This window comes from Macadamia integrifolia, unplaced genomic scaffold, assembly GCF_013358625.1.
Source record: "Macadamia integrifolia cultivar HAES 741 unplaced genomic scaffold, SCU_Mint_v3 scaffold532, whole genome shotgun sequence".
In the NCBI taxonomy this organism is placed as follows: Eukaryota; Viridiplantae; Streptophyta; class Magnoliopsida; order Proteales; family Proteaceae; genus Macadamia; species Macadamia integrifolia.
In genome coordinates, this window is record NW_024870475.1 from 381,067 (window position 1) to 525,245 (window position 144,179).

Genomic DNA, 144,179 nt, shown 5'->3' on the forward strand with positions numbered 1-144,179 from the left:
TGACACTGAACTTCCTTTCGTCCTGTGTTGTACTTGCTTTTCCTTGGATTTGCATGCCACTTGGAGGCCAGTCTCTCGTATTTTCAAACTCTGACCAAATTGTCGTGACAGATGCTTATTTGAGAATCGGGTCCTGTTCTAAGGCATATGGGGCTATGTCTGGTACTTGGGAGAGAGAGTCATTCCCCAGTGGTCTGATCTCCAATCACCTCTCTCTCCCTGTCTTCCTCCACCTACTATGCATTGCCCAAAGATCATCCCTGCAGATGAGATTGAGAGTTTGGCAGATGGAGTATAGGATGAATCATTTCTCGACCGGGATAGGGACTACAAAGCCTTCCTGGAGGAGGAGACAGTATGCACCCCTCTTGGTTTTGATGGTCCAGTGGTATGTTGCCCTTTCTTGAGTATTTCCTTCATGCTTCAACTTCCTTTTGTTTTGGTCTTGATTGATGTTCTTTCAGGGGAGAACACAACGTGTAGACCCTTCTACTGTTCAGTCGCATGTCAGTGATGTTGATTCTTCGCAAGCTGGACCCTCTACTAGTGCTAGTGGGTCTCTTAGAGTAGCCAACATCCCCTTTTGTGGCTTTCCTGCTTGGTGCTATCCCAATGTGGCTAACCCAGCCTCCCTCATCTTCTGGAGCAAAGCACAGATGTAGATGCTTCCCTCATCTTCTGATCATCCTTTAATTGACTCTTGACTTCCTTTGGATGATATGCTCTTTCTCAAGTGTCTCCGGAGGTTTATTCTGAGATCAGGAGGATGCATTATGGCTTGTGCGAGATGATTGTTGCCAAGGTATTCTCACTTTCCTCTTTCTTTTGCCCTCTTCTTTCATTATTCTTCTTCTTGATCCTATCCTGTATTCCTTAGGATGGAAGGATCGTCGCCTTGGAGAGCCAAGTCAGTTCCTACGAGTAGGAAATTGAACAGCAGGGTGCACTAATTCAGGATATGACACAGAGGCTAGAGCAAAATGGACTAGTATCCGCGGGTTCCCCGGTACTCCATGGTGGTGACTCAGAGTATGGTTTAGATGATGACTTTACTCCTTAGGGATTAGTTCCTGCAAGTGTAAACACATGTATATATTTTCTTTTTCTTTTTCCCTCTCCCTTTTAGTATAGATTCCATGTTGATCATCTCTTCAATGAACATTACATATCTACCTCATATATAGCTGGTATAGGCATCATCTTGTAATACAATGAAACATACAATGTCACACTGCAAGAGTACCTATTGGGTCTTGGGAGTAGGGACTAATAACTATCATAGAGAATCTTGTTACTTTTGATGGTAGTCCATGTGCAAGATTCTCAAATGATCCAATTCCATACATATAATATGAATGTTTACATTTTTATTTTAAAATCACATTATGAAAGATATACAACATAATAGCTTTATGAATAAAATGGTAATAAATTTCTTCCTAGTTCATGATATAAAAGAAGGACCTATCATATCCCACTTTATAAAGTTTTTTTCTTTTCGGGAATAACTTTACGAAGATTCTATTCACAATAAAGATTGTAAACATTCTGATAAATATTTATATAAATATATATATATATATATATATATATAAAAGTCTCCTTCCTATACTCACACTCGCCAATATGGTTTCCTTGAATAATATAGAAAACCGATATACACTTTTGATATAATTTGATGACAACGAAAAGAAAAAAGGGGTAAAAAATATAATCCAGTCCCTATAAATTAAAATTTGAAAACCATTAGAAGATGCAAACTTTTTTAGTTGGTTGGTATTTGTATGTTTGTATCATAATCGTAAGGTGCAGAACCTACTTTCAACTCGGTTTCAAGTACATGGCAATATATGGGACGAAAGACACTAACCCATCTCACTTCTAAGACTTGAACCCACTACAAGAAGGGAAAGTGGCTGCTTCTGTAGAACTTAATTTGCTTAAATTCTGTAAATAAGTAACCCATGCTTTCACAAATCGGAATCAGATCGGCCAAATCGTCTGATTCACACTGGAATTGGTATTGACTGATTTGGCCAATTCACACTGATTCCAGCTGATTTCTGAAAGTTTTGGCTGATTCAGTTACAGATTCCGAGTTTTGAAACCCTGGCCTTACCATGGAAACCTGAAACTGAATCACTTTGGTCATGGCTTAAGCACATTGAAGAGCAAACCAATTGGATAATGTATCACAATCAGGTATAGATGACTCAGTTAGGGATCTATATCCTTCATAATCCCAATGAAGTATGTTTTTCTACGCGTATTCCAGCTCGCAAGGATAGTGCTTTCCATATGAGCTCTCCAGTCTCCAGAGACATGGATGACATACCAATACTGAACCATGAACTCAAAAACCTTAGCAATAACGGAAACAAGTTCCATGGCCACCCTTCAAAGTGTCTTATAGTCGAAGATCAACCACTGTTGCAGTTCATTTATATTTCCCCATCGTTCATCTATATAGACTGTTTTCCAACATGGATTACATCCCAGATTGCCTGTGCCTCGGATATGATGGCAGAACCCAAGTTGAGACTGATGTAGGTCACTGGATATTGATGTTAAGTCTGTTCCAACAGCCAAAGACATATTACTGATGTAACACAAATCAAGACTCAGACTGAACACAACAACTCTGCTACGAACTGAATTTGATTACATTGGTTAGAACAGATTGGAGACATAAAATCCATGTAACCAGACTACATTTAATTGGGTTCTCATCTTTTAGATTGATTTTTTCTCATAGGAACATTGTTTTGGTAGCTTGTAGTTCAGCATCCTATGCTTGGTCCTTCAAGGACAACTTCCATTGGACAGGTGTTTTTTGTCCCACAATGTATTTACTTCAAATTGGATCTAAGAAGCAAAAACCCTGCAAATGGAACCATTTAAATCATTCAAAGGCCATGTAGTTGTTCTAAAGAAATCAAACCATGATTGAATGAGCTTAAATGCAAAATAACCCTATTTTACTACAGGCCCAGTAATGTACAAACGAAGGCTGCGTTTGGTATGCATTCCCATTCTGAGATTGTAGAATGCATTCTTGACTAAGAATGAAAACACTATTTGGATTCATATTTGGCAAAAACACATTATTGATTTTAGGATGTTCAGGCATTCATCAAACACCTCATGGGTGTCTAAAAATTTCTTTATTAAAGAATTAAACTAATCTTCAGCCAAAAAAAAATCCCAATTCCAAAGGCTTTCACCAACAAGATCACCACCATCAACAGCAGCAGCACGGCACCATCAAAACGTAAAGAACAATACATAGCCAATGTTAGCATGGCAAAACGGCTTCATGAATTGATTGGCTTTCGTTTCTTTCTTGTTTCCTCTCTTTCATGATACTCTACTCCGAAGTCAGAACTGAGAGATCTTATCCAACTGTCTTCTGATTACGTGTCTCAGCCATCGTCGAGTTGGCCCAGGACGAAGTTTACACTGCCTAAGCCTTAGCAAGTATGGAGGACAGTGTTGAGTTGGTTTGTGGGTTTTTTTTTTTTTTTTTTTTTCTCAGATCTTCCTCCAGATCTCGAGGGGAACGCCTTCCATGGCTCAACTTCTCTTATGCGGCCTTCAACACCCTTTGCTTGCTTCCTCATCTTCGTCTCCATCTTTCAAGTCCTCGCCTGTCGTTGAACTCCAACTTTTAACCTAAGACTTGCCACCCACTGTTTCTCAGGTTTGATACAACGATGATCTCATTGTTGATGACCAGATCGATAAACAAACCCTTACTATGGGTATTGATTTTGTTACCTTTTCTCCATTTTTCATAGGAAATGAGAACGCATAATGGGCATTTTGACGCATTCCACAGCGAGGCCCATTCTCTAACCCATTCTACAAATTTGGAACAGGAACGCATACCAAACACTATTTCTGATGTTCCAAAATTCGTTCTAGCCCTCAAATGCATTCTAAGAATGCATACCAAACACAACCTAAGACTTTTGGTATTTATTCTCGGAATATATTTTGGGTTTAAAATGCATTCTAAAATGAGAAAATAGAGAAATAGCGGGTTTTAGAATGCGTTCTAGATCCAATATGCAAACCAAACACATCCTAAACTGTGAAATATATAATACATCTTCTATATCCCATTTTCATCCCCAGAGGATGCAAATGAGACCACCCAAATTTTGGAGACATTACATTATCACTTCAAATTAAGAATTGGAAAAAAAAAATATATCCCTTGGAAACAAAAGGAGTAAGATTGCCTCAACTCTGAGTAACACTGGATAGGCATGCTCTCCTTCACATTTTCTTACATTGGTGGAACTTTTATGAAAGATCTGCCTCGGTATCTTATGCTTCTACACAAAACAAAGCCATATGTTTTTATAATGGAGCAGGTAGTCTTATGAACATGTTTTGTTAGTTTTTATTTGTCAATGTCAGTTCTTCGCTAAGTAAATAACAATAGTAATTTTATTAAGAAAATTTTTGCTTTGACCTATAATTTTGAGAGGCAGAATGGAAATCAGTTCCCTAGACAGCCACCTTGAGTAGTAATTTGCATGTACACTATAGATTTTACAAGTTGAAGTATGGAGCAAACCTATTTCTTCAGCCACAATAGCTCAAAGCGGATGATTGAAGTGGATTCACTCCAAAAATACTTGAATTCTGTCACCCATTGTGTCATTAAAATCTAACAACACCTTACCTCCTGCTTCCTCAGCTGCATCATCTAACAATGCTTTTATGTTTACTCCTCCTAAAGCTGTAGGGGGGAGGGGGGAGGGGGGGGGTGGGAAGGGTGAGCATTTTGTGGTTACCAAAGGGAACTAATATGTAAGAAACTCCCACATGGATAGTTAAAGAGTACCTGGAACTATGTTTGTGATTCCTTCCAAGAAGCCAGCCTGTAAAAAGCAGTAGTATACCATGTAAGAGAAGGTAGCCAGAAATACGAGCTTTCCTCAAAGATACACATGCATTTGGAATCGATGACTACCAGATAAATATAAGTATTTCTGGATATTCAGTATGCACTGGTATATGAATCAAGCTACTGCTGTCGAAATTTCATTAGCATAGTAAGCATACATATGCACAAATATCTGTATCTTCATGTTCCTACTTGTGGATGCATCATGAATAAAATAAATTAGTATAAACCTTTTCTATTTTAGTTTGGTGGGGGTTGGTGGAGTGAGAAGGAAATTAGGGCATAGATCCTGGGACCCTAGGAGAGGGGTGAGAAAGAATGAAAGCACTAACAGTTAGGGGAACATGTTTTAAGTGAGTAACTCATTTATGAATGGTATCCAATAAGGTACAAAAGCTAGCAACAATGTCATGTCTAAACAGATATCAGCATTGAGATCTGAAGGCAAGGATGCATGATGACAAGAAGATGATGATGGAAGTGTAGGTGGCAACTGTGTATGATGTGGCCATGCAAATAAGCATTTTTTAATGCACTTGGCATTCACAACTAAAATGAATGTTGTGCAGCATTCCATCATATCTGTCACAAACCACATTTAAGACATGGATGTGTGGTTAGAGAAATTACAAAATGACTGATGCAGAACTGAAGCCATGGGCATCTTTTTAATGCACTAAGCACTCATGACTAAAATGAAAATTTTGTGCAGCATTCTATCATATCTGTCACAAGCCACATTTAAGACATCAATGTGTGGTTAGGGACCATGACTATGGGAAGAGCTCACTGGCAGCAAGCAGCTTCAAGCAACGAGCTCTTCGCGGTCTGGCTGCAGTGCGCCGGTTGGTTAAGCCGTGCGAAATGTTGAACGAGTTGGATAGGAAGTGTATAGCCAGCTTATAGACTGATTCGGGTGGAAATCTTTACTTTTCTAACACAGCTCAAATTTGTGCTAGATCTCAGATAACTGATGCAAAACTGAAGCCATGGTAAACAAACCATGTTTTCAATTAATTGGTGTGATTTTGGGTCCCATCAAGGAGATTTCCCAGCTAAACTAATCAGCCCAGTCAAAGGTCAAAACAATCAGATCAATTGCATTATTCAGCTCACAAAATCAGGCACAAAAAGGAGGGAGGGGGAGGCACACTGTTGGATGGTTTGAATGACCTCATCAGAGGTTGATTTGGTTTGAAGATGTAAGGGGTTCCACATAATCGATAGTACAGGTTATCATAAACAGTATTTTCAAATAGATAATATATAAACAAAATTTTGGCAACATCCTAAAGCTTTCAAACATTCATACATGCTAAAAAAATCGCAAGCCCCATTAAAGTTTAGAATAACTTACAGGAATCCTGACATCAAGTTTCTCAAATCTATCTCTTCCGATGATTTTGATTCTCAATGTGCGGGACCAAATCCCAGGAAATGGTCCCCTTGAACCATCTGCACCATAGGTACCGTACACATCAGGTGTTATCACTTCTACAACAGGATCCTGCAGACTTTGACCACTTTTCTCCGAATCATCCCGAATCCTCTGTTGCATATTGTACCTACTGCTGCTTCCTGGCGAATTAGCTATATTTGGAAGAATTAGAAGTATAATTTAACCACAATACGAAATATCACTCCAAATTGAAACTTGGACTTCGACTTGGTTGAGTAAATGAAACTTGACAACCTTATTGTAAGAAACTCAAAATCAACTTAAGCAGAAACCAAGGTAAACAACATCCAAAACATGGAGGTTGGAATCAATACTTTAAGAACACCTAGTCTGAGTTCTCCCAGCTCAATTCCAATTTGTTCAACAAGTTTTCCATTATTGACTTAGGCAATGGGTCAAAAATAATTGGTACACCTACCTCTCTGCAAAGACAGCCTTCCAACACTGGTAGCATACCGTTTCTCTTCTTCATAGTAGGCATTAAACCCTAAGGTTTCCTTGATTTCTTCAAAAGATGGCAAGCTTCCAGGGGGAGGGATTCGACCACCTTTAATGGCTCTAAGTGCATCCTGCAAATATTGAAGAAAGTTAATTTGTCATACGTACCAGAAAGAAGACTCTAAAAATCATCATTCATTCATTTTATTTGAAAGTCAACTTGAAGACACAGAAACAAACACTAGTTTCCACAAGGCTGGCTACTGAAGGTATGGGTGGGTGTATATGTGAAAGAGGAGACAACAACAATCTCAGTGGTCAAGTTTCAGCCCAAATCAAGCATGTGGGTCAAAATTGGGTTCAAAATTACAAGATGTTATGTTGTTACTTTGGGTCAAAAAAGTATAATGGAACTTATTTATGGTTTTTGCAACTTTCCACATGCTTTTGACCTACATGACATGCTCACAGCACTGACCTCAGGCTAAAATGTGATCATGAAATGGGTAGAGGATCGTCTCTCACAGGGACCACCCGTTTCTGTCACACACACACACACACACACACACACACACACACACACACACACACACACACAGATGTTGACCTGCATTGCCTGAATAGAGACCCCAATCAAGGACAGTGGATAAGCTACTATCTTAAATCCAGTTTCCTCTAATTCGATAGGATTTAGTATCGGTGTTTTACCCCCTCCTTCAAGCATATTACCCTGCAAATTAGAACAGAAGCTTTATTAATTGAGCCACATTTTCATTCCTACAATAGCTCCAACACCCCCATCTCCAAACCAGGCCACACACACACACACACACACAAGCGAAAGAAAGAAGCTAAGCCTGTATCTTGTACTTCATCTTAAAAGTGAGGCTAAAAAGGTCATACCCAGATAGCATTGCTTCTGGCTAGTAGTTCAAAAAACCAATTAGCCATTGCCTCTAATGTTTCAGATGGTTTACACGAATCTGACAATGTAATTAAATTCATGAATCGGACAATGTAATTAAATTCATCTGATCAGAATGACCTCTGGGCGCCCATTGATGAGAAGGTTCAGATCCCCTCCTCCCCCCCCCCCCGGTTGAACTATAGTCGTCACTGAGAGGAGGGTGAATCAATAAACCTTATTTTTTCCTTTCCACTCACACATGCTAATGTAGCAATCTCTGTTGGTAATTCATTGACACACATATACATTCGTATACACACCTAGCCTCTTGTCATAGGCACTTCCAAGTGTGCACACCCATCCTGCAACACACACGCATTCCAAAACCAATACAAGAAAAACAAGATAGCCACACTCATAACATAGAGATTTTTACGAGGTTCTGCAATATGCCTACATCGTCGGAGTAGTGCTTGTAAAGGCTTCGTATATGTTCAATACATTATTAATACTACACCTACAGCTGGGAGCACTCCCACCTAGGTTTACTTACCACAAAACTGAGAGGGCACAAATAGTGCCAATACGTGACAAGACCCACCCCCAATCAGATAATAAAAGTTGAGCTAATATTGATGCCCTACAACAACAACAAAGCTTAGCCTAATCCCAACTAAATGGGGTCGGCTACATGGAACCACAAGTATTTAAAAGAAAAAAAAAAAAAAAACTCTTTGGGGAATCCCACTCACGAACCACTTGCAACTCGAATCCTAGCCTTCCAGGCAGCTCTGTTAGATGTCACACTTGTGTGAAGACTTAACTTTTGCATGTCTCTACTAATTAACTCATCGATGGTCAATTTAGGCCTGCCCCTAGCCCTTTTAGTTCCATTCATCTGCATCCGGTCACTCCTCTGTAATAGGGCATCCAAGGGCCTCTTTTGGACATGCCCAAACCATCGTAACCGACATTCTCTGAGCTTATCCTGAATTGGGGCAACTCCCAAGTCTGATCTAACCTAGTCATTTTTTATTCTATCTCTCAGGGTTGTGCCGCACATCCATCTCAACATCCTCATCTCAGCCACACTCAACTTATCAATGTTACGCTTCTTGACTGCCCAATATTCTGCACCATACATCATAGCTGGTCTTATGGCTGTCCTGTAGAATTTTCCTTTAAGCTTTAGAGGAATACGTTGATCACATAATACTCCAGATGCCCCTCTCCATTTCATCCATCCTACTTTAATTCTGTGGGAAATATCATCATCAATCTCACATTTGTTTAACATAGAGCCCAGATACCTGAAATAGTCACTTTGCGGGATCTCTCTCCCCTCAATTTTCACTTCCTTGCTATCAATCCTCGATCTATTGAAGTTACACCTCATATATTCCGTCTTCGTTCTACATATCTTGAGACCTCTCGATTCCAAAGTATATTGCCATAGTTCCAACTTATCATTAATCTTTGTCACTGTTTCACCGACCAAAACAATATCATCTGCAAAAAGCATACACCACGGGACCTCTCCTTGAATATTCTTGGTTAAATCATCCATGACAAGTGTAAATAGGTAGGGGCTTAATGCGGATCCTTGATGTAACCCGATGTTAATTGGGAACTCAGCACCTTGACCTCCCACAGATCTCACACTAGTCACCACATCTCTATACATGTCTTTAATAATATCCACGTATCTACTTGACAATTCTTTCTTCTCTAAAACCTACCAGATTAAATCTCTGGGAACCCTGTCATAGGCCTTTTCCAAGTCAATGAAGACCATATGAAGATCCCTCTTATAGGTTCTGGCTTTTTCCATAAGCCTCCTAAGTAGGTAGATCGCTTCTGTAGTGGATCTTCCAGGCATGAAACCGAATTGGTTCTCAAAGATATAGGTTTCTCTTCTTAGGCCAGCTTCTATTACCTTCTCCCAAAGTTTCATAGTATGACTCATAAGTTTTATGCCTCTATAGTTGTTGCAGCTCCGAATATCGCCTTTATTTTTGTAAATTGAAACGATAGTGCTTCTCCTCCATTCATCAGGCATCTTTTCCGTGTTCATAATCTTGTTTTTTAGTGAAAAGTGTGTTAGCAATAAATAGATCATAGGCGGTTGCAAAGTCCAGAATTAAGGTTCCCTCCTCATTTCTCTCCCCAACTCCAAAGCCTCCGTGCACCTCTACGTAATCTCTCTTATCCTTCCCAATGTGTCCGTTCAGATCATCTCCCATAATAATTTTTTCATCCGGTCTAAAACTATGCATCAATTCATCCATGTGTTCCCAAAATTGTAACTTGCAACTCTCATCCAATCCTGCTTGCGGAGCATAAACGCTAATAATGTTGACCACTTTTTTATCTAACACCAACTTTAAGGATATGAACCTATCCCCGACTCTTTTAACATCTACCACATCGTTTTTCAAGTCTTTATCCACCACTATGCCAACTCCACCCCTTCCACCTAGGTCTCCCAAATACCAAAGTTTAAAGTCATCCAACATCTTAGCTTTCACCCCTTTCCATCTTGTCTCTTGGATACATGCAATGTTAATCCTTCTCCTCCTCATGACATCTATCAATTCCAAACTCTGGCCAGTTAGTGAACCAATGTTCCAGGAAGCACATCGAATCCTCCTTTTATTATCACCATTCTGAACACACTCTTGAACATGATGCAAAGTAGATTGATATCGTGTGTCGTTTGTGTGGGATGCCCTGACAACAGGAAAAAAAGACAGGACACAGAAAGGAGTAAAATGCGATCAAAAAATACGGGGATCCATGCAGAGGGTGGATTGATGCCCTACAATGAAGCTTAAACTAGCATAGGTTCAACAGTGCATGCCTATGTCTAGCAAAGTAAAAGAATACAAAGACAATAAACTGAGACAATTATAAGAGTAAAAAAAAAAGGCTTACAACCCTTTGTCTGTGATGAATCTGGTAGCCTAAAAACAATCTGAGATCCTCCACTAGTCACTGGAACTTTTGACTCCACCTTTACTAGAAAACATAGGCTTGGGGGGAACCACAACCTCTTCTCTTTCTCCCTTTTTCTTCTTTCTTATTGTTGCTTTAATGCTTGGCCATTAACTCACGACAACCAGCTCCAACATCTATTAATGGAGTACTAAACACTCAGTTGAAGTAGATACACTCATTCAAAGCATTGATCTTCTCTCCTAATTTCCGTGGCTGTTTCTCAAGCTTCTTTGTTCTTTCTTGTAGCAGGTGTGTAGTGCTCGAGCAAAGGAGGAAGCAGCACTTAGAACCATATCAGAGTCTAAAAACCCGAGTCCTAAGTGATTCTTTTTGGATTGAAAGGCTAAGACTTCATGGTTCTTATGGACCTAACCCATTGAAATTCCATCCAGTAAAACGGAAGAATTATCGGTTCAAGGACGCAAGGTGACCTGGCATTTTCAGGGTAAGAAGGGGTAGAGAAAATGCCTCGAGCCAATGTCCGAGTATCATGCGCTACGGCGCTGAAGTAACCCATACCATACTCCCAAGAAAAGCTTGCCTTTCGAAATGAAACTCTATTTTTTAATTGTCCAGCTATATATTCTGCAAGAATATTAGGTTGTCCACAAGGTCTTGCAATTCTTTTGTGGTTGGAGAGATATGGAGATATGAAAATCAGCCTCTAAAATTATAAGAAATTGAATCTTTTAGAATTCTCCCGTTCTCCTGCGCAACACCATAAAATGGGGCTGATCTTATCCCCTGGATCAAATGCACAAAATGGAGGGCAAAATCTAGAACATCTAATTTGGTCAAAGGCTTAAGCATAGAACACTGGAATCAGATGGATATTAGGCCATTGGATGGGCATCAATCTGATGGTCTACATCACCTTTAAAAGGGTGGAAGCCACCTTTCGAGCCATCATTGGCTCATAACAGATTATAGAATCTCACGCCTTGGATATTAAAATGACCAAATGGCTATGATTTGCTCCAAAAAGAAACATTGAATGCTTCGAAAATGACATTTGTTCTCTTCTTTTGAGAGGATATGGCATGATCCGGTGAGACGCGTTGTAGCCATGCGGCCCCTTTAGACCAATAACAAACCAGACTCTGTAATCTTCTTCGATATAGCCAATTTTGGGATTTAACACATCCAACCCTTGTTGAACCTTTAACTTCCCGAGAGCACAATTAATGGCATTTTAAACAGCCTCTAAGGAGCATTATGTCCAACACCTTGCACACACTTCAATACTCAGATAGTTTTCTTTAAACTTCAAAACTCAAGCATCCCATGGCCGATTCCCATGCTCTTGGCTGCTGGCCCTCAAGTGACCTCCATGCGCATGCCTCCCTTCCTCCTGGCCAAGCCTTGCTGCTGAATCAACACATGGTTGAGGCACTTTGGCATAGCCATATGGCCTTATGGTCGTGGCCTTGTGACCCACATGTAAAGCCAGACTTGCTGGCTGAAACCCAAGGTCGTGGCTGCCCCCTTTGCTGCACTGGGATGTTGTGCTGCATGGCCAGCCTTTACTGGCTGGTAGCGTGGCCCAGTGGCCTATGCCGCGCCATGCTACTTCATTGTGCTGGCTGCCATGTCAACCTACTTTGCCACCTCATCTGCCATATCATTTGACAACCATGAGCTTGCACCCTCAACATTCAACTGCCATTTGGCACAGTGCTACTACACCAAATATGAAGTTCAAGTCGCCACCTCAATATGCGTGACAAATCATACTTGGAGTGATTGTATGAAAATGAACATAACTCACTCATCTGGACTCGGATCAAGACGATTCCAGATGCATTGAATTCATGACTCAAAGTTCTACAATTTTTCACAAGAACCCATCCACTGAAACGGCCATTGAAAATGATCAAAATGCCCTTAAACATGCATTTTGCTCAAATTGTCACAATAAAACATATTTCGTCACACCGAACACTGCCGGCAAATCCACATCACTAATACAGCCTTTGCCACTGACTCTGATCACTGTCATGTCACCAAGTTGACTACACATTGCCACATCATCACATCTGGCCACCTTATCACTGACACGTGGCCAAGGTTCCTAACAATGACAGATTATATGCTACACATCCCCAAAAAAAAGTCAAGTATCACAGAGACTTAAACATTAATTCAGGCCTAGTACTACAGTAGCAGCATCCCATATTCTAGAAGATGTTGAGATTTTAGCCGCTCGCTTCCATGGCTATGACTTAAATTGCGAAGAAGAGGACATAAGAGTTAATGCGGTCACATCTTGAAAATATACCCTCTTTTTTTCTGGTTATAGGCTTTTAATTTTACCAGGTTTACTTGAATGGGCACAACAAAAATCTTTCGTCAAGAAGGGTATCCAAGATTGATGTTTTAATTAACTAGTCTAGCTGTTGTGAGGCACTATCCAAGTAATGTCTTGTAGGCCAAGCAGGAGTCATAGGTTAGTCTTATATTTTTTTGGTTTCTATTTAGATTAATAATAGTTTTCCTAAGAGACCTAGTTTAAATAACCTTTTTTATTTTCTGTTGGTTTTATCTATTAGCAACAAATCCCCTAATCAATTGGGTGAAAGAATAATGTCAGGATCAAGCACTGACCAGTCATCTAGGGCTTGCATGATAGCCATTCTGTTTCTGGCCCATATTTTTTAGCAAAAACATGTGTTTGATAAAGTGTAGTAATTTCTACTTTTGGGCTAGAAAAAAAAAAATAGAAATGCATTTTGTTAAGTGCATATTAATTTTTGTGTATGGAACTTATATAAATTTACAAAATATCATTCAATACCCAAAATTTTGGCATATGCGGTGGTAGTGGTGGTGGTGGAGGTGGTGGCGGTAGCGGGGGCGGTGGAGGTGGAGGTGGAGGTGGAGGTGGAGGTGGAGGCGGAGGTGGAGGTGGAGGAGGTGGTGGTTGCAATGGTGGCGGTGGCGGTGGGGGTGGCCGTGGTGGTGGGGGTGTTGGCGGTGAAGGAGGTGGTGGGGTGGTGGTTGAAGTTGTGAAGTTGTATTGGAGGTCTTTTATTTTTAATATCAAATTAACCGTTTGCTCATTAAAGAGCAACCCCCTATTTCTCCCTCATAGTTCTGGAATAGAGAAGTTACTAAAAGATGCTTCTTTTTTTTCAATTTCCGAACAATTTGATCCTGGTTCATTCCCTAGGAACAAAAAAATGAGCCAGCGTTGGCAAATGGAGAAACAAAATGTTTATCATGCAAGACCCTAAAAGACCCCGGCTTGGAGAGAAGGCACTGCATTATTTTCTTATACTAGCCCCCCTAGCACCGCAGAAACTGTCGAGCCGAGGTCTGGTGTAACACCCTGAAATCTGAGGTAACTGAGTCCAAGGATATGGCCCAGCTCATAATATAAAGTAGGCTGCTCTACTATGAATTGAATGTTTAAAAAAAAATGTTTTTTGTGTGGGGCCCACCTCTCTGTAGGCCAACTCATCATGTCTACCCCATGCATAGGGGTCTATTTGCTGAGTGTAACCCATGTTTAAGGTTTGCATTCGGTGGGTTCCATTAATGAGAAATTAATTTTAATTAGTTCTAGTTGTAAGTTTCTAAAAATCAATTTTTAGAAGTAGTTTTTAAGAATTACTTTTTAGGAATTAAGTACTTCAACCAAACAGGCCCTAGTGTATTATGTTTCAACCACTATAAATAAATTCCATCCTCCCATTTATTTCATTTCAGCCTTTCACAAGCTGAAAACGTTGGGGAGAGAAGAGGAAAAGAAGAAGAAGAAGAAGAAGAAGAAGGTTGTACATGGGCTGTTGTACCCACTGCTGTCAGCAAAATCAAGGTAAGGACTTGCTCTTTAATGGCTGTACAGTAGGGTAGCCTATTGGGGTTTAGGGTTTCAGTGGTGTAGGGACTGCAATTGAGTCCCTATGAGCTGAATTTAGAACCCAGTGAGTAAATCCCCAATTTCAGGAAAGGTTATGGGACTCAATTTGCATAAAACCCATCTCTGTAAACCCTAGGACAAAGGGCTCTTAGGTTTTATAAGTAAATAATACAAATTGGAACCCAATAGAGGCTGTATAAGAATAGAAATTCTACAATAAGCAAGGGCAGAATTTTAATTGTTCTAGAATTGGAATTTTGGGATGAGTTGGATATGATTCTCTTCCCAGATTTCAGTTGCTGGATTAAATTGATAGTAGCAGGCAATTTGAGGGGCTGAATTGATTATTATAGTCTTAATTAGAAGGTTAATTCTAAGGGGAAAATCTCAATTCTGCAGAATTTACAGACTCTAGGTTTAAATTCTGAAGTTTTCTGCAAAATTGAATATATCAACCCTAGGTTTAGCTAATTAAATCCCAAAGATGGGTCAAATTGAAGTCTAACCCCATCTTCAGACCTAGTATCCATGACCAGAACCATTGACTGAGGAATTAAACCCAAATCTGGGTTTGGATATACAGAACAGCAAAGGGCAGAATCGAATTCTGCAGAAAGGAGGGAACTGGTAGGTTCGACCGGCCAGCCAACCCGCCAGTTGGGATGATTTTAGGTCTGATCAGCCTCAATTTTTCTACTGATACCCTACCCCCTAGTGGGTCATGCTACACCTTACGTAATTTTATTTTTATTTGGCCCTACAAGGTGGGTCAATTTGGGGCATCATCGAGGCTTGGGAAGTAGGGACTGTCTAGGGATTAGTGAGGGCTTGTACAAGTTTAGTATGAAACTTGTACGGAGAGGTATGCTAGGTGTTACTGATCAGTTCTCCCTACCTTTTTACCAAATTAACCCTATGGGTACGGGTAGCTCAGGGGCTTTTCAGAGACTCTAAATTAGGTTAGTATATGGGTTGTTGGGAGTTGTTTTGGGTTCAACAATAAACCTGTATATAGTCATACTAGGTGTTATAAATATTTAACATGATGGTACACAATTTACATAGGAACCTAAGATACTTGGCAAGGATACGCGCGGACGGGAACTCAACGAAAAGACATCAGATTCGGGTATCAAGGTGAGTGGGTGTTTGATTTCTTTTACGAAGTGTTTTGATATTGTCATTCATGCATGCTCATGTGAAATGTGATGAATGCTATGTTATGGATTTATTTTATATAAAAAATATATAAATTTCACATGTTGCATGATTTTACCGACTGTGATGTGATGTGATGTGATTCGAGGTTTTGTGGATGTGTAGCATGATAGCTGTGTGATGATGGTTGTAACATTGTCGATCTGAGGCACGGTGTGGCTGAGGTTCTTTCTGGTATCGTGGGGCTCAGAGGTTAGTATTACAGCTGTAATCACGGATGTGTGATTGGATGATATGGATGTTATGGATGATATGGATGTTATGGATGCATGTAGATGCATATGGCTAGGATCACATCCCAGTGCTATAACCCCATGCCAATAGGGGTAAGGTATTGGCTAATCCCACTCAATGGTAGGTCATGGAGGACTATTATGCCAAGGTACGACGTACTGTATCCTTAAGGGGGCACAGCATGGTATGACGTACTGTATGTATGACTGTCGGACAACATGGGGGGCCCAATGACGGTACAGGATTCCAGGACCATGGCTGTTAGGGGTTACTATTTAGGGGTTAGCTGGGGGACCGAGGTTCTTTTCAGGACTGGCCAACTCCTACTTGCAGCTAGCTTACATCTCTGAAACCCGACGTACTGGGAAGGGGATGCCACCTATGCTGCTTATAGCACTTATACCCATACATACTAAGACTTAGTAATTAGAATAGATATTTATAATTAAAATGGATCATGTGACTGTGCATATGTGATTTGACTGAGAGAGTGTGTTGGTTTCATGTTGTTGTGTGTGCTTGTATGCTCAGCCCTCACTGGGCTTGTGAAGCTCACCCCTCATTGATTACTATTTTTAGATGGTGGAACCGGTGTTGAGGCAAGATTGGATTTCAGCGGCGGTTGTGAGGCTTGTGTCTACAAGACACCAGATTGCTGATTGATTTCACTACTGTTATTCAGTAATTTCTTTTGATGTATATATTGAAATGTAAGAGGTAAATATTAAACTTGTGGGCTGTTGACAAATGAATTTTGTATGTTGTAATTTATCACTTTAGTAAATCACCAGTGATATTTGTATGATTTATTAACGTACTCTGATTTTAGAGTGAGATCTTGGTGGCATTTGTGAAATTAAGGTACTGCTTCTGTGATCCTGGAGGATTAGGTTGACTGGATGTGGGTGTCTAGTGCCGCATACCTTAGCCAGTTAGTGGCAAGGTGTGACTGAATGGTATCAGAGCGGGAAGCTCTACTTCAATCCACAAATGCACAAGATCTGAGGATATACTGGTGATGATTAGGTTAAATTTAAAAACTTCAAGATAAGTGCATAAATTTTAGTACACACCATAGGAGACTAGCCTAGGTGCAAAAGCCATTCACTGACAATAATTTAAAGAGCATAAGTTTTATACATAGTTCATAGTTCGACAAGTAAAATGTAACAAGATACGAACAATTGGAATTAAATAAGTATAACTACATTACAAGTTAGGGTTTGGGAATTAGATTAGTGTCGGTTGGTGTCATCTGCCAGTGGATTAAGCAGATGAATCTCTTCTACCATTAATTTTCCATTACCATTGTGTATGAGTTACATGATTGCGTTGACCATATGATATGCATTAATCATTTGGGAGATTAATGGGTCTGTTCATTACAAAATACATTTCCCAAATGTCGAAGTGTACCTATCCCCAAGATGACCCACAACTGGGGAAGTACAGTTGCACCCGAAGGAAAAATCCTAACCCTTTACATGAATTTGAACATGAGGGTGAAGATGAGATACCAACTGCATCACCTATGCCACCTCCTGTACCACCAGTGATAACAACTCAGGATGTCGTTGCCATAGTCGGTGGTGTGTTGCAAAGCCTTCAGCAACAACAAAGAGAAGTCCAGCAACAGCATAGGGATATGATGATTGAGATAACTACAACTATCCGTTCTAAGGAGACACCTGTGGTACAACCCCTTGTGTATTCTACATCATCTACTCCTACTCCTACACCACCTATTACACCAGGAGTTCCGGTTACTGCATAACCAGCCACTGGTCAGTCATCTCAGGTAGTACCAGTACTAGTGACCCCCCTGGGCAGCATACACAAGAAACTCAGCCAGTTGCACCAGTGTGGATAGATCAGTCCAAGTCAATAGAGAAATTTTAAAAGTACCGACCCCCTTATTTCAGTGGAATGACTCAAGACCCATTAGCACCAGCTAAATGGATTGAAGGAGTGGAAGAGGTATTTATAATACTAGATTGCACTGATGAACATAAGATAATTTCTGCTACTTAATAGTTGCAGAATGAAGCCTATGCATGGTGGAAAGCCCCAAAGCCCATATTGACAACTACTCATCCTAATCCTACTTGGGTGCAATTTGTTGAGGCTTTTTATAGGAACTACTTCCCAAAGAGTGTGAGAGACAGAAAGGAGGCAGAGTTCATGGCTCTAACTCAAGGGCCAAGATCTTCTCGAATATCAGCAGAAGTTTGAAGAGTTGTACTATTTTGCACTAGAGCATGTGAAATCAGATAGAGCCAAGGCCAAGAAATTTGAAAAGGGTCTAAGGCCGGGGATTGGTGCATTATTAGTGGCACACCAGTTGCAGACCTATGCAGAGGTGGTTCAAACAGCTAAGGTTATAGAGGAAAAACAGAGAGATAATTATCAAGCTCAAGCAGTAAGGAGAATAAACACACCATTTGGTGGCAGAGATTTCACCAAGGTAATCAGAGGACCCTACATTAATCCGACTACACCCTAGTTCAGCAGACCAGAAGTTGGCCAAGTATCACAACAGCCTAGGCCACAGTAGTGATACCTCAAAAAACGGGTTCACCTCAGTGCTTTCGATGTAATCAGTTTGGGCATATGGCTAGATCATGTCCCCAGAAGAAGCGGTGTTTTGTGTGTAACCAGCTTGGGCATATGGCCAAGAATTTCTCTCAGACGATGTCAAAAGACTCAAATATGAATCCCTCAACATCAAATACTAGTCATCCAGGTTAGATGCAACAAGGTATCGAAATCCAAGAAGGGGCATTCGCAAATGACAGCGGAAGAGGCCAAGGCTACCTCTTAGGTAGTCACAGGTACGCTGTTGACATTGATGAAATCCTCATATGCATTTGCGTACATGGTATATCTTATTTATTTAATAATCTCATGTGCATTATTGGAACTTGATACCTTCCATTTGTTGTATCTTCATTCCCTGCTGTCAAGATACATAAAAGCTAAAGAATCTGGCACACAAATTGGTAACCAGTATCCTACTAGTGGGATATGAGTTACCATGTTCCACCCACGCATTTGGACGGGACTTGATGACTCAATAAGTTAGATACGAACGAGTTTGATGATTGTGTTGAACATGGAGTGGCTACCAGCCTACAAAGCTCATTTGCGGTGTGTGGACTTACTACCCAAGAAAGTAAGGTGAAGTAGACAAAAAGGGTGATGATATAGGCACCTTAACTGAAGGAGATGTTAGGCAAGGGTTGCGAAGCATACCTAGACTTCGTAATGCCCTAAATATGAAATTTGCACCGTGTGCGAAAATTTTTGGAAAAAGAATAGAGTGGTGTCAATATTAGGAAAAATAATCTCATACAATGATTTCAGACACGATCCTTTGCTTCACTGCCTGTCCTCGAGTCATGAAAGAGGGCAAAGATGAGTTCATCTGCAATTACCGTTGATCAGGAGTGGTATTCAACAGCAATCTCAGCCGTCAGTACGAAAAAGGCTGAATTGAGCTTTTTCCCTTAGAATTAAGACTATAATAATAAAATTCAGCCCCTCAAATTTCCCGATACTATCAATTTAATCTAGTAATTGAAATCTGGGAAGAGAATCATATCCAACTCATCCCAAAATTCCAATTCTAGAACAATTAAAATTCTGCCCTTGCTTATTGCAGAATTTCTATTCTTATACAACCTCTATTGGGTTCCAATTTGCATTATTTACTCATAAAACCTAAGAGCCCTTTGTCCTAGAGTTTATAGAGATGGATTTTATGCAAATTGAGTCCCATAACCTTTCCTAAAATTGGGGATTTACTCACTGGGTTCTGAATTCAGCTCATAGGGACTCAATTGCAGTCCCTAGACCACTGAAACCCTAAACCCTAACAGGCTACCCTACTATACAGCCATTAAAGAGCAAGTTCTTACCTTGATTCTACAGAAACAGCAGTAGGTACAGCAGCCCATGTACAGCGTTCTTCTTCTTCTTCTTCTTTTCTTCTTCTTTTCCTCTGCTCTCCCCAACGTTTTCAGCTTGTGAAAGGCTGAAATGAAATAAATGGGAGGATGAAATTTATTTATAGTAGTTAAAACATAATACACTAGAGCCGGTTTGGCTGAAGTACTTAATTCCTAAAAAGTAATTCTCGAAAACTACTTCTAAAAACTGATTTTTAGAAACTTATAACTAGAACTAATTAAAATTAATTTCTCATTAATGGAACCCACCAAATACCAACCTTAAACATGGGTTACACTCAGCAAATAGACCCCTATGCATGGGGTAGACGTGATGAGCTGGCCTACAGAGAGGTGGGCCCCACATAGAAAACCATTTTTCTTTTTTTTTCTTTTTTTTTTCACATTCAATTCATAGCAGAGCAACCTACTTCATATTATGAGCTTGGCCATACCCTTGGACTCAGTTACCTCAAATTTCAGGGTGTTACATCTGGGGTAGGACTTTGGGCACACCCTTCGTATAGTCGATTCATGCCCCAACAATCCCCCCCAAGCACGCCCCAGTACAGTCAAGAAACGTATCCTAGGGAGACTTGAAACCGTGATGTAAGCTCTGATACCAATTGTCAAGATGACCAATCATCTAAAAGACCGAGGTGGTAGAGAAGGTGTTACTTTATTTCCTTATATTGGCCCCCCTGGTGCCAAGGAAACTGTCGAGCCGAGGTTTGGGCAGGACTTTGGGCACGCCCTTTGTACAGTCGATTCAAGCCCCAACAACTACTATTTCAAGTTAGCGAAGTGATCGAGTGTGTGTCTCTCTCCTCCCCATCCAAAAGAAAAATGTTCCTCTCTATTCTCTCATGTCTCTCCCTACGATTCTCTTTTCTTCTCTATTTCTTCTTCTTTCTTAACCTCTGTTCAGGATAGGCAAAATATCTTCATTGAACTTCAAGTCAGATCTAATTCTATCATCTCTTTTCTCTATCTCCTTTTCCAGTTCCTTCTTCTCTCGCAAATTTTTAATCCTCTTCTCTTTCCTTTAGTTTACTATTCTCAATTACTATTCACAACATCAGAACAGTGCCATAGTTCACATTCTTTCTCTATTCTCTACTAGTCTTCCAGCCTTAATCCATCCTACCTATCCCATCACCTTTATTAAAGCACCCCTGAGAGTAGTTTTTGCAGGGGTGGCAACTTACCTAGCCGTTAGTTAAAAGGATCTGGAAAACTAAAGCACCCCGAAGAGTAGCTAGTTTTCTTTGGTAGTGACTTTGGATAATGCACCTTCTTTGGACAACTTATTGTCAAAAAGGCTGACATTTGGGAATAGGTGAAGTTTGTGGTAAAATGGAGGAAACAATGATGCGCATGTTCTTGAATTTTAATGTTGCTGGAATGAAGTCAGTTCTATTTGGGTATGTGAGAGGGATGAGGAGACGGATTTTGAATTGGCCGAGGAGTCCTTTTGGGAGGAAAGGGTTGGTTCAGTGGATTTTGTGTACATATGCCATTTTGTAGGACTTGTTGAAAGAAAGAAACAGAAGACTTTTGAAGACAACTAAAGATCTATGCCCAGATTTTTGTTGATACCGGATATTACCACTTTGCTTGGGCTCTTGCAACTAAAGAGTCTTTTAGTGGTTTTAGGGGGGAACTTGATCAGATATTCAGATCCATTTGTTCATAGACAAATGCCGAATGGGGAGTGATATCCCAATACAAGCGTAATACAACAGTGCAGATTTCAGCAGTTGTCATTATGCATGTGTTAGGGTAGAATTCCCTTGCATAGTGTAAATCAAGCCATCATAAGTAATTAGGGAAAATATATACTCGATCTGTAACATAGAACAACAGCAGGATTACTATCTCTAAGCATGCCAGCAGGCCACACATCATATCAATAATCAATTAGAACATCAAAACCCTCCTTTCATTCATTGTGCCAATGAACGATTTGGTCACCACTGAGGTCCTGCACTATTTGTCTTGATTCCAACGAAGTAATTAATGCATTAATGCGTGCAGGATGGACCTAAGGAAATTCAACAGTATGAATATCAACTATGAATACTCGAGCTTATCAATCAGTATGTTTGCAAGAAAAACTGCCTAGCACATTTGGTAAAGCTTGTGGTGCAGTAAGCCCATGCTCACCAGGAAGTCTTAGAATAGTTACCAAACAAAAAAATCAGTGTTTACCAATAACTGATGATTGTAGATCACTTAGTGATACTACTAATGTTAGTTAAATATTCATATTCACTAGGTTTAATTAAATATTAATATTCTCTAGGCCTCCAAAAGTCCAATTTCATTTTTATTTTTTTTGCACCAAAGTTCTTTCCTAGTATTTAAAAATGGCATGATTTTCATTTATAATCCAGCACTAGCCATACATCTTTGAGGGCATTTTAACCAAAAATTATTACCTGGTTTTGTATTATCATGTTCAACCATTAGGACCCATTTCTCCTTCACAGCCAAACTTCTGATTTTACTCATAGCACTCATAAGTAATTGGCAAGAGAATGGCAATACTAGCTTAAGTCTCCTCCAATAAACCATATGAAAGAGGGCTCAAGGTTCAGAAAAAGGGAACACTACGCTTATGCTCTGTGATGGGGACATCAAGGCGTACAGCCAAAGGAAGAAGAAGACCCAACCTTCTTTGTGGTTGGAGGATTAGAAGAAGGAAGAAGAAGAAATAAGAAGAATAAAGGAAGGCTTGATCCAGCCTTCCCAACGCTGGATCGAGTTCTCTCCTTCCAAAATTTGCCAAGATTGTGTGGCCCCCACCAAATCTGATAGTGCAGTAGTTTTATTTCCTAGGATTTTGTTTGTTTGAGTCTTTAAGTTAATTAGGAAACTAAGTAATTATCCTATTGATTTCTTTTTAGAAAGTTTCTTTGTTTATGAAATAGCATTCCTAGAATAATCTTTTCTTTTTAGTAATTAGTCTCTTATTTATGTAAGGCCATTGGCCACGGTTCTAATCAATGAATGTGAATTGAAAAACAGCCAAGAAGCAAACCCCCCACCCCTCTCACGATTCTCTCTCTCTTTCAATCTCGTCTTTCTCACTCTTTCTCGCCTTTTCTCTCTTTATTCTCTCGGTTCTCTCTTCTCTCTTCTCTCGCCTCCCTCTCTCTCTTCCAATTCCCTTTTACTGCTACTGTTTACTGTCTACTGTTGTTGAATGTTCTCTGCTGCTGCTGCTGTTTACTGTCTACTACTGTTGGATGTTCTCTGCTGCTGCTGTTAATCTCTGTTGATGCTGCTGTTATTCTCTGTTATTACTGCCGCACTATTGCAGTCTCTGTTTGCAACAACTGAAGGCCATACTACGTGGATAGATCATCACCCGGGCTACTGCTGATCTCCTTTCAATGAACGGATTACTGCTGGACACCATCTTCAAATCTGGGCTGTCTTCTTTATTCTCAGACCTGGGCAGCAGATAAGTATAGAATAAACCCTCCCATTCCCTCCATTATCCCCTCATTATTTAGTATGTTACTTCCATTAAAACCCACCCCCCCTTTTAGCCATTGTTTAACCTTTTATTTACCACATTGTTTGTCTTAAGTATTGCTGGTCTTCTTATTACTAGTATAACTGATCTTAGAGCATATAGCATGGGGTTTCTATCTACTTTTGATGCTTAATAAACTAGTGTTGTAACCTAATTTTGATTGCTGCCATGTTCCCTACCCCATGTTTCCCCTTGAAGCTTGAGTGAGTTTATGTGTTTTTCTTCCTAGATTATTATTGCTTTTTGCTACTTTGTCTATTAGTTTCATTCTATGTTGCATGTTAAATCTTATTTGCTAAGTTTCTTTTGTCCTATTTACCCAAATCCCTTGAGTTAACTCTACCTAGTTAGTTAAATCTTGTAGGAAACCTAGTCACCTAGGAACCCCCTACATCATCTTGGTATCAGAGCATGGTTTTGTCTAGGTTTAGGGTAATTAGGTACTGCTGTCCCTTGTTTACATGTCTTACCTTTCGAGGTCTAGTCTCCGTCGCCATCTGTCCATAGTCGAGTCAGAGCTAAGAGAGCGATACCATAGATTAGAGAACACCCTTTTCTTTCTTAAGTTGGCGGGACCAAATAACATTGGACGCTATTCCCTCCAAAAGCACATACTTGAGAGGGAGATTTTTGACCTCAGGATTGAAAGGGCTAATTACCTGTCTCAATTGGAGATTCTGAGTAGACCTTGAGTCTCTGGTGGCAACCGTACCTTGGCTGCCCATCTCCTTATGTCCACTCGTAGTGGTAGAGCATACCAGGATATGTCTGACCCTCCTAGCACCTCCACCCAATTTGAGCAACTGGCTGAATTCATGAAAGCCATTCAAGCCATATAGGAAACACAAGCTGTCCATCTCCAAGCCCTTACCAATAAGTTCGCTGTCCTCGAGACAAGTGCCCAAAACCTTAATGGACGGCAAGGCCGTAACACAACTGGCACTGAACCTAGGAGCAGAGGCCCTAACCCTGAGGAAGTAAACGAGAATAACCAGACTGATGGTTATGACCAGATAGGGGATAACTTCCAAGGCCTAGGGCGTGGTAGGGATCGGGGTAGGGGTCGAGGCCCACCGTCAAGATGCCAAACCCAATATGGAGATGATGAGGGTTATGAGCATCCTGATAGGGGCTTTAATGTCAGACGGATGATTAAGGTAGATTCCCCTACCTATGATGGTCAGATTGATACTAGAATCCTTTTGGATTGGATCAAGCAGATGGATAGGTACTTCGATTTCTACGATATACCAGAGGAAGTCCGCTACCGATTTGCTAAGTTCAAGCTTATTGGAGCTGCCCAGGACTACTGGACAGACCTAGAGTACCGGGAGGACCTCCTAGGACTTGAGCCAATCACCACCTGGGTAGAGATGCAAGAGCGGCTCAAGAGGGAATTTTTGCCTATCACTTATAGGCTCCAGTTGTTGAATGAAATGAATACCCTGAAGCAAGGAAAGTTGACTGTGACCGGATACATGAGCAAGTTCAATGAATTGAAAATTAGAAGCCGTATTCGGGAGGATGTTGAGCAGACACTATCCAAATTCCCTACAGGACTCAACTCTGAAATTCAGTCTCGTATGGCACCCCACCTGGTGCGAGACGTTCCACAAGCCTTTAGGATAGCCCTTGAGGTGGAATCCTCTATGAGAACTTATCCTCAGAGGAAGAGCTACTAAACTGAGGAGTCCCAATTTAGAAAACCACCCCAAAGCTCAACTAGATTCTCAAAACCCACTGCTGCACCACAGCGTCAATTTGACAACAAGGGTAAAGGAATTTTGGGAGAAGCACCCAAGAGTAATACACAACAACAGTGCTTCTAGTGTCGCGGGTTTGGTCACTTCTCCAGAGAGTGTCCTAATAGGAATCTTTATGTCGGAGAGCAGACCCCTGAAGAAGGTGACCAAGAGGGGTTTCAGGACCATGAGTATGAGGACCATAGACCTCATGAGACTATATCTGATGAGGACACCGAGGAGGCCGGTGACCTCAAGCTTGGTATTGTGCGTTGCATGGTCTCACAACCTAGGAGTAGCGATGATTGGCGACGAACTAATATTTTCATCACTTACATATGTCATCAGGGCAAGAATTGCTGCGTCGCCATAGACAACGAGAGTTGCATGAATGTGGTCGCCAAGAGCGTTGTTGCTCGAATGGGCCTCAAACCTGAACCCCACCCCAAGCCTTACAAGGTTGTCTGGGTTGATTAGTCCACCATTCCTGTTAATCTGAGGTGTTTAGTTCCCTTACACTTTGCAGGATATAAGGATCGAGTGTGGTGTGATGTCCTAAAGATGGATGTTGCCCACATCATCCTAGGTAGACCCTGGTTATATGACCGGGATGTCACCAATTACGGGAAGTTTAACACCTATGTCTTTGATTCAAAGGGAAGAAGATCAGACTGACCCCCAGTGCCCCTAGGGAAGTTAAGGTTCCAGAACACAAGGGAAGTACATCCAAACACACCCAAGGATTAAAGTATCGGTATCGGTCGCCGTATCGGTCGACCAAAATTAAGATACGTATTGGAGTGTATCGTATCGTATCGGAGATACGCTAAGATACGCTAAAGTTACACAAATAAATGGATAGGAAACATTTTTTTAAACACTTTTGCATAAAGAATTTGTAAAAAAAAAAAAATATTAATAACGTGTATTATGCATAAACACTAAATTGAGGGTATCACACTAAGAATTCAAGGTTTGTAATTGTCCCATAAATGTAAAATCCTTGTTTCCAACTTTGATTTCTACTTTAGTTTGAGAGAAATATGGCTAGCAACAACTTTAGAACAAAAACCCCTCAAAAAATCATGTTTTCTGAAAAATTACCCTTTTTGGCCATTATATGACCGTAGCGCACTATATCAGTACATACCTATACTCACCGATACGTACCGATCGATACATAGTGAAACATACATTTCACCTCAATTTTATATTTTTCATAGAGTCGTATCGGTGCATATCGTATCATACCGATGTGTATCAATGGTATATTGATGCATATCAGTATGTATCATAGGATATATATTGATGCGAAAGGATTTTAAAAATTTCATGTATCGTATCGGTGTGTATCATATCGGTCAACTAAATTTAAGATACGTATCGGAGATACTTTAAACTATGAACACACCCCCACCAAAACACTCAACATTTTAAATCAACAACAATTTGAAGGAGAGTGTCACGAGTAAGGGATGATTTATGCTCTAGTTGCCGTACAGAGTAATACCGATAGGTCACGCTTATTCACTGAGGCTCCTAGAGAAGTGCGACCCTTGTTGAAGAAATTCGAGAGGTTATTCCCTAAGGAACTACCTGATGAGTTACCGCCTATGCGTGACATCCAACACGCTATTAACTTAGTTCCAGGATCCTCTCTCCCGAACTTACCCCATTACCGAATGAATCCCAAAGAACACGCCGAACTCAAACGGCGAGTAGATGAACTGTTGCAGAAGGGATTCATTAAGGAAAGCCTTAGCATGTGTGTTGTACCAACCTTGCTCACGCCAAAGAAAGATGGCACCTGGTGTATGTGTGTTGATAGTAGGGCCATCAATAAGATCACCATCAAGTATAGGTTCCCTATCCCTAGGCTTGATGGCCAACTCTTCGATCTTTTCGCAGATTGATCTCAAGAGCGGGTACCACCAGATTAGGGTTAGGCCTGGAGATGAGTGGAAGACAGCCTTCAAGACGAAGGATGGCCTCTATGAGTGGTTAGTCATGCCTTTTGGCTTGTCAAATGCACATAGCACCTTCATGAGGATAATGAATCAAATGCTTCAACCATTCATTGGCAAGTTCCTAGTAGTTTACTTTGATGACATCTTCATCTATAGTAAGACCCCGTCTTCCCACTTGGATCACTTACAGAAGGTTTTTATGTGCTCTTACAAGAGAAACTCTATGTCAACCTTAAGAAGTGCACCTTCATGAGTGATCAAGTCATCTTCCTAGGATTTGTTGTGTCAACTCAGGGAGAACCTGCTGATCCTGAGAAAGTGAGAGCGATTATAGAGTGGCCTGAGCCAACTAATATCCATGAGGTAAGAAGCTTCCATGGCTTAGCCACTTTCTACAGGAGGTTCATCTACCAGTTTAGTTCTATTATGTCTCCTATCACCGATTGCATGAAAAAGGAGTTTCAATGGACTAAGAGTGCTATGAAGGCCTTTAATGAGATTAAAAAGCTTATGACTGAAGCTCCAGTCCTGTGCCTCCCAGATTTCTCTAAGGTCTTCGAAGTGAATTACGATGCATCTGGTATTGGGATAGGTGGTGTCCTAGGACTAGAGGGCCACCCTGTTGCCTATTTTAGTGAGAAGCTTAATGAAACTAGGCAACGATATTCCACATACGACAAGGAATTCTATGCGATTGTCCAATCACTGCGCTATTGGCGACATTACCTTTTACAGCAAGAATTCGTGCTATTCTCTGACCACTAGACTCTGAGATACCTGAGTGCCCAAAAGAAACTTAACCAGAGGCATGCCAAGTGGGTTGAGTTTCTCCAAGAGTACACTTTTGTACTCAAGCACAGACCGGGTGTCGAGAATACTATTGCAGATGCACTGAGCCTGGTGAATATGTTCCTCAGTCGCACCAATGCTAGGAGTCGGTTAGTGTGCTACTCCAGGCAATGAGCGTAGAGGTTGTAGGGTTCGAGTGAGTCAAGGACCAATACCCCACCTGTCCTAATTTTAGTGAGCCGTTCACTTCCTTGAGTGAAGGCAACCCGGTCAACCGCTCGGACTACCTACTTAGGGAGGGTTTCCTTTTTAAAGGAAGCAAGTTATGTATTCCCAGGACTTCACTCCGAGATTTCCTGATCTGAGAATTGCATACTGGGGGAGTTGCTGGCCATTTTGGTCGAGATAAGACCATCACCCTCTTTGAGGACCGATTCTTTTGGCCAGGACTGAAGAGGGATGTTGCTAGAGTTATGAGTCGGTGTAGGACATGCCAGACCGCCAAACAACAAAAGCAAAACACGGGTTTGTACACTCCCCTACCCGTTCCCCATTCCCCTTGGCAGGACCTTAGCATGGACTTTATGCTTGGTCTACCAAAAACTTCGAGGAGCCATGATTCTGTTTATGTGGTTGTGGACCGCTACTCGAAGATGGCCCATTTCATCCCATGCTCTAAGACCTCTGATGCATCCATAGTAGCCAGACTTTTCTTTAATGAGGTTGTCAAGTACCATTGGTTGCCCCTCACCATAGTGTCCGATAGGGATGTTAAGTTCACTAGTCATTTTTGGAGGACCCTGTGGCGGATGTTGGGCACGAAGCTCCGTTTCTCCTCAGCTTTCCACCCTCAGACCGATGGCCAAATCGAGGTTGTCAATAGGAGCTTAGGGAATTTCTTGCGTTGCCTCATAGGGGAACACCTTACCAGTTGGGATCGAGTCCTTAGCCAGGCTGAGTTTGCGTATAATAGTTCTAAGAACCATACCACTGGTCTGTCCCCCTTTGAGATCTGTTCAGGATACCAACCCCGGGCACCCATAGATCTTATCCCAATCGTGTCTAGTTCTAAGACCTCCCAGTCAGCCGAGTCTTTTGCTCAGCATATACATGATTTGCATGCAGGTATAAGAAGACAGATAGCACTGAGCAACGAGCAATATAAGTCGAAGGCAGATGCGCACAGAAGGCTACAAGAGTTTCAAGAGGGTGATATGGTGATGGTTAGAATTAAGCCGCAACGTTTTGTTAGGGGAAAGGCGAGCAAGCTGCATGCTCGTAGCACAAGTCCATTCAAAGTACTCAAGAGGATAGGTGCCAATGCGTATGCTCTTGATCTACCAACTAGTATGGAAATCAGTCATATTTTCAATGTTGAAGACCTTGTCCCATTCCATGGTACATCTACCATTACCCCTTTCTATCCTGATGACTTTGAGGACTTCCCCTTCACCATTGATGAGACTACTGAACCAAACCAACCACTTCCCCCCACCTCATTACCACTTGCGCCAATGGTCACGAGAAGGACTAAAGAGATTGAGGAAATCCTTGATGAGAAGATTGTGTCCACACACACTGGAGGTTCTAAAGAGTTCTTGGTCAAGTGGTGTGGAAGTCCGGAAATTGACAACACCTAGATCACAATGCAAGAAGTCCAACAACTCAACCCAGACCTACTTGATTATTACATGAGTTTTAACTCACCGGAGGTGAATTCTTCCAAGCCGGGAAGAGTTAATGGGGACATCAAGATGTACAACCGAAGGAAGAAGAAGACCCAACCTTCTTTGTGGTTGGAGGATTAGAAGAAGGAAGAAGAAGAATAAAGGAAGGCTCGATCCAGCCATCCCAACGCTGGATTGAGTCCTCTCCTTCCAAAATTTGCCAAGATTGTGTGGCCCCCACCAAATCTGATAGTGCAGTAGTTTTATTTCCTAAGATTTTGTTTATTTGAGTCTTTAAGTTAATTAGGAAACTAAGTAATTATCCTATTGATTTCTTTTTAGAAAGTTTCTTTGTTTATGAAATAGCATTCCTAGAATAATCTTTTCTTTTTAGTAATTAGTCTCTTATTTAAGTAAGGCCATTGGCCACGGTTCTAATCAATGAATGTGAATTGAAAAACAACCAAGGAGCAAACCCCCCACCCCTCTCACGATTCTCTCTCTTTCAATCGCGTTTTTCTCACTCTCTCTCGCCTTTTCTCTTTATTCTCTCGGTTCTCTCTTCTCTCTTCTCTCGCCTCCCTCTCTCTCTTTCAATTCCCTTTTACTGCTACTGTTTACTGTCAACTACTGTTGAATGTTCTCTGCTGCTGCTACTGTTTACTGTCTACTACTGTTGGATGTTCTCTGCTGCTGTTGTTAATCTCTGTTGATGCTGCTGTTATTCTCTGTTACTACTGCTGCACTATTGCAGCCTCTGTTTGCAATAACTGAAGGCCATACTACGTGGATAGATCATCACTTGGGCTGCTGCTGATCTCCTTTCAATGAATGGATTACTGCTGGACACCATCTTCAAATCTGGGCTGTCTTCTTTATTCTCAGACCTGGGCAGCAGATAAGTATAGGATAAACCCTCCCATTCCCTCCATTATCCCCTCATTATTTACTCTATTACTTTCATTAAAACCCACCCCCCCTTTTAGCCATTGTTTTAACCTTTTATTTACCACATTGTTTGCCTTAAGTATTGCTGGTCTTCTTACTACTAGTATAACTGATCTTAGAGCATATAGCATGGGGTTTCTATCTACTTTTGATGCTTAATAAACTAGTGTTGTAACTTAATTTTTATTGTTGCTATGTTCCCTACCCCATGTTTCCCCTTGAAGCTTGAGTGAGTTTATGTGTTTTTCTTCATAGATTATTATTGTTTTTTGCTATTTTGTCTATTAATCTCATTCTATGTTGCATGTTAAATCTTGTTTGCTGAGTTTCTTTTGTCTTGTTTACCCAAGTCCCTTGAGTTAACCCTATAATCATTAGTGAAGGGAAGTGAAGGGAAATGAAGGGAAGTGAAATTTTTAGAAAGAAAATGGTAACTATTATAATCATTAGTGAAAGGGAGCGGTTTTTCTGGACAGCACGTCAAGAGGGACTTCCTCGATGGAGTGCCTCGTTCTACCATATGGCATGTTCAATAGGGCTGAAATGTTGTGGATAGGTAGACCTAAGGTTCCCCCCTCACATGTCAAGTTTTATCCCTGATGGAGTCGGCCATGTTGCAAAAATAAAGCATTAAAGTCCAATGGAAATTTTTAAATAATTGACAGTATCAAATACAAGGGGAAAATACCAATACACAGGACGGTATGTGATTGAATTTGAGTATTCATAGCATTTCCTAGATATCCAATGGTTGGATTTTCCACATCAACCTTCCACGTGGAAAAACTAGGTGTGTATTCAAGAGACTCTCTTGACTGTCCGTGCAGTCCAGAGAAATTTTCTCTTTAAATCTTACCAAATATGATTGTTAAACTTTTCAAGTGGATTCTTTATTTTCTATTAAAGTGAAGTTGTTGATGGGGTAATGATTTGTGTCTAATATGACACCAGCCCTCTTTAGTTATAATAACGGAGAGAAAGCTCTAGAGAATTACAAAAACCATTAAACCCCTTAGGGTCCATTTGGCAACTGACATTTTTCCTAAAATTTACTACTAAGCAAATTTATCATTTAACAACAATCTATGATTATTTATCAAGGAAGAAAGTTCTCTGTGGGGGTCGTGTGGCCCCAGCACCAGCGAGCCGGCCAATAAGAGTGCACACGCAGGCATTGGCCAATAGGGGCTCGGTGGTCATTTCGCAGACTCTTATGTCCGGGGCAAAGCCATGCACCCCCATAGAGAACATTCCAACATTCATTAATATTTGGTATTTCCCAAGTAAGGCCTCATTTCTACTGCTGCTTTTTTTTTTTTTTTTTTTTTAACTTGATTTATTAGATATTTTAGGTGTCAACTTGTTTTTTTTTTTTTTTATTTTTTTTTTTTTTTTATATAGTATATACTTTAATATTTTTAATTAATTTATGATGTAGTTGGTTTTTGATGACATAGTTGAAATAAAAAATATAAGAGAATGATTTGGCTTGTCTAATATGAAAGAGGCCACATTTATTTATAATAATAGATTAAGGTTACAACTAGCATAAGGATGAGTCACAAGTCTAGATACATTGAACCTAGATACTTAACACTCCCCCTCAAGTTGGTGCATATATATCACGCATGCCCAACTTGCAGAGTAGAGGATGAACAATTCTACAATATAAACCTTTAGTGAACACATCAGCTAATTGATTCTCTGAGGTAACAAACGGAATACAAATGAAACTTTGTTCTAGCTTCTCCTTAATGAAATGCCGGTCAATCTCAATATACTTTGTTCGGTCGTGTTGACCTGGGTTATGAGCGATATTGATAGCAGTCTTATTGTCACAGTAGAGCCGTATAGGACCAGCAGTAACAATCCCAAGATCACTGAGAAGAACCCTGAGCCAGATAAGCTTGCAAACCCCTTGAGCCATAACACGGTATTCAGTCTTAGCACCTAGGAAGGTGCAATAACCAGAATTAGAGCGACGATCAACAACAAAACCTGCCCAATCAGCATCAATAAATGCCTCGAGTCTAGTATTGTTGTTGGTAGAGAACAAGAGTCCCTTTCTATGAGCAAATTTCAAGTATCTCAAGATACAGTACACTGCTTCAAGGTGAGTAGACAGTGGAGCATGTAGGAATCGACTCACAATTCTTACAGCATATACAATGTTAGAACGGGTATGAGAAAGATAATTCAGCTTACCAGCAAGTCATTGATACCTTTCTCGGTCAATGGAATCTCCATAGTCACTGCAAAGATGATAATTTACCTCAATAGGAAAGTCTGCATGTTTACACTCAAGCATGTCTGTCTCCCTAAATAGAACCAAGACATGTTTCCTTTGTAAGATGAAAAGGCCCTTGTCAAATTGAGCAACTTTAATCCTAAGGAAATATTTGAGAGTCCCCAGACCTTTAATTTCGAAGTCTGATGCAAGCTGAGCATTGATCTTGGAAATTTCAGCATCATCGTTCTTGTGATCACGATATCATCCACATAAACTATAAGAGCAATAACTTTACTATCATCATCCCTGACAAATAAATTGTCATCGGCCTGACTTTATTTATAACCAAATTGTACTATAGCCTTGAGGAACCAACCAAACCAGGCCCGGGGAGACTACTTTAGACCATAAACTGATTTTTGCAAGAGGCATACTTTCTCGACAGCAGAAGGTTACTCAAAACTCGGTGGGATGTCCATATATTCCAAATCACCATTTAGGAAGGCATTTTGTCACTTCAACTGTTGGAGATTCCACCCAAGGTTGGAAGCACAGGATAGCAGAACGCAAACAAAGTTCATTTTAGCCACTAGAGCAAAGGTCTCTTGGTAATCTAAGCCATAGGTTTGCGTGAAGCCCTAGGCAACTAATCTGTTTTTGGGCCTCTCAATGGTGCTATATGCCTTGGACTTTATAGTAAAGACCCATTTACACCCCACAAGCTTCTTTGCAGAAGGAACCAGCTCCCAAGTAACATTCTTCCAAAGGGCCTGCGTTTCCTCCACCATAGCATCTTTCCAACCTTATGGAATAGAAACAGAAAACAAAGTGAAAAAAATACCCGGTAGGACGGAGATAGGGACTCGTAGAAAAACAAAGTTTGAAATAGGCCTAACTCTTTCCTAACGGCAAAGGGAATATCAATAACAGCAATAGGAAGATCCATATAACTTGACTGCAACACAGGAGGTGGATTCAGGAGCACTGATGACCGTGGCGGGTCTCTTGCAGGCTGTTTCTTCCAACGAGAATATATAAGTAAGCTCCTTTTTACTACTTTCCTTTAGAGGTTGCTCCCCCTCAAGACGAATAGTGGCAGTGACAAATGGACTTGAAGGAAGCTCGGACATAAAATTCTCCCCCTCAAGAGGTGATTGAATATAGGGCTCAGACTTTGCATCTATGGTAACAATGAGCCGGCGAGAGGGGGGATGGTAGCATTTGTAGCCCTTCTGGGAAGAGGAGTAGCTAAGGAAATGCATCAGAAGGCACGAGGATCAAGCTTAGAGCATGCACGTTACACCCATGCCCTAACCCGGTCTAGTTTGAACTGTTGTAATAGGTCTCGAACCGGAAGTGGAAAGTACCACCGGTTTTGGCTAGCGGAAACCCATTACAAAGGGGGGAGAGATGACCCCACTTGCTCGTGTATTGCTTGTCAATCCAACTGGAGGGGATTCAAGCCTTCCGATCCAAGACAATAAGTGACCCGACACTCTTACACTTAAAATCCTGGCACACACCAAGACAGCCAGAAGACCATACTTAACACCAAGGGCAACCACCTATGGGAGACCTACTAGAGAACAGCAAGTAGTCAAGACACCTGACTGTCTTGACTACCGGAAGCACCTGGGCCTGGATCCAGTGGTCTGAATCCGGTGGTCACTTGTGCGGCTGAACTGGTTCCGATGCCTGTGGACCCCGCCACCGATGTCAGGGATGACTCCGGATGATTCTGTATACTCCCCCACACCTTCTCAATGACTTGTATTTCGTATGAGTCCAAGGAGACGGGCCTGAGTGTCTTGAATCGCGAAATAATCCATTTGGGCAAAAGAGGACCCAACCAAACAGGCCCTAGTGATGGACTACTATATAAGTGGAAATGAGGATTCATTTCCCTCATTTCTCACTTGTACAATCGTGGGAGAGGGAAAGAGAAGGAGAAAAAGGAAAGGAAGGAGAAGAGGAAAGGGAAGGAGTTTGGAGCTCACCTTGGTGCCGGCTGCAAGCTTAGTTGCCGAAATCCTTGCTGGAGGTAAGTGCCACCTCTCCTACTACTCTCTTCATTTCGAGCTAGGGAAATTTGAGTATAGATGTGAATCTTGACCTCCACACCTCCCCAAGCTCGGAGAGTGCATATTTCACCTCCCCGGTGAGATTGCCAAGCTCAAACCAAGTTCGGTGAGCTCCGGCAACAAGATGGACCAAATGACCATCTAGGGTTTCGATCGTTCAATCGACGCATCTCCCAAATGGCCCGATGGAATCGGGATTTCTTTAGCTTAAAATGATGCTAGGAGCATCCCCTACAGACTCCACGGAACAAATCCTGGCAATCGGACCAGTGCCGGAAAGCCCCAAAACCCACGGTTAACTTCTGTGTTTCCACCAGAAACACCCCATCGGAAGCACTGGGTCTGGATCCGGTGGGTGAATCAGGTGGAGTTCCTCAGCTTCATGTGCTCTCTGCCAGTGCCACCGGATTCACATCTGATGAATCCGGTGGCTGAATCTGGTGACCTGTACTGTCCAAGTTGGACAGTGTCTAACTCCTTTGGGGGTAAACCTTGTGGACCCCTTCCGATGTTTCCGACACGTATTGACATTCGATTACCTTTGTGCCTAGGACAGAGATGCACACGTACCTCGAGGCCAGTAGTGAGTTGAACTACCGGTTTGCACACTTGGAACCAAATTGACGAAAAACATCTAAGGTGAGGGATGGTTGACTTTATTTTGGGATTGTTTAATTATATTAGAATTGTTCACATGTGTTAGGATTTTCACATGATTATTTAAACTGCTTAAATGATTTTGATGTGTTGTTGGAATTGGTATGAGATGTATGTTGTAAGACGGAATCCAGTGGCCGAAGTGGTTCCGGTACCGTGATTGCCGTATGGATGTTGCATTCATGCATTGATTATGTGCATTAGATTAGATGTAGCCGCGGATTACACTTTGTGGCCGATGGTGATCCCAGTATCGTGTACTCCAAGACTACACTTGGAAATGGATACGCTTCGTGGCTGATGGTGATCCCGGTGTTGGGTAGTCCATACTCAACTGCTTGTATGTTAGAATAGGTATATAGTCATGGGTTACACCTTGTGGCCGATGGTATCCTGGTATCGTGTACCCCGGGACTATACTTGAAAATGGACCCGCTTCGTGGCTGATGGTAATCCGGTGTCGCGGTGTCCATACTAACTGTATCATTATGAAAGGCATGTAGGATATTGTGGTTAGGTGACATTCCCCATGCTACATCCCCTTGCCAACATAGAGTAAGGTGTTGGATAACCCAATGGTAGTATGTTCGATGAACCTTTCCGAAATGCCACACCCACTGTACGATGTGATTGTTGCCAAAGGCGGGAACTAGTCCTGCCTGGCCGATGGTGATCCCGGTACCGTGACTGCCAGGAGGGGGTTATCAGGGGTTAGCTGGGTGACCGATGGACGCATCCTGGGACCGGCAGGCTCCTAATCACGGCTAGGGTTTGTATCGCTGTGTAGTCGATGTGCGAGTTCTGAGACCAGGGATATAGCCTAATGTGTCGTAGTAGCAGTACCCGACTTAGTTGTATTGTTAGGTGGTTTATTAATCAAATGGATTTCACCATTTGCATCATGGACTATGTGTTTAATTTATGTATTCATGTCATCATGAAATATTATATATGTGAATGCTTGTGTTTGGTTGTGCATGAACCCCACCCCTCACTGAGCAAGTTGGAAGCTCACCCCACGTACATGCTATTTTTTAGATGATGTAGGTATAGTAGTGCCGTTGGGTGGTGATTCGGCCTCGACGGGGCCTGACTATGGAGTAGGTGACTGGTGGATGCCAGAAGCCGAAGAGCATGATCAGGATTGTGCCTGTGACTACTGTGCATACGCGGCACCATGAGCTACATGGGGTATTTTTTATCTTCTGATACCGACCGGGTGATTTTATATTTTTGCTCTTATTGATTATAAGTCTTGAATTATTGTAATGGAATAATTTGGAATATTTATATGATATCACTAGATGTTCCCCATTTTTATTATGATTCCGCTATTATACTCTGATTCCACTACTACTGGTTTGGTTCGTGTTGTGAGATTGTATATGTTAAGGTACTACTATCAGAGATCTTGGTAGGTTGCTAAGACAGGTGAGTGTCTTACTCACACCACTGGTATTCCAAATGGTAAGTTGGGTTTACTAGAATTGGGCTGTGACAATGTAGGGGTACAGTCGCAGGCATAATACCCAAGGTGGAGGGGTCCGGGAGACGATTTTGAAGTCCAGAACACTGGAGGAAACCTTGTTAATGAAACAGGCAGCAATAAGAACTGCATCACCCCAATAAGACTTCAGAACATTATGGTATACATAAGGGAGCTGGTGACATTAGTAGATGGCAGTTCTGCATCTCAGGAATACCATTCCATTCTGGAGTGCGAAGACAAGAAGTCTAAAACCCAATCCCCTAACTATCAAGGTATTGGCAAAAGCTAGCATCAATTAGTTCAGTCCCATTGTCACTCCATAGGATCCAGGCCTTGGCATCAAACTGGGTCCAAATCATGGTGAGGAAGGTCCGGAAGCACTGAAATGCTTTAGATTTATGATGACGAAGAAAGACCCATACATCATAATGAATAACAGAAAAAGGATGCTCACTTTATTAAAAGAAATAGAATAAGATGTTCTAGTGTGTTTAACACAAGTTTTGCAATGAAAAGTGTCAAGACTACAATGCTTTATAACTATGGAAATAATAAATGCAAAGTACAAAAGGAAGGATGACCAAGACGCTGATACCATCGGTGCACTTGTTGAAGGATAGTATCAGCCGGAAGAGTGAACAGAAAGAGGGGTGTGCACAGCAGTAGGGGCTGATTCTAGATGGTACAGCTCGTCCCGTACCCTACCATAGCCAATCGTTGGGCCCATCACCAAATCCTAAAAAAGACAATGGGTGGAAAAAAAATGAGACAAAACAATTGAGTTCAACGGTAAGATGGCAAATAGAAAGTAGATTAGCACAAAGATTGGGAACATGAAGAACAAAAGACAAAAGAAATAGTAGGGGAGCATTGAACAAAATCTTCACTAGAAATAGAGGACAAGAAGCCATAAGCAACCCAGACTTTGTCCTTACCAGAGATAGGGATGTAGGAACAGAACAAGCCTGATGAGCTAGTCATATACTCAGAGGCGCCGGAATCAAGGAGCCAAGAGGGACTAGAAGAAGTAGAAACATGGAAAATACCTGACTAAGCAAGATGGGAAGCAGGGTAGGGGTTGGTGTCCCCAAGTGGGACATCATGCATTGTAGGGCCTGTAGCTGATCTGAGGAGAAAGGCACAGATGAAGACGAGCATGTAGGTGGAAGAGCAAGGTCAAGAATAAAACCATCAGCAGTCTCAGAGAGATGAGCCTGGGGCTGGTTAGATCCTTGTTTCCCACCACAACCCCCTCCCTTGGGGCGACCATGTAGCTTCCAACATATCTCCTTAGTGTGACGGGGTTAACCACAATACTCACATTTAACTGGTTCTCTGGTGGGTATGGTAGATTTAGAAGAGTCCACACTAGCAGGAGTATAAACCAAAGCATAGTGTGAAGTCATTGTCGGCATCATAATAGAACGGCGGCGGTCATCCTCATGCGGCAGCAAATTATAGGCTTGCAGTAAAGTAGGAAACGTGTCATAACCAAGGATCTGAACATGGATCGGATCGGATCGGATCGTATGCTGGATTGAGGCCGGTAAGAAATTCATAGACATGCTCCAGTTCATGTTCCATCTGGAAAGGTTTAGTATCCAGTGCAAACAATGGGAACAGGGTGATAGAAGTCGAGTTGCTGTCACAGAGAGTTCAAGGTGGCATAGTAGGTAGACAAAGACAGATCTTTCTGAGAGGTCTCACAGCCTCCCATAGTTCATGGCAAGAATTCATCAGAACAAAGCTAGAGCTGATAGTAGGTTCCATAGAACTTGGCAGAAAAGACATAACCAATGCATAATGGGCCAACCAAGAGTTGAGAGTAGGACCTTCAGGAGGCCGAGGCATGGCACCAGTCAAATATCCTGAAAAATGATTACCCCTTATGGTCAGTAGGATAGCACGACACTAGGGAAGCTAATTAGACCAATCAGCTATGTTGGGCCTGGTTGGAGAGTGGGATGATGCAGAGAATCCCCAACACGAGGTGCCTCACCACTCCCAGTTTCGAGCATGACAGTGCTTTTGCCACCCTCAGCCATGGGGTCTGAGAAGAGGTCAACAAAGATGGGTTTGAAGCAACGAAGATGGATCAGGCTACTACTACATAACAGGCACATGGTCAATCAACAGATCACAGGCAGTGTGGGCTGCAATAGTGGAGGCACAGGTGGTAACAGCAATGCTATAGGAGGGAGGCACGAGATGTTGAAGGGAGGCGACATGGTAGTAGCTTTGCAAGCAGGCAGCAGTGGCTGCAGGGAGCAAAGCCGGCAGCAGTGGTTGCAGGGGGCGACGCCGGCAATAGTGGCTACAAGGGAAGGCAGCAAGGGTTGCAGGGGCGATGAATGTAGCGAGGGCTGCAAGGGTCAGCGTAGGAAGCAGGCACTGTAGGGGGCAACGCGAGGCAACATGGTCTGCAAGGGTTACACAAGGCAAGAGGGGTTGTAGGGACAACATGAGGAAGCGCGGGCGGGAGGCACTAGGGATAGCGACGAGAGGCAAAAGGGGTGGTGACGGATCATGTGGTAGGGTTAGGTGGTCAGTTATAAGGCATGGTTCAGTCAACCATGCTTGACCAAGGGAGGTCGAACCCTTAAGGCCAGCGGTGGGAACCCTACTGGTGGTGGAGAAACAATCAAAAACCAATTAGGGTTTTTGGCTTTGATACCAAGTTGAAATAAAAAAAATATAAGAGAATGATTTGGTTTGTCTAATATGATAGAGGCCACCTTTATTTATAATAACAGATTATAGTTACAGCTAGCATAAAGATGAGTCACAAATCTCGATACATTGAACCTGGAAACTTTAACAGACTTGATGTGGCTTAATGTTAATTTTTTATGATATAATGTATATGTTGTAGGCTTGTAGCATACTAAATGATGTTAGAAAAGAGGGCGAAACTAACACTTGGGTGCCTTGGTCGCCAAGGCATTGGCACCTTGTCGCTTAAGCGCATAGGTAGTCCTCCACCGCCTTGGGTTGCTTTGACAACTACGACGGATAAAAAAGAATAAAATAAAAATTGTAGCGATTGTATCTAGTTGATACGTGACCGATATTGTCGATACATTGTTGATACCTATTGATACGCTCGATACATCTCTTATAAACTACAAAACACGATATGTGACAGAAAAAACACTAACCAAGAAGCCCTGTAAGGTTTTCTAATATTTTTTTATTTTTGCATGTATCTTAAGAATTTCCATACGTTTCTTGACCATTTTCATGTGTATCTTTAGCATATCTTACATCTCTCCAATACGATACTATCAACAATTGAACCTTATAAAACTAAATGGGGTTGGCTACATGGATCCGATATGATACGATACGTCTCTTAATTCTTAAATCAACCTTCTAATATGATACCCAATGCATATACTTAAACCTTGCTGGTAGAAGTACTGAAGATTTTGATTTAAGAGAACATGTGGCCCCAAGAGTGAAATAGAAGAGAAATATTTGAAATTTGGATTCTATCAAAAAAAAAAAATTTAATAATAATAATAATAATAATAATAATAATAATAATAATAGAAATCATTTGGATAAGGTTAATTGAGTACACCTAAGTAAATTGCAATTAGAAGAGGAAAAAGTGAAAGCCTTCAATGAATCGTTTCAGTGTAATTTATAGATTGCAGGCAAGATAAACATCGATAGGCCAAGAAAGAAGAAAATGAATTTGTCAAAGCAATAACAGATAATATTTCTTAGAGAATACAGAGGTTTTACTTGATGCGGTGTCTACATGATCCAACAAGGCAACAAGAATGAACAACAATCGCTAAAGAAAATGATATTAAATTTCATGAGACCTAATACATCTAAAGCATACTTAATCATCTAGTGATTTTTTTTTTTTCCTGTTAAAGTTTTTTTGCTTTACATTCATATTTAATAAGCATGATATTCATTAATTGACATTTGCGAATGCATTTAGAAAAATGTACCATCTTCGGGACTAGGGGAGAAATCTCACAGAAAGACCTCATCTCTTCTCTTGAAGCAAGCGCATCAATGAAAAGAACATCTGCTCCAGCCTCAGCAAAAGCACGTGATCTCCAAAGTGATTCCTCGAAGGATATCGCTTGGCGAGAATCAGTTCGCGCTACAATAACAATGTCAGAACCACTCTCTTTCCGAGCATCAATAGCTGCTCTTATCCGCATCAATGCTTCCTCCCTAGATACCACTTTCCTTCCACGAGTGTGGCCACAAGCTTTTGGGGAAACCTTCGAAGAAAGCACAAGATAAGGAGCATGAGTGAAATTTTCTAATAAGGAAGATCACAGAACCATGACATAAATTGCTCGTTCAAACATCAGAAATCAAGGTCCACAAAGTAATTTCCAGGGAAAATGAAAGAGGCAGTTTTCCCACAAAACAAGAACAAGCTTGGGGAGGTATTTCAGCAATCCCAACCTAACACACTCTTAAAGCATCAAGAAGAGTCATCACTTTACGAAAAAGTCAAGAATGAGTTAACTGTGAGTGAGATATAAGTGATCATGTGAAATGTTTGTCTCTCGCACTTCTCTTTTAAATTTCCTTTTTTTTTTTTTCTTTTCTTTTCTTTTTTTAATTACTTGTGGACAACCATTAGTTGTTGAATAACTTAAGATATTACAGTTTTAATAGGTTTTAACTTTTAAAAACTCTGGACCAGACTTCTTTCACTGAATACAACTGCCTCCATCTACAGCATTAATTTTAAAAAAAAAAAAAAAATCTCCATAATGGTAAATGGATAAACTACAGAGTGATTCCAAGCAATTCAAAGACAAATGTGAGGGGAATCTGGCAGAACTAGGTTGATACCATAAACTTGTTCAAAAATGTTTCCAAATGCTAATGCACTCCTAGTGATTGTTTGCTCATAAAGAAAATATGAACCTGGTCCTCAAGAATTATCCCTGCAAAACCAGCATTTATGAATCCTTTCACAGTTCTCTTAACATTCATTGCATTCCCATATCCATTATCCCCATCTCCTATGACAGGGATAGACACAGCTTGAGTGATCTGATACCCTTGATCCACCATTTCTCCATAAGAAATTAAACCGACATCCGGTATTCCCAATCTAGCAGCTGAAACTGAGAAACCTGAGAAAACAAGATTATCATCAGATTCACCTTCATATTTGAAAATGTGTAAAGAAGGAATGATACAGGAAATCACAGAAAATTGCTTATTTCAGTGAAAATAAGAATTGGTACAGGCTATACACATATTGGCTTATAGTCCTCCTTTAATGGGCGTATAATATGGGTAGCAAGAGAATATCAAGATCGGTTATAGGAGTATCTGATGAGGACATCAGCCCAGTTGGTGATGGATTTAAAGTATATCAGAGGCATCGTCACAGATATCAACCTTCGTCAGCCTCCATATGGACAGACAAAGAGTTCCGAGGATTCACATTGCTAGAAGACCCACCGAGTCAAAGCCCAAAGGCTGGTTCAACATTAATTAATTCCTGGCTCTTTGGTTCAATAAACCAGCCCAAATATTGAGCTGATTTTGACTTCCAGAAGACCCCATCGATCCAGATTGCAGCAAGAGGACTCTGCCAAGATTTTGATAGAAGATTACAGCTGTCCAAACAGCCATACCTCCAAGAGAAGCCATCAAATTCAGCAAGGGACTTGTTTCCTTCTTTTTCTGTTTTCTTTCTTGGATAGAAAGCCAATCCTTTATTTGGTTCCTTTAAGTAGATTCTAGGAATAATATCACTTTCTTATTTTATTTCCTTAGGCCTTTCTATGGAAATAACCTTGAGGGGAGTGAATAGGTTATGTTAGTGAATTTTAAACCTTTTCGATTAATGATTGCCAAATGTGATTGTGAAATGAAAATTGCGGAAAAAGTAAAAAGAATACAATCACACAACACCAAGGTTTATAGTGGTTTGACTCAATCCGAGTCTAATCCACTCCCTACAAGTTCCACTTGTAAGGTATTCCACTAGCTCTTCCCTTTCAGTACAGTAGGTAAGGAGGAAAACCTTTACAGAATCTTTCAGGATAAGAGAACTCGTACAATCCCTTTTTTTACGTAGAGAGGCACCTTACAATCTCTTTTGAGGTAGAGAGAGACCTTACAACTTTTTTTAGGATAAAAGGATCCTTACACAAGCCTAAGTACAGTCTAGACTCAATGTAAAATAAAAATAGAGAAGTGGAATGATAAAGAGTTAACTCTTGTGTAGTGCAATAATGAATGCAAGAATGAGAATGATAGCACCTTATAATAGTCTTCACTAGGCTTGATTAAATCAATGAGAAAGTGGAAGACTTTGAGAAGAATATTGAGCTTCACTTGTAATGAAATAATTGACCAATAGCTCAAGAGATGATGTAGAGTGGTTTGACTTTCAAATGCTCTCAAAAGGTTGCTCTAATGCTAGGTATTTATTGTTAATTAACTAAGAGCATTAGTGGTATTAATAGGTGAGATTAGGGGACAAAAATAGGCAAGAAATCTCACTCAAATAGTCACTTTTTTGGTCTCCCAGTCGACTGCCAAAGAGCCGTTAGGAAAAAACTAGCCATTAGAGCCAGTTGTTAGCTAGCCGGGCTGGCACCGGTCAGCCGGTCGACCGCCTGCAGGCTTGGCCAGAACCAGTTTTGACAGGATTCTGAAATTCTGACCAGTCGTCAGTATTTTGGCCGTAACTTTCTGGTCTGACATCGGATTGACCTGATTTCAATTACGTTGGATTCGTAACTCCAATTCCTACAACTTTCATGAGAAGACCATCTTCTGATACCTATTTTAAGGTTGACCAAAATGCCCTTAAATAGGTTCATTGCTGTTTTCTTAGCAATTTCCTAAGCCACGTTATATCTAACATGTTCCTAACCTTTTTTAGGTATTGACACTTGGTCATAGGTACTTTCTAAAGCCATTCTAAGTTAATATGAACTAAGGATGCAATACGTAATGCATGCTTATGAGATGCAGCGTAGTGTTTGTGTATGGTGTGTGCAGTATTACATTGAGCTACACTAAAGGTCCCCTATTCTTCTTACAGTTGGTCCTCAAGAGTCTTCATGTTGACCTTGCATGCTTGATGTCTTCAATGTACTTCAATTCACTTCAAGCTTTGATACTTTCAGGTCTTGATCCTGTACCGTCTGATACCTTCTTCCAGCATTGGTACCAATTTGTTAATACTCCTCATTTGATAACTTCAATCTTCATTTCTTTCTTTCATTCATCAAATTCGATATTTGATATCAAGTTTCTACAAAAAAAAAAAAAACACTTGAAGGCAAATTGTGAAATACCTTCATATGTTTGTTATCATCAAAACCAACTATAGGAATGTGGGCATATCCCTAACATCTATGTTAGCCTTTATTTCCTAAAGTATGACTTTTCTTTTGCAATTGGTATCTCTAAAGCCTATAAGGCTGTGATCGAACGTAAGAAAGCATTTTGTTTAATGAATAATATTGAAGGAATGAAGAATCGTTGGCCTCTCTCCCCCCCTCCCTCTTGGCTCTTCGTGGCTCTTCTACTTTTTCTTTCTCTCTCCACTTATTCTTGGTGACAAGGTATCAAATCTCTCTCTCCCTCTCACTTATTAGTTTCTTCTACTTCTTATCCTCACTTCATAGCTGGTTACATATGAAGCATCCCCATCCATGATCTCAAATCCATGCCTATTAATCCCTGTTTATAGTTTTATCTGCCTACCATCTTGTTTCTTATTGAATCCTTGCATTGAGTATATTCCTGATTTTTGTTTATTGGCTGCAAGGTTAAGGCTTAGCTTAGCACCTTTTATTCTTTTTGAATAGTGAAAGAACAAGTACCCAATTTGATATCATGGTGCTCCATGTTCCCAATTGAAGCCTTATTGGGTTGGTGTATTTACTTAGAATTCTATTGTTCATTGCGACAATAATTTTCTGTTTTTAGTCTACATATTGATCATGTATACTACTGCAATTCCCTTACTTTCAGTCCTTGCCTAGGTTTCACACATCTTAGTATAACCAACCTAACCAGCCTATATAAGGCCCCTATTTTCTAGGTATTCCCCTACATAAATTCTGTTATAAGAGCATAATTGTCATGTGTGGGTTGTTACTGATTCTGTCCACATGTCTTGCTTACTGAGGTCTAATCTTCGTCATAATCTTTTTGTAGTAGAGTCTGAATTGAGAGAGTGCTACAATAGGTTAGCAGACATTGATTTCCTCCTTAGTTTAGCTGGACCAAATAGCATAGCCCATTATTCCTACCAAAGGCATACTCTAGAGGGTGAAATTTCTAGACTCAAGGTTGAAGGGGCTGGCCATCTCTCTCAATTGGCGGTTCCAAGTAGACCCTAAAGCAAAGTGTAAACAGCAACACTTTGATACTTAGTATCCTCTAATTGTTGTCCTTGGATGTCCACCCATAGTGGTAGAGCAAATCAAGTCATGTCTACCCCTTCTAGCACCCCAATCTCACCCTAAACAGTGGGCTTAGTTACTTCAACAGAATGAAGAAACCTTGAGGACCCTCCAAGCCAACCAGGAATTGCTTAGGGCTACCAAAACAGAGTTGATTACAAGTAGAGCAGACCAGGAAGCACAAGTTGCTAATCTCCGGAACCTTGACCAAAATGTCCAAGTCATCAGAACAAGACTTGTCCTAGAGACATCCATCCTAAACCCAGACAGACAATAAGGTCACGAAGTTCAAGGTACTGAACCTAGAGTGGAAAAACCATGACAATCTCTCTGATGGTTATGACAGAATGGGGGATAACTTCATAGGCATTGGATGAGGTAGAGGTAGGGGTAGAGGATGTGGACCCCGTGGACATCATGCCCAAGGTATCACACTCCGTACAGAGATGAGGAGGGTTTTGATCACTATGATAGGGGTTTCGATGTTGGAACAATAGTCAAGGTAGAGGCACCTTCCTATGGTGGGCAGATTGATGCTAAAGTTCTATTAGACTGGATTAGGAAAACAGACCGGTACTTCAATTTCTATGACATGTTTGAAGAAGTTCCCATCAGGTTCACTAAAATCAAGCTTATCAGAGCTGCCCAAGACTTGTAGACAAAATTAGAGTACCAAGAGACTCATCTAGGACTTAAGCCAGTGAAAACTTCGGTCGAAATGCAAGAGAAACTCAAGAGGGAGTTCTTGCCTATCACCTATAGGCTACAGTTGTTGAATGACCTGAACACTCTGAAGCAAGGTAAGATGTATGTGACTGAGTACATGAGCAAATTTAATGAGTTAAAAATAAAAAGCAGCACTCGTGAGGATGTTAAGCAGACAATTTCTAGATTCCTTACTGGACTCAAGTCCAACATCCAGTCACGCATAGCACTCCACCTGATGTGAGATGTCCCTTAAGCCTTTCAAACAGCTCTCAAACTAGAATCCTCAATGGGGACCTTTTCTCAAAAGAAGAGCTTCTAGGCTTGGGGAATCAAGCTTCTAAAAGTCCCTCCTGAGTTCCTCAGATTTCCCTAGGCCCCCTGTCAACCCTCAGCATCAATTTGACAACAATAAAGGAAAAGGTATCTTGGGTGCAGCACCCAAAAAGAGCAGTCAACAACAGTGTTTCAAATGCCATAGATTTAGACGCTTTTCCAAGGAACGCCCAAACAGAAACCTTTATGTGGGAGGACAAAACCATAAAGATTATGATCTCGATGACACTCAGGATAATGAGTATGAGGATCATAGACCAAATGAGACCATATCTGATGAAGAGGTTGAGGAGATTGATATCTCCCGACTCGGTGTTGTGCGATGCATGGTCTCACAACCTAAGGGCAACGATGATTGGCGAGGGACCAACATTTTTATTACTAACACCTACCATCAGGATAAGAACTTCCACGTCGCCATTAACAACAGTAGTTGCATGAATGTTGTTGCCAGAATGGGACTCAAACCGGTAGCTCATCCAAAACCCTACAAGGTTGTTTGCGTAGATCAGTCTACTATCCCTGTCACATTAAGGTGTTTAGTCCTTTTACACTTCGTAGGGTATGAGGATAGAGTGTGGTGTGATGTCCTAGGGATGGATGTCGCTCATATCATCCTCGGGAGACCTTGGATATATGACCAAGGTGTCACCAATTACGGAAGGTCTAACACCTGTCTTTGAATTTAAAAAGAGCAGAAAATTAGACTGACTCCTAGGCCTTAGTCCTCCCAAAGAGGCAAAAGCCATGGAACACAAGGGAAGCACCTCTAAGCAGACCAAGAAGAAGACACTCAGCATTCTGAACCAACAACAATTTGAGGACGAGTGTCAGAGGTTGGGGGTTATTATCCACTAGATGCTATACAGTAATATTGATTCGTCAAGAAAATTTACTGAGGCTCCTAAAGAAATGCAACCATTATTGAGAAATTTGGGCAATTGTTTCTCAATAACTACCTGATGAACTACCACCTATGCAGTGGCTATGCATGACATTTAGCATGCCATTGACCTAGTTTAAGGCTCCTCATTGTCAAATCTACCTCATTACCATATGAATCCCACCGAGCTTAAACAGCAAGTGGATGAGTTGCTTCAGAAGGAATTCATTAGGGAGAGTCTTAGCCCCTATGTGATACTTGTCTTGCTTATGCCAAAGAAGGATGGCACTTGGCGTATGTGCAATTACAGTAGAGCCATCAACAAGATCACTGTCAAGTTATAGGTTCCCTATCCCTAGACTTGATGACATATTGGATATGATGGCTTGCTCATCGATCTTTTCAAAGATTGATCTTAAGAGTGGGTATCACCAAATTCAGGTTAGACCCGAAGATGAGTGGAAGACAGCCTTCAAGAATAAGGATGGCCTTTTCAAATGGTTATTCATGCCTTTTGGTTTGTCTAATGCATCCAGCACCTTTATGAAAATAATGAATCTGATGTTACAACCATAGTTTTTAAGGCGTTGATAAGGCGACGCCTTAGCAACGCCTTGGCGCTGATGCGGTCTAGAGATGATAAGGCAGTGCTCCGCCTTATGTGAAGTGGCACCTTATGAATTTTTTTTTTTTTTAAACACATTTTAAAATTACTTGATGAAGATTCCAAATATAGATTTTTTATTGGTAGGTGTATGGTTTTGTTAACACTTGAGATGTATGGGATCAGCTTTACTCCATCAAAAATAACCAAAACAAACAAAACAAAAACACGATTCACAAACAGGGTTTGGATTTTGTCAAGGGTTTTAAAAAAGGGCTTTGAGAAGGAATCAAGGAACAAGGAAGAACCATTGATCCAGACCACCATTTTGCTCCGACAGCAGTGAACTTCATTCTTCTTTGACGGGAGTAGAAATATAGTAGATGACCTTAGGACTTAGGCACTCATTTTGGCATCATAGAGGTAAGTATAATAAATACTTGTATTTTTTATGTCTTCTTTTCTTTATATTTATAATTTTGTTTCATAATTATGTATTTATATTATATGTTAATATGTTATGATGATTAATGATTGATGATTGATGATTGATGATTGATGAAGATGAACTTAGTTTATTCACTTTATTGATTTGTTTTTTTTTATAAATATCTTACATTGGTATGAATATGAACATTTAATATTTATTTAACATATAAGTAATAGGATTCAAATAGGATTTGGGCCAAATAGATTGGTTTTAGAAAAAAAATTACACAGGAACGCTTTAGTCGATAAGGCGACGCTTTATGCCCGCCTTATCGCTAAGGCGCTCTGAAAGACCTTAAAACGCCTCCATCGCCTTACCGCCTTAAAAACTATGGTTACAACCATTAATTGGCAAGTTTTTAGTGGTCTACTTTGATGACATCCTCATCTTTAGTAAAACCCCGTCTTCCCATTTGGATCACTTGCGACAAGTTTTCCAGGTGCTTCTGTAAGAAAAACTATATCAATAGTAAGATATGCACCTTAATGGGTGATCAAGTCATTTTCTTAGGAATTGTTGTGTCAACATAAAGAGTATCTGGCTATCTGCTAATCCTGAGAAAGTGAGGCCAATTACCAATGTCCATAGGTGCGAAGCTTTCATGGCTTAGCTACCTTCTATAGGACGCTCATTTACCGGTACAGTTTCATTATGTATCTTATCATGGATTACACGAAAAAGGAGTTTCAATGGACTAAAAGTGTTGCGAAGGCCTTTACCGAGATCAAGAAGTTGATCATAGAGGCCCCAATCCTACGCCTCCCAGACTTTTCTAAGGTTTTCGATATGAACTGTGATGCATCTGGCGTGGGAATAGGTGGTGTCCTAGGACAAAGACATCCTATTGCTTATTTCAATGAGAAGCTTAACGAAGCCAAGCAATGATATTCCATATATGACAAGCAATTTTATGCGATTGTCCAGGCCCTGCGCTACTGGCGACATTACCTTCTGCCGCAAGAGTTCGTGTTGTTCTCTAATCACCAAGCTCTAAGGTACTTTAGCGCCCAAAAGAAATTAAATCAAAGACAAGGTATTGAGAATACCACAACAAATGCATTCAATCGGGTAAACATGTTCCTCAGTCATATGAATGCTTGAAGTCAGGTCAATGTGCTACACCAGATATGAGCATAGAAGTTGAGGAATATGAGCCAGTCAAGGATCAGTAACCCACTGGCCTAGGTTTTAGTGAGTTATTCACTTCCTTGAGTGGGGATCTTCCTATTAGTCGCTCAAATTATCTGCTGAGAGATTGTAGCCTTTTTAATGGAAGCTAGTTGTGCATTTCCAGGGCTTCACTCCGAGACTTCATACTCTGGGAATTGTATGCTGGGGAAGTCATTGGTCATTTTGGTCAAGACAAGACCATAACCCTCGTTGAGGATCAATTTTTTTGGCTTGGTATAAAGAGGGATGTCTCTAGAGTAATAAGTCAGTGTAGGACGTGCCAAACTGCCGAACAACAAAAGCAAAACATTGGATTGTACACTCCCCTTCCTGTGCCACATAATCCATACAAGACCTTAGCATGGACTTCATGCTCGGTCTACCAAAAAATTCAAGAGGTCGTGATTCTATTTATGTGGTTGTGAACCGCTTCTCGAAAATGGCACACTTCATCCCATGTTCCAAAACCTCTGATGCGTCTGTTGTTGCCAAAGTTTTTTTCAATGAGGTTGCCAAAAATCATAGTGTCCAATAGAGATATTAAGTTCACTAGTCACTTTTGGAAGACTTTATGGCGGATGATGGGTAATTAACTTCTTTTCTCCTCTGCTTTCCATCCCTAGACTGATGATCAAACTAAAGTTGTCAATAGGAATCTAGGGAACTTGTTATGTTGCCTCATAGGAGAGTACCTTACCAATTGGGATCGTGTCCTTACCCGAGCTGAGTTTGCCTATAACATCCCCCAGAACCGAACTACTGGTTTGTCACCCTTTGAGATTTGTTTAGGTTATCAACCTAGGACACCCATAGACCTTGTTCTTGCTGCGTCTAGCTCTAGGACCTCCCCATCAGCCGAGTCTTTTGTGCAGGCATACATGATTTACATGCAGATTTAAGACGTTGAATATCACTGAGCAATGACAATACAAGTCCAAGGCGAGCAAATTATATGCTCCTAGTATAGGCCCCCTCAAAGTTCATAAAAGGGTGGGTGCTAGTACTTATGTCCTTGATTTGCTAGCTGATATGGGAATCAAAAATATTTTAAATATAGAGGATCTTGTTCCCGACCATGGTGCACCTACTGCTGTTTCCTTTTACCCAGATGTCCTTGATCCCATTGTTGATCAAACCCCATCTCTTCCCCCCAGTTCTTTACCACATGTACCCAAGTTTGATAAGAGAGCTGAAGAAGTTAAGGACATCCTTAATGAGAGAATTGGGTTTACACAGGAGGGAGGTTCCCAAGAGTTCCTTGTCAAGTGGCATGGACGACCCGAGATTGACAGCACATGGATCACCATTAAGGAACTACAACAGCTCAACTCAGACATGCTTGAGTATTAAAAATACTTCTTTATTCACCAGAGGTGAATTTTTGCAAGCCGGGGAGAGTTGACGAGGACATCAACCCAATAGGTCATGGATTTAAAGTATACCAAAGGCGGCGGCACAGAATTCAACCTTCTTCAGCCTACATATGGACAGATGATGAGTTTCGAGGATATCACATTGCTAGAAGACCCATTGAGTCAAGGCCCAAAGGCTGGTTCAACGTTAATTAATTCCTGGCCCTTTGGTTCAAGAAACCAGCCCAAATATTGAGCTAACTTTGACTTCCAAACGACCCCATCGATCCAGCTTGCAGCAAGAGGATTTTGCCCAGATTTTGCTAGAAGATTAGAGCTATCCAGACAGTTGTACCTCCAAGAGAAGCCATCGACTTCAGCAAGGGACTTCTTTCCTTTTTTTTTGTTTTCTTTCTTGGATAGAAAAGCCAGTCCTTTATTTGGTACCTTTAATTAGATTCTAGGAATAATATCACTTTCTTATTTTATTTTCTTAGGTCTTTCTATGTTAGTCTTTATTTCCTAAAATAGGACTTTTCTATTGCAATTGGTATCTCTAAAGCCTATAAGGTTGTGATCGAACGCAAGGAAGAGTTTTTTTTTCAATGAATAATATTGAAGGAATGAAAAATCGTTGGCCTCTCTCTCCCCTCTTGGCTCTTCTACTACTCTCTCTTTCTCTCTCTCTCTCTCTCTCTCTCTCTCTCTCTCATTAGTTTCTTCTACTTCTCTCTCATTGCTGGTTACATATGAAGCATCCCCATTCATGATCTCAGATCTAAGCCTATTAATCCCTGTTTACAGTTTTATGTGCCTACTATCTTTTTTCTTATTGAATCCTTGCATTGAGTATATTCCTGACTGTTTTATTAGCTACAAAGTTAAGCTTAGGTTAGAACCTAATATTTTTTTTAATAGTGAAAGAACATGTACTCGATTTGATTTTATGCTGCCCCATCTTCCCAATTGAAGCCTTGTTGGATTAGTGTATTCACTTAGGATTCTATTGTTCATTGCTATAATACTTAACTGTTTTTAGTTTACATATTGATCATGTATGCTGCTGCCATTCCCTTACTTTCATTCCTTGTCTGGGTTTCACACATATTAGGATAACCTACCCAACCAGCCTGCATAGGGACCCTAGTTTCTAGGTATCCCCCTACATAAGTATTGCTTTATATAGCTTCTATTTTGTAACTAGAGAGCAAGCTTTAGCCAAGACTAGTTTCTAATTCCCCATTGGCAACTAAGCTCCCAGAAGTCTCTATATAATTTCTAATTTTTTAATTAGTTTCTATCAATTTGTTGTTGTTTTGTATTCAAGGTAATGCATTGTAGCTACTAAAGTTGGAACCCTAAAGGGACATATATAAGCCGCTGAAAACAAATATATTTTGGATGAAATAAAAATTCAGGCTTCTTTTTACTAGTGTGGATTCACAGAGGTGGTTTTTGGGATGGATTCTCAATATCTATATATTTTTTCCTTTCTGCAAATTCTAAACTTCTAACTTAATTTTTTCATACCGATACAGTTTTACTCAGGTCACAATTCTGGTTCCCTAAACTTCAGATCGATTCTCTATTTCCGGTCTGAGGAAATTGGCCACAATTAAATGTGGTCAAACCAGTCCTCATTGAATTATTCAATTTTCTCTTTGTAACAAACCTCTGTAACCAGTAACTGGAGAGAGAGAGAGAGAGACTAACAGTCAATAATTCTAGCCTCCCCCTCAATCATTATATATATATATATAAGCTCCAGATTATAAGAGATCAAGAACTCCTAAGCCATTGTGATAGACTAGAAGACAAGACTTTCCTAAAACTAGATACAAAGTATCCTAGACTAATAAGGAAAGAAATAAAGAGATAAGATAACACCTAAGCAAGCTATCTAACACATCCCATGGTTTAACACTCTCTCAAGCTAGAGTATGCATATTATACATATATACACTGTCCATTGTGTTTCTACGTCTCTTTCCGCCTGAGTGCGTGTCCTCTCTCTTTTCCTTCTCCTCCGTAACTTCTCTCCCAGCTCTATACTGATGTCAGGCGAGTCATCTCAGGCTCTCTCCCCTATTCATAGCCGAATGGAGCGTCCACGGCCGGAAACCCCTGATGAGGCGGACTTTGAACTAAACCTGGATGCCGAAACTGAGGACCTACTGGACTCACAAGCCAATCTGGCCCTTGTTGGGAAGATTTTGGATGGAAAACCCTTTCGTCAGCAAGCGGTGAACGAAGCCCTAGTTTCTGTGTGGCACTTAATCGGCGAAGTTCACACCACTCCCGTAGCATCCCACAGGTTCTTTTCACTTCAGCCACCCCCTGGACATAAAGAATGTCCTTGAAGGCAGCCCATGGTCAGTATCTGGGAACCTATTGGTCTTGGAATGTTGGGACCCTACAGGGGAATGGGCATTTCAATCTGCTGAATTCTGGACCCAACTACACGGCATTCCTACTGAACTTATTCGTCCCAACCTAGGTTTTCAGCTGGGGGGCGAAGATTGGTGTTCCAAATGTGTTACAATCATTCAAGGTTCCCGTATCTCAGGGTCCCTCCCTTTTCTCCACTGCAGAATCTCACTGGATCTCAGTAAACCACGGTTGCAGATAAACCGCCGAAATGGGTCTCAAATCCCTATTGAAGTGAAATACGAGAGGCTGCCAATATACTGCTACTATTGTGGCCGCATTAGACATGAAGAGAGACGATGTGAAGCTTGGTTCATGGATCATGAACAACACCAGCAATCCCACGGCTGCGACTCACCAGAGGTATGTCCGGATGCCCCAAAAATCCTTGTATGGCCAGTCCCTTCGAAACCCTGCCCCTGAACCCCGCTAGGACTTTCCCCCTCCCGTCCTTCTAGACACAGCCAAAGGAGACCGGAAACTATGCCATCCCGGAGTAGTACCACCGGAGTTAGAGAAGACAGCCAAACCCCCAGCCACTCACAGAACCGTACAAGCACGTTTTGTCCTGAGCTACCCATCCACGTGGCAACCTCCAACATGTTACCCCCCTGTCATCCTCCCTGCCTCTCAGCCACCAAATCACTCAATCCCACACCTCAGCCTCTGCAAATCCTAGCTTTGTCTTTTCCTCTAACAGCCCAATGATTAGTGATACGGTCCAATTGACACCTCATCATTCCTTCACTAATCCCACTCCCCACATCATTGCCGAAGACTCCTCCCATCAAATCCTTGCGACCCTCCTGGCCCACCTACAAGGTTACCCCGATAAGCAAAACCTTTTGTCTAGTATCCTTCCCCTCTTATCGGGTATCCGCATATCTAACCAAATATTAAACCGGCCTCTGCCCGACCCGCAACCTGATGGACAATCATAAAATCCCCATAGCCCAGGCCCATACCCCTCCCTCTTTGCTCACGTGTTATCCTACTCTGAACCAAAGTGCCACCTTCAACTCCTCTAATCCAAACCAGAGCTTAGACCAGAATTCCCCTCTTCACAGCCTCCCTCTGTTGTCTGTGCCCCTCCTTAATAACCCTGTTGCTGAGAACCAAACCACTCCTCTCCATATGAATGATCCCCTTTTTGCTGAACAGCAGCAACAACCCTCTGAACCATATATCCCGATGGCCATCTCATCCGTACCAACTCCTCTTGCCTCAAGGATGAAGAAGTTGACACATGAGGGAGAACCTGCCCCAGGCCATTCTCACAATCTTAAACCGGCAGAGCCTAGGACCTTTAAGTCCCGAGCTAAAAGAGTCAAACAGTTGCAGTCAGCGGCATCTGGCAGCACCATTTCAGAGTCACCATCCACTCAGGATTTTTTAATGGATGGCCCCTTGGTAGCTGGGGGAAATCAGCACCACCAGGAATTATGAAAATCATGTCATGGAACTGTCAGGGATTGGGAAAGTCCCTAACAGTTCAATCTCTCCAATACCTTTCCCATTCTGCTCGGCCAGACTTGGTCTTCCTTATGGAGACACGCTATAAAGAGAAGAAGATTACCCAAACAGCCTGCCGTATCAAATTAAGTTCTCATTTCTCGGTGCTGCCGTTTAACTCTGGAGGAGGCTTGACCCTATTCTGGGATGCAAACACTGTGGTTGAGATTCTTCATGAAGACCAACACTTCATTGATGCCAACGTAACTCACAGACTCAACCCCCCCTTTTTTATTACATGTGTATACGGCCACCCTAAAAAGTCTTGCAGGCAAAGCGTGTGGGATAGAATATTGGGCTTGTGTTCAAACTGTCTTGAGGACTGGTTATGTCTGGGAGACTCAAATTCATACTTAGCCTGGCACGAAAAGAAAGGGAGTTCTCTTAGAGGTGACAGGGATATGATGCAGTTTAGAGGATTTCTTAACTCCAGTGGGCTTATTGATATTGGCTCTCATGGACCAGCCTTCACCTGGAATAATCGGCGTAAAGGGCTTTCCAACATACGAATCAAGCCGGATCGAGCTTTATCTAATCAATCCTGGAGGACCACTTTTGCTGAAGCCATCGTTTCTATCCGGGCTCTTTCAGGATCTAATCATCTACCAATAATTGTTGATACGGAGGGAGGGAGATTTTCGGGAATTAGGCCTTTTCGCTTTGAGAACATGTGGTTCTCTCATCCTGACTGTAAGAATGTGGCAGCTAAAGCATGGTCCCTCCCCCGCCTGGACAGGGCAAGTGACACTTTACACAACAAATCCCAAAATTGTAAAGCCGTCTTCACAAAGTGGAACAAGGAGGAGTTTGGGAATGTTTAGCGGAAGATTGACACCTACTTTCGAGAACTCGAACTCCTATATGACCAGCCATCGGAGAGCTCCCAAATAGAGAAAAAGAGCTTGAAAGCTTGCTGAATACTGAGTTGGAAAGGGAAGAGATGCTATGGTAGCAGAAATCTAGGGTGCATTGGCTTCAAAGTGGTGATCGTAACACTAGGTTTTTCTAGGCTACTACCCTACAAAGAAGGAACAGAAATAAGATCCTCAGGCTACGCTTGGCCTCTAGTGAATGGGCTCGCTCGGAGGTGGAAATCTTTAAGGAAGTTCTCAACCGCTATAAGGCTGTCTGTACATCTGAAGCTGTGGACGATGACACACTCCTTACTGTTACCCAAGCAATTACCTCGGCCGTTACTGATTCTATGAATGAGGACCTCTGCAAAGTGCCAAGTGTAGATGAAATTGGCCAAGCCCTCAAAGATATGGCCCCTCTCAAGTCCCCCAACCCGGATGGTCTGCCACTTGCCTTCTTTCAACGTTTTAGGGATATTGTGAAAGTAAATGTGGTCCGTTTTGTCCAGGAGTTTTTTTTTAAATGGCAACCTTCCCTCCAACCTCAACACCACACATATCTGCCTCATCCCGAAAGTCAACCAACCTGAGAAGGTAGATCAGTACAGGCCAATTAGTTTGTGTAATGTGGTGGTTAAAATTGTCACAAAGGTTTTTGCTACCCGGTTGAAACAGATCTTGGACCACATTATTGATCCCTCTCAATTTGCTTTCACTCCTGGCTGCCTTATATCAGATAATGTTCTTCTAGCGCATGAAGTATTTCATTACATCCGCAAGAAGAAGAACGGGAAGAAAAGGCTGGTTGCAGTGAAATTAGACATGACCAAGGCTTATGATCGCCTTGAATGGCCCTCTGTAGAAATGACTCTTCTTCCTCTGGGGTTCAGTAGCAAATGGGTCTCGCTGGTCATGACATGCATCTCTTCAGTTTCCTATGGTATTCTTATCAACAGAGCGGTTAAAGGACATGTTACCCCTACTCGAGTCATCCGTCAAGGAGACCCCCTCTCCCCAACCATTTTTGTTCTATGTTCTCAGGCTCTAAGTTCTCTCCTCTCTAAGGCAGAAAGTGATGGTCTTATCCATGGCACTAAAGTTCGGAACCGATCAGCTCCCCTCACACATCTGCTTTTCGTTAATGAAAGTCTTCTTTTCTCTGAAGTCAAGCCTCAGGAAATTCACAACTTAAAGGACTGCCTTAACCTTTATTGCAGGGCCAGTGGTCAGCAAATTAATTGTCAGAAGTCGTCTCTTACCTTCAGTCCCAATACTATCCCTCGCTTCAAGAGGTAGTTCTCTCGCATACTCAAGATGCCTTATGGGGAGGGGCCGAAGAAATACCTGAGGCTTCCTACAGAGTTTGGTACGTCTAAGTCCAAGCTCTTCAAGGCAATTAAAGACAAAACTCTGGGGAGAATTCAGTGCTGGAAGCAGAAGCTACTATCCCATGCTGGGAGGGAGGTGATGATAAAATCGGTAGCCCTTTCCATGAAAACCTTTGCATCATCCCACTTTAGTCTGCCGGCTTCCCACCACTCATAGTTAAGGAGTGCTGCCACTCACTTCTTTTGGGGAAATTCCGGAGACCAGAATAAGATATGCTGGATATCTTGGAAGCGGCTCTGTAGATCTAAGGAAAAAGGGGGTCTTGGCTTTAGGGATCCAGCTATTCAAAATAAGGCTCTGCTTGGGAAGTTGGTGTGACGGTTATGGCGCTATCCTCAGTCTCACTGGGCTGTCCATATGAAGCAAATCTATTTCCCAAATAGAGATTTTTTGGATGCTAGGTTGGGCTCAAATCCATCTTGGGCATGGAGAGGGATTATTGAGGGAAGGAAAGTGCTGGTCGATCATCTTATTTGGATTGTTGGGGATGGGGCGAACATTAAGGTGTGGGAAGATGCCTGGATCCCCTTTACTCCAAACCACAAGCCTCAACATCCCTACTTCTGCAATAACGGGGATTTGTTGGTGTCCGATTTAATTGACCATGCTAACCGTGATGGAGAACCTTAGGGAAGCAAGGGGAAATCAGAGTAGAGAGGGGTAAAAAGCGGAATCACACACTTCACTTGTGCACAAACTCAACATCTTCATTCAATAATCAAATCACTCTTAAGTCTTCAATCGATTACAGCCAATATATAGGAAAATAGGAACATGAAATTAGAAACTTAACTGAAATGGAAACTAGCCTAACTAGGAAACAACCATAAAAAGGAAACCATTTTAAGGAAATAAATCCTAACTCCTACATTCAAATCTGGAAAATAAAAGGCATAAAATAAAATACTAAATAACTACTAATTTTATTTCCAACACTTGATGGACCAAAACCCTGGGCTGGACCGGTTCTTCTTGGTTCTTGGCTTCCAAAGCCGGTCATGCTAGTCCAACCAGGTAAGGGCAGCCGTATCTGCATCAAACCGCACTTGGAACATTCAAGCTCTGGATTTATTATTCCACCAAGATGATAAGGCTGCTATCTTGAAGATTAAACTAGTTTGTTCCCTCAATCTAATTGAAGAATCTGGAATGGCTCCAAAAATGGCATTTACTCGACGAAAGCAAGGTACCATTTCCTCTGCAACCAGGTGGACAACAAAGCAAGAGCTACAACAGCTTCCTCCTCTACTCACCTCACAACAGATCTGGTCTTGCCGCCCCCCCCCCAAAAAAAAAGATTAGAAATTTCTTATGGCGGGCGTGTTCCGAGGGGATTCCCTAGGGTGCTGGGTTAAAACAGAGGAAGTCCAGTATAGACCCTACCTGCCATAGCTGTGGAGCCCCTTTGGAGATGGTGGATCATATTTTACTTGATTGCCCATTCGCCAGGGGCCGTCTGGTTTAGCACAAATTTATTTTTCTCCCCTCCGCAGCAACACCCTCGACTCCAAGACTTCATTAGCAGATGGGATAACCTGCAGCCCTTGAACAAACAGTTGAACCTGGATATTGCAACTACTGCCTCTTTTGTGTGTTGGGCACTCTGGCTGAGTCGAAACTGTTTGCTTCTTAAGGGTGTGAGCCAATCCCCTATGGAAGTAGTCCAGTTTGCTGAATCCTAGACACAGGAATTTAAGCAGGCAACTGCACCCAAAGGGAAGAATGTTGGGAAGCTCACAGGAGTCTCGAAAAGGACTGTGGGTTGGACCACTCCATCACCTCCTTTTTGCAAGCTTAATGTGGATTTCTCTACTAGCGGTGATGTGGGTGGGTTGGGCGTCATTGTCTATGACGGGTCGGGGACCCCTCTCTTGGCTATTTCTGGGCCTGCAACAGCAGCTTGCCCCCTACAAGGAGAAGCATTAGCTATGCGGATTGGGCTCCTTTATGCAATGTTGGATTGCATTGAAGACTTGGAGGTTGAGACTGACTGCAAGGACCTACACTTGTTCCTCACCCAACCACTGTTGAACCAGCCACTTGAGGTGCTGAACTTGGTTTCTGACATTAAACAGTTAGCATCCTACTTCAGAAATGTAACTTTCTTCACACTTCTAGGGAAAATAACAGCGTTGCTGACTCCTTAGCTCGGAAGGCCGTGTCTCTGCCGAGCGAGACATCCTGGCCGTTATCCTCTCCTTGGCTATCTGATATATGTATGTCTGATGCCTTGCGCTCAGCTCATGCTAATAGATAGCCTTCGTTTCTACCAAAAAAAATACATATTATACATATATTAAATATTAAAAGAAAGCTCTAACTTGGACCAACAATAATAGAAAATTAAACGCAACAACAGTCTTGAATAGCAATGGTAAGCACCCAGTAAGCATGGAAAGAACTTCATTCAGAAAACAATATTAGCTCAAGCACATCAATCATCAGCAGCATCAGTAGATAATAATCTTCATGTCGAATAATTAATCAGCAACAAGCAAAATAAGTAGTAGTGAACACCAAACACAAACCACAATATCAGCATAGACAAAATAAGCAATAGATAACACGAACCGCAATATAAAATATCATAGCGACAACAACAACATCAAAAACTCTTCCCAAGGAAGGCAAGTAGCAAGTTGCCATCTTCATAAAGAAGACAAATATAAGTGCATAATCCAACAGCTACAACAGAAGCCCTTCTCAAAGACGGCAAGTTGTAATCTCCAAAATGAAGTTATGATAAAAGTGCAGCATCCAATAGCTACATCATAAGCCCTTCTCAAGGAAGGCACTCCAACAACATGGTAAGAAATAATGTGATTACTAAAGATTTCAAGATTAAATATCTGATTAGTTAAATATCAGACTCATTCCTGAGCCCCAGACAAAGGTCTTAGATAACTCAGCATAAGGTTGCTGAGTACCACTTAGCATAAGGTTGTCGTACACTATATACATTGCATTGTTGCTAAATACCATCTTCATAGATAAAATTGTTGTTAAGGACACAAGCAGATGACATGAATAAATAATTAATAATTAACCTTTGACTGATAACTTAAGTTGAGCAAATAATCTCCAATCTCCCTCTCACGTGTAGCATTACACGTGGACAAATAAAGCATAGGTTGAAATAAAGAATATTCCACCAGCATATGACAACAATAATCAGCATCATGAAGAATGAGCATTACAGTAATCCCATAATCAAGAGCAGCTGCAAATAATTTCCAAAAATGCAATCTTTAATCACCCCCTCCCGGTAGCAAATAAAATCCTAGATAGGTCAGATTTAAACAAATATGAGCAAATAATCTCCAAGAATAGCAACAACCATCATAACGTGTATATGGAGATCATCCTTGGAATCAAGAGGTTTTAAAATAAGTATAACGATGACAAAGTATATGATGTGTAAATTTAGTCACACTACGATGGATAATGAAATGGTGAAGATTGAGGAGAGAGAGCTACAGCAAAGTGATTATAGGTACTTGGGTTCAACTATAATTATAAAATGTGATATAGAGGATGATATTTCACAAAGGATTAAGGTGGGATGGATGAAATGGAGAGGTGCATCCGGAGTGTTGTGTGATCGACGTATTCTGTTAAAGCTTAAAGGAAAGTTTTAAAGGATAGTCGTTTGACCGACTATGATGTATAGGTAGAAAGGTGGGCTGTTAAGAAGTGTTATACAAATAAGCTATATGTAGCAGAGATAAGAATGTTAGATGGATGTGCGGCAGAACTAGGAAAGATAAGGTAAGGAATAACCATATTAGGGCTGATTTGGGAGTTGCCCCAATTCGTGATAAGCTTCGAAAAAGTTGTTTGAGGTGGTATGGCCATGTTTAACGTAGGCCTGGGGATGCACCAATAAGAAGGAGTGTCTAATTCAGATTGAAGGAACTGAAAAAGCTAGGGGCAGGCATAAAATGACCGTTAGGAGTAGTGAGGAAAGACATGCATAATTTAGGTCATGGCCCAAGTATGATCTCGAATAGATCTGAATAGAGGGCAAGAATCCATGTAGCCAACCCCATTTAGGTGAGTTTTTTTTTTCCTGGTTTGTTGTGTTATGTTCCTTTCCTTCTACTTTTACTTTGCTTTTCTATCTTTGATCAGATCCAAGTAGCCGATCCCATTTAGTTGGGTTAAGGTTGAGTTTTTTTTTAAGAGCTTGATATATCTCTTAATTACCAAACTGCCACTACCATTGTTGATTGTGCTATTTATCATCTGGGTGGGCCCAATAGCAACCCAATTTAAGGAGTTCTGCCAGTAATAGGAACAGAAAATAAAAGAGAAACAGTGTAGCATTAAGGAAGAAGACAGGATAGGGAAGATTAACGAAGGTGGAGGGAAAAGCAATGGAAGGGGAAAGGAAGATTCTACCTGCGATGAAGAAGAGATCAAGAACAGAGGGATAGCAACCGTCAACCAACTCAACCAGCAGAACATGCAAAAGCTCACCACTGTAAGAAAATTCAACTCAATCTCATTCCATTCAATTCTGAATATCGATGGGTACACGCTTGCATATATAAAGAAGGAAACAAAGACAACAAATCTGATACTAAGAGTAGAACTGAATTAACTCTACCTCCTATGTAATATACTCCAATGTAATAAAATAAGAGGTTACATATTATCCCCAATATAGAAATAAATTCCTACCAACCCTTGTTTGTCCCAAAATCCTGGGTGAGGTTGGTTCCTCTTTGGTCTGGGTTTCCAAATCCAGTCGTATCAGTCCAGCCATGATACCACTACTACGTCACCCTCATACATGAACCATACATGTGGCTGTATTATCAAAGTATTGTTGGTGGTGGCTCTTCTACATGCAGCATAAAGTTGATAACTTTGGCCCTCTTGTAGTAAGACTTTTGAGAAACGATTTGGGAACTCTTCTTTGAAAGAAGAAGATCCACCTCATCAATTGTCACTGCAACACAATGCTCTATCTCCAGAACCCACACTAAAGCTGATTCCCTAAGAAATATTTCTGTTGACCAACAGGACATCAAGAATGTCTTTCCATAAAACCAACACCACAACTACAATAAACAGTGAGATCCAGCCTCTCTCTTGACCATATTTTGCTTCTATAACCTGGCCACAAACTGTCAGTCAACTCTCCTGGCATCCAAAATCCATTTTTTCACATCAAAGCTTAATTCACACCATCTCAAGAGGTTTCACCCTCCTCCTTCCTTTGTACTGAACATCTTTCTATGCAACAAGATCTAATTTGTTGCCATGCATCCCCTTCCATGAGAAGTCCCTTCTTAATCCAAGTCTCTTCTCCACTGAAACTGTAAACTTGAAAAGAGAGAACTAAAATGTTGCCAGACTGGATAAGCAAGCATCTAACAAAACAGTTCTTCCTCACTTAGATAAGGATCCTTTTTTCCATGAAGAATCAAATAAAGCTCCTTATGGATCATTCCATTTCGGCATTCATATAGCATTTAAAAAGTGTTATAAGTCGATATTACTAAATGGAATCGTGTAGTTGAGCTTCAAAATATGTTTGAAATGACTCCATTCTATGTACCGTCCCAATTGCAGTCTTAGGAAGTACAACCCAAACTATTGAAACGAATAAACCATCAAAAAGAAAACAGAAAGCAAGAAACGAAAAAGGGGGATCAATGATATTCCTGGGTATGTCGGAGGGAGCTGAAAGCAAACAGAAACCAAAACAAAAGATATTAAAGTGTTCAACGATCATAGTAAAAGCAATCCTTTCATTCTTTGATCAATCACATACCACTGGTGAAGCAGAACTCGAATCCGGCCCTCTCCACAAGCTTCGCACTGAGAGCATCAAAACAGGCAGGGCCCTGTTGAACCCCAGGCGACTCCAGAATCCGGCGAAGTGCCTTGGCAGGAGAATCTCCATCAGCCATACTTTTTCCAGAGCAAGCAACGAAGGTTTTCACAGCCCTTCCATCGGAACTCCTTTTGGGTATATCCCTCGAAGGGTTTGGAAAAGAAACTAACCGTTGAAGGGATGACCCACTTCTGAAAGTTGAAACTAGAGGTGCAGCATATGATTGATGTGATGGGTAAGTAGTGGAAGATGGAAGCATAGAAGAAGGGAATGTGCGGTCATTGCTGAGTACTGAGAGCTTCATGATCAAACCAGAGAAGTAGAAGAGAACGCAGAAATGCAGAGTAGGCACGGCGGGGAGGCAGACAGCTTGATAGGAGAGAGAGAAAAAAAAAAAAAAGAAAGAGGAAAAAGAGATCTTTTATTGGAGCATTACAAGACTACGCAATATTTGGGTTTAAGTTTACCAAATTGCCCACTCTAGTGTTTCATTTAACAAGATTACTTAAAATTGAGTTTTGAGGTGCAAATGCAGGTGTGGCCATATGTTTGAAAGAGGGTAAGAGAGTAATAAAAACCCAAATATTTCCATGACAATACCATTGAGATTAAAATAAAAATATAGATAAGAGACTTGGTGGATTTGAACCGCCATCCTCTTGAGGTATGGAACTATTTCTCACATCACAAGGACTCTACCAATTGAGCTAAAGACCCTTATTTAAATAATAAAAATCATAATCAAAGAAAAAAGGACACCAAACTCAAATATAATATTTCATAGCTAATACAGCCTAGATTTTTTTCCTAGTACGATAAACAACACATGCTTTGCTTTAGTGTTTCATGGTGAAAAGGCATTCTAGTGATTTCACAAACATATCGACTTTGTTAGATTACTGAAATTAGAAAGAATCAAGTATACTAAACGTGGGGTCATCATTCTTGACGGGGAAAAAAATTGAGTTTCATCAAGAGTACCTCATATTGGTTGACATGGTATTTACATAAGCAATACCAACACCATACATGTTAAGAATTTGAAGCAAGCCACATATCCAAGTCTGCTACCTCTTACACTAAATAAAATCAGGAGGCTAAGAAAAGGGGAAAAAACCTAAAAGACCTGAATCCTCTATCTAGAACTTGTTTTGAACTGCTTTTCTAACAAAATTTAATGGATTGCATCACAAAAATCAAGCTAAGATGTGCTGGCAATAGTACTTACTTTATTCGATGTTAGCCATTCATTGTAACAAAATGATATGACTGATCACTACCATGGGAAATCTGTTAAGGAAACTCATAGCTAGACCTCTACATAATTTTCACATACTACCATATAATGATTCCTCAGCAGCTTTAATGGAACAACACTTCTAAGACCAATATCTCAAATGCAAATTACAAAGCACATTTGTGATCATTGTCAATACTCCAAATTAATAACCAAAATGCTAATTAAGCAATAAAAGCACTTAGAGCGAGCAATAGATGTTCCAAATTACACCATTCCTAACGCATATAGATCTAAGTTGCATCACTGCCAAATTCATTCCCATAGACAAAAGCATCAGATAAAACAGGTTCAACAATGGATGACAGTGGTTGAATTGGATCTGTTATCTCACTGCACAAGGACAGCATTCTCAGTGGTAAAGCCTCAAACGATCTAAATAATCCCTTATACAAAGGATTCCAGTAAAACAGGCTAGTCTGAATATCCTTAGAATGATTCCAATATGGGTCCATTGCCAAAATCTTTCCAAATTAAAAACAAGAAAAATACAGCTCATCAGTGTATAAAAACAAGAGTTGTAAGAATGAACACAGCCACAATCTCAGTTACAAGATATATTAAATATAAAGGCATCCACATACACCTCGAAAGCAAAAGTATTGATGCAAGATACTAACCAGCCCTTGGCGAAACAAGATCAATAAAAACTTTAGCTTTCCAACAGAACATTGATTTGAAACAGTAGAGTGATTCAGTTACAACAATAAGGCAAAGAAAATAGCAGACCAGGTCAAGGGTGAGAAGTGAATGGATTTCCCTAAGCGTCTGTCCAATCAATTAGAACCTTGATGGTGGGAGTACGGAAAATCAAGAAACAACAGAGAGAGGACATATTAGAGACCATATGAGCAATAAAATTTTGTAATTCCAACACCCAGCAGGGAGAGTAGACACAAATACAAAAGAATTCTAAAGATGACATTGAAGATATTGGTAGCTGCACAAAACTTCTATTCTTCTCAATAGAAAATTACATGCTTGAAGGAGAAATCCTTTGCTTCAATGGGCAAGCTTAAGGCTCTAGAGATTTTAAACCTGGAAAACAACAGCCTCCCTGGTTCCATTCCAATTGAGTTTTGTGGTTAGCTTTTCTCTATTCGTCATCGCCTCCAAAATAGGTATGATAGTTCTCATACATTTGTTATTACACCAAGAGCATGTCAACTAAAAAAAAAAACCACCCACAAACAAAATCCCGAAGATATAGCACAAAACATCATTGTCATTGAATATATACGAATCAAAGTCTAATATGATAAAGGAAAACTATAAGAACATAATCATCTTGTACCACGCAAGGCATGGTTTCCCAGAGAGATATTCCCTGATTATTCAAACTTAAAGATCATAGAATGTCATAATTGATTTTAAGATCAGATCCATGAAGAGGTTTCAATTCTAAGAACAAGTAACACTTTCCTAAGCTTTCTCTGGCTACAAATGCCGACTTTGTACTGATGCTAAAAAAAAAAAGGAAAATAAAACACATACATGCATTGAGAATCCAAGAAGAAAATAACTCATAGAGTGAAAAAATATCATCTCTGGTTGTATATGGCCACTATTCTTCTATGCAAATGAAATGCGCAATTGTATTCGTCAAGATTATTAAGAAATTGAAAAGCAATGATACATACAAGGAGGTTAAATTAATAAAGCTACTGAGAAAATTACATCTTTACCTTCCCTTTCACGATCTCAATCAACCTAACTGCGATAGGGGTGGTTTGTTGACCTTGCTCATGAACCTCTTTAGTTTGACAACATTGAATTTGCTCCCAATTCTCCTAACCAAAAACCTCTACAGCTGAAAACAGATAAAAAAAAAATTAATAATAATAAAAGAATCAAAATTTTGATCCATCCACATTCAAATTCATCCCCACCCAATAGAAAAGGGCAAAAATAGGCTGGGAAGAACTGTCATATCAACAGTTTTCCACACTCCTCCTAGAGGTGAAACCAGAATATCCTATGAGGTCCTCCTAATACTAAGAGACAGAGGACCAAGGCCTTACTGCTAAGTGATTATTTACCAAAACAACTATGCAAATTCCAGTAAATTGTTAATGGAAATTCACATAAAACAATTCCATAAAGAAGGAAAAAAGAGGAAGAAAAATTAAATGCCATCTTTTTGTAATCCAACCATTCCCCCAAAATAATAATCATGATAAAGCAATTTTCTTCTCTAGAAGAAAAGCTCAATAATACTATAATCCACTTAAATTAGGCAAACAGTTCAATATGCAACGCTCAAATTGATCACTTTCTATTAAAAATAGAAGAACACTAAGACAATTATTGTCTTAGTATAATGTAGTCAAATGAAAGATTAGCCACAAAGCATGAATACATGCACTTATATAATAGTATGATATATATGGCAAAAAATTTTCTAGTCTGCAGTGCTAGTAAAGGTATTCATGGTCGGGAGTAATCGGATATGTGGGTTAGGTATCAATAGATATCATTCGTTGGTTAAATATCAAATCACCATACGGTATACATTTATACGAAAATTTGTTTTGAGTGAAATACGGTCCCAAATACACTTTCTTCTCCTCTCTCTCTCTCTCTCTCTCTCTCTCTCTCTCGCGCGTGCGCATGAGCGAAAGCTTCGTTCTCAGCATCTACCAAAAACAATGCTTCATTCTCACTTCTTATCTAGGGCTGCAATTGCACCTCCACTCCCAAATTTTTTAACCCCAACCTCTTTTTGGTCACCTCTCTGTCTTCTTTCACCTGTAGGCTGTAGAAGAAAAAAATCTATGCTTCTCATAGCAAAGATAGGTTCTAAATTGGATTGATAACAAGTTTGATAGGAGTTGCAAAAGGTGAATATTGGTTTGTGCAAATTGATTATTTAGGGTTTCTGTAGCTTTGGAAGGTGGTTTCTGGTTATGATGAAAATGGTCGTATTTTGGTTAATCATGGTGGCGGAGTATAGCAGAACTGAATCACAATGCCACTCTTTATCTCCCCTAAGAAACTGTCTATCTGATTTTCTCCCTCTTTCTATCTCCATCTCCCTCTCTATCTCTGTTTGTCTATGTTAAACGGAAAGTAAAAGGGTATCAGGGATTACCTCATCATAGCTTTCCTCACAACGGAATGGATCGGGTTGCACCACACGTCGATCTGCACGAACAGCGATGAACGAAAGGTTGTGACAATCTCGCTAGGCAATATTCCACCCTCCAAATCCAAGGATTGCAATGGAGATCCTTGGAAGAGACAGAAGAGAATAGGGAGAGAGAGCTTTAGAGATTAGGTCAAAACCCTTAATTGGCTTTGTGGCCGAAACCCTCACTTTTATAGAGAATTGGCCAGCTAGGGTTCTTAATCCTAGTGGGTCTATGATTGCCCCAAGTGGGTGACCCACGAAGAAACTGGGTCAGGACCCAGTCCGTCCCATATTAATTAACATCTCCCACTCACCCATGCAGGGCAGACATACTCAATTGTCCATTCTAGAAGTCTCTCTACCATAGGTGTCTCATCATACGGGAAATGGAGCGTGCAACCTAACAAAATAGTACGAATGTAGGAGTACTATATCAAGCTTCCATCTAACCAACATAGCACATCACTCAAAACATAATTTAGGTACCCTAAACAATTTAATTACACCAAGTCTAGCCTCTCGATTCCTCATGATGAACAATGCTAACCTTAAAACATGCAATGTGCTTATGACTACGTCGAAACATACATAGGATAAGTCGCCCGGGCAATAAGCCACAAAACAAGGGTGCAATTTTGAATAGTTTTCCCTAAGCCCACATGTTAATCTGACTATTCCCAACCGCTTTCCTAATCGTGTCCCACTGGACCACATCATCCATGATCCTAAGGAGCACGTCAAAGTAGTGGCATTGGGCATCCTCTTCATGAAATGGTCTCAGATAGATGGTATCCATAGGATCAACTTAGTATGATCCAAGTGGCTCTCACAGTGACGAAGAAGGGATCCATTTAGTCACTCTCACAAATGGTCGTAACAAAGCACATATAATATGAAATGTATGCAATGGTGTAACTCCCACTAAGGTGGGCATGTCACTCATAAAATAAAAAGAACATCATACGAGTTTGGGTTCAGTCGCACTTTTAAGGGTCTAACTTGAGTCAATTAGCCCAATCGCCCCCATGGCGCCTGCTTGAATTCTCACACTCGGCTATAAGTAGGCTACACCGAGATATGGGATCTCTGTGTTCGACCATAAAAATGTCTCATCTTAGCTCTAACTAAGGCGCCACATAGCTAAAAAGCTGTCTGTTCATCTCGCTCCCTATCTTTAAGTGCCTAGGTGAATTTGGTTCATCTTGCTCGTTGTTTCCAAGCGCCAAGGTGAATCACCCATGTGATTGGGTCGATTCAAGCCTGGTGACATATTTACAAAATAAAATGTGTACACACGCAAATCACCCTAAAGAATTATATATCTCATATATAAATAAAAAAGTGATAACAATAATGTCTAAAGAAAATATCAAAACTTAAAATATAAATCATCTGCGTCTAAGTCCTAGATTCCTAACATGAGTAAGGAAAATATCCTGAGCAATAGGCTTAGTCAATGGATTAGCCACCATGCTACTCATGAAGATATGCTTCAAGATAACTTCCCCTTGAGCAACCATTTCTCGAATGTAGTGATATCTGATATCTATGTGTTTGGCTTTCCCATTGAACTTATGGTCCTTAACAAATGCCAAAGCTGCCATACTATCACAGTGTACAAGCCTGCATCTCCTGAATGAGCCGTAATGTTAAGGCACTGTAGGAACCTCCTCAGCAAATGGCCTCCTGAACGGCCGCCAAGCACGCGATGTTCTAGGACTTCATCGTGGATAGAGTGATGTAGGTCTGCTTCGTACTACTCCAAGATATAGCCCCGCCTCCTAAGACAAATGCATATCCCAAAGTAGATTTGCGCTCATCTCTGTCACTAACCCAGTCAACATCATTGTAGCCTCTCAATCTCAAATCTGAACCACTGTAGGTGAGGGTGAGATCAGTGGTCCCACGAAGGTACTGAAAGATTTTTTTCACTGCCTGCCAATAGCATGGTCTTTGATTACTCGGGTAATGACTAACCATATCAACTGCGAAGTATATATCTGGACATGTGCACATCATCACGTACATCAGACTACCTATCGCTGCAGCATAGGGTACTTTGGACATTTGATTCTTCTCCTCATTAGTCTTAGGGCACTGGTCAAGGCTTAAGGCATAAGCCTTGTCTATGGGAGTGTCAATGGGTTTAGACTTATCCATACAGAATCGTTCAAGGATCTTTTTTATGTAAGTCTCTAGAGACATGCTAAGAATATTCCTAGAGTGATTCCTAATGATCTTGATGCCTAACACAAAGTTGGCTTCACCCATGTCCTTCATCTCAAAAGTAGAGGACAACCACTCTTTAGTGGCGACAATCATGTCCATGTCATTCTCAACCAATAGAATGTCATCAAAATATAAGGATAGAATGAGAAAACTTCATTTTGATCATTTACATACACACAGTGGTCCTCTTCAATCATTTAAAAACCAATAGAGGTAATAGCATGATGAAATCTAAAGTACTATTGCCTAGACGATTGTTTAAGGCCATATATAGAACGTTTGAGACGGCAGACTTTGCTCTTTTCTCCTTTGACCTCAAAACTCACTGATTGATCCATAAAGATCTCCTCATCTAGTTATCCATTGAGAAATATAGTTTTAACATCCATCTGAAAGAGTTCTAAATTCAATTTTACGACATTGGCTAGAATGAAGCAAATTGAGGTAATTCTCACCACGAGGGAGAAACTCTCATCATAGTCTACACCCTCCCTTTGGGTATAGTCTTTCGCCACAAGGCGTGCCTTATACTTGTCAATTAAACCATCCACCTTATGTTTGACCTTTAAAACCCATTTGTTTTTAATGGTCTAACGCCTAGGAGGTAGGTCAACTAACTCCCATAGCATCTCACCTACTTATAGAACTCAGTTCATCCTCCATAGCATCTTGCCACTTATCCTTCGTAGGTGAGGAGAGCGCTTCTAGTGAAGAAACATGCTCATCCTCATCCTTTGGAACACAAATGAGAGCTTCCCCTTCAATCTCAAAACGACGTAGGGGAATATGCCCACGAGTGCTCCTACGCGTAAGGGAATCTTGATAATTGTCTAGTGGTACACTCCCACTAGGCTGATGATCAGTCTCACTTTCTCTGGCGATTACAGGATGAGTTAACTCCCTACCCTCGCCAATAGTAGGTGAGATGCTTTCTTTGTACTCTATCTCAAAGCAGTCGAGATCCCTTCTGGTCACTAATGTCTCAATAAAGTCGACATCCTGTGACTCTATCTTAGTCATTCCTTCGTCAAAGTGTTCACCGTACATAACGTAACCCTTCGAGCTGTCAGAATATCTTATAAAGATGTGTTTCCTAGCTCTAAGGCCAAGCTTCCCAAACTTATGGGTGGTGCTATAAACATAACCTGCTGATCCCCATGGTCGCATATGCCCTAAATTTGGCTTTGCGCCCTCCAATAACTCATAGGGAGTCGAAGGAACTAACTGTGAAGGCACTCGATTAAGGATATAGGCAGCAATCAAAAGAGCATCCCCCCAGAAAGATATTGGGAGGTTGGCTTACGCCATCATCGACCTAACCATATCTAAGAGTGTCCTATTTCTCCCCTCCACTATGCCATTTTGCTGCGGAGTGTGAGAAATGGTCAACTTCCTGCGAATCCCCTTCTTGTCACACAGTTCTTTAAACTGGTTAGATAGATACTTGTGTCCTCGGTCAGTGCGTAGAGTTTTTAAGCTCTTACTTGACTAATTCTCAACCTCTGTCATGAAGCGCTTGACGTAATCTAATGCCTCATAGCGGTGAATGATCAGATATACATAACCGTATCACAAATAATCATCAATGAATGTGATAAAATAAGAGGTGTCATGGCATGTATTTACATTCATACGTCCACAAATATCTGAGTGGACAAGTTCTAGAGGCTGAGTAGCTCAGACTACCTTTCCAAAAGGCTTCCGATGAGCCTTACCTGTTAGACAAAGCTCACACACAGGGAGGTTGACTTTAGTGAGTGAGCCTAAATGGCCTTCTCTAGCTAACCTAGCCATCATGTCTCGCCCTATTTATCCCAATCTAGCATGCCATGTAATAGATTCTGAATTATCACATGTATTAACTACATAATGAACAGATGAAGCAGAATCAATTAAATCTAATTTAAAAAATCTATCAATTAAGGATCCACGTCCAACAATAGTACCGCTCAAATAAAACTCTAAAGTGCAACTGTTAATATGAAATGAATATCCTAAAGGTAATACTGCAGAAACTGAAAGTAGATTATGCCAAATATCTAGTGAGTAAAGCACATCGTGAAGAAGCAATGTGCGCCCGTTACACATCTTGAGCTAATAACTTTCAACTCTTCGAATTGTTTCACTAATATCATTCCCCATGAACACATTCTAGGATCCAATCGGAATTTTTCCATAATCCATAAAATCCCCTTGATCATGTGCTATATATTTTGTTGCTCTTGTATCCACAATCTAATCAGACTGTGTATGGGTAACCAAAACATGGGAACAAACTGATGAGGTAAAATATGTCCCCTTCCTCGGCAAAGCTGAAGCGTGTATGCAAGCCTGAACAGGACTGACACACTACCTCGGCCCTCCATCAGGCAGTGCTGTCACCTTGGCCCTCCATCAAGCCGTGTTGCCACCTCGGCCCTCCATCAGGCCGTGCTACCACCTTGGCCCTCAATCAGGCCGTGCTGCTACCTCGGCCCTCCAATAGGCTGTGCTGCCACCTCGGCCCTCCATCAAGCTGTGCTGCCATATCGGCCCTTCATTAGGCCGTGCTTCTACCTCAGCCCTCCATCAGGCCGTGCTGCCACCTCGACCCTCCATCAGGCCATACTACCCTCGGCCCTCCACCAGGCTGTGCTACCAGTCACCTCTGCTCGACCAACCTGTCATCTCGGCTCGACACAGTTAAGTAATGCACCCAAAAATGTGCACACATCCACTCCTACATTCAAGGGACGTGCTCCCTGATCATGGCGGCAGGACTCTATCCACTACACGTCATCAGAGGCATCCACCCCTCTCACGACTTACACCTTCGAGATCAATGGAGAATATTCCTATAATATGCCCTGGAACCCAGAATATTCCCAGAATCACAGTGCCACTCCCCTCAAGGACTCTACGCCTAAACTGGACTCTCTACAAATGCCCCTCGTTCTCTCTCCATCAGCAGCCTATAAATACCAAGGTAAGCCTCCATCATGGGGGACCTATCACTCACTCCTTTTACTGGAAAAGCTCCCTTAAGCATCTGCTGTGGAAAGATCTGACTTAGGCATCGGAGAGTCCCCCATCGAGTTAGCCCGGCTCTCCCCTGTCGTCTCTTCTGTGCAGGTCGACTGGAGCACCAAGAACTGCAAGGAAGGTCATCCAGTCGATTTTTACCGCATCACAAACAAATATACAGAGAGTGGGATAGAAATGGTACATTCTTTAGCTCAGATCACGAGCGAAGTGCCCCATCTTCTGGCAGTTGTAGCATTTGACCTTGGATAAATCTTTCTTCCCACCATGCTTGCCTCTTTTATGCTTGGCAGGATTGCCTTCTTTTGGCACTTGGTTCTGAGCCATACCCTGATTTCTTGGGTTACCTTGTCTTTTTCCCTTGAAATTGCATTTGCCTCCTTGGGTGACTAGGTTCGCCTCTTGGCGCTCCGCCTTAAGTTTCGCATGTTGTGCAACGTCAGTAAAATTTTTGATGCTGTCATTGTGAGTTAGAACGAGCTTTATGGGGCTCCAAGAATTAGGTAGTGTTCTAATGACAGCTTGAACCTGCTGCTTATCAATAAGAGTGGTCCCAGGATCTTTTAGTTTCTGAATCATATCCTTGACCACCCTAAGGTGTTCAGGCATAGTGTCCTTAGGATCCATCTTATACATCTCAAACTTCAAGGTCATACCCCTTAACATTGTAGTAGATGTACCTCTGAAGTCAATGTTCAACTGGTCTCACATGGACTTAGTGTAGACACCAAATTTTGTCACCCCCTGGCAATGATGACAATATGAAGAATTACATGTTAGACATTTTAGACTTGGAGAATTTTCAAGCTTAAAGTAGAAAATGACCATTTTTCCACTATAAACTTTTAGAAGGAAATGTTTTCAAAAATTAGAATTTGATGTTATGGATTATTGTCGTTTGTCCCCTCCAGTCGGACATTACACTTTGATGTGAGAACTATGCGAATCGACGCCTGATTCTCTCTTTTATTATCTGATCCGGGTCCCTACTTTATGCATATTTTCATAAAGGTTCCTGGTAGAGACCACAATTGTGTCTCATATCATTGGATAGTGCTTGGACTGAGCTTTCTAACGACAAATTACACATCAAATTCTGACTATTGGTTTGAAAGATATGACCCTCGGAACTTGACTCCAAAGTTTGGTATCAGATTCCATTATGAGCAACCAAAGAGTGCCACATGGTACCCAAACCCCTTTGTCAAAAAGCAAGCCTTTTTGGATAATTCTCTCTAGTTTTTTAGTCCCACATCGGAAATAAGAGAGAATTGTCTAAAGTCCCAAGGCTATAAGTATAGCCCTTTCTCTCTTCCAAAAGGGAGGAGAAAAAAATTGAGAATTTGGGAGAGAGGATGGCCCCATCAAGGTTTTGGTTAACTTCTTCTCTCTAAAATCAAATATTCTCCAAGTCTAAAAGTTTAACAAATTAATCCTTCCTTGAGCCGGGAGATCTAGTCCGGTTCGGTTCGATTCGATTTGGGGCTTGAAGCACAAGGGTTATCTCCCCTTGTTTTTTGATTAAAGCCGGGTTTAAGGTATTTTTCTTCTCCCAATTGCAATTTAGAACTAGTTTATCTAATTTAATAGATTAGGTTTAATTAGTTTCAATTCGGTTTATTGTGATTTATTAGATATAAATTGGTTTATTCCGATTCAATTAGGTGTATTTTGGTTTAATTGGTTCATTTAGATTAATTAGGTTTAATTAGCTTTAATTTGGTTTAGTATGGTTTATTAAACGTGAATTAGTTGATTCCGGTTCAATTGGGTTTATCTTGCTTTAATTGGGTTCAATATAGTTTGATTTGGGTCATTGGGTCCAATCCATTGTTTTTGCTAATTTGTTTTATTTTTCATTTTAATTTGTTTTGCTTTCTTTTATTGTTATATCTTTATTCATTTAATCGGTTTTATTTGTGGCTTAATATACTCACTTAATAAGTAGGTTTGATTTGATCTATTTTTGATTTATTTTTGTTCTTTAGACATAAACCCTTAGATTGGGATCTCAAGCCCTAATCTCTTCCCCCATCTCTTCTTCCTTTCTTTCTTCTTTTCCCTGTAGCAGAAAATCAGCCGCCTCCCTCCTCTTCTTCTCCTTCCCTTCTCCATGGTTGCCACCTCCCATTTCTTCTTCCAAACCTGCAACCCCTTCTTCTTTTTCTTCTTCTTCTTCTCTTCTTTTCTCTTTTACCGTGGCTGAACCCTCTCCACTCCCTTCTCCTTCCTTTCTTTTTCCTTAACCGAACCTGCAACTCACCTCTTCTCCTTCTCTCATTCTTCTTTTTCTCTTATGTTTCCTCGCTGCTGCAACTGCTAACCAGCAGCTATTGAACCTCCTTTCTCCTTCTTCTTCTTCTTCTCTTCTTTTCTCTTTTACCATGGCCGAACCCTCTCCACTCCCTTCTCCTTCCTTTCTTTTTCCTTAACCGAACCTGCAACTCACCTCTTCTCCTTTTCTCATTCTTCTTTTTCTCTTCTGTTTCCTTGCTGCTGCAACTGCTAAGCAGCAGCCATTGAACCTCCTTTCTCCTTCTCCTTCTTTTTCTTCTTCTTCTTCTTCCCTGCTGCTGCAACTACTAACTAGCAGCCACCGAACCTCCTTTCTTCTTCTTCTCTGCTGCTGCAACTAATAACCAGCAGCCATTGAACCTCCTTTCTCATTCTTCTTCTTCTTCTTCTCTTCTTCTTCCCTGCTGCTGCAACTACTAACCAGCAGCCATCGAACCTCCTTTCTTCTTCTTCTTATTTTATTTTCTTGTTTTTTGTTATTTCTTTAATTTGCTGATTAGATAGTCCATATTTGTAATGCCCATAACCTGTTATTTCATTTATGTTTTCTATGTGGAATCTTCCCCTCCTTTTATTCTTTATTTTTCTTTTATCCATTTTGGTTTGATCTCCCCTCCTTTTTTTTTTTTTTTTTTTTTTTTTTTCTTTTATCCATTTTGGTTTGATTTCAGGTCTATAATGTATCCAGTCCTAGAACTTAAGGTTGGGATTCCCCTAATTTTAAAATTTAAAATCAAATGATTTCATTTTATTTCCCTCTAAATAATGTATGGGACGTAGTCTCGGGCGTATGTTAGCAAGGGCATGGTTGGCCCCCTCCAACCGTCACTCGCATTAATATAGTACTAATCTAGATTGATTAAAGTAACATAGTTAACTTAATTAGTCATTTCAATTGTTGTTTATTCAATTGTGGTTTGTTAATTTAGTTTTTTTAAATCACTGCATTTGGTTTCTTCATTCAATTCAATTTATTAAACATGTGTAATTACCAATATTTTTCCCTCTAGTCGTTTGTTTAGTTTAATCAATCAACTAATTAGTTATTTAATGTAGGGTAATTAACTAGATTAATTAATTAAAAGATTCTCTGCTCATTAGCTTAACTAGGGTTTTGAAAAATGTTTAACTCATCTTAGATTAGCTTAAGGTAAACATAATTAGTGCAATTAGGTTTCATAATTAATTTAATTAAACTTTAGGTTTAGTTTAATCCTCCTATACTAGATTAGGTAGATTAGTAAAACTGCATTCATTTATTGTAATTAATCCATTTCATTTTTTTATAAATTAATTAGGTCTCATTTAACTTATAAATCTTTTTACCAATTAGATTAAGTAAGATTGCAATAATTTATTTCACAAATTACTAGGGATTAGGATTAATCATTTTAATTAATTCAATTTAGGATTTCATAAATTCATTAATCATCCATCTAGGTTAGGCTCAATTAATTGAGTTAGTTTAATTGAAGTTTTTTTTTTTAATTTGTTTTTTTATTAGCGTAATCATTTCATTATTTGCATCATAACCTAGCTAGCATAATTTAGACACTTGGTTTAGGGTTTTCACATGTCATACTCAGATACATAGTTTAGGGTTTTCAGTGACCTAGATTTAGGACTAGTTAGTAGGGTACCAACAAACTTTGGTCAAACAAAAGGAGACCGGCCTTAGGATCAGGCAAACTAGGTGCCTAACACCTTCCCAGTCTGTCACTTGACACTTGTCCAGAATCTTGGTGCAAACTAGCCTTATCCATCAGAGTCATTAGTCTCTCTCCCTTGATTGGGGGAGACATTCATGGGTCCTAAACCCTTTCTAGGTGGTGACTCCCTTTTACCCATAACGTGTATCCCCCCCTTGGCATTTGATGACCAGGGGATACTATCTCATCTCATTAGGGTCGAACCCCAGCGTGTGTACATGCACTACGCGCCATATCGCGATCCCGGCGGAGGTCCATAATACCTACAGTGGCAACTCCACTTGAGAATGTCAGACTCTTGATTAACCATTGTTTGTATAGCTTTGTTTGTACCTTGTTGTTTGTATATTGACATGTTATTTTTCACTTTTCATCACTTGCATACACTTCTTGCATTGAGCACAACATGCCTTACCCTTATTCACCCCCGTGGTGTAGCTGCCAGGGTCCCTCACATATGTTTGGGCCGCCCCCAGTTACATCACACCCCTTGATACCGTGCCATTTAGGTCTGGAATACGGAACTTATCGGCAAGGGTGTTACCTTGCGTGCTTGAGAGAGATCACACACATTTAGGTGTGCCCAAAGAGACGCTATTGGTTAACACTCTGAGATCGATCTGCTCGAGTTATTTCCCTATTGGTATATCAAAGGGACCACGTGCCTCTGATTCATTCCGTGTATATGGGTGATAGGTATATCGGTCTTGTCAAGGTAGCCTTGCCGGTCCTAAACCTAACCAACATGCATCATATACTTGGACATAGAACCAATGACTAGGATCAACACAACTAATGTAAATTGTTTGCGGTTCATGTTGGAAGCCTTTGTAGTCATTTTTACTCGTCTCAATCTACCATGCACCAACGGAAGGATTGGATTTATCATTAACATTAAAGGTGTTAGTGTTTATAACTACACCAGTTGTTGATTCTTACAACTGCACCGTATGATTGGTACCGTGGCTATATGCTAACACCACCAGTCTGATGTGGTATAGGTCTCAACCTGGTAAAGGTTTCACACATGCTATCTCGATGTTAATGGTGGACCCAAATTCGTCCACCATGGTTTTCGGTAATTGATTCGATGTAGATCTGCCTATATGGAAGTTCTTACATGAACCACCTTGTTTGATCTATCAATTGAGAGTCTCTTCAACTTAGGGGCACTTCCTTTCAGTTTACCACTAAGTTGATACCACTCTCAATTGACCTAACCCTTGTTTGGTATAGTTGTCCTTGTTTGTGCATGCTTTGACCCTAGTTGTGCTCACGTAGGAGAATGTACTTGTTACCATCTCATCCTTTCTTTTGTCCATTTTCCGGTACCAATAAGGAGTGTAATCCAAAGTTTCACTTTCTCATTATATTCTACCCAGTTGAGACACCATTTCTTGTCAGGAAGGTCATTCCCTACCCTTGTGTCAGAGGTCCTAATTCAATTAGACTAGTGAGGCTTTCACCAGAACCCTCATTAGAAGTGTTTCCCGTTTCCCGTTTCCCCAGAGGGTACAACTACCATGAGTCAAGATAACATTTTACCAGCAAATCCCGACCCCATGGAGGCCCGTGTCACTAAGATTGAGGAGATGTTAGCAAACTTAACTGCGATGATGCAAACTCAGGCAGGTGTTGCTCGACCGGCAAAAGTTCAGGACCAACGGAGTCATCTCTATAGTCCTTGGGTTGTTCCTCACCCCAATGTGTTAGGTGTTGAGGATGATGTTGTGATTGACAATAGCCCTGCTATAGGAAAGTCTGAAAGTCTTGAGAACCAAGAGTTGAAGGATAAAGTTAGTCTCCTTGAACACTTGATCAGGAACCTTAAAGGTGTTGAAGATCAGAAGGGTTGTGTTTCTTTCCTCATGTTAGGTTGCCTGAAAAATTTAAATGGACCTCTGAAAAGTTTGATGGTAGGGGTGATCCCCGTACTCACTTAAGATTTTTTATTGGCCAGTTGAGGGGAGGCCGAGGCTTCACGGATGAGCAACTGAGGCAGGCCTTCCAATTTTCACTGACTGGTGCTGCTCACCATTGGCTAATGGCCCTAGATTCTTCCTCAACCCGCACTTGGGACGACATGATGAAGGCGTTTACTCACCAATACTCCTATAATACAGAGATTGAGTTGACCAGGAGAGAGTTGGAAACAACAAAGCAAGCAGCAGGTGAAGGGTTCATTAGCTATTTGAAAAGGTTTTGTGACAAAGCGGCTCAGATGTGGGATAGGCCAAATGAGAGAGAGCAAGTGGGAATGATAGTGAGAGGATTGCGAGACCCATATCGAAAGTTTTTGTTTGCTCTCCCCATCCTCAACTTTGATGGTTTGATAGTCGCGGCACAACAGGTTGAGGATGCCATCTTCCAAGAGAAACTCCCCAAAATGGATCGGTTTGCAACTGAGTCCAGTAGTAGCAGAAGACCTCCACAATAGAAAAGCTCAGGGGTCAATGCCACAATGTCTACACTCCCTTCTGTGGCACCAACATCATCCTCAATGGTAGCTCCATTCACACTAGAGCAAGGGATAGCTCCTCCCAGTCGACCTAAGAGGCAGTTCGCCAATTTGGGTGCACCCCTGAGTTCAGTTTTTAGCACATTAGCGAAGGCCGGATTGATTTCCACGATTCAACCAAGGCCTATTCCCGAGCCAAAGCCACATTGGTATAATCCATACCTATTCTACCACTATCATTGCCAAGAAGGACACACCACAGATAACTGTTTTAATTTGAAACATGCTATACAAGACCTTTATGATGCTAAAAAGTTTGACCTCCGACCTAAACAACCTAATGTAACCACAAATCCTCTTCCAAATCACCAATCAATCAATGCTCTTAGTGAGGATTTGAAAGAATTTGACCCCACCATCTTCATTAGGCATCTGTCTATCCAGAGCGGGGGGCATGTTCATGTGGTGAAATCGGACGCAAAGCACAAACAGATCAAGACAGTTGAAGGAGAGTTCATGAAGTATCAATCAGAAGCATCTGAGACTCTTGAGACGGTACCCTATTTCAAGAACCTGAATGGTCAATTCATTAAGGAAGTGCATGACTCTTCATACTTTGGATTTCCAGAACTGTGGCTCGATGAAATATCAGGAAAGAGTTACTAGGTTTTGAGATCTTCTTTAACTGCGTGGTTGATCGGGCAGAGTCTTAAGTAGTTTGATAGGCCCATCTGGGGCATCAAGGAGGATTTATGGATGTTAGTAAGCTCTTTGGTACAGAAGTTCTGATGATTATAGAAGACGAAGAGGGGTTGGTCATGTCTAGGTTCAAGTCCTTCGGTGTTATAGGTAGTCAGTCATGTTGTTAGGTATTTTCAGCTTTTTCCCTTTTGGTTTCATGTGAGAAATTTTATCTTTTTAATTTTGATGTTGTGTCAATCCAATCAAGTTTCCACATGGTGTAATCGTTTCAGTTTTTAATGAAATAGTTTATTTTGAGTATTTTGTTTGTTCTCCTCCCCATGTCCATCTCTTGATGACGAATCTTACAGTGATCTATCGCCTATCTTCTTCAAATCAACAAAAAGGAATCAAAGAAAAAAATTAAATATAGAAAAAAGGAAAGAGCAACAAAAAACAAAAAAGAAGGAAAGAAAAAAAAAAAGGAGCCCATCAGTGATTCGTCATTCATTTTGGTGCCAGCGCCTTGGAAATAAAAGGTCTTGAGCTCTCCATAGATTTAATCCCCTTCCAACGAGTAAGGAGCTTAAAGGGAATTTTTCACATCATTAAGCCTATTAAGGGAGGCCATCCTTGGCCGCTAGTTATCCGGGAAAAATCCTGAGAAGTTTAAATCTGCTAGTTATCCTTTTTGGGCCTAAGCCTATCCTTTGGAAAGCCCATTATGGCCTACCCATATCCCATTACCAAGGTACCCTTCACATACTTAATCCTACTAGCCTCTGGGGTCTGATTAGAAGACATTTTTTGCACCAGAGCCTAATATTGCCAAGGTTGGGGAAAAGCACTTTTCCATTTCAAAATTCAATAACAAAAAGATAGCAAAGCTCCAACTTCAAAAAAAAACAAAGAAGAAAAAGAAAAGCAAATTGCCGATCTAAAAAAAAAGGAGAGGAAAAGAAAGGAGCAAAGCTCTAATCCAAAAGCAATCCAATACCCTATGCAAAGGCAAGAGAGAAAATTGCTCACAAAAATTGAAGAAAAAGAAAGAAGGCAATAAAGGCAAATATTGCAAGATTCTAGTTAGACCCTGGGGGCATATTTGAGCTTTTACCCTCATTTGGAACCAAGTCCTAAGCGCCATTATAACCCAGCAAGTCCTCCTAGGCTAAATGTGGTGAGATTTTCTCTGATAACTTCGAGCTCACTCAGTTATGATGGAACTTAATTATCAAGGCTTTATAACCAATATATCATCCGCGGCAGGAACTACATCCGACCTGATTCCTGATTTACTCAGGATACGTAGGCAGTTTGAGAAGTCAATTTCAAGCTCGGTCCATCACCTCAATCACCATATTACCTTGTTTTGTTTGGGCTTTATATGAATGTCCATTCTTGGCTTCCTATTTTGAAGGCGATTTGATCGTTGCTACTTTTATCATCAGGAGATGGCCTGCTTAGACTCGAACTCTTTCTCCCATCTCTTATTTCGACGGATTCCCAAGAGTTTCACCACTTAGTCCTTTCTTCTAAGCCTCCTTAGTTGGCGTGATTTCTCTAGTGAGCTCGTCATTCCATGTAATAGCTCCCAACTCTACACTTGGTAGAACCATTGGGTCTGCATCCTTTTCATGTTGTTTGATTGTCTTACTACTTGTTTCTTAGAGCTTGTGCCACAGACATGATGTTTTGGGTATTTTAAGGAGCCACCCCTCAAGTCTTGAGAAGCAGCTAAGGAAGTTACTACTATCCCCGCTCATAAAATGCGGGCAACATCAGAAAGGTGCACTTATAGGAAAAAGAAGGGATCAACATGTTGTGGATGTTTACCCTGAGATAAAGATTTGGTCGGAGCAACCGAAAGCCATTATAATTGAAGACATCAGACTCTATTCCCATAAGTTGAAGATACATGCAAGTAATACATATTCAGGCTAGATTTATTTGAGTTTAGGCCAAGCAAATTGGAGATGTCACAGTCTGCAGCAACACTCATTGATGGGTTACCTCCCTTGTTTTAGCTTCATTCTCATGGTGAAATTTGTTTTGGAAAAATCCTTCTTTGTCATTTCCAATGTAAACACTTCTCACTAGCAGTGGTCATTTACACTCTCTTACGTGAGCATAGTGTTAGGATCTGCATGACTAATCCTTTGTCTAACCAATTAGGTTGATGTTTGTTTAAATTTAATTGCAATATCATTACATCTCATGATTAAAATGTTGAACATTTAAGATTTTTTGGTATTTAACCTCAAATGCATTAGCTAATGAAGATTGGTTTCAATGGTTCTTTACACCATGGCCAAATCTATTTCAAGTCTAGTTATTTACACTGAAGATTGGGCCTGATGGTTATTTACACCAATGTCTGCTTCAGTTCAAGTCTGGTTTTTTAAACTGAAGATTGGTTCAGATGGTTCTTTACACCATTGCCAATTCCAGTTATTTATGCTGAAGATTGGGCTTGGTGATTATTTACACCAATGTTAGCTCCATTTCAAGTCTGGTTATTTACACCGAAGTTTGGGTCTGACGGTTATTTACATTAATGTCAGTCTCACCTCATAGTCCGGTTATTTAAGCCGAAGATTTGGGTCTAACTGTTATTTACACTAATGTCAGTCTCACCTTATAGTCCAGTTATTTAAGCCAAAGATTGGATCTGACGGTTATTTACACCAATGTCACCTCCATTTAAGTCTGGTTATTTTTGAACTGAAAATCGGGTCTGGCAATTATTTATACTAATGCCATTTCTATCTTAAGTCCAGCTGTTGAGATTGAAAGTTGCATCTGGTAGTTACTTACACCGAGGTCAAACCTAGTTTCTCTTGTGTTTGACCATTCATTTATACCATTGTCTCATATTTGCATTTATGGTCTGCTTGGTTCTTTGTACCAATGACGACTGATTGCATCTACACCATCATCTCATATTAACATTCATGGTCTGCTTGGTTCTTTATACTAATGACAGTTGATTGCATCTACACTTCTTTTATCATACTTGCATTCATAGTCTACTTGGTTCTTTATACCAATATTGGCTAATTACGTTTACACCGTTTTTCCATACTTACATTCGCAATCCATTTAGTTATTTACACCTAATGGTAGATTGTATTTACACTCTTTTCCATACTCACATTCAGGGCTTGCTTGGTTCTTTATACCAGTGATGTCCAATTGCATTTAAATCTGTGTCTCAGACATTGATGGTGTGTTCAGTTATTTATACCTAATGGCTTATTGTATTTGCACCATCATCTCATGCTTGCATTCATAGTCTACTTGGTTCTTTACACTAAGAATGGCTTATTGCATTTGCGTCCTTAGTCTAGGATTTACCTGCATATTGACCAACTATGGTAGGTTTTATATCACGGTAGCACCCACACACTACTTGATTTCTCATGTGTTATCGATCGATGTTTCCTATCTTTGGTCTTATCTCTTGTTTTGCATTTGCATTTGCATTTGCAACTCCGCCATCCTTGAGCTGGATGTCGGTAGTACATTGCTCCTGGTGACAAAATGGTGTGTTCTTTTCTTTGCCTTTCGACCGTTACACAGGTCTCAGTCAAAGAGGGGCAATCTGTAGACACCGAATTTTGTCACCCTCCGAAAATGATGACAATATAAAGAATTACATATTGGACATTTTAGACTTGGAGAATTTTCAAGCTTAGAGTAGAAAATGACCATTTTTTCCCCTATAAACTTTCAAGAGAATTTTTTTTTCAAAAATTGGAATTTGATATTGTGGATTATTGTCGTTTGTACCCTCAAGCCAAACATTACACTTTGATGCGAGAATTATGCGAATCGACGCCCGAGTCTCTCTTTCACTATATGATCTGGGTCTCTACTTTATGTATATTTTCGTTAAGGTTCCCGGTTGAGACCACAATCGTGTCTCACATTATTGGATAGTGCTCGGATTGAGCTTTCCAACGACATATTACACGTTGAATTATGACTAATGGTTTGAAAGATATGACCCCCGAAAGTTGACTCCAAAGTTCTGTATCAGATTCTATTCTGAGCAACCAGGGAGTGCCACATGACACCCAAACCCCTTTATCAAAAAGCAAGCATTTTTGGACAATTCTCTCTAGTTTTTTTAGTCTCACATCGGAAATAAGAGAGAATTGTCTCAAGTCCTAAGGCTATGAGTATAGCCCTTCCTCTCTTCCAAAAAGGGAGGAGAAAAATTAGGAATTTGGGAGAGAGGATGGCCCCATCAAAGTTTTGGCTAACTTCTTCCCTCTAAAATCAAATATTCTCCAAGTCTAAAAGTTTAACACATTAATCCTTCATTGAGCCGGGAGACCTAGTCCGGTTCGGTTCGATTTGAGGCTTGAAGCACAAGGGTTATCTCCCCTTGTTTCTTGATTAAAGCTGGGATTAAGGTATTTTTCTTCTCCTAATTGTAATTTAGAACTAGTTTATCTAATTTAATAGATTAGGTTCTAATTTATTAATAATTGTTTCATTTAGATTAATTAGGTTTAATTAGTTTCAATTTGGCTTAATATGGTTTATTAGATATAAATTGGTTTATTCTGATTCAATTAAATGTATTTAGGTTTAATTTGTTCATTTAGATTGATTAGGTTTAATTAGATTTAATTTGGTTTAGTATGGTTAATTAATTGTGAATTGGTTGATTCCAGTTCAATTGGGTTTATTTTGTTTTAATTGGGTTCAACATAGTTTGATTTGGGTCATTAGTTCCAATCCATTGGTTTTGCTAATTTGGTTTTTCTCATTATAATGTGTTTTGTTTTCTCTTATTATTATATTTTGATTCAATTAATCGGTTTTATTTGTGGCTTAATCTACTCACATAATCAGTAGGTTTGATTTGATTTATTTTTGGTTTTTTGTTCTTTAGACATGAACCCTTAGATTAGGATCTCAAGCCCTAATCTCTTCTCCCATCTCTTCTTCCTTTCTTTCTTCTTTTCCCTGTAGCAGAAAATCAGCCGCCTCCTCCTCTTCATCTCCTTCCCTTCTCCATGGCTGCCACCTCCCACTTCTTCTTCCAAACCTGCAACCCTTTCATTCTTTTTCTTCTTCTTCTTCTTCTCTTCTTTTCTCTTTTACCATGGCCGAATCCTCTCCACCCCCTTCTCCTTCCTTTCTTTTTCCTTAACCGAACCTGAAACCCACCGAACCTCCTTTCTTTTCTTCTTGTGTCTTCTTTTTCTCTTCTTTTTCCTTGCTGCTGCAACTGCTAACCAGTCCCACCGAACTGAAACCTGCTACTTCTTTCTCTTCTTCTTCTTCTTCTTCTTCTCTTCTTTTTCTTCTTTTTCCTTGCTGCTGCAACTGCTAACCAGTCCCACCAAACTGAAACCTGCAACTTCTTTCACTTCTTCTTCTTCTTCTTTTTCTCTTCTTTTTCCTTGCTGCTGCAATTGCAAACCCGTCCCACCGAACCTCCATTCTCTTCATCTTCTTCTTCTTTTTAACTTCTTTTTCCCTGCTGCTGCAACTGCTAACCAGCAGCCACCGAACCTCCCTTCTCTTTCTTCTTATACTTCTTCTCCTTAATTGAGCCCAGCCGCCCCACACAACTCCCTCTCCATTGTTTGTTGCTTTTATGCTCCATGTCTTTTCTTTTTCCTCTCTCTGAGTCAAAAACAGAACAATCCCTTTGCATTTTTTTGTTTTTCTTCATCATAGTCTTAATTGTTCATTGTGGATTAAATAATTTTGATAAGTTAGTCTGTTTTCTATTTTCTTTTCTCTCTTAATAATATATGGGACGTAGTTTAGGACGTAGACTAGTATGGGCATGGATGGCCCCTCAGACCGGCCCGTAGCATTAGGACGTATTAGGGGAATGGGTTTATGTTATAATTTCTTATATTTTAGGGCTTTTCACCCTCTTTCTTTAAATGCAATAAAAATATCAGATCTTGTTTAAAATAGTGCAATTAGTATACTTTTATTCCAATTCATCCAACTTTCCCTTCTTTTAGCTTGTTTAGCTTTCTTTAATCATTCCATTTAGCTTCTTTGATTAGTTTAATTACTTAAGCTCATATAACATTTTTCACTAGGGTTTTCCTTTATTGTAATTAGTTGTTTAATTATTTAATGGGTTCAATTAATATAACATTTTGACTCTAACATAATATAGGTATAGCATAAAATAATCATTAGACATATTTAATTTAGAAGATAATTACCATTGCATTTATTTAATTAAAAGATTCTCTTCTCATTAGCTTAACTAGGGTTTTGAAAAATGTTTAACTCATCTTAGATTAGCTTAAGGTAAACATAATTAGTGCAATTAGGTTTCATAATTAATTTAATTAAACTTTAGGTTTAGTTTAATCCTCCTATACTAGATTAGGTAGATTAGTAAAAATGCATTCATTTAATGTAATTAATCCATTTCATTTTTTATAAATTAATTAGGTCTCATTTAATTTATAAATCTTTTTACCAATTAGATTTAGTAGGATTGCAATAATTTATTTCACAAATTACTAGGGATTGAGATTAATCATTTTAATTAATTCAATTTAGGATCTCACAAATTCATTGATCATCCGTCTAGGTCTGGCTCAATTAATCGAATTAGTATAATTTAGGGTTTCATAAGTTTCTAAACTAATCCTAGGTTTAGGCTTACTTCATTAGCTTAATCTAAGACTCATAATACATTAATTAAATCATTTAGGGTTTTCAATTTTTAATTAGCGTAATCATTTCATTATTTGCATCATAACCTAGCTAGCATAATTCAGACATTTGGCTTAGGGTTTTCACATGTCATACTTAGATACCTAGTTTAGGGTTTTCAGTGACCTAGATTTAGGACTAGTTAGTAGGGTACAAACAAACTTTGGTCAAACAAAAGGAGACCGGCCTTTGGGTCGGACGGACTTGGTGCCTAACACCTTCCCAGTCTGTCACTTGACACTTGTCCAGAATCTTGGTGCAAACCAGCCTTATCCATCAGAGTCATTAGTCTCTCTCCCTTGATTGGGGGAGACATTTATGGGTCCTAGACCCTTTCTAAGTGGCGACTCCCTTTTACCCGTAACGTGTATCTCCCCCTTGGCATTTGATGACCAAAGGATACTATCTCATCTCATTAGGGTTGACCCCTAGCGTGTGTACATGAGCTACGCGCCATATCTTGACCCGACAGAGTTCCATGATATCTACACCCTGACTTCTTGATGAACAAACTATGATCATCATTACTTTGTCTATAACCTATGGCAATCATTGCCCTATGGAATCGTCCAAACCAAGCTCGTGGTGATTGCTTCAGCCCATATAATACCCTATTTAACTTGCACACCTTGTCTTGGGTCTACTGAGTGGAGAAACCATTAGGCATATCCATATATACCTCATCTTCCAACTCACCATGAAGAAAGGCATTTTTCACATCGAGTTGTTGTAGATCCCAGCCACAGTTATAACACATGGTATGATGGCCCTGACAATGTTCATTTTGGCCACTGGTGTAAAATTTTCCTGATAGTCTATGCCATATGTCTGAGTGGACCCTCTTGCAGCCAGTCTAGCCTTATACCTATCCACAGAGCCGTCTGTAGATTGTTTCACAGTGAAGATCCATTTGCAGCCAACTGTTTTCTTCCTTGATGGAAGTTGAACAAGCTCCCATGTTTTGTTCTTCTTAACTGCCATCATTTCCTCATGCTTTGCTTCTTTCCACTTTGGATCAGCAAGAGCTTCCTGCCAGTTATGGGAATAGAAATGGACGCCAAGGAGGAAATGAAGGAATAGAAAGAAGGAGACAAACACTTATAGGAGACAACATTAGAAGTAGGATGTTTAGTACATTCCCACTGAGGTTTATGAACTATAGGTAAATCAAGGGATGGATCAGTAGGAAGGGACTTACCAGCACTAGGACTTGGTTCTGGAGCATGTGATTGGCTTGATGCAGTGATGGTAGGATGGGTTTTCTTACGATGAGGGCACTCAAACACTTGAGTGGATCTAGGCAGTTGTTCTCCCTTGGCTGGAATAGTTGGTTCCCCCTGGACAGAAATCGTCAATTGCTCCCCTTGGGTAGAAATGGACTCTAGTTCCCCCTGGGCAGAAATAGGTCCTAGCTGTTTCTGACTTGTGACTCCTTCCAAGTAACCATCATCTACTCCATCCACTTCCAATGATGTAAGTAGTGGCACATCTTCCACTCTAGGCTACTCCCCTTGAAGAGGTGCAGGATAGTAGGCAATGAATTCATGGAACATCACATCTATGGTCAGATAATACTTCCTCGTGGGAGGATGATAACATCGGTACCCCTTCTGAGTGGGAGAGTACCCAAAAAAGACGCAGCAAAGACCCCTAGGATCAAACTTTCCATGTTGCTGATGATTTCTTGTAAAGACGACACATCCATACTCTTTGGGAGGTACAACAAAGGAAGTAAAACCCGTGAGGACCTTAATAGGACAATGAGTTCCCAATACCTGAGGTGGCAGGTGATTTATCAAATAAGATGCAAATAACACTACATCACTCCAATATTGTGGTGGAATATGTGTCTCAAACATTAAGCACCAAGCCACCTCCAATAGGTGGCGATTCTTCCTCTCTACAACTCCATTCTGAGCAACCATGTCCACATAACTAGTTTGATGTATAATGCCCTGATCAGCTAAATACACCTGAAATTCTCCATCAGTGTACTTAGTGCCATTGTCAGTTTGGAGTATTTGAACCTTAGCATCAAATTGAGTCTAAGCCGTTTTATGAAACTATTTAAAACAAGAAGACATTGCTCTTCTGATGCAGTAGATACACCCAAGTAGTACGACTAAAGTAGTCAATAAATGTCACAAACCATCGATGTCTAGTAATAGAGACATGACGAGATGGTCCCCACACATCAGAATGGATAAAAAAAAATGGACTTAGACTTCTATTATTAGAAATAGGGTAAATAGATCTAGTTTGCTTGGCAAAAACAGAAGCATCACAAAAGAAATTATTTGGATTACACTTGTGAAATAAATCAGGAAATAACTTGGCTAAAATTTCTAATGGTGGTGACCCAAGTGATGATGCCACTGGTAGAGACTATGCAAGGCAAAAGTAGATGCCGTTGGATCTGTGTGCTGAGAGGTCAATGTAATAGGAGACCGATCAAGCAAATACAACCCAGATCAAGCAAATACAACCCATCTCCCACTTTACCACTACCAATCAAATGATCCATTATCAGGTTTTGAAAAAGACAATGGGTAGGAAAGAATGTTACTTGCAATTAAGATCTCTCGTAATGCTACTAATGGAAAGAAGATTAGTAGTAAACTTTGGGACATGCAAAATAGAAGACAAAGATAATAATTTTCTGGGAGAGATGGGACCCTTTCCAGAGATAGGGGAAAGAGATCCATCTACCACCCGAACTTTTTGGTTACCTGACAGAGGAGAGTAAGCATCAAAGTTCTTAGGAGACCCTGTCATATGGTCAGTGGCCCCTGAATCGATGATCCAAGAAGGGGATTCATAATGGCCACCAAATGGAATACTTGTGTATAATGTAGGATCAGAGGAAACTGGCAGAGAAGTTGCTGAGGTTGCAAAAGATGAAGCAGTGTCAAGCTTGGTCATCAGTTGGCGTAAGGTCTATAGAACTTCATTGGAGATAGAGGAATCCGTGGAGCATTCTCAGAAGCTTGATTTGGGATAGCATTGGACCGTCCTGTCCACGACTACGAGTCTTGGCTGGTTTACCATGTAACTTCCAGCACTTGTCCTTGGTGTGACATTCCTTTCCATAGTAATCACACTTGACAACCTCCTTCTTTGTGGGTTTAGGTGGAGTTTCCTTTGTTTGATTCCTTGAACTAGAGTAGAGAGTAGAGTGATCCTATGTAGAAGGGTAGAGCATATCAGTACGGTGAGTGTCCTCAGTTTGAACGAGGGCATAGGCTTGTTCCAGGGTAGGAAAGGGATCCCTACTCAGAATCTGAGCTCGAGTTTGATCAAACTCGGTACTAAGACTAGTAAGGAATACATAAACATGAATCTTATCTTCTTTCTTTGCAATAATAGCAATGTCAGCTTCACATTTAAGAATAGTATCATCATAAAAGTCTTAACTCTTTCCACATACCTTCGAGGGTATAATAATATTGGGAAAGAGAAAGTTACTTTTGTTTGGTGTCATGGATACGTTTCCTCAGCTCGTAACATTGGGCATCATTGCCCACCTGGGAATAAGTGTCCTTGGCAACCTTCCAGATCTTGGCAGCAGTATCCAGTAAGAGATAATTCTGAGCAATAGTGGGATCGATGGAATTAATGAGGTAGGGCATCACGAGAAAGTTGTTTGTCTCCCATTTTACCTAGGTTTTGTCAACAGTAATAGGCTTCTTCGTAGCACCAGTGATATAGCTCGACAAGCCACTAGCACCAATAGCCAAGTAACAGGAATGAGGCCACAATAGCTAGTTGCTCCCATCTAGTTTGATGGAGCTATGGGAGGATGGCAGGGACAGATGAAGAGGCCCCGCAAGATCCTGAAGACGCTATAGTAACGTTAGACATGGTTGCTGATTAGAACCAAAGGGTCTCAGACAATAGAATTAGATTCTTCAATAACTAGAGAACAGATCCCTAGTACATCATCTCACAGATTACTGGCTTAGGGAGGGGTTTAGGGTTTCATGGCTTTGATACCATGTTGAATTGGGGAATTGAGCTTTTGTCTTACAAAGACTAGCCCACTTTATTTATAATAGAAAGGAATATTCTAGAGAATATTACAAGACCATAGACCATAACCCTAATGGACTTAAGGACCTGTTTGGTAGAACTCTAGAATACCCATAAACCCATTATTACAACATATACACCCACATTGTGCAAGAGTCACAATCAATGAAAGACAAACCATCGTTTTCCAGAAATAGATGTCCGATGAGACCGACCCATACATCAGAATGAACCAAATGGAAAATAACTGGAACAAGTTTGTTTAGTCGAAATACAAGCTTCACAAAAATTCATCCTTAGTAGATTGTATAACTAATTGTGGAAATAAAAGATAGTGCCATTGTTGTAGATCCGAGGAAACAGGGTGTAGCTGATGAGGGGTGGTAGAAACTGTAGCTATAGGACGACAACCATCATCAAGCAAATAGAGACCACCTTGCACCTTACCACATCTAATCATCTTATCTATTGCCAGATCTTGAAAAATGTAATGAGGCTTGAAAAAAGTTTACTTTACAGGTTAAGTTCCTGGTAAGGCTACTAATGGAAATTAGGTTAGTAGTAAAGTTAGGGATATGTAAAATTGAATTTAATGTAATAGATGTGGAACACTGAATAGACCCCTTTCTAGAGATAGGGGATAGAGTCCCATCTGTGACCCTAATTTTATCTCTGCCTGAGGTGGGTGAATACTGGTGAATAAATCAGAAGAACCAGCCATATGATCAGTGGCACCATAGTCGATATAAGGATTGGGGACTACCGATGCCTAGTTACCACCAAACAGTATACCTGAATGAGCGAAGTTGGAACTTGAAGGAGCTGAATTTGTTGGAGATGAAGAATTAGAAGCCTTAAGCATGCGTTTGAAAGCCTGGAGTTCCTCCTGGGAGAGACTAGTATTAGTTGTAGGTGGTGTGTCAATAGTTTCAGTCTGATTAGCCTTGTTTTTGGATTGACCATGAGTACACTTAGCTTCAAATTTAGCTATTTTCCATTAAGCTTCCAACATGTTGCCTTGTTATAGTATGGCTTGTTGTAATTTTCACATTTCACAACCTCCTCGGTGGTATCACCAATATGAGTTACTCCCTCAGAAGTAGTATTGGAACCAGTCTGGAGGGCTGATTTTTCAGTAGTGGGAGGATGAAGCAGAGTTACGATGACACTCCTTCGTATGAACCAGGGCAAAGGATTGATCCAGAGTAGGGAAGGGAGATATGCTAAGTACCTGGACATGAATCTGGTCATACTCAACATTCAAACCATCTAAGAAATCATGCACCTTGATTTTGTCCACGTGCTTTGTATAGGGAGCAATGTTTTCAGCACTAGAAGGTTGATAGTCTGCAAAGTGGTCAAGCTCATACAACAGAGTTCGAAGTTCAGTATAGTACTTGGACATAGAGAGGTCCTACTGAGTTTTGGTACGAACTTTCTTGTGAAGATTAAATACCTGAGCATTATTCCTTATTTGTCCATAGGTTTATTTGGCAACAACCCAAATCTGAGAAGCAGTTTTTAACAAGAAGAATCCTTTAGAAATAGACTAATGAATAGAGTTGATTAGAAATGACATTATCAGAGAGTCATTGGTGAGGGGTACAAAGGATTTTTTTGATTTGCCTATGATGTGTCCAGTGAGACATCTGTCAGCAATAGTGTGGTAGGTAGATCTAGACCATATGAGGTAATTAGTTCCCTCCAATTTCACAGAGCAAGCACCAAAAGATTTATTCATTGTGACCTTCACCATCAGATCCTGAGGTTGCAGTAGTTACTTTAGACATGATGGCACTAGGGAGAAATTGACAATGAGCATGAGAAATACCAAAACTTCAAAATCAGCCGTCAGAAAGAGCCCAAACTTGGATTGAATTGCCCTGTAATGGTAAAGAAGCACTCCTCTAAAAATTGTCTGATTCTGAGAAGAACTAGTGAGATAGGAAAATTAGGGTATTGGAGAAAACCTTAAATTTCCAAAAATATGAGGATCACACACATACAACCTTGGCAAATAGGGCCACAAGGCTAGTTGATCTCCTTTGTAAGGGCAAGGAAGGTCTCCTCCAAATATCAATTGATTCTGAGGGAGGGAACCAAGAAGCTGATGGGTCAAGGTTTTGGGAGGAAATCGTAATTTTTGGGAAATCGCAGGTAAAGATGGGTTTCAATCTTGCAAGTAGTGAAGAGTCCTTCCAGGTTGCAAGTAATCCTGTGTTTCACGAGCGAAATAAGTATATTGAAGTGGATTGTCATTTTGTGTGTCATGCTATCATGATGAAGGTGATTGTCACTCTGTTCATTGATTCCGCTGACCAATTTGGTGATATGTTTACCAAACCCTTGTTTGGTCCTACTTTGAGAAATGGAATTTCCAAGCTGGGCATTAGTGAACTGTATGCTCTAGCTTGAGGGGGAGTGTTAAAGAATGGACCTTTGTACTGTGGGGTTACAAAGGGTACATGAGAAAGTAAATGATGCCACCCTTGAGCCCCACGATATTAGCAGCCTTGCCTTAGTGCTAGATTTGATTTTATTTATTGTGTATCCTATTTTCTCTAGTTCCCTTATTAGGATAGTTTCCTATTTGCTGTTTTCCTCCTTGGTATTGTACATGGTTGATCATAAATAAGCAAGGCAAGGGAGACTGCAGTTCACAATTCTGTTAGCTAGCAGTCTCAGTCCTCTTCTTCTCATATTCTTCTTCCTCTCTCTTGGTGATTGCTGGTTATTAGTCTAAGTGACTGTTACATCTTCAAAATAGAAGGTTACAAAAATAGAAAATTAAGAAAAGGAAAACCTTCCTAACAAATGGCTTTCCTAACAAGGAGAGTAAAAGAAAAAAAAAAGGAAAGAAATCAAATCTTCTAAACGAGCCTTGATGTAGCTATCCATATGGGGACAACACTGTTCACGTGAATAGTGTCACATGAAAAATTTTCACGGGTACTTTTCACGTAAACACTAACTCGTGAACCATAATTTTTTTGTCTTCTAAATTTTATTCTAATCCTTTTCTCTATCATACTTTGATCTACATCATTGTGCTCCTTTCCTGTTGTAGATAGAAGGATAATCATGATTCAAAAGAGCAGAGTATTTTCTGAATGTTATCTTCAGAGCTTGTTAATTCAATGTTATGCTTCCTTCTATCTTCAGGATAACATTGGAGTTTTTGTCGACCAAAATGGGAAGCTTCTTCAAGAAGGTAGGTTAGTTTGGTTTGAGGCCCCTGTGCTTGTTGTTATCCACATGTCGTATGCAATTGCTCGTTTACCAAGACATGTCGAGGTATCTAGAGTTTAACAGTTTTTTTGCTTCTGTAATTTGTCTTGCGAATTTTTGATGATATACACATCTTTTGTGCTAACATTTGAACGGGGTTCAGATACGATCTCTCCGAGCGCCTCATCAGTTGGTCTAAACAGCTGCTCTTCATGATGTTCATCATCTATCCCAAGGCAACAACAGTGTCATTATTGAATTGGAGAACTTTGTTTATGGGCTCTTAACTGTTCCTCTTGGTGTACAGGTATATCTTTTAACAGCAGCAAAGTTTTGGGAGGTTTATGTTCTATTATGTTATGGACCTTATGAACCCCAAGGGGATATCCGAGTTGGCAAGGGACCTTTGCCTCCGAAAGGTGTGGTTCTGAGTCCTTGGGGCCACTCACACGGAGATGTTTAGTGCTCCTCACTACTTTCGATGAAAGTTGAATGGTTCTCATTCAACCCTAATATGACCTAGTCCATGCAATTGTGGGGTCAGTATGGGCCCACGGGACTAGTCAGGTCGAAGGCTTGGATACCCGTCGTTAACAAGAAAAAAAAATGTTATGGACCTTATGGTAAATTGTGAACATACTTCAACACTTTCATACATATGGCTGGTTTGGGTTTTGTGCTTGAGCTTCTTTGGCTTGATGAACTGGATAGTCAGTATTGGTAGATAGCTATGGTGTTTCAGATAGAGGAGCAAAAGCATGTCTTGGATACTGATTATAGTAAAATATGAAAGTTCGAGTTGATAACACAATGATACTGTCACTTGAGTGCATGTAACAAAATGAGTGTTTCCAGGGACTATCAAATGGTTTATGGACTTTTTTAAGGAAGAAATTTGTTTTGCCAGACAGCTCGGGAATGTTTAAAATTTCAACTGTAATATTCAAAAAATTGAAGTCTTTTGGTTTTGACAGGAAATTAAAACCTGGTGAAAAATGGAACAATATGAAATGGCTGAAATGTTTCAGTCAAAATGAAAAAATTGTATTGTTTCATTGAAACATTATTTGATAAGTAATAGTACCACATTTTGTATGAAGTAGTCGAAATGACATCAAAAGGGTGAAACTATGGAAATACTTCCAAAATTTAGCATAATAGAAATTGTTTTAATGTGTTTTTCTCATCCCGTAAGTGTTCTCCATTATCAAAAATAGCTAGGGATTAAAGTTGGGTATTCTACAAGAGATGGTTAAAGCAGTCTTTTAAACTCTAGCATTACCACGTGAAGTATGGGACATAGGCTATTCATAACAGTTTTTAAGTACTCACAGGTAATATCTGAGCCAAGGTTCAAATTATTGGGTTTCGAGTCTTTCGACCATTGAGGAGACTGAAATTTCAGTCAAAATCTGAAAATTTCGAGGAAAGCAGAGAGATTTTCTTGGTTTGGTGGAAGCTTTGGATTCGACTCCCAAAATGTGTTTTTTCGCCTATTTTTTGTGTACGTCATATTTTAAAAATTTCTAACCTATTCACATAATTAGTTTCATGAAAAAACACCTAAAGTCAACCTTATGGTGTTGACCAAAGTTTGTTAATGTACGTTCGTTGACTGAAACTATACTACATAAGTATATGTATAAGTTATTAACTAAAAATGTGAAATACATTATTAAAAGTTTAAAACAAACAAAACATAATGTAAATGATCCAAAATAAATAATAATATTATATAATTGTGAGTTATCTCTCAAGTCTCATGTCTCAATAGTCAATTCCAAGTAGAGTGTCTAGGCGGTTCTAGTCCACGAGTCGCGTACTACTACAAATGTCATAACTGCTCCTTTGAATGCACCACATATGAGTCCGATGACATGTTTTGGGCCTAACTGTTTTGGTGGTTTGTCACTGCCCATCTATAAGATATATCATCAACATCAGCTAGGTATCCTAGCCTAGGGAATGACTCAGTCACAGTGATAGGATGTGGATGTGGCACACAAGGTTGAGATGGATATCTAAAGATACTGTCAACAAAAGATGACCCACCACCTGAATTATCCTCCTGTCCAAATGAATTAGAAGATCTACCATACTGTTCATATGCACCACCATATCCAAATGAGCCCGTGTTCCCGAAGGATGGCACACAAGGTTTGGGGAAGATAAGATTTACTTTTTTGGTACAAGCACCCTTCCTTAGGTAGATTTACTATAAATGTGCAAGATCCACGTTTAGAATGAATATTTGATGGCATAAGGGAAAAATATTGAGTGTTTTCCTAGGTTCCCCACTTCATAGAGAATAAATAGGGGGAGAGGGTCAAAATTTTGAAATAAGAAGGCTTGATTTCCCCTTTAAGAAGGTTTTATAAAGGTTGACCCATTGGTCCTCTCAAAAATTCCCACATCTCGATCGAAATGTGGGAATTTTGATCGATACTGGTTGAAACCAGTGACTTTTAAAAGTCACATGGTATTTGGTATTGGAGTCCTGAGATACCGTTGAAATGTGGTAAATTTCGATGGTATCGGTGGAAACCTTGAAGAACCATGATTTGAGTTGTGTTGTTGTATTGAATTTAAGTGATTATGGAGGATAAGTTTAGGCTGGAGGAAAAAACTGATCTAGCTCCCACGAGGGGGAGGAGATCCACTTGAAGATGCCAGTTATCGAGCCAAAGAAAGGTAGAGGCCATTCCGAATGAAGGTGTGGATGGCCTGGAGAGCCCTAGGCCTCACAGAGAGGATGTTGCGGCAGACCCCAGAGGCATCAGAGGGCATGGAATTAGTCCAAAGAGAGCCCTTGCAAAGAAGATAAGAGTGGACCCAAGAGACCCAGATGCTCTTATGCTTAGACACGATTTTATAAAGCTTGAGAATCCCTGCGAAGTTGACATATTGTATATTGCAAATGCCAAGACCACCTTCGGACTTAGGGAGGCAGATAGAGTTCCAATTGATGGGATATAGGAATCTATAGGGGTCCTTCCAAAGAAAGGAACACATGAGGGAGTTAACAACCTTAATGATGGAGGGGGCATCTTCTTGGAGGGCCCAGCAGGCTTCTTACTTTTAGCTTTTCTAATGGCTTTGACTCCTACAAAATAGGATAGGGGCAGAGGAGGGAGACGTGGTAGGGCAAATTGGAGTAGGCAACATGGCATGTTGAACATTGGAGGAGACCTGGCTAGAAGTGCCAGGGCCGAGAGGGGTCGTGGCAGGGGCTAGAGGTAAATGATGCAGAGCGATAATGAAGGAGGGTCGCTGAAGGAGTTAGATGGGAAACCGGAGGGAGGGCAGTTGTAGAGGATGAAGTCGTGGCCAGGGCATTCAAGCCAGAGGGAGAAGTGGCAATGTGACAAAGAGGAGCCGCCGACGTAACCAACAAAGGAGAAGCTGTAGACACAAGAGGCAGCAGAGGAGGGCTGGTGGTGGGTAAAGAAGAGGAATCCCGAGGGACAAAAGGGAATTAGGAGAGACCTAGGTGGATGGACCTGGATATGGGTCAGGGGAAGAGGAGAATGGGTTGAGGGGTTCACAGGCCAAATGGAGCTAGTTAAAAGGAAGGGTGGAGTCCATAATGGAGGTGGGGGCTGCAAAAGATTGGTGGGTTGAAAAGAAAGGGGAAAGTTAGTGGGCCGAGCCCGAGTAGTTGGGCCAAAGAAGGGGGTGGGCCTAGATGAGGCCAGATGAGGAAGAGGTAAAAGGGGGAAGGCGCATGGTTTAAAGTATCGGTATGTATCGTATCGTATTGGCCGATACGTATCTATATCGACCCTTACCAATACGATACTACCGATATAATATAAAGAATTTTTAAAATCCTTTCATATGATACATATCGATATGCACCGATACACCGTTGATACACCGATACGATACGATACGCACCTATACATATCGATACTTTATGAAAAATAAAAAATTGAGGTGAAATGTACAATTTGGTATGTATCGATGCATATTGACTGATACATACCGATACGGTGCGCTACGGTCATATAATGGTTAAGATGGGTCATTTTAAAAAAAAAAAAAAATTTTTAGGGGTTTTTGTTCCAAAGTTGCTGCCAGGCACTTTTCTCTTTAACTAAAGTGGAAATCAAGGTTTAGAACAAGGATTTTACATTTATGGGACAACCACAAACCTTGGATTCATAATGCAATACTCTCAATTTAGTGTTTATGCATAATACATGTTATATATAGCGTTTTTTAACACTTTTTTTTATGCAGAAGTGTATAAAAGAATGTTTCTTATCAATTTATGTGCGTATCTTTAGCGTGTCTTAGCGTATTTTCGATACAATACCCTCTGATACGTATTATAATTTTGACCGATCGATACGGCAATCGATACCGATACTTTAATCATTGGGAAGGTGGCTAGGGTTAGGGGAGATGGAGGTATATCAGGTAACGTGTGAGAAGAGGAAGGGACAGAAGGAGATGGAGCAAGGGAGGAAAGGGAAGAGGGACAACGCAGCACTGTGGGGGCGTATGGCAGGGGTCGAAGGGAGGGATTGGTGGTGAGAGCTGATAGGACGAGCGGGAGAAACAAGGTGGGAGGTTGACTCTGACAAGGGCCGAGAGGAAGGAGAAGGGGAGACAAAAGGAGAGGACGGGTCAATGCGAGATTCAGGAGACCCCAGAGCAGTAAACCGGTTGCGACTGCTGGAGAAAGCCGCGAGGACGATATTTGAAGCATCACTTCCACATGAGGGGCTCAAGATAGAGGTAGCAGGGGTATGCCGACAGGGATTTTTAGAGTGGTTTTGACTCCAACGCTGACCACTGTTGGGGTTTCTGGAGACAGAGGAACTAATGGGGTACCGAGGGGGAGGGTAGATGTGGCGCCCTTAGTAGCAGCAATGATGGTGGCCGAAGCACTTTTATCGAGAACTAGAGGATCAACAGGGGCAAAAGGGAGCTTTCAATGATGATCCACAGTCGGATGTATGGTGACCAAGACTTTGCAATTGAGACATAAAGGCGAGATCCAGTCATAAAACACCTTTTGGGTGAAGGAATGACCATCTATAACTAGGATCGATTGGGGAGAGGAGGCCTCAACAGAGACGTCTATGCATATTCTTGTGAAGGAGAGATAGTCCTGTATCTTTGTTCTTTCATTAGAGAATAAAGGGGTGCTAATGACTGAGCCAACAATGCTTAAACCATAAGCTCCCCAAAAATGTAGGGGCGTTGGGAAAGGAGACACAAATAAGGATGGATTGGAAATCCAACTTGTTGAGTAGCATCTGTTGACTCCATTTGCCCACTGACCATAGACCAGTTTCTAGAATTCTTCTTTCATCTTCTTTGATCGTGAAATTGGAGAGGAGTAGACCATTTTCCGGAAGGTAAGAGCTCATCAAACCTTTGAGCTACCACTGTCTACCAAAGGAAACTTTAAACACAGAAAAGGGGGGCGGCTACCAAGGAATTGACCCACCAGATAATGTCTCCATTTAGAGGTTTTAGAGGCAAGATGGGTAGGGAAAAGACTAACCTTCTGATGGTTGATGGTGGCAGGATGAACAAAGTGGAGGGAGAGGCAGTTGAGTGAAGGGAGAGAGTCAGAGCAGGGGAAGTGAGAAACCAAGGTTTGGGGTTCGGACAGGAGGCAACCAGGGGGAGTGGTGAGGGTAATGGAAGGGGAAGGAGGGGAAGGGGAGGAGGAGGGAGAAGAGGAGGGGCCACAAGGGGGGAGGAGAGGTGGTGGGGAGAGGTAGGGTTCTGCTGGTGAGGCCCACCAGAGGGAGTTTGGACATGGGAGAGAATTTTGACAATAATAAGGTGATCTTTGAATTACATGAACTTTGTTTTTACCTAAAGAAGGAAAATACCCAAACTCATCTCCTCCTCTGGCATTGAGTGTTAGATATTTTTAGGGTTTCACATCAGACACTCATTGGTTCCCATATAGACAACTAAAATATGATATCAAATTAAAACATATTTGTTTGGATCAAAACATAGATGATTGATTTGTACCTTACACCTAGTATGTTGAATATGATCGATGCAGTTCTTCATACTTTTCCTCTCTTAGTTATGGATCTTCTACAGTCCCTTAGACCTCCTTGGTTCTCTCACTTTAGTGGTAAAGTAGGGAAGAGTGAATAATAGCTGTAAGGACCCAAAACCTAGTATTTATGATACTGTCCTGCACCCAAAAACACAATGGGTTGGCCCAGCATATCCCTAAACTTAACGAGTGGACCGAACTGGTTCATGCAACTTGACTCTTACCCATTTAATCAACACGAATAATTAATTAAATGCATAAATCCAACAATCTCCCATTTGGGCTTCATTAATTATAAGGATGTCTTTTAAATTGGTGTGGCCATAGAATCTCATTACATTAACCACTCTTACTGTGATTCAGTTGAAAACCACTCACATTGAACAACAGCAGAAGATACACCTCAGTATATGGCATACAACTTTCTGTCATTACAAACATAAGTAAATTTCTCAACACGAATATGTGGGATATTAACATGAAAATATTGACATATCCTTAGATAACACTGTTGTCATTCTATGTAGGTCCTTAACTATGATATTAACCTTAACTGTGGCAAATTGCATTTGATCAGGAGTTAATATCTAACTGTGGCTTTCTGCCTATAAACTGTGGTAAACGTTACCTTTAAATATAACTGTGACAAGTACTGCCTTTTAAACCGTGGCAAACATTGCTTATGATTGTGATAATTACTGCCTATAAACTGTGGCAAGCATTGCCTTTGAACTGTGGCACCTACTGCCTTTTAAATTGTGGCAAAAATATTGCCTATAGCTGAGGCAATTACTGCCTATAAAACATTCTCAAATGAAACCACAAAGCAATTAATAAATGGAAAAACTGTGCATTATATAAATGCTAAAAAAAATAATCATTATTTATCAAACTGTGCCCCAAAACATAAGAGCTTAATTTTCAAATAGAAACAAGTAGTCAACAAGAAGCAAATCTCCCACTAACCAAGCATATCAAAAACTTAATAATACTTATGTTAAAAACATGATCTTTGAACATTCCCAATGGAAAAGCCTTTGTAAGAGGCATGCCAACATCCTCAGTGACTAGGAGTTATAACTGAAACTGTATCCTTATCCTTTAGGATAGGGATTTATTAGTCGTATTATTTTCTTGTATTAACTGTGAAAAGAATACCAACTTTTGAAAATTCAATCACTTTTGGGCAAAAGAACTCTTAAGTCAGTGTCCTTTTCTAACATGTGATGACATCACCTTTGGGAAGATGTCATCTTTACTATCAAAAAATACACAACTAAATTGAATGTCCACAAATTTTGATGACATCATCTTTGGGAAATGCCACCTTTACTGTTGAGGAAGACATAATCGAATTGAATGTACCACTTTGGTGGATTTCGCTCAATCCTATCATGTTTTCCCCATTGGAGATATATCTATGTGTACATGAACATACAGTTAATTGTGTTACTAGGACAACAAAAGCTATATAAGAGTCACAACCGCAATTACATTCTTATCCTTTGAGTTAAGAATGCATTGGTCCTCTTGTAAATCCACTTTTACTATGAAAAGAACAATAACTTTTGAGATCCCTTCACCTTTGGGCTTAGAAACCTCTAGGTTACTATTATTTTCTTTAATTTGAGTGACATCACACTTGGGCAAATGTCAACAACTATGTTGCCCTCAAGGAGAACGATGGAAGAATAAGATGTGCCACTTTGGTGGATTCCACTTCACCCTTTCATGGTTCCCTAGAAATACATTATGCAACCAATCATGTGCGGAGGCTTACACCTAGTTTAATTCTAACATTATTCTTTCATCATAGGGTGTTCAAAAAAATACATAAGCGCAAAATGCCATTAATTTTCTACCTATGTCATTCATAAATGATTTTTTAATATCAATATCGTGATAATGATAAACCAATGCAGAAACATGCATAAACATAAATATGTGTGGGAACACACACTTAAAGTGTTATTTGTACAATCATTGACAAAAAAATGACATAAAGTTATAGAACTAAAAATTAGAACAAAAATCTTCCCAAAACAAAATCAGGACAGTAAATATGACCCAAAATAATTTCAAAGCCGATATGAAACTAAAATAGAACACCGCAACTGATCCAAGACAGTTCTAACAAAAATCTAGGTCCTAAACAAGACTTTAAGTTTTTTAAATACTTCCCGGTCAACACTGGTCAACGCCGGTGACCCACCAAAAAACCCAAATGGGTAAAAATATGGGTCATTGGGTTGGGTTTCATGCCAACCCACCCAATTGGTTCGGTTTAGCTTTGGGCTGGTTCAATTAGGTTGGTCCCAATCTTATTCAGTTCATGTTGGTTGGGTTCTTTGAACCACAATAATCAATTGAATTTTTTTTTTTTTAATGTATCAAGTCTATAGGCTATAAGTCTTTAAATAAAAAAAATACCCTTCTCCTATTGAGCAGAATCATAAGCTGAGAGAAGATGCTGGCCCTTCTCTTGTTGACGCAAGGAAATATCAAAGGCTAGTTAGGAAGCTCATTTATTTGTCCTTGACTCGTCCAGATATTACTTATGCAGTGGGCATGGTGAGTCAGTTTATGCATTCTCCCACAGTGGGCACTTGACTGAATCCTCCGGTACTTGAAGTCCTCTCCAGGAAAAGGATTACTTTTTGTCAAGTACAATCATATGCGGATAGAAGGCTTCACTGAGGCAGATTGGGCTGGTTCAGTCTCTGATAGGAGATCTACTTCAGGTTACTGCACATTTGTAGGTGGAAACCTAGTTACATGGCGGAGCAAGAAACAAGCTGTGCTGGCTCGGTCTAGTGCAGAGGCAGAATTTAGAGCCATGGCTCATGGCGTGTGTGAACTTCTCTAGTTGAGAAGGCTGGTCCAAGAGTTGGGATTTGGGATTTAATACTGAAGCACCTATGAGGCTCTATTATGACAACACGGCTGCCATAAGTATCGCCCACAACCCTGCGTAACATGACAGGACAAAGCGCATAGAGGTGGACAGACACTTCATTAAAGAGAAGATTGACACTGGTTACATATGCACACCTTTTGTGAGGACTGGAGATCAACGGGTTGATATCTTCACAAAGGGTCTTCTTCATCATCAGTTTAGTTCTCTACTGTCCAAGCTGGGAATGCATGATATTTATTCTCCAGCTTGAGGGGGAGTGTTAGAGATATCTCTGTAAGGGTAGTTTAGTAATTTGTCATTCTATGTTTTATTTTCATTTTCCTCCTTAGGCAGGTATGTGTAATATCATGTAAATATATTAGTGAAGCAATATATTGGTGTTAATAAGACTTTACTCACACACACACATTCTACCATTCTTATTCTTTTTCATCATCTTCTTCCTCTCCAACCGAATCTTCTTCTTTTCTCTTAGTTTATCACAAACCTTACATTATAACTAACCTTCTCGGGATCCTATATTTGTGACACCATTGGGAAGCTAGCTTTTTCTGCTACCATCAATCATACCTGTATGGAGCGAAACATCTGTAGATGGTCTTCCAACTCCCGCTCCTTGGATAAGATTTGGAAAGCCATCTTATTTGATGTTACCTTCAAAATCCAGTCCCTCCTCCATAGGCCTGTTCCCAATTCCACTAGGAACAATTATATCATTGCCTCCTGGACCTTCATAATGACACCATTCCCCATACTTAGCCTTCCCTCCTTGCTTGTTATTTTCTTGTCTACTGATCTGGTTGTGGATCTAGTTTGTTGTATTTGTTTGTTTTTTCCTTTGTTTGGCTGGCGTTGGTCTAGCCTCCCCCCCCCTTCTCCCCCTTGTATATTCTTCCCCTCTTCGTAATGAATTTATTTATTCATCCCAAAAAAAAAAAAAAAAGGAAGGAAGGAAAATACTCAAGGAACTGATTTAAAGACCAATCATATGGTTGCTGGTACCTGAGTCGAGTATCTATGGAATGGATATATACAACCGAGGCACAATGGTCACCAAAAGAAATAACCTGAACTAGCGAAATTAGAATCAAAGGTCCTTGACAGGGAGGCAGTTGAGGCAACAGATGGTGACAGTGAAGGAGAGGTCTCAAGCTTGGTCATTAGATGCCGGAGAGTCAACAACTCCTAAGATAAAGATGCCCCTGTGGGGGCAGCATCAGTGGTTTTGGTGTGGTCATTATTGGCATTGGCTGGAGTGGATTGATCACGACCATGGCCATGAGAATATGAGAATTGGTAGGTTTTCCAGGAAGCTTCCAACAATATTCAATGGTATGACGCTCTTTGCCCTAGAAATCACACTTCATGAGTTCCTCATTAGAAGCGGATCAATCACTGGAATGAGAAAAACAACACGAGATGAAGGTCTTGAACCAGAATATAGGGCTGATCATTCATGTGAGATGGGTTGCAACATAGCGGTACAACGACCATCCCCTGACTGAATCATGGAATAAGCCTGCTCTAGTGATGGAAAGGGGGTCACGACTAAGAACATCTGATCGAACTCGCTGTTGAGACTAGCTAAGAAGTCGTATATCCGGAGCTTGTCTTCCCTTTTCTTGAAGGTCGTGGCATCTATGGAACAAGTATCATTAAAATCTTCATAAAAATCTATTCCTTGCCACATACCTCGCAACTTAGAATAATACTGGGATAATGCCATCTCCTTCTGTTCATTTTCATGGATCTTCTTTCTCAGTTCATTGACTTGTGCATCGTTGCCAACATGAGAATAAATATCCTTGGCAGCCTTCCAGATCTTGGCTGAGGTATCCAACAAAAGAGAAGCCCGTGCAATATTAGGGTTCATCGAATTGATAAGGTGACATAACAAGGGAGTTATCTGAACTCCATTTCCTTTGAGAAGTACCAGCAGTGGTAGGCTTCTCAGAATCCCTTGTGAGGTAGCTAGAAAATCCATGGAAATCGATAAAAAGGAAGTAAGATCGAGACCACATCAAGTAGTGCTCCCATCTAATTTGATAGAGCTAGTGGGGACGAAGGAAATTCATGACTACCGACTCCATTCGACACAGTTGATGCGGTAGTGACCTCTGACATGGCTATTGATCAAGAATAAATCATGAACCAAGAAACTCTAAAACATATAGAGTATAGCCAAAATCTTCACACCCAGGCAAACTGATTCTTGAAGCAAAAACATAAAAATCTGATCTCAGAATGAACCAAAGATCACTTAAATCATCACAAAAGAAATCCAAACAAGGGCTTGACCCTCAGTGGGATCGATAATCACCACCGAGGGTGATCGTGGAAGGGAACCAATGATCCTTGCTCTGATACTATGATGGAATTTAGGGAATAGTGGCTTGTGTCAATATGACAGCATCCCCATTTTATTTATAATGGACAAGAAATGTTCTAGAATGCCCTTAATGACTAATTAACCCTTGTACCCATATTACAACAGTTATAAGCTTCAAAAGCTATATCATAATTTCCTATGGCAGGTTATGGATGAGTTGCAAAAGGATAATAGGGAATTTTCTTGGTGGAAATGGTGTGTTGGTCCATTGTTATTGGGGAAATTGGTTTTCTGCAGTCTTCAGTATGGGGTTCCCGAGATTGAAGCAAATGCCCACGGAAAAAAGGGTTCTTGCCAAATATGGGAGCTCATATCTATAGCAGAACAATATGGTGAATTAATCTTCTGGTTTTAGTGTTGAATGGAGTTTGAAGATCTATTTCAATGCATTCTACACTAGTATTTTGGTGGTGATAAATATTTGAAGCAGAGGGATATTTGGTGGGAATTTGTAGGCAGTGACTATTAATGTTTCTTGTAAAAACAAAAATGTGCATGGGCTCTGTTCTGTATGTCCACGGTAGGAGTTTCCTTCCTATCATTGCTACTTGGTTTCCAAGTTGGGTTTGGTATTGGTTTCCTGTTTACTTTAGGTTGTTAGGATAATCAGTTAGGAGTTATGCTATTTTTAATTTCTTTTCCTTATCTGCGAAGGAAACCTTGTATTGGAACATTATAAATACATATATATATATATATAGATGGGGGGATTGCTGAGTGTATAGACTTCTACTCTCTTGGCAGTCCCTTCTTTCTCATCTCTTCTCTTCATGTTTTCGGTTACTGGTTTTATAATTCAGATACTATTTCATTTCTTTTACTGAGATCTAGGAGCTCGTGGTGGACAAAATAATTAGATGATAACTACATGATAGAGTATTTTGGGTTCAGAGGCTGATCAAAATTTGTTTGAATTTTAAAATCTTCATCTTTGGATTTATGCCATGTAAATCTACGACATAGGCTATCTACCTACTGAGGAGGATCATGGAAAGTTGTATAGCCCACAAGAAAGATCTCCACATGATCTTTATTGATTAGAAAAAGCATATGACAGAGTTCCTAGAGATTTAATTCGGCATGTCTTGGTAAAAAGAGGTGACGAGAACATATGTGGATTTAATTAAGGACATGCATGAGGGCGTGGTGACTAGTATGAGATCTGTTGGAGGTCATGGTAAGGAATTCCCAAGTACGATTAGGTTACATCAAGGATCGGCATTAAGCCCCTATTTGTTTGCACTTATCATAGAGTTAACCATAAGCATTCTGGACAAGGTCCCCTGGTGTATGCCTTTCGTAGATGACATCGTTTTAGTGGACGAGACTCAATTGAAGATTAATACTAAGTTGGAGTTATGGAGATCAAAACTGAAAACAAGAGGTTTCAAGATTAATAGACCAAAAACGGAGTATTTGAAATGTAACTTTAGCCACTCTATGATGGATGATGAAATGGTGAAAATTGAGGAGACAAAGATTCCTCAAATTGACTATTTTAGATATCTGGGGTCTACCATAAATAAGGAAGGTGACATAGAGGATGATATCTCATAGAGAATTAAAGTGGAGAAGTGCGTTCGGAGTCTTATGTGATCGGCAAATCCCTCTAAAGCTCAAGGAAAAATTCTATAGGACTGTTGTGCATCCAACTATGATGTATGGGGTGGAAAGTTGGGCAGTCAAGAAGAGTCATATTGAGAAGCTATGTGTGGTTGAGATGAGGATGTTAAGATGGATGTGCAGTAAAACTAGGAAGGATAAAGTGAGGAATGAGCACATCATAGCTGTTTTGGTAGTTGCCACGATCAACGACAAGTTTCGTGAAAGTCGTTTGAGGTGGTATGACCATGTTCAAAGGAATCCTGAAGACTCCCCAATAAGGAGTGATCAGATTCAGATTGAAGGAGCCAAAAGAGCTAGGGCTAAATATAAAATTACCATAGAAGAAATGGTGAGGAATAACATGATGGTCTGTCTTTTCCCAAATATGACCATGGATTGAACCTAGTGGAGGGCAAGTATCCATGTAGCCGACCACATTTAGCCTAACTGTGGGGTTGTTCCTCTTTTCTCTTATTCTCACCTTTCTCTTCTCATCTCTCATCTTTCCATCTCTCCCTTACCCCTCTATTGTTTGTTTTTCTATTTTTTGGTGCATGGATCCATGTAGCCCACCAATTTGGTTTCATACCAGGTAGATCCATAGCAAAAGCTATTTACCTCCTAAGGAGGCTTATGGAAGTTTTCAGAGCTCACAAAAAGGGCCTCCGTATTGTCTTTATTAACCTAGACAAAGCATATAACTAAGTACCCAGAGAGCTCATTTGGCATGTCTTAGGGAAGAGAAGGGTTCATTTAATTGTGTGGAAATAATTAAGGACATGTACGAGGGAGTGCTGACAAGTGTCAAAACGACAGAGAGCCAAAGTATCGTTTCCCAAATACAATTAGCTTACACTAAGAATCTGCTAAAGCCCTTATTTGTTTGCACTTGTCATAGATGATCTAACTAGGCACATCCAAGATTAGGTCTCATGGTGTATGTTATTCGCTGATGATATTGTTTTGATTAATGAGACAGTGGAAGAGATTAATACTAAACTGGAGCTATGGAGATTAAGCCTGGAATCAAGGGCTTTTATTATAAGCAGAATGAAGATAGAGTATTTGATGTTTCCCTTTAGTCAGACTAGGAGGGGTGATGAAGTGTTGAAATCGCAGGGTGACAGTTTTAAATACTTTGGGTCAATCATTAGCAAAGGGGGGGATATAGACGAGGATGCTTCCCATAGAATTAAAGCGGGATGGATGAAGTGAGAGGTGAGTCGAGGGTTCTATGTGACAAACGCATGCCTGTTAAATTCAAGGGAAAATATTATAAAATAGTAATACAACCAGCTATGACATATGGGCGGAGTGTTGGGCAGTCAAGAAGAGTAACGTGAATAAATTGGGTGTAGCGGAGATGAGGATGTTGAGAGGGATGTGCAGCAAGACCAGGAGAAATAGAGTAAGGAATTAGGCTGCATTTGGTTGTCATTTAGAAAAGTGTTTCTGTCATTTTTTCGTTCTATGGGAATAAAAAAATGAAATAAAGCATTTGGTGTCAACTTGGTGCTTTTCGGTTTTCTTGGAACAAAAAGGGGAATAAAACGCTAGAAACAGAAAATGATGGAATGATGAAACCTTGTTCTGTAATTTCTGTTTCGTTCCAAATACAAAAAAGTGAACAACTAGGGTAACCATTCCTAAAATAGGTTCACCAAAAACTATGTTTTTTGTTTTAAATGGAATTTTGACACTGAAACTGAAAATTTTGTTTTTGACACGAAATATCGTTTCTAAAACTAAATGACTACCAAATGAAGCCTTATTGTATTAGAAAAATTTGGGGGTTGCAACTATCCAGGACAAACTCCGCGAGAGCCGATTGAGGTGGTATGGTCATGTCCAATGGAGGCCTATGGATGTCTCAATAAGGAAAAGTGACCAGTTTCAATTAGATGGAGCCCGAAGTAAGGGTAGGCCTAAAATGAGGATTGACAAAGTTGTTAGAAAAGATATGCATGTGGGAGGGCTCAATTCTAGTATGACCACTAATAGAGTTATATGGTGTAGGGGTCTTTCCTGCCGACCTTTTTTTGGACTTCCTTTATTCTCATGTCTACTACTATTTTAGACTATATCGGATCCATATGGCCGGCCCCATTAAGTTGGGATAAGGTTGAGTTTGTTGTTGTTGTGGTTTAAAAAAATCTTTATGTTTTTTTTATTTTTTTGGATGAATAAATAATTCATTACCAAGAGGAAGAAGAATATACAATCGGAAATAGGGAGGGAAGGCCAAGAGGGAACAAAACCCCTCCAAAGAGGTGTCGTGCAAGAGGAACAACAATAGGGGGGATGATAGTGCAAGAGAGTCCCCATGAGACAACAATGAGCCTGTTCCTTAGGGTGTCATGAACCGGGCATTGACAAAACGATCTGAGCAAACGTCAAAATAGATGGCTTTCCAAATCCCTTCAAAAGAGCAGGATTTGGGAGTCCATTTATGAAGGTTCCGTTCCATCCAAAGATGGTTAATGATGGCGTAAAAGACGAGCTTTCCGACTGTGTCACAAATAAAGGAGCCACTATAGGTCATGTCTATCCAAATCCATTCACGAGGGAGGGGGAAGATGGGACGGGTGGAGGGCCAGCAGGAACGAAGGACCTTCTTCTAAATGGAAGCGGAGAAGGGGCAAGAGAAGAAAAGTTGGTCAACATCCTCAGTAGCATTCCATCACAGACAGCAGGAAGTAGGAACCTAAATGTGGTGGTAGTTGAGGAAGGACTGCGTAGGGAGGCAGTAGGAGAGAGCTCGCCAAGAGGTGAAGCTATGATGAGGGTGTGCCCTTTAAACTAGACGACATTGCACTAAGGAATGAAGGGGCCTTTGGAGCAGATAAAGTTTTAGGCAGAGGCAGAGGAGAAACTGCCTGAGGGGGAGGGGACCCACTTAACTGTATTAGGTAATCCACTATGATCAGGGGGGATGGGAGGAAGGGAGGACTAGAGATCAGTAGGGGGAGAAATGGAGGGGACCAACCATGGAGGGAGAGGATGGATGTTACGATGGTAAATCGGGTGGAGCCAGAGGAGGATATGATTCTAGGAGTGACCAGGGGAAGAAGGATACCCGTCGGGTGCCAAGGGTTGAGCCAAAGCGAGGTGGAGGAGCCATTGCAAATTGAACAGGATATGGTAGGGAGGGCAAGGGGTCTGAAACTGAGGATGCAACGCTAGATCCACGAAGCATCAGGGGGAAGGGTGGCAATCCATAGGGAATTAGATTTGAGGGGAACAAAGTAAACCCAGGAGACCTGGATGCTTCGTTGCTTTGAGACAATCTTCCAGATGAGCTTAAGGTTAGAAGCGGAATTGACATCCGAGATATTGCAGAGGCCCAAGCCACCTTCAGCCTTGGGCCAACAAACCTTAGTCCAACTCATAAGGTGAATGAATCTGGTGGCATCGGAGCCTTTCCACAAGAAGGCACAGAGAGAGAGTCAATGGCTTTGGAGGTGGAAGCCGGGATACAAAAGATTCCGGATCAATAGAGGTAGAGGGATTGGAGAATAGATTGAAAAAGGATAAGGGGACCGGCATAAGAGAGAAGCTTGCCTTTCCAAAGCTAGAGTCTTTTCCTTATGGAGTCTAGGATGGGAGAGCAATGATGGGGGGAGAGCCAAGAGGAAAGAAGGGGAAACCCCAGATATCTGACAGGGAGGGTTCTGAGGGAGAAACCAGTGATGGCAAGGAATTGGGATTGGTGCACCTCGGAAACACCCGAAAGAAAAAGGTTGGATTTGAGGAGGTTGATTTTCAAACCCGAAAGGGACTCAAAAGATGGAGAGATGCCATGATGTTGGAGATGGATGCTGGGTTGGCTTTAGAGAAGATCATGAGATCATTTGCAAAAGCGAGGTGGGTTAGTCTAAGGGCTTTACATTTGGGGATGGGGGAGATGAGGTGAAGATCAGTGGAGGATTGGATCGAGCGGGAGAGTACCTCGAGGGCCAGACAAAAGAGAAAGGGGCAGAGAGGGCACCCCTGCCTGATGCCAACCGCGGAGGAGAAGTAGCCCTCAGGGCTGCCATTGAGAAGAATAGAGAATCGGGGGGTTGAGATGCAAGAGAGAATCCAGTGGACAAAGGAGGGGGGAAAAGACATTTGGAGAAGGTCATTGGAGATGAACTCCCAGCTGATAAAGTTAAAGGCCTTATGAATGTCTATCTTGAGAAGGGCCGCAGAAGAATGGGTTTTACGATTGAAGCCTCTGACAATCTTATGGCAAAGAATGATATTATCAGAGATACTTCTCCTAGCAATGAAGGCAGATTGATTTGGACTGACAAGGGAGTCAATAACCTTTTGGATACGGTTGGCGAGGATCTTAGCAATGAATTTGTAAAGGAGGTTGCAGAGGGAGATAGGCCTGAAGTCAGTCATACATTGGGCTCCCTCCTTGGGGATGAGGTAGAGGAAGGAGTGGTTGATACCAGAAATCTGGGAGGGGTTGAGGAAGAACCTGCGGATGCTAAAGATGAGATTATCGTGAATGATGTGCCAACAAGAGGAGAAGAAGCCCATATTGAAGCCATCAGGGCCAGGGGCTTTATTGGATTTGTGATGGAGGTCTGCATAAAGGATCTCATCATAGGAGGAAATGGCTTAAAGGGATGGAAGGAGATGATCAGGAACAAATTTATTAAGGATGTTGGGGAGCGTGGGAAAGGCCAAAGAGGAGGGGGGATAGAAGAGCTCATCAAAGAAGGTGACAATTTCAGCTTTGATTTTACTAGGGGAGAGAAGCTCTTAACCGGAGCGGGAGATGAGCTTATGGATAGAGTTGGCATTTGTTCGGCTTTTGAGGGAGCGGTGAAAGTAGGCCGAATTGGAATCCTTAAGCTCAAGCCACTTGATCCTGGATTTCTGATGAAGGAACAATTTTCTTGGGCCAAACGGGAGGAGAGTTCCGAAGCTTCCAACTTTTCTTTAGCAACCAGGGAAGAATTGAGAGGGTCTTGTTGGAGCCTGGATTGGATGTGATCAAGATTCTCTTGGCAAGCAGAGACTTGCTCAGAGATGTTATCGAATGTGGTAGAATTCCAGGCTTTGAGAACCGCCTTCACCCTCTTGAGCTTTTTGGCAAAAGCAATGAGGGGAGAAGAGGAGACATGGATGGGGATGGCCCAGGTATCCCGGACTAAGGGAAGGAAATCATCATGAAGGGTCCACATGTCAAAGAATTTGAAAGGTTTGGGGCCAAAGGAGATATGGGGCTGAACAAAAAGGGAGATGGGGGAATGATCGGAGATGCCAGGAAGATCAAAGCAAGCGTGAGAGGAGGGAAAGGAGAGCCAAGCTTCATTGATAAGGAGGCGGTCTACCTTATAGGCCACCCTATTCGACCCACTACGGTGATTATGCCTGGTGAGATTAGCACCAGACCACCTAAGGTCATCCAGCTCTATATCCTCAATGCAATCATTGAAGGCGTAAGAGGAAAGGGTGTCAATAAAGGTGCCTCCCAGCTTCTCATGAGAAGCCCTAACCACATTGAAATCTCCTCCAATACCCCAGGGGAGGGAGGAAAGGGTGGAGGAGAAGGAGCCGAGGTCAGCCCACAGAGGGAGTTTATCAGGGGCTTGATTAAGAGCATAGACAGTGGAGAAGGAGAGGGGGGAGCCCGAAGGAGGAGAAAAGGAGAAATAAATAACTTGGGAGGAAGAGGCAATATGGGTGATGCAAATAAGATAGGGTTCCAGAGGATCCAGATGCGCCCATTGGCGGAGTGAGAGTAGTTGGTGACGTAGGAGCAATTAGGGGCAATGGATGCGATGATGCGGGGGGCATTGGTCTCAAGAACACGGGTTTCAAGGAGACAACAAACAATTGGTTTGGATTTTTTAATGCAAGAACGGATGATAGCATGTTTGGCAGAGGAATTAAGACCTCTGGCATTCCAGATAGTCCAATGAATCATTTTTAATGGGGAAGAGGGGCAGCCGAGTCTCAACCGAGCAGGAAGAAGGATCAGTGTTGTGGTTGATCCAACGGGAATATCCTTTAAGGGGGGGAGGGGAAGGGGGAGGGGGAGGGTGAGGGGTTGGTGGGGGTTTTGGGAATGGCTTACCCCTTGGAATGGGTAAGGCCTAGCAAGACCTTTTTGGCAGCCATAAGGTTTCTGGGGGGAACTAGAGGAGTCATTTTCGGAAAGGAAGGTTGTGGAAGGCCTTCAGTCAATGGGCAGGTAGGGACATGCAGGAGACCTGGGTGAAGAGCCCCAGTGACCGTGGTAGCTTCAATCAATCTAGATAAGGCTTGCGGAAGGCCAGTAGTGTAAACAATATTGGGGGCAGAATCAACGAGGCAATGGTGTCCTCAGTCCATCTTGGCTAAGCTGGTAGAAGGCCAGCAGTGATCTCAGCATTGGGGGCAGCAGTAGCACTGTTGAACTTCATCAAATTAAAGTCCAAGAGGAATGGAGAATCGGGGATGATGCCTTCCAAGGCGTGAGGGGGCAGAGTTGTAGGGTAGGCATTTATAGGATCGATCGAGTATCCAATAGAGGAGACAAAAGATGGAGTAAAGGCCTCGGTGGCCAATAGGGTCATGGGAGATGTAGTTGCAGCAACAACGGAAATAAGTGGCAAACAATAGTGGGCCACAGAAGTAGAGATGGAGCAGGCACCTTCCAAGGCAATGATAGGGGGGATGGCGATAGCAGTGACCAAGGTCTCCGGTGGAGACATGGTCGGAGGGGTTACAATCGAGGGGGGGCACAATCGGAGTAGTAGCAGATGGGGGGAGACCATCGGAGTGTGAACAAATGCGGTGAGCGTGAACAGTAATAGTAGTGTCGGGTGGGGAATAAGTAGGTGGTGGTTTGGATTAGATGGGTTGGGTTGGTCAATGGATAGGTTATGAATGGATGGGTCGGTTTAAGGGTTAGTTTGAGTTGGTTTTTTAGATGGGTGGGTTGTGTTATACAGGTTACTAGGGAATAGAGGGTCGTCCAGCGGATACTTGGAGAAATTCTTTAAAAGATGAACTGGAAGAATTTGGTTCAATGGAATAAATGGTGGCTCAGGGGTGGACAGTTTGATTGGATGGGGTAGGAGGTATTTAGGGTTTAAGAGACATGGTTAAGGGATAAGGAGAAAGAGGAAGTAGCAGCAGCAGAAACGGCTGGAGCAGGGAGAGGGAGGAGAAGGGGAAGACAGGGACTGCAGCTGAAGGGTGTGGGGTCCAAGGTAGAAGAGGTAGTAGCTTGGCAAACTAGAGAGGTTTCTCAAGTGGAAGAACAGGGGCAGCAGTGGTGGTGTGCACACCAAGAATTACAGGATCTTTCATCATTGATAGCAGCATCTGAAGTTGCCAAAACCGAGGAGTTTGGACCAACAGTTAAAGACCCCGGCAGAGATCCATCGGTCTTGGAGGCCGAAACTTCAAGCAGTAGGTGATCGGAGGGCAAATTCGGCATCCCTGGTTTGGTCAGATGAGCAGAGCGATTCCTTTTCTTCTTATTTCTTTTTGATATAAAATTCTGGAAAGTTGAGTTCTGTAGATGGTCTGCTACAGGAGCTTGATCTTTAGGTGGGGCTATTTCTTTGATGGTAACTTGTTCAGAAGATGGCACATTCAGACATAGAGAAGTATTGTGTCCAAAGCATTTGCAAACAGAACATGAGGTTGGCAGCCAATCATATTTGACTTCCTGCTTGAAGGAATGTCCCTCAACATCCAAGATCGTAATCGATGAAGGGAGTTCACGGTCGGCCTAAACTTTAGTGCATATTCTGGTAAAAGAAAGTCTCTTCATCATCTTGGTGTGCAAGTTAGAATAGAGCGGCTTTCCGATGAGGGATCCAACAAGACTAAGGCCTTTTACACACCAAAAATGAAGTGGGAGGTTGGGGAAGACAACCCAGAGGAATGGAAGAGGGTTCAGTGCGGTTAAAAGAAGTGAGGGCATCCCATTGTCTAAGGAAAACTGGCTTTTTTCCCAACAAACCAAGGTCCTCCATCAATGGCATCAGGCTTATCCAAGTCAGAGTCAAAATTGAATAAGAAGGTTCCATTATCAAGCATATAGGTAGATAGGGAGCAAGAAGGTTTCCATTGTTTCATAAGGGAAGCTTTGACAATGGAGAAAGGGGGTCTGCTGTGTAGAAAGGATCCCACAATGCAATTCTTCCATTTAAGAATCTTTGAGTCAAGAAAGCCAAGAGGACATAGGCCAGTGGAAGGGGGAAGGTGGGTGGCTAAAGGGCAGAAGAAGAGAGAAAGGCTAGCAGAAGAGGGGGGGAAGAGGAGGAGGCAGAGGAAGGAGGTGAGGAAACAACCGAGTTCTAGGGGAGGAGAGGGGGAGGAGGCTGGGGGGCAAGGAAGGGGAGGGAGGGGATTCGGAGGTCAGGGAATAGTCGGGGGTGTGGTCGCTGGGAGAGAGATCGACGGCATAGGCCGCCGGAGGGAGGGGAGGCATGGGTTCACAGGAGGGGAGAGACGTTCTCGGGGGGGATCTGAAATTTGAGTTAGCGAAGACTCTTTATGTTTAATTCCCTGCTAGACTCTCTTTCTTTTTGGATGAATAAAATATATTAAAGGAGAATAATAAATAAAAGGGAGGGAAGAAGAGAAGCACCGGGGGGGGGGAGCTCATAAGGAGGCAATCTAAAGTGTAAAGCCCATACAAAAGGGGGACACTACACGAGAATACGATCCATCAGGGGGGAACAATAGATATGATCGAGATGGGGAGGTCCTAGGAAACAATAGTGAGCCTATTCCTTTGGGAATCTCTGACTGTGCAGTGGAGGAGGTAGGAAAGCTTGGTGTTGACATCAAAGTAGATTGTATTCCAAATGTCATAAGATTGAGAGTTAGAAGTCCATCTATGAAGATTCCACTCCATCCAGAGGTGGTTAATGGTAGCACAGAAAGCAAGTTTCCCAACAATGTTAGAGATGTGAACCATGAAATGTCATGTCAATCCAGATCCATTCCTTACAAAAAGGGAGAACTCTCCTACTAGAAGGTCAACCTTGCCAGACTTTGACTTAATCAACGGAGATTGGATTGCGCATCAGTGCATTGAAGTTCAGCTTAGACAGTTTAGTTTTGTTTCTAATCTTTCTTTAATGTCCTATTAGTTAGCTTTATGCATTGGGCAGTTGCTTTGTGAGTTACGCAAAGTTTAAAGTATCGGTAAGTATCATATTGTATAGGCCTATACGTATCGGAATTGGCCCTTATCGATACAGTACAAGGAAAAATTTAAAACCCTTTTATATCAATATGTATCATACGATATACTGATATGCACCAATACACATCGATACATATCGATACGTACCGAAACATACATTTCACCTCGATTTTAATTTTCTATAGAGTTACGGCACATATCAGTATGTATCGCTACTTATCGACCATTACATACCGACACAGTACAATAGATACCGATACGGTATGCTACGTTCATATAATGGCCAAGATGGGTCATTTCTCAGCAAAACAGGATTTTTTGAGAGGTTTTTATTCTAAAGTTGCTGCCAACTATTTTTCTCTCTAACTAAAGTGGAAGCAAGGTTGAGAATCCATATTACACCCATAAACAACTACCTGACGTTGGATTTGACAAAGGTAAAGCAAAGATTCAAAGCATCAAGGCCCTCAACTCAATCTTTTTTAAAGTACATAACACTTTTTTGGGTAAGTTATTACTAGAACCCTTACTCCTTTTTTTTTTTTTTAAATCTTACTTGTATGCGAGGTTTAAGATCTCGCTCTCGCCCTCATCTCACTAATTCAAAAAAGAGAGATTGGGCAAGATATCCCCGAGATCATATATTTTTTCCCAGTCGACTCGGTGGCCATATGGTCTTTGTAGCCCATGAAACTTGGTATTATACCCTATTTTAGGCCTTTAAAACACAATGGAAACATCATTTTTTTTTTATATAAATCAAATCTAAAATGGCACTTTGACTTCGTACCCTATGTAAGTAGTTTTTGACTCTTCGGACCCTAGGCTAGTATGCTCTATTCCACAATCCACATTCCACAATCAACACATGACACAATATAATCATAAGAATTTAAAAGACATCATAGATAATTACTTAATTGTTTAACAATTAACATTGATGACTGATAAGTCACATTCACATACAAATATACAATGTAAATTTGGAATGACATAAGATAGGCCACGTAACCACATTAAGATCAGTGTTATATGCATCATTTATTTAAATAGAAAAATAAAAAATTTTAAAAATAGAAAAATATACTTCCCTCAACGAATCTATAGATCAATGTTATATGCATCACATATAAAAAAAACCAATGTAAACCAACAAGTATTAATGATCTTTCCATCAAAAATCATTTTGAGAATTTTTTTTTTTATTTTTTTATTTTTATTTAAAATGGTTCTTGGGAAGAAAAGTAACTTCAAATGTGGATGAGGAGGTAATGTTCTTTACTCTTAAACTTCAATGAGTGTAGTAGGAATAGAGATCATCAAGCAAAAGCACTAAAATCTTTCCTCCGTGGTGCTTTTTCCTCAAAAAAGTAGAGAGAGAGAGAGGCGAGATTTGGTGAGATCTCGGTCGAGTTTTGTACAATTTATAACTCGCCATGCATCTCGTCTCGTCTTTTTGAAAAAATGAGATATTAGCGAGATCTCGCCGAGATCTTAAACCAAGCTTATAATCCATTTTTTTGTTTCTATAGCATGTATTTATGATCTAATAGGCTATTGTGACCTTGAATCTGAAGAAAAATCATGATTTGAACTTAGATTCAAACTTATTTCCCCAAAAACTGAAGGGTTCTCTATTTTTCACATTTTCTTAGATCTATTGCAACTTGCTTATCCAAAATGTGTGAATATTTTATATGTTGCTTACAAACAACAAATTTACCTACCTCTCGGTGCAATACTCTCCATTTTAGTGTTTATGGATAATACATGTTATGTATAGCTTTTTTAACCTTTTTTTTTTTTCAAATTTGTTTTAAATATTTTTATGCAAAAGTGTATAAATTTCCTATACATATATGTGTGTATCTTAGTGTATCTCTGATTCGATACCCCTTTTTTATGTATCTTAATTTTGGCCGAATGATATCGATATTTAAATCTTTGGAGTTATGTATATATTAGTTTTGAAAATGAAAAGTACTGAAGATGCCCATAATTTTTCTTTTTGCATTTTAGACACAGATCGTGCAATTAACAGCTTCTGGTGATTTTGACGAGGCTTTGGCTGTGTAAGTTACTTCCACCAAGGGATTCAACCCTATGGGCAGCAAAGGAAGCATTTATTCACACCCGGTAGTGCATGTTGAAATTAAGTTGAACAAATCATACTGTTTCTGGTAGTCTGTTCATTGATTTACACTTTTTGCAACTTTACTCTCTCTCTCTCTCCCCCTCATTCTCGCTCTTTTGATTTGTTTAATGTTCTTTTATTCTATTTTGGATTTTTGAACTCTTCCAACATTATCTGGAGTGCAATTTACAATCACTAATTATGACTATTGTTTATATATATCTGATGAAAAGATAGATGAGTATAGTTGGTGGAATTGACAATGAAATTAAGCAAGCTTGGAACAAATCAACAAAGTAGAACCCTTCTTAATACAATTTGATGGGGAGGAAATAGGAGAAAAAAAATCCTTGCAAACTATTCTCTGTCTAATTTAATTTAACCATAGCATTGATCCCTGCAATAAATAAGATAAAGACTAAATAACCTTTCTAAAATTAAACAGCCTAAAAATCCCATCACAGACTGCAACCCTTTTAGTAAATCAGCGATAACTCTCTTGATACAGCTTGCCTACCAATTGTTGATAACGACCTTGTCAATAGGTTCATCCTCCTTGTCCTTGAGCCTTGCATTGGCATCCAAAGGTGTATTAAAAGGATGATAGCTTAACAACATAGTCTCATATAATAGATCTAGGACATACTTACTTTGAGAGAAAAAAATGCCTTTAGAAGTGCGAGCAACCTCAATCCCAAGGAAGTACTAATGTAGATATAGATTACACAAGGCAACTACCCCTAAAGTATTACACCCCAAACAAATCAGATAGGACTTTCTAATTAGCCTTGACAGAAACCAGAAATAAAAGTAGGGATACAATAAAAGGACCAAACCCTAAAGAACTACTTAGAAGATCAAGGAACAAAGTAGTAGAAAGGACTAGCAAAGACCCCAACTCTAGGAGAGAGAATGACCTGTGGCTAGGGTTATGGAGAGATACCTATGGCTAGAGCTGGGCTGCTCAGATGGGATCCAAACTAGGGTCGATTGTAGGCCCTAGGGTGAGGAACAAAACCTCCAAAGATCCTTGTGTAGAAACACAACCCTAAAACGATGTAGAAGACAATGGAAAAACAAGAACAAACAATGCTCACAGGTTTACGAGGTTCGACAAGATTTCCTATGTCGTCGGTGAGATGAGATCCTGCTTCACTATCAATGGAGAATAGGGTTACAACGTTCATCCCTCACACCCCTCAGTATTGCTTACATTACAGAGAAAGAAACCCTCATTACAAATATATAGCGAAAAAACCCTAATCCAGAAAGTACGAAACTGCCCTTAAATAACGAGACAGCCGTCCTGATTGTCGAGGCGCTGCACCAATACTCCTTGTATTAAAATGTGACGGAATACATGACATCGTACACCAACAATCTCCACCTTGGCTTGAATTCTGTCGAGCCTCCTGTAAAGATAACCTATGAACGTCTTCATCCCCGTACCTCATCAGAGGTACAAACCCGCACCTGTTTGGTGCGTCCCTCATCTTCAACAATGAGTAATATTAATCAAGTCCAAACAAGACTCGAACTTCTTTGTAGTAATTGGCTTGGTAAACATATCTGCAGGATTAACATCTATATGAATTTTTCTCAAGTGAATACTACCTTCTGACACGAGCTCCCTGATCTTATGAAATCTCACATCAATATGCTTTGTCCTTGTATGAAACACCTGATTCTTTGCAAGATGTATGGCACTCTGACTGTCACAATGTAACACTGTACCTCCTTGCTCCAACCCCAAGTCATGAACTGATCCAACTAACCAGACTCCTTCCTTGACAGCCTCAACTGTCGTCATGTACTCTGCCTCTATAGTGGACAATGCATTGCCCTCCATGATATAGGTCCACCAGCTAATGTAAATACATACCTTGTAGTAGACCTCCTCTTGTTTAAATCACCAGCATAATCAGAATCAATATAACCCGCCAATTCTGTGGAACTTCCCTTACCACTGAACATAACACCTATATCTTTAGTCTTGCTCAAATATCTGAAGATCCACTTAACTGCATTCCAATGCTCTTTCCCTGGATTGCTCATGTATCCTCTGACAACATTGACTGCATGAGACAAATCTGGCCTGCTACAAACTATAGCATACATGAGACTTCCAACTATGCTAGCATAGGGGACCTGAGACATCTGCTCCACCTCCTCATATGTTGTAGGGCATTCCCTTTCAAATAACTTGAAGTGGCTAGCTAACAGAGTGCTAACTGACTTAGCCTTTTTCATATTGAAACACTCTAGCACATTTTCAATATTCCTCTTCTGAGTTACCCAAATTTTGCCTGCATTTATATTTTTAAGGACTTCCATACCAAGGATCTTCTTAGCACCACCAAGGTCCTTCATCTCAAATTCAGCACTTAACAAAGACTTCAAAGAGAATATCTCATGTTGCAGCAATGAGCATGTCATCAACATAAAGCATCAACGAAATAATGGAATTATCACTTGACACTTTATAATAAACACAACTATCATACTCACTTCTTGTGTAGCCAATCTTCATCATGTGGGAATCAAAGCGCTTGTACCATTGCCTAAGAGATTGCTTAAGACCATAAAACGACCTCTTAAGCAGACAAACATGATCTTCCTTTCCCTGCACCTTGAAATCTTTAAGCTGCTCCATGTAAATCTGTTCCTCTAAGTCACCATGAAGAAATGCAGTTTTCACATCAAGCTGTTCAAGCTCCAAATCATACGTGGCCACCAAAGCAAGTAGTACCTGGATCGAAGTGTGTTTCACCACTGGAGAGAATATTTCATTGTAGTCTATCCCCTCCTTCTGTGCATATCCCTTGGTTACAAGTCTGGCCTTATACCTTTCACGCTTCTTCTTAGATGTTTCCTCTTTCTTACGAAAGATCCATTTACACCCAATGATTTTTCTTCCCTTGGGTTTTTCCACAATCTCCTAAGTCTTGTTCTTCTGTAGAGACTCCATTTCCTTAATCATAGCTGCCATCCATTTATCATGTTGTGCATCACTCAAAGCACCATGGTAGGAAGATGGATCACCTGTACCTACAGTCAGAGCATAGGCAATCATGTCCTCAAACCCGTATCTCACAGGTGCTTTATGAGTACGCTTCCCTTTACCCTTTGCAACAGTATAGGGAACTTCTACTGTTTTCTGTTTTCCTGGTAAGTCTCTGGATGACTCATTCTCTTTTGTTGTTTCTGACTCACCTAACTCCACCTACACAGTAGAACCTTATTTATTTTCATCAACTGCCTATGAATTACAATTTAACTTCACTATGTGAGACTCATCAAACACAACATCCCTGCTAACCACAACTTTCTGTGAACTTGGATCCCACAACTTGAATCCCTTTACGCCTTTCTTAAAACCAAGAAAGATACATTGCTTAGACTTTGAGTCTAACTTGGAATACTGCTCACTCTCAACATGTGCATAGGCTAGACAACTAAATATTTTTAGAATAGAATAATCTATTGGTTTTTCTGTCCATACCTCTTCAGAAATTTTACAATCAATCGCCTTTGATGGAGACCTATTGATGAGAAAATATAACATATTCACCGCTTGTACCCAAAATCTCTCGGTCAATCCTGCATTCAACCTTATACTCTGAGCTCTTTCTAGAAGTGTTCTGTTCATCCTTTCAGCTGCACCATTTTGTTGTGGTGTCTTTGGAATCATGAAGTGAGGTGTAATCCCTTCAGCTTTTCACAATTCTAGAAACAACTTGTACGTGTACTCCCCTCCATTATCTGTTCTCAAGTACCTAATTTTCTTTTCTGTCGTCCTTTCTTCCTCAGCCTTCCATTCTTAAATTTAGTGAACACCTCACTTTTATGCTTCATGAAGTAGATCCAGACTTTCCTTGAGTAATCATCACAAAGGTCACGAAGTATTCTACCCCACCTTTAGATTTTGTTGTTGAAGGACCCCATACATTGCGGTGTACATAATCAAGCACCCATTTATTTACTCTTATGTTTTGTAGTTTTAAAGCTAACCTTGCATTGTTTTCTGAGCACACAATACTTGTAAAAGTTCAGTTTACTAGTTTTCACTCCCTTCAACAGTTTCCTTTTAGGAAGCTCCATCAATCCCCTTTCTGCCATATGCTTTAGCTGCATAGGCCACAGATAAGTATCATCTGTATCGGATCCTGCATCTGCATCTATAGTCACAGATGTTCCACCTGTAACAGTGCTCCCTATGAGTTTGTATAGGTTTCCTGTTAGTTTTTTTTTTATGACAACTATAACACCCTTAATAACTTTGAGAGCTCGACCTTCTGCTATGTACTTGCAGCCATTTGAGTCAAGTGCCCCCAAAGATACTAGGTTTTTCCTTAATTCTGGTACATGTCTCACATCTGCTAAAGTTTTTATTATCGCATCAAACATCTTGATTTTGCTAGTGCTTATCCTAATGGTCTTGCACACAACATTATTCCCCATTAGGACAGACCCACCATTATATGGTTGATATGTATCAAACCAATCCTTATGTAGACACATGTGATAGGAACATCCAGAATCTAAAATCCAAGAATTAGAAGGTTAATTCTTACTTGATGATATAAGGAGTACATCTCCATCATTTTCATCTGAACTATCAGCCACGCTAGCTTCCTCAGATGCCTTATCTATACATTTCTTCTTCAAGTCCACCTTCCTCTTTAAGCACTCTCTTCAGATGACCCTCCTTATTGTAAAAGTAACAAGAGACCTTTTTCTTTGCCCCTTTTGGTTTTGATCGACTCTTCCCAGATCCCTTCTGATTTGATCTCCCTCTTTCCTGCTCTTTGTTACCTCTGAAAAAACCTTCTCCTTGAGATTTTGTACTGCTGGCTTTCTTCCTTGTATCATTGGACATGAGGGCAGTCATAACTTCATCCATCTCAAGGGTCTCCTTCCCGTACAAGAGAGTCGTTACTAGGTTATCATACGATTCTGGGAGCAACGATAGCAATAGTAATGCTTTGTCTTCATCCTCGATCTTAACTTCCAGGTTTGCAAGTTTACTTACGATCTGATTGAACGTATTAAGATACTCTAATAGATCCGTAGCTTCCTCCATCGGTAGACAATACAACTGCTTCTTCACGAACAACTTGTTCGTTTTGGACTTCGTTATGTAGATGCTTTCAAGTTTCACCCATAATTACGGTGCAGATTCGATACCCACAACATATTTTAGGGCATCATTAGAAAGATTCAATCGAATAGCACTTACCGTCTTTTCTTCCATCTCTTCCCAATCTTCGTCAGTAATTTTTGCAGGTTTCTTCGACTTCTCCAACAACGTTTTCGCCAAACTCTGTTGTATCAGAAGATCCTTCATCTTTTGATGCTAGAGGGTGAAATTGTTCTTCCAATTGAACCGCTTGATATCATACTTGGCATTTGATCCCTTCCCTTCCATCATGATAGAAAACCATAGAAAACGATAACCTAGAACTCTGATACCAATTTGTAGAAACACAACCCTAAAACAATGCAGAAAACAATGGAAAAACAAGAATAAACAATGAACATAGGTTTACGAGATTCGACAAGATTACCTATGTCCTCGGTGAGATGAGATCTTGCTTCACTATCAATGGAGAATAGGGTTACAATGCTCGTCCCTCACACCTCTTAGTATTGCTTGCATTACAGAGAAAGAAACCCTCGCTACAAATATCTATCGAAAAAACCCTAATTTGGAAAGTATGAAACTACCCTCAAATAGAGGGACCGCCATCCTGCCTGTCAAGGCGCTGCACCAATACTCCTTGGAATAAACTGTGACAAAATACAAGACATCATACACCAACACCTTGAACTCTAACGGCTAAGTTGAGAGTTCTGTATTTTTTTTAGTTCAGGCTTTTAGGGAGAGAAAAAGAGGGATTTTCAAGAACTGCAGTAGGTCTTCTTGGATGGTCTTCAAATTAGGATCGAGTGATCCTTTGGCGGCCTAGAACAAACCCTTAAAAAGGGGATGCAGATCCAAATTCAGATTTGGAAGATATGGGAGATTGACTGGACTTCAAAACCTAAACTTCTTGCTGGTCAATTCTAGCCTGTAAGAACTTCAACAAAAACTGAAATCTCCTTGATCGATTCTCATAGCAAGCAAAGCCTAATAACAGGAAAATAAAGTGAAGAGAGAAAGAAGTAACCAAGAGAATCATGGGTGGGATTGGCTATCTCAGCCCAGGCATCTCACCCACAGCTATCTCGGCTATTTAAAAGGAATTGACTGCAATTATCTTTGTTTTTTCAATTCTGAATTTCTGTGTACAATAGCTCCTCTTTAAATAGAGGGCTGAAGTTATAATAGTAGCAGTCATACTCAAATTAGGAGTTGTACTCCTATTAGGAATTAATGTAAAAACCTAGACAACTTTGGAAACTAATTAGCTACTAACTAAGAGCCCATTAGGCTTGCCGATGAGCCTTATTAGACATAAATCGATGGGCCCAATGGGCCTTTATTCACTAAGGACTAACTTAACCACTTAAGTGGTTCAATAGCCCTACTTGGGCTGGGCTTTCTTCCTGCGATAGCTCAGCCCATAGTGTGGATCTACATAAAGTACCTTAGCTTTCCAAGATCCTTTATTTCGAACTCTCGTCTGAGAAAACTCTTCAATAGGATGATTTAATCACCATTAATTTTGGTTACTACAATATCATCAACATAGACAATGAGAACGGTGATCTTATAACTAGAGCTTTTAATGAATAGAGTGTGGTCAGCATTGCTTTGCTTATAACCCACAAAAACCATAGCCTTCTGAAACCTCCCGAATCATGCTCGAGGTTACTGCTTTTTCTCATAAAGTGCATGCTTCAACTTGCAAACTTTGCTTTGGGTTTTGCATAAGAGAAACCTAGTGGAACATCCATATAAACTTCCTTATCAAATTCTCCATGGAGAAAGGCATTCTTTACATCAGGCTGCTGAAGATCCCATCTTTGATTCACAACACATGATAGTAATACCCTAATGGTATTTAATTTTGTAATTGGAGCAAAATTTTCTTGATAATCAATTCCATATGTTTGGTTGGACTTTTTAGCTACCAATCTTGCTTTGTACCTATCCATAGTGCCATCCACCTATTGCTTCATGACAAACACCCACTTATAAACAACTGGTCTTTTCCCAGGTAAAAGAACCACTAGTTCTCAAGTGCCATTTTATTGTAAGATTTGCATTTCTTTTATCATCGTTGCCTTACAATTTTCATCAGCAAGAGCTTCCTGCCAATATTGTGGAATACGAACAGATTAGAGCGAAGAAATAAAAGTACAGTATGAACTAGAGAGAGTTATAAGAAACAACATGGGATATGGGATGTTGAGTACAAGTCCTAGTATCTTTACGAAAGCAATAGGCAACTTAGAAGTACTCTTACCAAAAGAGCAATAGGCTCTAGCTTCGACAATTGAACAGGTAAAGGTGCAGTAGTGGTAGTGGTGGTCTGGAGTAGCCTGTTTCATGTGAAACCCCTACAATAAACCTGAAGGTTTGAATCATCAATCTATGTTTAAAATTTGCCAATGGTCTTCTGAACCAGAGTAATCTCCCGTTGAGTTGGAACAATAATCTTGTCATCCTTCACCTAAACTTGACTCTCTGAAGGAACATTGGGAGACAAAACCTCAAGAAATGTCAACACATCTTCATTAGGACTCTCCCCTTGAAGAAGTGTTAGTGAATAATTGGAGACTGACTCATGAAAGATAACATCCATAATGAGCATAGTACGGAGAGAAGATGGATAATAACTCTTGTATCCTTTCTAAGTCAGAGAATATCCCAGTCCCAGAAAGATACAACGGAGTTCATGTGTTTTTAGTTTACTAGGAGATCAAGTATCTCGAGCGTAGTAGACACAACCAAAGATCTTGGGCAGAGCAATAAGAGCTTGAGCAACTTCTAATAGATGGCAGTTCTTTCTTTCTTCGACCCCATTCTAAGCAAGGGTGTCAATACAATTGGTCTGATGAATGATTCCATGATCAGCAAAGTAATTTTGGAACTGACTCTTAATGTATTCCTTGCCATTATCCCTCCAAAAGATCTTCACGATGGCATTGTATTACAGTCTGAACCATTTTGTGGAATCGTTGAAAACACTGGAACACTTCACCCTTATGTTGCGTCATACATACCCTAGTATTGCGAGAATGACAATCAATAAATGGCAAACAGCCAATGACCAAAAATGGAAGTACGACAAGAAGGACCCGACACATCAAAATGTATTATAGGAAAAAGGGAAATACTTTTTTATTCAATGTTAAATAAGTAGAATGAGTTTTTTGTGCCAAAATACAAGCCTCACATAAAAAAACTCATATCAATTACAATCTGAAACTTAGGAAAAACATGAGACAAAGTTTCTAGAGGATAAACCGATTGACAATGCCACTGATTTAGTTCTGATGAAGATGAATTTAGTTGAAGCTGAGAAGGTAATGTTGTACTAGTAGGACTGCCATTGTCAAACAATAGACCACCCTGCACATTACCACATCCAATCATCTTCCCCGTTACCAGATCCTGAAAGACAGTGGGAAGGAAAAAAAAGTTACTTTGCAGTTCAGATCTCTAGTAAGACTATTGATAGATAAAAGATTAGGAGTAAAGTTAGGTATGTGTAATGCAGATGATAATGTGATAGATGAATGCAAAAAACATAACCCTTTTCAGAGACACATGAGAGGGAACCGTTGGCTACTGAAACTTTATCTTTGCTTGAGGTGGGAGAATACTGGTTAAATAGGTTAGATGACCAAGTCATGTGATCACTGGCACCGGAGTCAATGATCTATGGACTGGAGACTGCAGATGCACAGTGACCACCGGATGAAATACCTGAACGAGCAAAGTTGGAAGTTGAAAGAGAAAAAGTAGTGTCAGGAGTTGATGCAGTGGAAGCAGTAGAAGCCTTTAGTAGTTGATGAAAAGCTAAAAGTTCTTAATAGGAGAGACCATTCTCTATCGGAGTAGGTGTTGCAACTATCTAAGTGTGATTGGCCTTGCTTTTGGTCTTATGAGCAACACGCTTAGCCTCAAAATCAGCAGGTTTCCCATGAATTTTCCAGCAAGTAGCTTTGGTGTGATATGTTTTGTTGCAATGTTCACATCTAACAATCTCCTTTGAGATATCACCACTGCGAGAAGACCCATCAGATATGGGATTGGGACTGGAACCAGTCTGTAAAGTAGATCTATCAGTAGGAGGAGGATGGAGCATAGCAGCACGATGACTTTCTTCAGTATGAACAAAGGCAAATGACTGCTCCAATGTAGGAAAAGGGATCTGCTAAGCACTTGAACACGGATCTGATTGTATTCAACATTCAAACCAGCCAAAAAATTGTAAGCTCTGATCATATCCACATGCTTGCGGTAGGCAACAATGTCAGGTACACTAGCAGGCTGGTAGTCAACATAGTGATCTAACTCTTGCCACAGACTACGGAGCTCTATATATATTGGGAGATGGATGACTCTTTTTGAGTGGTGTCGTGAATTTTATTTAGTAGTCCATACACCTATGCGTAATTCCCCACTTGGCTGTAGGTATCATTGGCAGCAGTTGTTTGAAATTTTAAATGTAACCGCAAGCGCACGGATCAATGTAGCTACGGGTCGAACACAGAGAGAGTAGTCACTTTATTTTTTTATTTCTTTTAATAATGCGAAAGTGAACCGATTAATGGTTGTGATCTAATTCTAATTACCATCCTAAACATATGTATCTAAAATAACGTCCTAACCATTCGTCATCTAAGAATTTAAAGACGCAAGCCACACAATTAAAATTAAATAAATAAATAACTGAAAATAAACAACCCACGTAATTTAAAAAAAAATAATAAATAAAGGAAAAAAATACTGAAATAAAAATAAAGTAAAAGAAAGGGGAGAAAGCTAGAGAGAGACTCAAAAGTAGGTTTCTCTACTTAGCCCGAGGGATGCATCATAATATGAGCTTCCCTACTTGACCAGAGAGTCACTCTTACAAGGGATACTCTACTTGGCTTTAGGGAAAGGGAGACAATTAAAATAAAAGCAATAAATTGATGGTTCTATGGCTAGAAATTAAAATCTTAAATTAAGAAAGAAATGTTAGTCAGAAGAGGGAATGAGAGGGAAGAGAGAAGACTATTGAAGGAGCCTACTTACTTGAACTTCAACCCTTGAACTTGAAAGCTTGGGTGATTTGAGATACTACCAGTACTAAAAACCAGATCTGGAATAAACCAAATCTGAAATTTTTAGTACTAGAGAAAACAAATCTTGAAACAAAAAAAAACTGAACTTGAAAAAAAAGATGCTCCACGGCTTGTGATATTGTTACCTAGATCTAAGCCTAAAACTATAACTTTAAAAATTACAACTCAATTGCATAAATCATAAACATAAAAGGCTGAATAAGAATAAAAGAGTGATTGCATTAATTGACATAAAAAACTATTACAAAAGTGATTAAAGAGAAAACAAAGAAGAACTAAAACTAAAGAGAGTGAGAGAGGGAGAGAGGGAGAGAAAGAAGAAAACTAAGCACAAACTAGAAAGTAAACTAAGGGGAATAATAATTAGGAGGGGGGAGAAAGGGGCTTTTATAGGGCTTTTGTCTTGCCTCCTTCCTTCTACAAGTCTTCTTTGTTCTCTGAAAGAAAATAAAATAAAATAAAATCTTGGTAAAAATCTTCATTCTCTGAGATATTGTGTGAGGAAAGAGAGAATCCGTTTCCAAAATTAACAAATTCTATTCTTTCCTTGCAATATTAACCAATATCTTGCAATCTTGATTACATTAGAAAGGAATCTCTGCATAGCATCTTCAAGATCTTATAAGGTGGCAAGGAGAGAGAATAATCTTCAGGATCTTGTAGGAGAGAGGATGTGGTACCAATGAGTGGGTACCACCTTTGGACTGGTTCTTGATTCACTTTAAGCACTTTCTCTTGTAAACTTAGAAACTAAAAAAAAAATAAGAAAAATAAAAGTAGTACTATCCAAAGTGGGGCAAAATGTACACTTATATCCCTAAGATTTCACATATTATTGTGCTCATCAAATTCCCCTGTACTTGACTTTTGCTCGTCCTCGAGCAAGATAAATAAATAAAGAAATGAAAGAAAAAGCCTAACTCACTTTCGTAGGAATCACGGTTGCACTTAGCATGTGCAACAAGCCTTTAAACCCCTAAGTTACCCTAGTGGACGAGTTGTGTCTTATGGGTGTTTGCAATGAATATACACCCAAAATTCAGAATAAATAAATCCCAACCTTGGCTAAAGCTAAGGCTTATACCGATCCAGAGCAAAGATAATTTTTCTTACAAGGGACCCCCACACTTGAAATTTTATTACCCTTGATCAATTCCAGGTACTAGCATATTTCTTAATTTGGAACTCACCTCGTCTCTCTCAAAACATTCTTATCTTAATGGAAAATCACTTGTGAAGAAATAGGGAACCAATGACTAAGGCGTTGGAGTGTTTTTAACCAAAACATATTACTAAGCATTAATGACATTTGCACATTTTTTTCTTCTTTTTTCTCGCTTAAACTCTATTCTACTCCACAACTTTTGGCCTGAATGACATGGTGGAGCAAACACCAGACACCCAAGTTACTATGTAGCTTCGCTTTTTGCATATGCCCACAAAGATAGTGATGCTAGAGTTCCTTCAGAAGTTTCCTCATAAGGAATTTTGATTAAGACACCACGCTTCCTGAGGCGCAATGCCCTGTCTAGTTCCAAGGGAATCAACTCTTATTCTTCTTTATACCACATTTCACATTTCATTTAAAATTGTGCATTTGTCAACCCATGCCAAATTAAAAAAGAAGGTCTCAACTCCAAATCAAAAGTACAAGGAACCCACAGACTTACATATGGTCCAACACCATAAAACAGGGGTCTCTTATTTTTCAAAAGAAAGTCTCATCTCAAGACACAGACTTGTTTCTTTCTTCTCAACAGGGTTTTTATACGTTCAAAATGGGTACCTTAGTCAAAACTTTTATTTTCATATATCAAGCAACCGAATGGTATGATCATTAGCCAAAAGCCAAAGTGAGACTTCAGCCTTTAGCAACCTCAAAAAAAAAACAAAACAAAACAAAACAAAACAAAACAAAACAAAAAGAAAAACATATAAAACAAAGTGAAAAAAAGTAGAAATTGGTTTTTCCCTCCCCCACACTTAAGTCATGCAATGTCTTCAATGCATGGAAAGAATTAAGAACGAAGACAATGTAAGGGGGTCATACCTGATTAAGAGTTAGTCATCAGTGTAAAGAGGTTCATGGAGATCCATGATCTCTTCATTACCAGTATTAGGAAACTCGAGGAATGGCTTCAAACACTGACCATTAACCTTCGAAATTACCCCTGTTCCTGGATTCAAAATCTCCACAGCCCCATGGGGATATGCATTATAGATAATAAATGGGCCATCCCATCGGGATCTAAGCTTAACAGGAAAAAGATGCAATCGAGAGTTGTACAATAAGACCTTATCACCAATTGTAAAAGATTTACACAAAATGTGTTTATCATGGAAAGCTTTGGTCTTTTCCTTATAAATCCTAGAACTTTCATAGGCTTCATTCCTAAGTTCCTCCAACTTAGATAGTTGGAGCCTACGATGAATTCCCGCATCAGACAAATCAAAGTTGAGCTTCTTTATGGCCCAAAAGGCCTTATGTTCTAACTCAACTGATAAGTGACAAGCTTTCCCATACACCAAACGGTAGGGAGACTGACCAAGATCGGTCTTGAATGCAGTCCGATGGGCCCACAAGGCATCAATGAGCCTAAGGGACCAATCTTTACGATCGGGATTAACAGTTTTCTCCAATATTTATTTGATCTGCCTATTAGACACCTCCACTTGGCCATTAGTTTGGGGGTGATAAGGGGTAGATAACTTATGGGTGATTCCATACTTTTTCATTAGGGCCTCAAAAGGCCAATTACAAAAATGAGTACCCCTATCACTAATTATTGCACGTGGTGCACCAAAGCAGGAAAAAATGGTCTCTTTGAGAAACTGGATCACCACTTTGTGGTCATTAGTTTTACAAGATATGGCCTCTATCCATTTAGAAACATAATCAATGGCCAAAAGTATGTACAAATTCCCAAAGGAATTAGGGAATGGTCCCACAAAATCGATGCCCCAAACATCAAAGATCTCAACTACCAAAATAGGATTGAGGGGCATCATGTTCCTCTTATTGATACGGCCAAAAGACTGACAGGTAGGACAAGCCTTGCAAAAATCAAAAGCATCTCTAAAAAGAGTGGGCCAATAAAATCTGCATTAGAGAACCTTTGCAGCAGTTTTCTTAGGTCCAAAGTATCCACCACATGCATGATCATGACAAAAAGAGATAATAGAATGTTGCTCATGATCAGGAACACATCGTCGGATAATCTGATTCAGACATATCTTAAACAAATAAGGATCATCCCAGAAAATGTGCTTAACTTGGGAATAAAATCTATACTTATCTTGGGTGGACCAGTGATCCGGAGACACACCTGAAACTAAGAAGTTGACAATGTCAGCAAACCATGGTTCACTGGACACTGCAAATAATTGTTCATCTGGAAAGTTCTCGTTGACTGGAGAATCGACAGTCAAGGAATTGGGAAGCCGGGATAAATGATCTGCAACTAGGTTTTCAACTCCTTTTTTATCCCTAATTTCTAAATCAAACTCTTGCAAAAGTAAAACCCACCTAATGAGATGGGCTTTGGCATCCTTCTTCTGAACTAAGTATCTAAGAGCAGAATGATCAGTATACACCACCATATGTGAACCAACTAAGTAAGACCAAAACTTTTCTAATGCAAACACAACCGCTAAAAATTCTTTTTCAGTGGTTGTATAATTTAGTTGTGCATCATTTAAGATCCTACTAGCATAACAAATGACAGTAGGCAACTTATTAATCCTTTGACCTAAAACTGCTCCTATGGCAAAATCTGAAGCATCACACATCAGTTCAAAAGGTTCAGTCCAAACAGGTGGTTGAACAATGGGTGCATTGGTCAACTCCTTCTTAAGTTGTTTGAAGGATTCTAGGCACTCTATAGAAAACTCAGAAGGTTGATCTTTGGCAAGTAATGAAGTGAGAGGTCGGGCTAACTGACTAAAGTTCTTAATAAACCTTCTGTAGAAGCCCGCATGCCCTCAAAAAGATCGGCCATCCTTAACAGATTGAGGAGGTGATAAATTATCAATTAAATCCACTTTGGCTCTATCTACCTTAATTCCCTCCTTGGATATTACATGGCCTAAAACAATACCAGATTTAACCATGAAATGGCATTTCTCCCAATTCAAAATCAAATTCTTAGATATGCACCTTTTCAAAACTAGAGAAAGATGATGAAGACATTCAAAATAGGAATTCCCATGAATTGAAAAGTCATCCATAAATACTTCTAAGAATTTTTTGACCATGTCAGAAAATATGCTCATCATGCATCGTTGGAACGTAGGAGGGGCATTACAAAGCCCAAAAGGCATATGCCTATAAGCAAATGTTCCATATGGGCATGTAAAAGTGGTCTTATGTTGGTCCTCTAAAGCAATTGGGATCTGGTTATAGTCGGAATATCCATCAAGAAAACAATAGTATTTATGTCCAGCCAACCTCTCTAACATCTGGTTAATGAATGGCAATGGGAAGTGGTCCTTCCAGGTTGCCACATTAAGTTTCTTGTAGTCTATGCACACTCTCCACCCAGATTGGACATAGGTTGGAATTAGTTCATTATTGGCATTGGGAACTACAGTCACACTAGATAGGCACTATGTGAATTGGGCTTACCCATTGGCTATCAGAAATAGGATAAATTATTCCATGATCCAAGCACTTTAGGATCTCTTTCTTAATAGCTTCCATCATCACTGGGTTAGCTCTTCTTTGGGGTTCCGTGGATGGTTTGGAATCCTCCATAATATGTATATGATGTTGTACAATAGAAGGGCTTATATCCTTGATATCAGCCATGGTCCAACCTAGGGCTTCCTTATTATATTTTAACACTTTAAGTAACTCCTCTTCCTGGCTAGAAGTCAAATTTGAAGAAATTATTACAGGAAGAGTCTAGTCAGGCCCTAGGAAAGCATACCTCAAATTAGATGGCAACTCCTTAAGATCTAGCTTAGGGGGCTCAACTATGGAAGGTTTGGGAATGGAATTGGAAAGGGATCCTAAGGGCTCCACAGGTGTGTGAAGACTCAAGACTTTAGAAAAGAAATTTTCACTATGATCATCCAACTCATCCATACACTCTTGGAATTCTGAATCAAAATTAATATCAAAGTTGGTAATTAAATCATCAGAAAAATCCAGAAAATCTTCAATCATATTAATCTCTTCTTCCATATGTGGTTGCTTGCCTATCCTAAACATGTTAAACTCAACAGCTTGGTTACCAAAAGATAATCTTAGGAAACCATTCCGGCAGTTAATTAATGCATTACTGGTAGCCAAGAATGGTCTTCCTAGAATTATTGGGATCTCATCCTTGGTTGAGAAGGGCTTGGTATCTAACATAATGAAATCAACAAGGAAAATAAATTCCCCCACCTTTAGTAAGACATCCTCAACCATCCCTTTAGGAATTTTAACAGACCTATCTGCCAACTGCAGAGTAGTTCCAGTGGCTTTCAATTCTCCCAATCTAAGCTGCTTGTACACATGGTAAGGTAAAAGATTCACACTTGCACCAAGGTCAAGTAAGGCATGCTCAATGTAGGTGTTACCTATGACACAAGATATGGTAGGGCTCCCTGGATCCTTATACTTGGATGCTATAGGCTGAGTAATTATGGAACTAATGTTACCTGCAAAGAACGCCTTTTTGGGCACACTAGTGATACGTTTGTGAGTACACAAATCTTTTAGTACCTTTGCATAGGCGGGGATCTAGGATATGGCATCCAAAAGGGGGATGTTCACTTCTACCTTTTTGAAGACTTGTAAAATTTTATCCATGGAAGCAGTCTTCCTTTTGTTTACCAAGCGATTAGGAAATGGGACAGGATGAATATAAGGACTGTTAGGGATTTGCCCCTGTTCAGAAGAATCATTTTCGGTTTCCTCAATCAAATCATCTTTAGTTTCAGAAAAATCTTTAGGTTCATCAAACGAACCTGAAACAAGAGACACACTTATGTCCTCAACTGAAGGAGAGTTAACATGAGTAATAGATGAGGAAGATTTAGGAACCCTCTATTGGTACTCTCTACCACTTCTAAGGGTATAAACAACATTACATTGGTTAGAGGGCCCTTGTTGGGTCTGACCTTGTATTATATTCAGTGGTGCATTAGTTGATATTTGTGAACTAACAGGTTGATGATGCCTAGGGTTAGGCTCTGGTTGACTGGGTAAAGTTCCTTTTACCCTTTCACGCATAATTGAGACAACTTGAGTGAGTTCCCTCATAAGATTTTGATGGTTTGTCATGAGGAGGGCCATATTTTTTTTAAGTCACTTATTCTACTTACCTCTTCAGTGTTGGTAAACCTAAGGGGTTGCTAATAAGATGATAGGAGAGGGGCCCTAGGAAAACTAGCCTGAGGTCCTACATTTGACCTAGAAAAAGTATTTTGGAAAAAAGATTGTTGTGCAAAGGGAGGCCTTTGGAGTCCAGGTTGACCTTGATTATGGAAATTGGAAGGCCTCGCTTGGTTGCCCTAATTTCAAGAGAAATTTGGGTGATTTCTCCATCCTGGATTGTAGGTATTACTATATAGATTATCCTGGTATAATGCATTAACACTATCATTAGAAGTACCCCCAAAGGTGTTGGGGCATTCTTCTAGGAGATGTCCAGGGGACTAGCACCAAGCACAAATCTTAACCAAATTGACTGATGATGGCTCTCTAGGAACAATAGCCTCAATTCTCTTGATTAGGCTATCCAAATGGGCTTCCTTAGCTACTATTCCATCCACAAAATATCCTTTTCCTCCTATGGTTCTTTCAATCTCTGGGTTTGATTCCCACTCACGGGTTTTGTCAGCTAAGTCAAGTAAGAATTCCCATGCCTTTCTTTCATCTGTAAAGGATGTGAATTCCTCAGGGCACATAGACTCTATCATTTATTTAGTTGGGTAATCAATACCCTCATAAATTATTTGACATAAATGCCATAGGTCTAGGCCATGGTGAGGGCATTCTTGGAGTAGATCCTTGAATCTCTCTATAAGTTTGGAAAATGACTCACTAGGCTTTTTCCTAAACTGAAGGATATCACTTCTAAGCTTATTGGTCTTGTGAGTTGGGAAAAACTTCTTAAGGAAGACAACTGTGAACTGTTCCCATGAGGTTATGGAATTTGTGGGTAACCTATACAACCACTTCTTAGCTTGGTCTTTCAATGCAAAAGTGATAAACCTAAGCTTAACAGCATCATCAGAAGGCTGTTGGATCTTAATTAGAACACATACCTCTTCAAATTCCCTTAGAAATAGGTATGCATCCTCATAGGTCAACCTATGGAAGTGGGGCAACATAGTGATGTATTGAGATTTAAGTTCAAAATTATTGCCCTGGGCTTGTGGTAGAACTATGCAGGAAGGTTGGGCTGTTCTAGCAGGGTAGAACCTATCTTTTAGAGATTTAGAGATTTAGGTGAAGGGTTTTGCTGTTGGTCTCCCATATTGAAGGATTTTAAAGAGAGCAAACAAATAGGATCACTACTTGTTGGATCTCTTCTTTCTAACCGATTCTTAGTATTACGTACCCACCTAACACTCATGCAATAGAAAACTACCCACAACTAGAGTAAGACAAGCACAAAAGAATAGATAGCAAAACTTTTTTTTTTTAGGATTTTTATAATTTTTTTGATTTTTTTGGCTTTTTGGGAGCTTACGGGCAGGGATCCGAGGTTGCTCAGGTCAATTCCTGAGGTACTGCTACAGGGCGAAACCTGTCTTTATCATACTGTGAGGCATGGCGACCTCCACCGATACAACTATTATTGCAATTTGTTCTTCTCAGGAATTCAATAAAAGAAAAAGAAAAAACAAAACAAAGCAAACAAAGCACTCCGATTTACAAAAAGAAAGCAAAAAATAACATGAAACTGTCTCCCCTGCAATGGCGCCAAAAACTTGTTTGAAATTTTAAATGTAACCGCAAGCTTATGGATCAGTGTAGCTACGGGTCGAACACAGGGAGAGCAGTCACTTTTTTTTTTATTTCTTTTAATAATGCGAAAGTGAACCGATTAATGGTTGTGATCTAATTCTAATTACCATCCTAAACATATGTATCTAAAATAACGTCCTAACCATTCGTCATCTAAGAATTTAAAGACGCAAGCCACGCAATTAAAATTAAATAAATAAATAACTGAAAATAAACAACCCACGCAATTTAAAAAAAAATAATAAATAAAGGAAAAAAATGTTGAAATAAAAATAAAGTAAAAGAAAGGGGAGAAAGCTAGAGAGAGACTCATAAGTAGGTTTCTCTACTTAGCCCGAGGGATGCATCATAATATGAGCTTCCCTACTTGACCAGAGAGTCACTCTTACAAGGGTTACTCTACTTGACTTTAGGGAAAGGGAGACAATTAAAATAAAAGTAATAAATTGATGGTTCTATGGCTAGGAGGGGCAAAGCCAACACATACACTAGCCACGAACCTTGAGGGAAAAGGGATAGCAATAATGTAACGACTAAAATTAAAATCCTAAATTAAGAAAGAAAGGGTAGTCAGAAGAGGGAATGAGAGGGGGGAGAGAAGACTATTGAAGGAACCTACTTACTTGAACTTCAACCCTTAAACTTGAAAGCTTGGGTGATTTGAAATACTACCAGTACTAAAAACTAGATCTAGAATAAACCAAATCTGATATTTTTAGTACTAGAGAAAACAAATCTTGAAACAAAAGAAAAATAAAAACTGAACTTGAAAAAAAAAATGCTCCACGGCTTGTGGTCTTGTCACCTAGATCTAAGCCTAGAACTCTAACTTTAAAAATTACAACTCAATTGCATAAATCATAAGCCTAGAACTATATCTTTAAAAATTACAACTCAATTGCATAAATCATAAACATAAAAGAGTGAATAAGAATAAAAGAGTGCTTGCATTAATTGACATAAAAAACTATTACAAAAGTGATTAAAGCAAAAATAGCAAAGAACTAAAACGAAAGAGAGAGAGGGAGAGAGAGAAGAAAACTAAGCATAAACTAGAAAGTAAACTAAGGGGAATAATAATTAGGAGGGGGGAGGAAGGGGTTTTTTATAGGGCTTTTGTCTTGCCTCCTTCCTTCTACAAGTCTTCTTTAAGAAAAGAAAGAAAAAAAAAATCTTGGTAAAAATCCTCATTCTCTAAGATAGTGTTAGGAAAGAGAGAATCCGTTTCCAAAATTAACAAATTCTATTCCTTCCTTGCAATATTAACCAATATCTTGTAATCTTGATTAAATTAGAAAGGAGTCTCTGCGTAGCATCTTCAAGATCTTGTGAGGTGGCAAGGAGAGAGAATAATCTTCAGGATTTTGTAGGAGAGAGGATGTGGTACCAATGAGTGGGTCCCACCTTTGGACTGGTTTTTGATTCACTTTAAGCACTTTTTCTTGTAAACTTGGAAACTAAAATAAAAAAAGAAAAATAAAAGTAGTACTATCCAAAGTGGGGAAAAATGTACACTTATATCCCTAAGATTTCACACATTATTGTGCTCATCAGCAGTCTATGTATGAGTAGCAGTATTCAACAACAAATACCCTCTAGCAATATTTGGGTGCATAGAATTTTGTAAAAAGGATATTACTAGAGAGTCATTAGAGATCCATCGATCTTGAGGAGGACCAGTTGCAAGTGGCTTCACTTTGGTAATACTGACCCAAGCACAAGGTCAATGACATGTGGTATGCCTCTCATAGATGGTAGTTCATTCGGTAGCTCATCAGGTACCAAATCTGAAAAATCAGCTAGCAAGTCTTGTCACACCCCGTTCACCCTGAACCGGAGCGGTGACCGAGTTAACACCGGTTAACCCAAACCTGCCAGGATCATCAGATACTGTATTCCACCACAGCATACATACACTAACATCAATTCATCAGATCAGCGGAAGACTAAGTTTTACCTGTAAATAATTCCCATATACTCGATACCCAAATGATAATACCATAATTATATACATTTGGGCCCGAAGGCATGATATATACACAAAAAGAATGAAGTTCAAATATCAAGTATATATACATGAATTTATCAAAATCATCAGAGTACACAGCTCGGCTCGGTCTCAAGGCTGGAGCTCGGCTCGGCCTCAGAACTGCTGTCATGCAGCACAGCTCTCACACGCGCAGTCTACGCCGTGCTCAAACTCATCAGGGGTCCACCAGTCCTCTTCAGGAAACTCGACTGCGGGACCCACCCCAAGCTCCTCAGATGAATGACCTGTAAAATCATCTAAAGAAAAAGGGTGCACACGTGGAATGAGCTCACTAGCTCAGTAAGTAGAGAGGTGGACCACACACAACAGTCCACACATCACAACACATCATATGCACTACATGCCATGCAAGTCATTTTAAATTCACATACACCTAATCAACATTTCTAAGTCTTTGGTTTTAGTGCTACTACAACCACAGTGCGCGTATACTCCGGGTACGAGCCGCGAACTCCCTCCCGCGATACGCCCATAGGGCTGTTGGAGAAGGCCCACCGTGAGTACTCGGAAAAATAAAGACAATGCCGTCCACCGGCTCTCAACAGAAATGTAAATAAATTAAATGACAGTGCTGACTCCAGCAATTTAAAAGCAGTACGATTGGCCCTCTTGAAATACCACCGGGGTTTTCGACTGTCCTACATGACTCGCCGGGCGTAATGCCTAACCGCCACAGTGTCCGACAACCGCGACCCCTGCTTCCCCCCAAATGGCAACCCAACACCTGAACCCCTGTTGGGAAGGGTCGTAGCACGGGATGGTGAGAATCCTAATACCGCATGCTCCTATATGCGGTACGACTGCATAGTGCCACCGTGTCCCATACCACGAGCCACCAATGCATTCGTTTCCAAGCCGACCACGGCATCTAGTCTATCAATGCATTATGCAACATGATGTCCACATTCAACATATAGCATCTCATTCAATTTGCATTTGAAAAGTAAACATAACATATATGCACATCAATGAGTGGAATGACTAATCTATATAGCACATTCATGATGACATGACTAGATTAGATATGGTTATATGAATGCCAAACAAATGCCTTGAAACAAGGCCACACGTCCTCTCTCCACTTACCTGTAGCGTACAAGGATTCCCGTTCTGTACGGGCGAGATCCGGAGCGAATCGGGTAGGATTTGGTGAACCTAACATAATTGAGAAGGGTTAGTACTTCACCATTTTAGAATCAAAATTAATGAAATCCGACGTCAAAATCGTGTTTAGAACGTCGAAAGAAGGTCACACGTCCGATTTGGGCTCGATCGGACCTACGGATCACATTCTGGCCACTCAGGTGGGTCAGACAGGTGGGTTGTCTACCCACCGGTCCTACCCGCCGGTTTTGGACCGGCGGGTATGGACCCGCCGGTCCTACTCGCCGGTTTTGGACCGACAGGTATGGACCCGCCGGTCCTACCCGCCGGTTTGGCCAGGGACCCCCTGGCCTCTCAGGTGGGTGCTCTCAGGCGGGTAGGGACCCGCCGGTTGTACCCGTCGGTTTTGGCAGAAAACCCCAGTTTCTTCTCAACTTCCTCCATTCCTTGGGGACCCAAATAGGGCTTTTCTCAACCCATTCTTCACACCTTTAAAGTCCTATAGGATGATTCTAACTTAGATCTAAGTTAGATTCAAGTGAGGGGGAACCATCTTACCTTCTTTGCTCAAGAATGACTTCAAACCCTCCAAATCACTTCCAACTCACAATGCTCCTTCTACCTTATCAATATCTCTTCAAATCCTTCAAGATCAACACATAAATCATCTATTAAACCTTAGATTCATCATTTCAAAGGGTGTTTACAAGATCTTAAGAACCCATACTCGAATCAAGGGTTTAAAGCGTGGGTATGGTTAATGTTCATAAAACCCAGCTTTTCTTACCTCCAACTGTAGATCTCGAGTTGAAGATTACTCTTCCGGCACCGGAATGGCAAGATCGAGCTTCGGCGCCGCTGAAATCCTTCCTTTCTTCTTCTTCCTTTCTTCTTCCCTTTCTTTTTTCTCTCTCCTCTTTACTTTTCTCACCAAACGTACGAGGGTGATAAATGGAAAGAAAAGAAGTCATAAAGCTTTATATACTATTCCTACTTAAGTGAATAGTGCTGGATGGGTCACTCAGGTGGGTGGGTGTACCCACCTGACATACCCATCCGAGAGTCAAAACTTGGGATTTTGACCGGGCTCGGACCTCGGTTCAACCCCATCCCGGCATACATTGTAGCATACGTATATATCTTTAAAAATACAGATATAATACCTGTTTTATCCGTACATAGCCTTATGGTAGGTGCACGTACATGGTTTGGGCACTCCCGTCTCTTCTGGCACTGGCTCGGACTTGTCGGGCCAGCCGGTGTTTAAGGTCACCCGTGCCATCATAGCCCATAAGGAACCTGCTCTAATTTCCTCTGGCTCGGTTCCTGCATGGTTAAACCGGTTCAACCGCGAAATCAGACCGGGTTTAAGAAGCGGGATATTACATTACCCCCCCTTCTGAAAAATTTCGTCCTCGAAATTGCGTACCTGGTTGATAAAAAAGATGAGGGTACTTGGCTCGCATTTCTTCTTCTACCTCCCAAGATGCTTCTTCAAGTGAATGATCAGCCCATCGCACCTTTACATAGGAAATGGAGCGGTTGCGAAGGGTTTTCACCTTCCGGTCCAAAATTTCAGCTGGCTGTTCTGTGTAGGTCATATCAGCTTCTAGGTACCCTGGTTCCACGGGTAGTACATGAGATGAATCATGCACGTACTTCTTCAGCATGGATACATGGAATACATTGTGAACATTTCCAAGCGAAGGTGGCAGAGCAAGCATGTAGGCTACTGAGCCAACCCGGGACAAGATCTCAAATGGTCCCATGTATCTTGGGCTCAACTTCCCCTTTCTGTGAAACCTTTGCAAACCTTTAGTAGGAGAGATCTTGAGAAATACCTTTTCCCCTGGCTGAAATTCAATCTCCTTCCTGCGGGTGTCCGCATAGCTCTTTTGACGGGACTGAGCTGCTTTAATCCGTTCTCTAATAACGTCGACCTTGTCACAAGTCATTTGGATCATCTCAGGTCCTAACATTCGACGTTCACCTACCTCATCCCAATACAAAGGAGTTCTGCACTTTCTGCCATATAGCGCCTCATATGGAGCCATCCCAATTGTAGCTTGGTAACTATTATTATATGCAAACTCCATAAGAGGTATATATTCTTCCCAGCTGCCACTCATCTCCATTACACATGCCCTGAGCATGTCTTCTAATATCTGTATGGTTCGCTCCGACTGACCATCCGTCTGTGGGTGAAAAGCTGTACTCAAATTCAGCTGTGATCCCAAGGCACGCTGTAAGCTTTTCCAAAATCTGGAAGTGAACCTTGGGTCCCTATCTGAAACAATGCTCACTGGCACTCCATGTAAACGCACTATGTTATCCATGTAAAGTTGTGCTAGTTTGGGCATGGAGAACTTGGTCTTGATAGGAATGAAATGAGCAGTCTTGGTAAGCCGGTCCACAATCACCCATATCGCATCCATTCCCTTAGGTGTACTTGGTAGTCCGGTGACGAAGTCCATTGTAATCCTTTCCCACTTCCATTCTGGTACTGGGAGTGGCTGAAGGGTACCATAAGGTCGATGCCTCTCAGCTTTCACCTTCTGGCAGGTAAGACAAGTCGCCACATACAAAGCTATGGTGACTTTCATGCTTGGCCACCAATAACTCTGTTTGAGGTCTTTGTACATTTTGGTACTTCCTGGGTGGAGTGAGTACTCAGAGTTCTGTGCTTCTCTCACTATCTTATCTTGAATATCTAAATCATCGGGTACACACAATCTGTCTCGAAATATCAATGCCCCATCACTGGCTAAAGTAAAATCTGGGTCGTTCATTGTTTGGTCTTGAACCTTAACTCTGATCCGCTGCAATTCAGGATCCAAAGGTTGCTTCATTATCACCTCTTGCCTAATTGCCGGATGCACCTGTAGAGCCGATAAGGATACCGTCAACCATTTAAGGTTTTCTGGTTGAGGTTCAAGCTCTAGGGTTGCCCCTTCATACAAGAGGGTTTCATCCATTAGCATCGCCTCTTGCACAAGTGGTGAGCTTACTGCTAAGCATGAAAGCGACACAGTCTGTGTCTTCCGACTCAATGCATCTGCCACTACATTAGCCTTGCCGGGATGATACTGAATATCGCAGTCATAATCCTTCATGAGTTCAAGCCATCTTCTCTGTCTCATATTCAAATCCTTCTGGGTGAAGAAGTATTTCAGGCTCTTGTGGTCACTGTATATCTCACACTTCTCCCCATACAAATAGTGTCGCCAGATCTTAAGGGCAAAAATGACTGCCGCTAGTTCCAAGTCATGAGTGGGGTAATTCTTCTCATATTCCTTTAGTTGTCGGGATGCATATGCTATTACTTTCCCGCGTTGCATGAGAACACAACCCAACCCAACTTTGGAAGCATCGGTATAAACCGTCATTCCACCTGTGCCTTCAGGAATAGTCAGCACAGGGGCAGTCACCAACTTCTCTTTCAATTCCTGGAAGTTCTTCTCACATTCATCTGCCCAGTCGAATTTCACACCCTTTTTAGTTAACCTGGTCATCGGTGCAGAGATCCGAGCAAAATTTTCGATGAATCGCCGGTAGTATCCAGCCAAACCCAGGAAGCTTCTAATTTCAGTAACATTCTTGGGACTTTCCCATTCCACTACTGCTTTTACCTTAGCAGGATCTACTTCGATTCCAGCTTTAGACACTACGTGCCCCAGGAATCCAACTTGTTCAAGCCAAAATTCACACTTGCTGTACTTGGCAAACAACTGTTGATCTCTCAACCTCTGTAACACCATTCTCAAGTGTTGAGTGTGCTCCTCCTCGGTCTTGGAGTAGATCAAGATATCGTCAATAAAAACAATTACCCATTTGTCGAGCACATCCTGGAATACTCGATTCATTAGATCCATAAATGCTGCCGGTGCATTGGTTAACCCAAAGGACAACACTAGGAACTCATAATGGCCGTATCGAGTCCTAAATGCTGTTTTGGGTATATCACTACTCTTTATCTTGAGCTGATAATAGCCGGACCGAAGGTCTATCTTTGAAAATACTCTGGCTCCCTGCAACTGATCAAATAAATCATCGATGCGTGGCAATGGATACCGGTTCTTAATGGTCAGCTTATTCAACTCCCGGTAATCTATGCACATACGCAAACTACCATCCTTCTTCTTGACAAACAACACCGGGGCTCCCCAAGGTGAAACACTTGGGCGAATAAACCCCTTTTCCAATAGTTCTTGCAATTGCAACTGCAACTCCTTCAATTCAGCTGGTGCCATCCTGTATGGAGCCTTAGATACTGGAGCTGCTCCAGGAGTCAAGTCTATGGCAAACTCCAACTCTCTATCAGGGGGTAAATGCACCAGATCATCTGGGAAAACATCGGGAAACTCCTTAACCACCTTTACTTCTTCTAGAGGTGTAACTCTTGCATCAACATCGAGTACCGAGGCTATGAAACCCTGACATCCATTTTCTAGCAACTTCACCGCTTGGAGAGCGGAGACGAGGACCTTCCTCACCCTTTTCATTGTGTCTGCTCGGTACACCCACTCTTTCCCTTCGTCATCTGCTACCTTAATCAGCCTTTCCGCACAGATCACATTAGCTCGATGAGCCGACAGCCAATCCATACCCAATATAACATCAAAATTCTGCATATTGAATTTAATGAGTTGTGCATCAAAGTTCTTCCCACTAATCTCCACTGGGCATGGCCCATACATTTCTTTCAACTGTGC

The 144,179-nt window shown here is 40.6% G+C and overlaps 1 protein-coding gene and 1 non-coding gene across 7 annotated transcripts; one reads left to right on the top strand and one right to left on the bottom strand.

The window, feature by feature from the left end:
- Positions 1-2,412: 2,412 nt before the first annotated feature.
- Positions 2,413-63,493, bottom strand: LOC122069084 (2,3-dimethylmalate lyase-like). Of its 6 annotated transcripts, none has more exons than XM_042633030.1 (9): positions 63,025-63,492; positions 42,006-42,217; positions 41,063-41,344; positions 7,423-7,545; positions 6,796-6,946; positions 6,276-6,508; positions 4,856-4,892; positions 4,586-4,750; positions 2,413-2,881 (listed from the first exon to the last, which is right to left on the bottom strand). In XM_042633030.1, exons 1-8 carry the CDS (start codon positions 63,389-63,391, stop codon positions 4,632-4,634), a joined length of 1,524 nt encoding a protein of 507 aa, XP_042488964.1. In that variant the 5' UTR covers positions 63,392-63,492; the 3' UTR covers positions 2,413-2,881; positions 4,586-4,631. The 6 variants fall into 6 exon arrangements, with proteins under 6 accessions (XP_042488964.1, XP_042488963.1, XP_042488966.1 ...); XM_042633029.1 differs by lacking the exon at positions 2,413-2,881 and adding an exon at positions 4,029-4,340; XM_042633032.1 differs by lacking the exon at positions 2,413-2,881 and having other exon boundaries at positions 4,438-4,750; positions 6,276-6,496; positions 63,025-63,493.
- Positions 63,494-135,317: 71,824 nt separating this feature from the next.
- Positions 135,318-135,424, top strand: LOC122069092. Its single transcript, XR_006137361.1, has one exon. It is a non-coding gene; the product is annotated as a small nucleolar RNA R71 (small nucleolar RNA).
- The last annotated feature ends 8,755 nt before the right edge of the window (positions 135,425-144,179 follow it).

Bases quoted from the DNA above. Each gene is read 5' to 3' on its own strand.
- LOC122069084 (XM_042633030.1), bottom strand. From the start codon at position 63,391: ATGAAGCTCTCAGTACTCAGCAATGACCGCACATTCCCTTCTTCTATG. The intron at 42,218-63,024 runs GTATGTGATTGA...TTGTTTTCTCAG, and splicing joins CGAGTTCTGCTTCACCAGTG to GTTTCTCAGTTTCAGCTGCT. The intron at 6,947-7,422 runs GTCAACATCTGT...CAATATTTGCAG, and splicing joins TCTCTATTCAGGCAATGCAG to GATGCACTTAGAGCCATTAA.